The 133,600-nt window shown below is 41.0% G+C and overlaps 2 protein-coding genes across 2 annotated transcripts; one reads left to right on the top strand and one right to left on the bottom strand.

The window, feature by feature from the left end:
• Positions 1-20,292: 20,292 nt before the first annotated feature.
• LOC134631269 (homeobox protein aristaless-like 4) lies at positions 20,293-41,915 on the top strand. Its single transcript, XM_063479448.1, has 4 exons — positions 20,293-21,011; positions 30,433-30,746; positions 37,583-37,711; positions 38,096-41,915. Exons 1-4 carry the CDS (start codon positions 20,669-20,671, stop codon positions 38,414-38,416), a joined length of 1,107 nt encoding a protein of 368 aa, XP_063335518.1. The 5' UTR covers positions 20,293-20,668; the 3' UTR covers positions 38,417-41,915.
• A 12,669-nt stretch (positions 41,916-54,584) lies between these two features.
• tspan18b (tetraspanin 18b) lies at positions 54,585-88,931 on the bottom strand. Its single transcript, XM_063481038.1, has 9 exons — positions 88,624-88,931; positions 69,132-69,215; positions 59,026-59,121; positions 57,779-57,973; positions 57,381-57,455; positions 56,697-56,795; positions 56,286-56,462; positions 55,498-55,581; positions 54,585-55,186 (listed from the first exon to the last, which is right to left on the bottom strand). The coding sequence occupies exons 2-9, from the start codon at positions 69,132-69,134 to the stop codon at positions 55,139-55,141; spliced, it is 777 nt and encodes a 258-aa protein (XP_063337108.1). The 5' UTR covers positions 69,135-69,215; positions 88,624-88,931; the 3' UTR covers positions 54,585-55,138.
• Positions 88,932-133,600: the final 44,669 nt, after the last annotated feature.

The following is a 133,600-nucleotide window of genomic DNA, read 5'->3' as shown; positions in this document are numbered from 1 at the left end:
CATCCGCTGACTCTCCACTGTTGCCCTGCAGGCTGAGCGTTACCAGAGCACTGCATTGACTTGCACAGCAGCCTCAGCAGGACTCAATAAAGCCCTGTGCCTCTTGTGTCATCCCTACCAGCTGTACACAAGGCCGGGAGTGTAGTGGCGTGTTTGTGTGCCGAGGGAGGCCTGTTTCATCTCCAGTGCCCGTGTCACAGCAGTCCCGTATGGGTAAACCTAAAAACATCCAGCTGTGAGCGCATGGAAACCAAGGAAACTTTTTGAGAATTAAACCACAGCGGCTTGCAGCTTGTTTCTATCAAACAGCTGGCCCCACAGAAACAACAACCACTAATAGCGCTCACTCTGGTGCAGTGTGCAGCATGAACATTAGATGGCAGTTCTTCTCCAGGTAGAAGCTCTGTGTCTTGGGTGGCGCACGACAGGAAGATTAAGGGAAAGCTGGTTTTCATATGGATGCCAGTTCAGGGCCACGATTAGAAGTGAATTGGAAGTGACGACCTACACTCAAAGCACTGTAGACATGAATGAGAGTTCAGCAACACCTCCAAAGGAAGATGTGGTTGGACAATTATCTTCAGCACCACAGCGATTAATCACAGTGCGGCCTGTCAATGTCAAAGCCATCTAAAAAAAAAAAAATGAGCAAAGTGCTATTGATCATGCCCGCCTTGGGTTTCACTTGCACTCACACTTTATCAGATGGAGCTAATTGGGAACATATTTAGTCTGAGGTCCTGAGAGATGTGTCTGTCAGGAGTCACATTCCTGCTCCGATTCTCTGATAGCCCGTAGCGCCTGCAGTCTGGCTGCAGGACAGGCTGTGGGAGTTAGGGTTTGGGGGGGGGGTTGGGTTGTAGGGATTTGGTATGGCAGCAAACTTAGACAGGGATAGGTGAGTAATAAGCGTGCATCCTTTAACTCTCTCTGGGCATGTCCTTCTGAACAGATTAAATATGTGCCGAGGATTTATTAGGTAGAGAATATCTGGGGCCCCAGAAAAACTCCATGACTGAGTTCCATCCACATTGACTTTTCTCCCACTTTATATTTTCTTTCTTTTTATTACACACAATATCTTTCACCTATTCTCATCTACCTTCCCATGCGTTGTTACCCCACCATGTCTTTTTGAATCTTTTAATCTTCCCCCTCTCATTGTCCTTTCAGCCAGCCATATGTACAGACGTGTGACATGATGGAGTCTGATTATGATGATGTTTACCACTTTAGCCTGGAGGCCTCATGTCAAGAGGAAGACTGAAGAAGTATAGCGCAGAAGCATTCAAATCCATTTACTCAATCAAATGCAATAAAGCAACAATATAAAAGCCCTGCACTAAAAATGTTTATCACTAAAAGAATGCTGTAATCAGGCAGCATAACAAATTGAACTATTCACGCTATAACTAGACTACATAACTCCTTAATTCATAAGCAAATTGTTTTTTAGATTCCTTACTTTTTGTCATGTCTTAGGTAGCTTCATTTGTCTCCGTATAATTGAGGTAAGGTGGCACAAAATGAAAATAACAGCATATTCAAGTAGTAGTACTAAAATACTAGTTGGCATTTTTGCTAATAGTCACATAATAAAAAGTGATAAAAAGAAACTTAAAGCTACCTGTTAGCTTAGTTAGCTTAGATCTGGCCCTATGTATCCGAAGTTAGAAAAGAAGTGAAATTCAGTATTTTTCAAGGATTAAACAGGACCTGGAGCATCACTGATTCCTTGCTAGTCCCAGCACGAAAACAAAACAAGCTAGCAAAAAAATATACAGACTTTGCTACGTCCAAAACCAGGCTAGTTGTTAGCCTTCCTTTTCCTATCCATGTTAAGTAAGCTAGCCAGCTGCCAGCTTTAACTGCAGTTCTACCATATAAGCAGTAAAGTAGTACATATCCTTCAATCTTCTCCTTTATCTCATTGTAAATGAGTGAATTAGGAATTTTCCAAGACATCAGGATATCCAGTTTACATGTCCAAACTCCCTGGGAAATCTGAGAAATCTTCTCTGTGATGCATCAACTTCTGGAAATGTTTGGCATACACTTTGCATCTCAAACACAAACAAATTTGTCTGTTTTATTTTTCAAACTAAATTAGTCTGAGCAGCCTAATATATTTTATTCGTTTGATATAGATATCCTACAGTTTGTCACGGTCAAAATTCTTTTGATCTATCATGCAGGGATAGTAAATCTGTTTTGAACCAATCTACAGGATGTTTTCTTTTTTAGCATACAAAATTCTTGGGCCATAAGTCACTTTATGCTCTTAAATGATCCCCATATGTTGAGCAGCGTTGGCTTCTGATAACCCTACTACACAAGCCCTTCATCAAACATGCTGAGGGGAAAAGTGCCGCCCTACTGGGATGGACAAGCAGCAAAACTGCAGAACAATAATAAATGCAGCTGCATGCTGTGAGCACATAATACAGATTAGAAACTACAATCGTAGGAATTATGTGCTTTATAACTCCAAAACCACCGACTTATGTTTTCATGGATGAATAGTAGAGAAAATGAGCTAACGTGACACATGAAAAGATTCTTGAGGGTTCAGTATGACCATGAGTAACTGTTAAAGGTCAAAGGTGAACTGTGCCTGTGCTGAAAGCAGAGAGCAGGTCAGTATAAAGAGCAAAGCTGTCAGGCAATATAAAAAATTATGCTTATAATTGAGAGTCTTAATAACCTTTGTGATTTATTCTCTTTTGTTACATGTGAATACTACGGTAATCTCACAGTTAGGAACGTTTCAGTGATTGATTGCTGTGGTGTCTTTTCCTTCAGCCAACTACTTCCTGTTTCTTATTAAACACAGCACGGTCATGCACGTAATATTTTATCGAGGCACTTTATCCCAGCGACATTAGACAACTTCTTGTACCAAACACTGTTGGGATCCCATGCGTGCTCTATTTAGATGAGCATAAAACGGCCTGCCTGGTATAAATCTAAATCTGACACATACCTCCTTCTCATCAGGCATCAGTGAGAAGCCAGACCATTACCAGGAAGCAGACCGTGGCAGTGTATTTCACTTTCAAGCAATCAGCGATGGAAACTCCAATTAAGGTGGTGGAAAAAGGTGGCTACTGCTTTTAAAAAATCGGTACAGATGTGCAGGTAAGTGACCATGCGGCAAACCTTCGCTATACAGCGCCAGCCTCAGTGCAATTTCCGCCTCTAATTGGACTTCCCATGCAATGCCTGCTTCTAATCACTGCAGGCAGTCACATTGGCAGGATGGTAGGCCGCATTTGGATGGATTGTGAAGAACTTAAAAACAGAAAACTGGCTGGGCAGAGATTTTAACTTGCATATTTGTATTGGCTTTGAAAGTTTGACTAAAATAAAATATAGACATACTGACAGTAGCATCTCTGTGCATAATTTTTATGCTGTACATGACTAAACATGGCAAATTTTCATCTGTAACAATGCATCATAATTCATAAAATGACTCTGAAGTTGATTAATCTCCCAGTATTTCAGTAATTGACTACTTCATTCATTCTCAAGAAAAAAAAAGAAAATATTTGATGCTTTCAGTTCACTTGATTGAAACGTGAGAATAGGTTGCACGCCTTGGTTTTCCATTATGAACTAAGTATTTTGGGGTTGCTGTATATGGTTGGAGTTTCACCCTGTTTCTGAAAAAATTGTGGTGCTGTGAAAAATGAAAACAATGCACTGAATTACAAATAATTTTAGCACAAAGAAAATATATCAATCTTTGAAGTAGGAAACTTAAATGTCTTTTTTAAGATGTTCTTACTTTGAATTTGATGCCAATAACAAAAAAAAAAGCTGGGACAGGGGGTGGATGGGTGTGCTGCCTCATTTTTAGCAATACTTTGCAAACACTTAGAAAGTTAAAAGATCAAATCCTGTAGCTTTGAAAGGGAAATATTTCAGTTTGTTTCTCAGCTCTTCAACAGTTTGTGCTCCCATTTGTCATTTTTTAAATTTCATAATGCACCAAATGTTTTCAGTAGATGAGGGATAGCCGCCTGTATTTCTCCAAAACCTGTCCATACTATTTAGCATTAACAGTGCCTTCACTTACCCATGTGACGTGCACTCCTCCTTACCACCATAGATGCCAGCATTTGAACTGCACTGAGAACAAGCTGAATAGTCCTACTCATTTTTAGTCCAAAGATTAAACGTAACAGTGTTTCTAGACCTTGTTTATAAATGTTTTTTGTGCCTCAAACCCAATGCAATATTTTTCACTTTTTAAGCCTTTCGGTCTCAGTTTTGGGATTTGTCCATTGCATACAAAGATTTCTATGGATTTTCTAAATCATTTAATGCTTTTACATGGTATAGATAATGAGTAGGCCCACATATTTACAGTTTATATCTTAAACTGATCCGCATATTTGCTTATAAGAGACTCAGTATCTTTTAAATACTTACTTATGTTAGTAATTTACCCAATTAGTTTTGGGATTTTCCACCATTATATCACAATGCATTTAACTAACATTATAATATATCATAAATGTTCCCCTTTGTTGTGTTTTAAAACATTTGATAGGAATATAGATTTTTTTTAAAAACCCAATATGTATATTTCTTAAGTTTTGGCATAAATATGTTGTCTTTGTATGAGTTACAGTTCAGTGAAAATCACTGAACTCTGTTTTTACTGACATACCAACTTTTTGGGAAATGGGGATGTATGAAAATTTATTAAACGATTAAGAAAGACACTTTCCACAAACATCTGGAGGGCTCCACGCCACCCACTGTAAAAAACACAATGTTTGAGCCTCCTCAATTCTCTACACCTGCTGTTCTACATCTTGCCTTTATGTTTAAATCCTGCCAATGCCATCCTTAGTTACGAATTTCTGTCTTCCCTTGGACTTCTTTGCTTTCAGAGGAGCCTCACCTGGAACCAATCTGTAACACAATCAAAGTGTCCTAACATGAAAGCTCAGTTCCTTCCTTTGATAGTCCATTTCTCTCCACACTTGGTCTTTTTCTTTTTTCTCTGGTAGCGCTAAAGCATGTCTGGAAAAAATTCAGCTTAAAATGGAGACTCGGTCACTAAGCATTATGCAGATTCTCTTGAAACAATTCACTCATGCTTTGCTTTTTGCTTTTGCAGACAACAGAATGTACCCTTTGTCTAAAAATATGCTGCGCCTAATGACAACTAAGAGCCTCAATTGTTGAGAAATTGAGAACACTGCTGTGAAGGCCTTGGGAAATTTGAGGTAATAAAATATAACTATGAAAACAAATAACTTGTGCTAGCCATATCATTTACAAGTGTAATCTAGTGGTTTCTAACCCAATTGTTCAAACACCAGGAAAAAGACAATTTTTTAAAAAAGGAAGCGTGAAAAGTGGAAACAAAAGTGTAATGTCCTTTTTTTCAAAGCTTTTTCCCCCCTTTCCCTCATCACTGGATTGCACTCATCCATCCAAAGCGTTGATTGCAGCTTCTGGATGAGTTGATGCTTACAGTTTGCATGCTGCCTGCTCATCAGTCATCCCTCTCAGCTTCAGAGTGTGTCCAGGATCGCGGGGTGATTAAACTCTAATAACAGTCTTTTGAGAAGTCCGAAGGGATTTACTCCTGAGTCAACATGCCAGACCCCATTTCCTTCACACTCACTGCTGCCTCTCAACACCCGACCTGCTCCAGCCACAGTAGATCTCCACATGGAGCTTGTATAGATTAGGAAAACCTTGGAAGTGACCCCGCATAAGGCCTTAAATACACATGGGTAACTGTGCCAATAAATCTCATGAATAAGTCTCATTTCTTCCTAGGATAAAGTAATAAACTTTGCTTTGATTTTAAAATTTAATTGAAAAATGAGACATTAAACACAAATGACTGAGATTTGATCATGATAATTAAAAAGTTTTTAAACCCCCCCCATTAATCTTTTTTTTGGCTGTTCCCTTTACGAGCTGGCACAACGGATCATCTACCTCCATCTCACACTGCATTCACATTGCATCCTCTTCTGTTACACCAACCCACTACATGTCTTCCTTCTCTACATCCGCGAATCTTCTTTTTGTCATTGCCACCATCTCCAAACCATACATCTTCCCTTTCACTATTGTTGCTATACTTCTGTCATAAACCACCCCTGACACTCATCTCCAGCCACTCCACCCTGGTTGCATGCTCTTCTTTACCTCTCTTGTGCTCTTTCTGATGCTTTGGGTGGTTGACCATAGGTATTTAAACTCTTCTATCTTCAATACCTAGACACCTCGCTAGGTACTGAGGCAGGCTACTGCTGTCTCCTTCTCATTCACACACATACATACCAGTACGTACCTCCCAGTTTTCTTCCACCTGCTCTACTCTCACTGCAGATCACAGTGTCATCTGCAAACATCATAGTCCACAGAGACTCCTGCCTGACCTAATCTGTCAACCTGTTCATCATTATTTCAAACAGGGGGTTTCAGAGGCGATGCCTGATATAATCCCACCCCCACCTTGGACCAATCTGTACTGTCACACTGTCTTACATGTCCTTCACTATCCTCACATACTTATCTGCCACTCCTGACTTCCTCACACAGTACCGCAGTTCCCCTATTGGCACCCTGGCATATGGTTTCCTCTAGATACACAAGTGGAACTCCTTTTGACCTTCTCTATACTTCTCCATCAACTTTCTCAAAGCAAACATCACGTGATGTTGCCATAATGCTGCTCATTGATCATCACTTCTCTTCCTAACCTGGCTTCAACAACTTCTACCCAAGGCTTCATGGTATGGCTTATCAACTTTATCCCTTTGTATTTACTACAGCTCTGCACATCAGCCTTGTTCTTGAAATTTGGTACCAGTACACTTGTTCTCCATTTCTCAGACACAGTCTTCCCTCTCTCTGAGACATGGAGGTGCCATCTTTCCAGTCTTCATAGCTGCCCTACTTTCTCCTCACTAATCCTTTTCACCATCTTTTTTCACTTTATTTTAATTCATCAGATCCTCAAAGTACCCCCTCCACCATATCAGTATGCTGTCTTCCCATCTCCATCCTTAATCACTCCAACCTGCTGCACATCCTTTCCAGCTTGATCTAAACTTCATACTACTGCTTGTCGAGCATGTAAATTGTGTGATGCATAGAGTTATTCAAGAGCAAATAATATTTAGTAAAAGTTTTAGACTTTAAAGTGGATTCACATAACATTTTTTTAAATCCTTAGACCTAATGAAATTGAACTCTTGTGTGGCTAATTTATCACTGAAAAGTCATTATAGCACGGACAGGAATACATTTTTCAGAAATAAATGGAAGAAGCTGATAATATTATTATTGTAATAATAATAATAATAATAATAATAATAATAATAACAATAATAATAATAATAATAATAATAATCTACTCTAATAATATTCCTTCTGATCTTGATGTTGCAGCAGAAATATTAATACATCCTTTGGTTACTTGGGGTTGGTATGAATATGTGCATTGCTTCATCTGCATCTTGGACACACATCTTCTTCTGCTTTGCTGACAGAACACAGGATCTTCTGCTGCATTAGTCTATTAGACACATCAAAGTGTTACCAAATTGTCTCCTGCACACTTCTGCTGTACAGATGTGGTAATTATTCCCTGATCAGCAGAGTTTTTATTCATAGATTAAAAAAACACTCTAGTCATGTATGTCAGTGTACACAAGCTTTTGTTTGAATGGGAAAACGGAGGGAAATCGCAGTATTTGATCTAGATTCCCGATGGTGCTTTCCCAAGCTGAAGCTGAAGATTGAGACGCCTGTCATAATGCTAACATTTCAGACATCTTGTTTTGTAACTTCCCACGAAAAACAACACAGTGCCCCTTATCCACCATCCAGTGCCTCGGTTCAGACAATGTATGCTGCTCCTCCATGTGACTTTAATTGAATGATTAGATGTAATTCAATAAGCAATCGAAGGGCAGTGCGCGTGAGTTTGAGGCGTAAAGCAAAAGAGCACTGGTGAGTGGGCTCTTTGTCCGTGACCTTCCATCATTGCTGCTACCTTTCAGGCTAAATCATGCGGCCTGATCGGCCTCTGGCCAGCACCCCTGTGTGGACCACTCCACTCCAATATGCTCGGCCACCAATTTCAGGAACAGTTTACAGGTTTAGGGACTGCCATGTCTTGTGTTTGCCATGTGAGTCACTATCTTTAGACAGGAGTCAACCACACAAAAACATCCAATTATTATTGTCTGAGAGCAGAATTTCCACAAATCCCGTTACTTGCATACATCAAGCTCTGGGAATGTCGGCCTTAGCTAAGTCTGATAGACAAACATTCAGTCCAGAAAGATCACAAAACACTTGACGGTTTTCAACCAAAGAAAAGCGTAAACATCAGCTAAAGCAAGATTGTGAAATTTTTCTGAATTGTGGCAAAACTTATCCCAGCTTGAAATATTACCCGTGCATGAGGACCCATTAGCCACACGTTCACACAGCTGTTTACTGTCATTCTGCCCTAGCTCATGCACATTTGGCAGGAAACAGTTGGCATTATAATAAAGAAAATAAAAATGTCCCGTTCCAAAGCTGTACTATGATGCAGTGAAATAGTTCCATAAATTACCTCAAGTCTGCTAATTCTCAGAGTAAATCAAAGTCCCCAGAGGAGCTGCAGTCTGTAAAATATGGCTCATTACTAAACCAAAGAGACGCGAGCCCTCGGCAGGATTAGAAAAGTCAAGGCTGGTTATAAAATATAAAAGACAATGTTAATTTTAAATCCAGGATTGTAGAAATGTCAAAAAATTCTTGCCACCATTTGAGGAGCTGACTTGTGGAAGCAATCTTGGCAAATGTGTGTGGAGACAAGTGTATTATCCCACATGTGTCTTTAATGCTTGATCATTGCACATGCCAACTGTCATATGTTAAAGATAGACTGCACCCTCTTCACTTGTGCCAAGAAGGCCCATAGATTTACAGTAATAACCTCCTGCAATAGTGAGAGCCGAGGTCTGCAGGCCAGCCAGAGGCTCCATTCTCAAGTTATATGTTGTAAAGCTTTGTTACTAATAATTGTTATAGACTCCTGGATGCTATGATGACTACTGCAGCTGACTGATATCACATCTGAACCCACAAATCATAGTTGAGTCAGCTTCATATGCAGCAATGAACAAAAGAAAAATGGGCTTACAGTAACATGCAGATAGAAACATCTATAGCGAAGTAATTTAGTCAACAAACTACAAGGGCACTATGAGAGTGGTCTCCTGACAAGACTATTAGCGAATAGCAAATACTCTGTCTGCAATCCTGGAAACAGACAGACTGACAAACAGTACCCCAAAATAGCCATGAGTTATAGCAACAGGCTACTGTAATTGTGAAGTATTGACATATGAAATTTTAGTTTTTATATTTTTTATCAAAAATCAAAAATGGTCTCAAAAACAACTGAAACAACCATATCTCTACCAAAAGTCTGAATACTGGATGAAACGGTTTCCCTTTTATACATCCACAATGACATATGTTAAAAACAAAAGGGCTAAATAGTGTTGAAAATACAATGTAATGCAATTTTATTTTGTTTTTTGCCAGCATTTGTTCTTTGTTTTGAAGCAAGGACGCCTTTTTTTTGCTTTTTTTTTTTGGAAAAGCCATAATTTTTCTTTGAATTTTGCTCAGATCTTCAAACCAAGAGCAAATTGAGTAATCAAAGTAGTACAACAGAAGAAGGTAAGGCTTTGTTAAAAGCAGCAGTGAACGGACATGTGATTAGAGAAAAGGTTAGAGGCTGTGAACTAACATTGTGCTGTGGTGGATGTGCGGAGGTGGGTGAGAGGGACTCCGAGTTGCTCCAGCCGTTTGAAAGAGGACAAGGCAGTTGTTCAACAAGTGTCCTCCGAAATTAAGTGCTGGGAGCATGACTCTGATTAGACGCCATGTGAAAGAGCTTCTTTCTCGTCTCAATGAGAACATTCCTGACAATTAGGTGAATGAGTGGAGCTCTGTTTGTCTGTCGGAGGCGACCTTTTCTGTTGGGTCAGAGACTACCTGGGAGTCCATGTGATGCATCTGCATGCAGCTCTTCAGTGCCAGCATTAACACATGGCAGGTGAGGAGCCCCTAATAGTTAGTTAAATTAGGTTACAGCAATTACAGTAAATACTACTACTGTTCACATTAGTTGCAAATAATACATAGCAAAGAAGTAATAAAGAAACAGCAGGATTTTTAGCTTTTTTGTTGTTGCCTCTGATACGACTGGAATCTGAAGCTTTATTCTCAGCTGCAGGGTCGACCAAGAGCATTTATTGGCTGTCACATGGTCAGAATATATTATGACACAGCCACAAAAATTAATCTGGATGTTGCCATCTGGGATGTCGAGCAGTCAGAAATGCCAAACCCTCGCACTAGAGGACAGACAAAGAATGGGAGTGATTATGTGACAAAGGAAAAAAAGTCAGACATAATAAAAGTGGCAACATTGAAGAAAAGTTTTCTTTTTTGGAACAGATGGGAACAGAAAGGAAAAGAGAAGTCAGATTTGAGCAACAAAGGCAAAATAAGGAAGTCATGCAACCTTAAAATGCTGTGGGCCAACAAAGGGTTTGCAAAAGGAAACTTTGCGAACAATGGAATAATGGAAACTTGGGAAAATTAGACAATTATTTGGCTGGTTCATAATACCAGCCAAACAGGATCCCAGGTCGTTTAATGTTCTCTAGAACTGACTAATGCAACACCACTGAACCAAGAAAATAAATTGTAATCTGACAGGAATGGAAGCTTTTGTCTATCTTTCACTCTTGTCTAAAATGAAATATCTCAACAACTCGGAGGGATTATTTGTACCTATGTTCATCATCCCCAGAGGAGGAATTGTAAAGACTATTCTTAGGTAAAAGTCTGACTTTCCCCTTGTATCACAGTGAAGTTCACATTTGTGGTTTGAAGTGAAATGTTTATTGTAGAAGTTCTCAAAGTTTTGGTGACTTTCTGGCAGTTTCATCATTAGTTAAGTGGCTGTGACATATCTTCACACCAGCTGTGTTTGGGAATATTAAAATGGTTTATTAAGCAGTAAAGCCTAAACTAAAACTGCACCGTGGCATGTTAGTGTGAACAAACAGTACGGTAGTTCCTCTGTTGGATGGATTGCCTTGAAATGCAATAAAATTCTGCGTATGCTTTGTTATGATGAATAATAACAATATTTAAACCTTTTCAAAATAGTGCTATGATCAGAACAAGATATAAATCAATTCTTTAAAAACAAACTGCAAAACCAGACCAAGCGGTACTTTCTGTTAATAACTAAATATGAAATTGCTAACGAGCAAAACAGCAATGATGTTAGCATTTAGCTCACTATTGTGTTTGCACCCTCTGAGAGCTGCTCTAGAGCTGCAGGAATCTGGACTTTGTTGTTGGAACAGATAGCAATCGGGTCAAGCTGCACTCGTCTTTGCATCTCCCCTTGAACATATACAAGTTGGTGGGGAAGGAGGAGGAGGAGGCAGCTGGGTTAGTTACCCAGTCACCCACATTGCCTTCCTGTTCAGACTCCTTTAAAGTAAGCCCTCTATTGGATTACCGCTGGCCTGAGGGAGAGAGTGGGTAGAGGTAACCTGAATAGAGAGGAAAGGAGGGTCAGCGAGCTGTTTTAAGTGAAAGTGGAATTTCGAGCATGTGTGTTTGTTTGTAATTGGGTATGTTTGGGACTGAGTTTAACATCCTGAAAAGCCTAAGGGGTAGGGCATAGGTTAGTCATCGTAGCCCCGGCATGCACTCTACATGTGCCACGAAGCTGCCTGGTGACATTTGCTGTTCCAGAGCATCCTTGGTTTTTAAAGGTATTAGGGGTGAGTTAAAAAAAAAAGAAGGAGGGGGCGCTTTTGAACGTCTGTGAATCTGTATCTCTCCTTCTCTAATCTCTGAATTATGATTCAAAGCTTTTTGGGTGTGAAGATGTCAGCACACCGTCGCTGGCAAAGATGAAAGGAACAGACAGGTTTGTGATGACAGCTCCTCTCCTCAGCTCTTCTCTCAGAGATTTAATTTTCTGGAGCTCGCCTCCATTTTGCTGAGACATGCCAGACTGCTTCAGCTAATGGCAAGTAAAATGTGGACATCATGCTGCCTGTGTAATATACTAAAATCACACAACTTTGATTTGAAAGCAGATACATATGATTTACAGACAATATTAAAACCTCAAACCATGAAAGCAGATCCCAAGATTTAGTGAAATATTACTATCCTGCAGACCCTGACATGGGATAGCATAGCACTCCAGGAAGACCCTCTTATGGTCCACCTCTAAAAACTCCTTGGGTGAAAGGTTACTGCTGTGACAGTGCCGGCTCATCTGAGGATCTATCTTTACCCCAAAAGCAAAACACCCGAGGGCAGAATGGTGGGGTTGTCTGGCCACCCCAACCTGACTCCCCGGGATCCTGGCAGGGAGGCAGAGAGCTCAGGATCAGGGCTCCCCCCTGCACAAATATAGACGGGGTCGTGGGTCATCTGGGGGGCTCACACAAGGCTTTCATCCCATAGAAGCTCATTTCAGGGGAATGTGGCTCTTTCCCTATTGAGATAGGAGTCCTTGCTGAGCTCTGTGTGGCTGTGCTGAACCCAGGATTGACAGACTTGTTCCCGGAGACCCGTTTGTTTTGTTTTGGTCCTGCGTCTCTGTGCACATTGCTTCGCCTGGTCCAGACATTGCTATGGGAAGATCAGGCTGGGTCAGCACACACACGGTGCTCTGTTACAATCCAAACACTTAACTAAAACTGTATCAAACGGGGAGCGAGAGAAGACCTGGGTAAAAGAAATAAAGTTGCAGTATTTTTAGCTGTTACCTCTCACAGTCTTAAGATGACACCAGTGGCTGATATAGCTATAGTCTCACTCCAAAATTAAAACACGAAGACATTTCTTGAACGATGACTTCTACATAATAGACACTTTTGATGAGAGACTAATGCTCAAGTGTAATTCCCTTTGCTTTTATTTTGTTCCTTGCCTCCACAAATTCAAGTCACATGTAAAAAGGAAATGACACTGTACTGACACAATGCAAGCCATTATACATTTAATTGAATGAACTTAGCCATTCTCCTTGCCTAAATACTGCACTCTTATTAGGCTGCTCTTATCTAAAAGCACGGAACTGAAACTCAGTTTTCCAGCTAATTTGGCTTGTCTTAAAAAAAATCACCATGTTTGAGAACATGTATTATAAATCAGAGCAATGGAAACTATAAACCTAAGTGCATGGAGCTGCAACAAATGCTATTTTCAGTCTGGAAGCACTTGACTTGCATTAGGCTGGCCTTGAATAGGATCCTCTGTATGAAAATGCTCAGGAGCAGATATATTATACTGCTAAATGTGTTTCTAGAAATAGTTTATAATCATATTTGACTACAATGAAGATAAGGAAAACAATAATTTTAGTGGTAAAGTTATATAATTATGATGTAAGATGCATTCATAGTTTCTTTTCATAAAGAGCAGTTACCAAAGCACATAACTGGATACAATCTTTTCAGAAGATTTTTGTTATCTCTTCAGAATTCTTGGCAGATGGTGCAATTTCTGTCTGCACTCAAATTGCACAGCATTATCACAGAGACTCATTATCATTAACATGTGATCTATTGCAAACTCAACTAAAACTAAAGATGCTCGCTAGCTGTCATCAACTAGTGCTTGATATAATGACATTCAACACAAGCGCAGAGAGGTTTCTTCTTCACCTTTCCCTCAGTGTTTAAGGCAGTTTCTTTAGTGCCGTGGCATCCACAATTGTTCAAAGTCATGCTCTGAAATCTTCCAAATGTATATACCTGAACTGAAACTGCTTCAGTTTTTCATTAAGGCACCCCTATGAATAAATATATTGCACATTCAAGTTTCCAGATCTGAAGTGTTTGTTCTGTTAGCACAACCCTGTTATAATGGGCATTTCTCCAAGGTCACTATGTTTTACTTAAAATTATTATTTTTTCTTTAAGACTACAAATATTGACAGAATGTCATATTAAAAGAGACCTTATAATAATTTCCATCTCCATATTTTTTTCTTGTACACCACTACAGTAGCTTTGCATTATTCATAATTATAATAGATGTATGCTGATCCTTGGTGCAGCCAATCAGTTCTTCCCCCGTCAGAAAAAAGCTGTTTTATAAGCTATTGATCCCCAGTTCAAGCCACCTTTCTTCTGATTGGCTACTTCTCACAAACAGAAGGTTTGAAAGGTGGTGGCCATTACGCTATTAATGATGTCTGCTTTGAGTGACACCATACAGAGCCTGGGGTAACAAAAACAATCTGAAAATCAGGATTGAGAGTGGTCTTAAGTGTGAAAGATTATGTACACATATACTGAACTTTTAGTCTAACGTGAGCATCCTTTCTAGCAGCATGTCTCAAGGAAAGGTTTAATTGGTCTTCTTTAAAGTGCTAAACCTCAGTGAGAGCAATTTATGTTATCTGTGTGTGTATATAGTCCTTTTAATACAAAGTGCAGTGAAACTGGGGCTAGAAAAAATAATTGACATAATGTTAGTTTATTAATGCACAAAACAACTACCTGAAACTTGGAGTTTAAGTTGAAGAGAATTAATAAGAAGCACAGATGTGGCCACGTGAGTGAAGAAAATAATAATGTGGCTTAAAATAAATAAAATCAGAGGTGGTCAAAAAGTTGCAAACCTGGTGGACAAAGAAGCACAAGTCTGTCGGCTAAACAGAACAATAATTTCCATGATGAAGAAAAACCTCTTTGTGATCAGTAAGGCTCTCAAGATGCAGATGCACATGAGGCTTAATGAACCTCAGAAGGTTTATCGAATGGTGCACAGCACTGGTAGACCTCAAAGAAAAGAAAAAAGAAAGACAAGATATAGTCTGATAAAGCAGCGGGAGAAACAAAAGTATTCTTTGTGCTCCAATTCAGCCAAATTCACCAGACATTTCATCATTTAGCAAATCGTTTGGCGAAAAACAACAAAACAGCTTTTCATGGTGAAGAGACGGAATATCCTTCATGGGCCAACTCAGTCACCCGATGAAAACCAGACTAACGGCAAAAAAAGCCTTCATAAGTGAGAGCTGAACTTGGCTGCAGGCTTTCGCTGAATAAAATATTAAATATTTTGACACTGCTGGACCGAATGTATATGTGTCCAATTACCTTTGAACACAATGAGAACACTCGGCTCATTATTACAGTACACATATTCTGTTTCAGGTTGAATGGTTGATATTTGCAGTAAGGGTCTAAACACTTGTTTCGTAAGTTTAGACATTTTATCCTTTTAGCTTTTTTGCATCTAAATGCACAAGGACTACTTTGTACATTCATATAATACTGTTAATGAATGCAGTTGTAAATGTGGTTATGGAAAAAACAGCAATGGTAGTCCAGCAAATGATTGATGCATTTATTATTTCCTAAATTCATCCATAGATTATTTTGGCCATAAGAAGTCAGAAAATGGAGAAATAAATGCTCATTATAATTTCTCAGACCACAACATGACACCTTAAAATTGTTTTGTCTAAAAGGAAGTCCATATCCCCCAAATACTAACATAAATATTATGTTAAAAATATATATTTTTTAAAGCAGACAGCAGCATCATTTATGCCACTTGAAAGACTGAATATCTGACATTTTATCTTTTTTTGTTTCAATTCTTTTAAATAAAATTATAATTAACCTAAGATATGTGTTAACTTGAGAACAGAATCATGACATTGGAGCTGGTGAATGTTTGGGACTTTTTCTTAACAAGTTAATAATGTGATTAATTTATTGTCAGCAGTTATTCAACATTATTAAAAATGTGCATCATTTGTACAACAATCAAAGTGAAAAACTTTTCAGATCACATTAATTAAACCTAACAGTAAACCTTAAACCTTAAACCTTAGTCTGACACCATTTTTAAAAAAAATCATTGATAATAAATTTTGTTTAATAATTTGATCTATAATGCATGAATAAAAACTCATAATAAAATCCTCAAACCTTTGCTTACATTCAGCTAATTGAAGATCTCAAAACTGAGGCAGTAAAAATAAATCCTGACTAATGAATTAACTGTAATGTGACAGATCTGTTAGGATACAGATTGCAAAGAGGATAAACATTATTTCCTTAGACGTGTATCTATATTTTCTGTCGACTACGGCAGCGATGGTGAACGGAGGTTTGCTACTTTGTGTCTCCATCCATGGCTGAACCAGATATAGAGCTGAGTGATGAAGGCAGCACAGCGTTCACTCTGTCTGCCCCTACTTGGTCCTGTTTATTGAATTACACATCAGTACAACCGCTGCCTCTTTTTTCTTTCCCCTCATCTCTGCTTAATTTGATCAGAGAATCTGCTGATGCAGTGTGTGCCCAGCTCATGTGAAACCAATTTAAAGCTACACATAAAAATCTGCTGTCCCTTTTACTCTCACACACATATACAAAGGGCGTGGTGTGTGCTATTTGTCAGACATGCAGAGACCCATTTCTATTAATACTCTGCCTGTACATATCTAAGCAGGGGACAGCAGGTGAAAGCTGGGCACTACATATAATAATGGGGCAACAACTGTGAGCAGAGTGATGTTTACAGAATGACAGCAGGTTTTAGGAGGGCGTTTTTGTGGAAACGTCAGTGAGGTCCATTATCTTGTTGCTTTTGCTACTGTATAAGGTTACTCAAACAACAATGGCAACGCGTTTGGACAGAAGAAATTCAACAATCAGTTACAGTAGTGACACTCTTGTGTGCTGAATTCTTCAAAAGCAGGCCCCTTCTGGACATTATTAAGAAAATTACGCTGCTGTGAATACTGCAGCAATTTGTGTCTGGTATTGTTTTTCCACAGAAAAACAAAGCTTGATTTCCAAGTTTAAAGTTGGAAAAAGTCACACACACACACACACACACACACACACACACACACACACACACACACACACACACACACACACACACACACACACACTGCTTCTCCTTTACTGAAAAACACAGAAAATTTACAGTAACTTCTGGACACAAGATGTTTCCTACTTGAAATGAAATTATATTTAGTCTGTGTGGAGAGTGATTAATTTACACATCAGTTCTCGTGTCAAAAAACAAATCTATCTTTCTCAGTCACAGAAAACAGTGTTCCTGTGCTAACTCTGCAAGTTTTTAAGCACCAACATGTGAATGAAGTAACAATAAGCAAAAACATTGAGGGGTAGAGAATTTCAATATAACCAAAAGTACTGTGCTGTAGCAGGGGGTGAATGCTGGTACTCCATACAGCAATGTCATCCCTAAATTAGACTGTGGCACAAAGGCAGAGGGAGATTTGATCTGAAGCTGTGATGTGACAGGCTCGTCTGAGGAGTCTCAGCCGGTTTATGAATTTCCAACATTACTTTCTATAAGGCAACTGGACATCACAGGAAATACTTCAGTTTCAGTTAACTTGCTGATATGACATGTATCTGCTAAATGAACCAGTGATCCATCTGCACGACAACATTAAAATCAGAGTCATCATTCCAATTGTTTCATATATATATATATATATATTCCCAGCAAGCATAGAAACTCTCTGCGGGGTGTATATTTCCTGTCCCTCATGTCTATAGCTTTCCCACTTTCAAACAGCATGGCAACGCTGGGACTAAGTAATCTAACCTAAAGCCCTTTCTCCAGCCCATTACCGCTTCGCCACACCTCTCAGACAAGAAACTGATAGCCGGAGGATCCTGCTGCTGATGCACACGAGGCCTGTGCCAACACAAACCCCAGAGGCAGAGAGCTGCTGCATCAGTGCAGAGCCCGGCCGCTCAGTGGTGAATACCTGGACATGGTTCCTGCTGGAAATTAAACAGGCAGGTCACCGTTAAGTGGAAACCTTTCACGGGGAATGCCATGCATTGGTGATGTATATCTGTGACAGCTGAGGCTTTAGCCTGTAGCAGTAGAATGGTTTGTATTAAGGGAGGCTTGCATATACACTGTAGTAAAGGCAAACTCTGTTATTCCGGTTTGGAGAGCTGTGTGAAAACCTTTAACTTCTTGTTCCTTAATTGTGACACGATTACCTTAAAATATTTGTATTTTCTTTTTTTTGTAGGATCTTACTCTGAAATTTTTTTTTATTATAGAAATACAAATGCACCGCAAAACAACTCAAATTCATACCCCTTATATTTATTTCCTATAAATGAGGTAAAATCATGCATGTAGAATTTCTCTCTCTTTTTTTAAATCCTGCACACACACCAACTAAACACACTACAAACCAACCTCTTTATTTGCAAAGAAAAGCCTGGTAAAATTATAAAATGTGCTAACTTTAATACTCAAAAATCCAATTAACAGAAAAGGGTTTTTTTCTTTCTTAGAACTCAAAGGCAACAGGGACTTTTGGTTTTAGCGAGTAAAAAACGATCTAAAAATTATTTATCTCTCTTATCATTAGAAAACAGTGCGAAATGAATAATTACAGACTGCATTAAAAACCCGCATGTTTGTCTTGTCTTCTGTCTCACATACGATCATAATGTTGATAATGTAAATAAACACTGATCATTCTGTGGGAGCCAAGCTTTCTGCTGCTTGTTTATATTCGTGTGCTTCGTGCTCTCGTCGAGACACGAAGACATAAAACAGCTGAAATAAACTGCAGGGATCTGAAGTATAAAAGCCGAACAGGTTTAATCGCCCCTCACATTACCAGCCGCAACACAGGCTCAAAATAAAAAAGAAAAGAAAATGACTAAAGAAAAGTTGGGGTTGGTGTGGTGTGCAGCCAGAGTCATACTCATTATATCTGAAATGTCTCTTTGCGGGAGACTTTTACTAACAAAACAGTCAAAAGTCTCGTAAAGGAATATCTGCACAGCCGGAGAGAAGCCGGCGGTGGACAGGACATCGCCGACAGACTGCACGTGCACCGGGCCTCAACCGATCATTTAGCTCTTTTCTTATTTTACAAGTGAACCATTTAAAATTTGAAAAAAGGGACCTCCTCAGAGAAAGAAACATAATGCATACTAAAAGATTACTGCTTCGGGCAAAAAAGCAACAAAAAAGCAACAAAAACAAACCGCTAACAGCTTAAAAATAGAGCTAATTCGTTTATTGGTGTCTCATTTTATCTTATATTTTTTAAGAAATTCAATCCTCCTGCTGGCTGAGTACACGGCTGCAGATGTGGACTGCATCATGTTGCTAAACAAGAGCCATAATTAAAGTTATAAAATTAATTAAACCTGAAAGAAAGAAAGAGAAGAGGACTCGAGAATTTAGATTAATAAAAATAAATGCAGAAACAAATAATAATAATAATAATAATAATAATGTTTGGCCAAATATTAAGGGACTATTACCATGTATATTACCATGTCACCATGCGATATTAATGCGAATCAGACACGCTCAGTTGCGCCAGATTGTAAAAGATTTGGGATTTATTTTTCTCATTTTCGCTGTCTCTCAAACTCTTAGGTAATCTTGACAATATCCTAAAAATTAAGGACGTGATTTGAGCCAGCTTAACCAATTTGACTACCGACAGACATAAAGGCCCATCTTGTTTCCTTAACCGCTTCATTCCAGCGTTTTATAGTCTAGAAAAGGCAAATTGCCGGCGCGGCTTCGTTGTACCAGATCTTTGCGCACGAAGCCAAGCAACCTATTTCAGCGAGCATGATGGGCTTAACGATTCATAATTAGGCCAATTCGATATTTACAAGTGCTCTTTTTCAAATGGCAAAGCTGCTTAATGATGCTCTGATTCTCCTCCACTGTGAGTGGAGTAGTAACGGCGTCGAGCCTGCGCAGTAACGGACCCCCCTGATAACGCGCTTCGTGCGGGCCTCCACAACATAAACACAAACAAAATATTTATGCAACACTGAAGTCTAACGACGACTGAATTTAGGAGCTGTTGTCGCTCGAATTTCCGGCTTGATCCATTTACACTTATGCTGTTTTCTCTCTTTTTTCCCACATATTTGGAACACAAATGAAGTTTCCACAAATGTCAGTTAATAAGCATCTGGCTTCCTTGGAAAAGAAGGAAGGAGTCCTTTAAAGGTTAATAAAAAGATATATTTTTTTCTCTAAGTAGGAGGTTAAGGTCCTACGCCATGCAACAACAGGAATCAAAGCAGTCATATTCATCCCCTAATTACATTAATGTCATGTGTTGTATCTCCCGCGTGTTTACCAAAAAAGCTGTCCCCCTTCTGAGCTTGACCTCCCATTTCTACTGGCTGCATAATAGCGGAGGCTGAAGCTCGGTGTGGGCCCTACTTCAGACGTGCGTCGAGCCTGAAGGTCGGAGTGCTGCGTGTGCGTGTGTCTGATACACTGTAGGCTACTGAGGCGGCATCAGCTTGAGGAAGGCATTTCTCTTTACCCCGACAAACCTTCAGGGGGCTTTTAGCATTTGTTCAGTCTGCAGTCTCTGGAAAACATCTGATTCATTTTTTAACCAGTCCCAGATGCGCCAGTGTGAGAGTGTGTGTGCATGAGCGCGGCAGTGTGAGCCTGTCAGTGCGAGAGAAATTTGGGAGAATATCTGCTGTCTGTAGAAGGGGAGGGAAACAAGAACCGTGTGGATTTTTTTAAATATATCTTTTTAGGTATGAACGCAGATACGTGCGTCTCATACTGCGATATGACATCGATGGATTCATATTATAGTACATCTACTGCGCAAAGTAGAGATCACCAAGCGAACCCTTTCAGGACTTTCCCAACCACTGAAACAAAATACAGTCCCACGTTCATTCCGGGTAAAGGGCAGGCTTACGGAGAGAAGTCCAGGAGTCCTTTCCAGCCGGACTGCCAGTCACTGGATGGCGCTGAGGAGGGCACCTTCAACAAATACCAGCTCTTCATGCAGCGACCGACCTGCAAAACTCCCCCGGAAGGCAGCAAGCTGCACCCGGACAGCGCACACAACGGGACGCTCATCTCCTGCTATGGTGAGTGCGCACAAGACAAAGTGCGATTTCTCCAGGGAATATATGTGTTGGCCAGACATTTAACGGTAATGCGAGGCAGGACGGGACATTTGCAAGCAATAAGTGCAATTTATAGTATTGTCTAACACACGGTGTGAAAATAAGCTGTCAAAGTAGAGCAGAGAGGAGGAGAAAGAGTGCGCATTAGTGTGCCATAAGTTCGTTTGTTGAACCCATCAGCCTGACTGGAGAAGCCGAGGTATGAAAAGAAAACATTTTTTGAAAAACAGACCTATTTTCTTTGAGCAGAACTGGTTCTGACTCAGGAACATAACCTTCACATTAAATCCCTTAAATCCGGATAATTGCAGAAAAAGTAAATATTAGAAGTAGGCTGATTTTTTTTACATGTCTAGTGAGATTAAAGGATTTTAGGTACTTGTACACCTGCAAGGTGAGTTATAATTAATGCATCAAACCTCTGGGTTTTATTTTAATTTAATGAGGCGCTTTGACCAAAGGCAGTTTGGTATTTTTGTGTCTTTAAATCGACTTTTTGTCCGTTTTTTACGCACTGGCGCTAAAAAATTAAAGCGCAAACGCAGAATTTTGTTTCCTGTGTCTGTCACTGCATCGCTGGACTGGCGAGCCCGCAGCACCGCTGAGACTGTTCTCACTCAACTACAACTGCAGCATGTTATCGTCAACAATAAATTATCTTAATCGCTGACAAATAAACTCAACTCGTGAAATATTGCTGTTATTATTATTATTTGGGGCACTTTGAGACCTGTCTGCGTTACGCGGAACCCTCAGCCTTACAGCCTATGAAACATAAAGCCTAATTTTTGGAGAATGTTTTGGACGTGCAGGAAATGGGCCTATAATTTTCTTTCCAGCAAGTCCTGCTTATTCTGTGAGAGTAAACACAAAAGGGCAAATTCTTCTTTTTTCAGGTTTGTTAATATTAATTAATCCATTTGATGGAGGTTTATAAGCCAAAAGCAATGCTTAGTTTATGTCCCTTAATTGTCCGTGTAGTCAACTTCGTACCAAATGCATTTAAATAGAGTTTATAATGAAAGCTTTACAGTTTTGCGACAATCACGACAATTCTGGAGCCACGCTTAAGGTCGGCAAAAGAAAAGGTTCTGCTTTTATTAAAATCAAAACAGACAACTTTATTAAGCCGATGGATCCGATTCAAATTATTCCGAGTGACAAAAGGTCAAAAGGGCAATAGGGTGAAAAAAAAGTAACAAACAGTAATCTTAAATATTTTTATGTCATATGTCTATAATATTCTACATCAAAAATCAGATTTTGGTGAACACTGAGGCAGACCGGTTGGCGTCAATTCCAGATGTTTACCACAGTGATATAGACGAAAACATCTGTTGGGATCACAGCTAAAACTAAGTGAATCGAGTCCTTTGTAGCAATCTATCCTAAATACATATATTCAGTTCTCACTGAAGTTCAGAAAAGTTCCAAAATTTGAGATCTAAAAACTGCTCATTACACGTAATGAATAAAAGTGCTTTGGTCTAATTCTGCTCTGCGTGATCTGTGAGGAGGAGACCGGCAGTATGTACATTTTTGTATAACCACCATCACACAGCCACGAAGTGCAAAGTGTTCTTTTTTGTTCTGAGAAAAAAAAATGGTGTCACTCTTCACTTTAGTCTGAACTGTCACCTTTTCTGCCTCCAACATTTTCAGCACCCCTGCGCTGAACTAAATCGACTTGGCAAGTGCATTGACAGAATCATTTAAACACCATCATTAAATGCAACATTGCCTCCCTTGAGGAGAGCTGTGCAATGTTAATATTGAAAATGTTGCAGCCAGATGAAGGCATCATGGCTCTGGGGAGGATACTTTGGGGACTTGCCAAAGCCTCAGGCGTCAACAGGGTTGTGCTGTTATGTGTGGTCCTCAATGGGAGATATATTGCTCAATGCTGATGCTTTATCTCCATCATGATGACAAAACTGTCTCGTCCCCAAAGGGAATTTTGAATGTGGTAACTTCAGCTACGGCTCTAAAGCTGTTTATGGCAAATCTCTATGTCATTCTGAAGATTTTACATGAAATTGTTTTCATACATCAAAACACCCAAAAGAGAGGCAACCAACTAGGCCATCTCTTTTAGATATGTATTAAAACTGCCATTTTTTAAATATACATAAAGTGCAAAGAACTGGAATTTTGTATTATCGTGGAATGTATTTAATAACTGCTCCATAATATCCACATTTCTTCTTTTAAATTTACACCTTTGATTTAGGAGATCCAAAACCCCTGAAACACCTTTACACCCACATGATTTCAGTGCAGCTCAGTACAATTCATCTGAGAAAATTGTAAAGTTATAGAAATCTAAGAAATATTTTAAAATCCAATTTAAATATTAATCAAAATATTTCAAGCTTTTTTAAATTTTACTTTATTAAAAAACATCCGGGTTCATGTGGTGTGGATATACTCTTAAATCTTGTTTATTAATAATACAACATTGTCTCATAAACCATATCTGTAGAAAAAGCAGAAAACAACACTGACTCAGGAAGCATGAATCAACATGCAGCCGTGCACAGTAGTGGCTCCGATCGGTGGGACTGTTCATTCTAAGCCTACGTTAATCAGGTAGACTGTCCTGCAGTGAAGGCAGGGATGGAGCCGACTACCTGCTCACATGGCGATGAATGAAATAAAAATCCCTGGAGCTGATCGAGAGCTGAGGAATGCAGGTCAGCGCCGCAGGAGAGGGCCGCATTAATACAAGGCAGATGTGCATTACTGGATCCTATAGTTATTATTCATACTCCCCAAACATCAGATCTCCAAAGCTACAGAGAGTCCCCAAGATGACAAAGTGGGACTGGTTTACATAACCCTGTCTCAACAATACCTTGTACAAATAAGCAAGGAGTCAGAAATGGACATGGAGATTGGGTAATGATTTGAGAGACTCGAGAGAAATGAGAGGGTTTCCAGGAAAGCGGCACATGTGTGGGAACGACTGTTTACGTGCACAGCACTTTATTGAACTCACTGTTTAATTTTAATTAATTTCAGTTTTTTGCCTTTGATAGGGGCTGCCCGCTTCAGAGCGGAGATCATATTGTTTCATGAACATAAACCAATCATTAGATTATTCTCACTCAGTATTTATAAAATGAAAGTAAGGTTTAAAGGTGGAACTCAGAGAGACACTAGTTTTGTGGTAATGCTAGTACAACTCGGGCTAAACGCTCATTGTACCATATCCTTTTCGCCTCTTCACAAAATAACCAAAGCAAATTATACACTCTGAAAGTACAACAATAGTCAATCTTTGTACTTTTAAACAACCCTCCTCCCCCTCAGCGGGACATTGAGCATCCTGCGATATGTAAAACATTTTCTCAGCATATGAAAACCAAAACACAAGCTCAAAAAGTCCTGGCAGCTCTTTAAAAGCGTCCTGTCAAAATACAGTATTCTAAGTACGCATTAAAAGGCTTGGGGAAGTGATGTCACAGGATACACATGTGCTGATGACTAACACATTGTGTTGATTTTAGCAAAAACGCGAGCGCCAGAGTGACACCTGTGATCGTACCAGCATGCTTCTGCGAACCAGAATCAATTCGAATACGTAATGAGTGAATGCTTGGAAGCAGTGGCTCATATAAATGTGTGACTCGGGACGCAAAGCAGCAGCATCTGGCCCGCCATGAAAAGAAATATACATCCATATAGCTTTGGCAACCCGAGATCTTGTTCTGTGTGGTGTTGTTTTTCTCAATGTCAAGTTCCTGCTTGTATCTGTTCCTGCACTCACTCTTGCTGCTGTGTTTTGCTGCTTTTTTGCTTTAACATTCAGTCATCCCTATTGCAGGCGAAAGTAACACACATACCAAAAATAAAGCGACTGACTCGGGCCAGCTGGCACACACTGTGGGGCCTGTTGTGCTGAGTCTGGCTCTGTGGCTTCACCTTTACTACTTTCATCAGTTAAATCTGACTCTAATCTAACCTCTGCAGGGTTGTTGAACAATGTGAACATACGGCCGCACAGGACTGTAGTGTGATCAAAAAGAGGAAAGTCATGGGAATGGCAAGAATTTGCTTGCCACTGTGATCTACTAGAAGAGAGGGATTTTGTAATGACCAACCTAATTGTAATGTTGCAGCAATAAAAAGAGTGGCAAATGTAATTTATCTTAATGCTTAATATGCAGTTTATATACAGTTCAAACACATGAATGTTTTTCTCAAGATTCTCCACATTTAAGAAAGACACTTGTGTTCTTCGTCCACTAGTTTCCCCTCAAACGACCTTAACCCCAAAACAATTTTTTGCGCCTTTTGATATGAGACAGTGAGCGACCCAGCCCAAGGTAATATGACAGCAGTGAGGTTTAACAGAAAGACTTTTGCTGTTTCCCAGGGAATCTGCATTCTTGCATGAGCCGCTGGCATAGATCTCTCCTCAGGAACATCTGGGAGCCTCCCTTCCACTGAGGAAACAACAGTCAACATCAGGTCTTAGAGCATGGTGCAGAAAAAAAAAAATCCGGGCTGAAGCGTGTCTGCGAGCCGACATTAACTGTAAATTAATAGTCACCTGTTGACAACCAAACCTGAAGGAATATTTGACTTTATTTGGTGGAGTGCTGCTGTCAGCTCCGAATGCTTTGAGAGAACATTTCAGAGCACTTTGTTTAAAAGCATTCCCTTCCCTATTTAGTGTTTGGTCATTAACCCTTCCCCAGGTTACTAATTTATAGTGTTTCTTTTATTTGGCTTCACTTGACCCTCCCTGTCCCGTTCCATAAAAACCGAGAGGGTGCCCTGTTGCTTTACAACCAGTTAAATTACACTTTGATGTTTTCTCTCTGTTTTCAGCAGTGATTAAATTGCTGACCCTAGTAAACATCTGACCTCGGCTAACTGAAGAGGTCTGCAGCTTGTCACAGAGAAACTGGCACATTGCGCAGATGGTGCGTTCACATATAACGTATATGAATCCTTAAACTAGCACAACTGTCAAAAACACATTCCTGTGAATGCCAAAAAAATTCGGAGCCAGCGCAGTGGAATCTTGGCTCCCAAAAGAAAGCAGTGTGTGATGGCTGTGTTCTCCGGAGCAGCGTGCAGAAGAGACAGCTCAGCATGCGGGAAAACTGAAAGATGCTTGTGGGAAAGGATTCTGTGTGGTTAGCGTGACAGAGAGAAAAGGGATGAGTTTGGCATACTAGACAGACAAAAGATGTTGATTATTGCAGATTCCAGTGTAAAATATGGCGGTAAAAGACTGGGTTAAGCTCAGAGACTTAAAGGGAGAGTTCAGCATGGGAAAATCCCTGATTAAGCCTCTTCTTGGATCTGATGGATGAGACAGTTATTAACACTTATAGGGATGTATGCTGTAGCCAGTTAAGTAACTGTGTAGACTAGTAACTAGTTAAGCCCAAAATACATCTATCAATAGATTTCAGGAAGAGCAAAATACAGCCAGGTGATCAAAACTGACTCGTAACAGTCTTAATTTCTCCTGCAAAATCCCCAAAGAACAATGAAAGAACAACAAACAAAGTTAAGGAATCTTGAGGCAAATGATTGCAAATAGTCACTACTGCTTTATGGGATTTCCAGTGCAATATACTGCAATATAACAACATCAAGCCCCAACCTAAATGAATGGAGAGAGACTCATAACCGCAGTTTAAACAGTGTAAGGGGCATAAAAACACACTGGTGGTATAGACTCACCACTCAGATCTGATGAAATCTGTTTAGATGGGTGACTTTGCCTCAAAAAAATGTTCCCCTTTAACGTTATACCTCCACCACGCTTGAGCAAAGTTTTACCACATTATGGATGAATTTACAACCCAGTCCTGAGTGCTGACACAATCACTGTCACTGGGTTATCCCATCAGAGTGCTGAAAATGGGATATGAGATACAGCATGCCACCACACAACTGAAAGTGTCATGAAAGTTAAATGTGTGTGTGCATCAGTGCAATAAAACTGGATTGAATTATATGTTTCTGGGTTCAGCTGATATAAAGCGCATAGCTTAGAAATGCTCTTTGGATGCAAGGGCAGGACAAAGCCCCTCTTTGGTAGTATCTTTGGCAAATTCTCCTATATATTTCTATTCAGGATTCTTTAATTGTCATACCCTACAATGTTTCTGTTAAAGGCCATGTTTTTTGGATCTATGCACAAAGAACTGAAAATGACAAAGTTAAAAAACAAAAACCACTTTCTGTGATGTCCACAGTTTGCTCATTTCTGTGGATAAAACAGATGAAATATACATAAACTGAAATATATGCATGTGAAAAGAAAGTTTTTACCAGACACAATCCTGTGACAAATTAAGTTCACCCTTACTGCTTCCATAGGAATTAAGAGGGTAAGTAGGAACCAGGCACTGCTAATCAAATGCACTTGAATAATTGATCATTAGCAAATGTGAGAACCTCTCTAAAACCAGTTTTAGCACTTTGCTGGTTTGGAGCATTCAGATGTGTGTTAACACAATACTATCTTTACTGTCCCAGAAAATCCACTCCAAGGTCAGAGACAAGAACTACATTTCAAACTCTACAGTCCTCATTTAGCATGTTAGATGTTAAAGTTCAAGGCAGTACAATTAGAAAAAGACCAAACAAGTATGGCTTGTTTGGAAAGTTACTCTTCTCTCTAAAATAAAAATAAAAAATGGCAGTACGGCTTAGGTTTGCACAGTTGTATCTAAACAAACCACGAGAAGTCTGACTTAGTGACCTTTGAACAAAGGAGGCCAAAGTGGAGATATCTGGCCATAATGCACAGTGACACGTTTGGTGAAAAGAAAAAGCAGCAGATCAGCACAAGTCGGCCAATGAACTCCATTGTATGCAAAAGTATTCTAGAGTCAAATGTGAGACCATCTGTCCAAAAGCTTAAGCTTGGGCAAAACTGGGGTATGCAAACAGACAAAGCGCTGCAGCAGATCTACAGAAAATTAGTGAAAAAAAAAGAAAAGAATAAAGGTGTTGCAATGGCCCAGTCAAAGCCCAACCTCAATGTAATTGAAATGCTCCAGAAACCGAAGAGACCTTAAGTTCTTGCTACAAACCTCAAGGCTAGCAAACCTCAGTAAAATGAAGCAACCTTATAAAGAAGAGTGGGCCAAGATTCCTCCACAATGATGTGAGACATTTGGTAAAGTCATACAGAACACAATTATTTCAAGTTATTGCTGGTGAAGGTGGTTCTACAAGCTACTGAATCATGGGGTGTACTTAGTTTTCCTCTTTGACATGACTATATGTTATATATATGTTACTTCCTGGTGGAATTTTTCAGAGACAGGCAAGCAATTTACCTCATCTTTCCAGTCCTTATGCCTTTAGCAGGCTGCTCACGGTAGCCTCACATTTAGTTACGGTAATGGGATTGGCATTGATCAGTGGATCCAATGTCTGGATAAGAAAAGAAATATGTGTATTTAAAAAAAAAAGTTAAATCATTTTTTTAATTGCACTGACAAATTGGAGTACCTCCCACACTCCATCCTACCCTTTTCCCATCTCCTCATCTGTGTGCAGCTGCAGTCTCACAGGATATGTGCCCCTTGCTCAGGGGCATAACTGGATTTTCTCTCACAGATGCAAATGCCAGACAGGAACCTGGAGTTGACCTGTCTTACTTTACTAACACTAGAACCATGCTCCTGCCCAGAGGCAGAATAAAATGACTGTACGTAGCTCGAGGATACGAGGCCAGCTCAGGGGTTGGTGATGTCAGAACATCTGCCTGCATGGAGACTGTAAAAAGGTCTGACAGGTAGGCCACTGCTGTATGAGGACATGAACTCCAGTTGGGCAACGCTGTGTTGTTCCATTAGTGTTTCAGCCCATGTAGGTCTGAGCCAGAAAGCAGGGAAGGGCTGCAGCAGTTCTGAGGGGATGACTATTGACATCTCATTGTGGGACACAAAAGCCCAAAGCGTACTAATCCATGAAAACAAACATGCTTGTTGCAGACAACCACCGCCTAACTTCATCACCCTAAAACTATTCAGTCATCTTGTTAACCACTAAAAAACAAGACTCTGTGACTCACTGTGTGTCAAAAGGTGTCAACTCTTTCAGTGAGGTAACTTTCTAAGAATGACACACGGCGATTACTGACATTACTCAGAAGAAAAATGCAACGTGACAAAAGCAAATGCATGCATACAAGCCCATAACTTTCAATCATTTGGCACTTCCTAACTCTGAGAAAAATTCTGTTGGATTAAAGTAATGGTGGTGTTGCACAAGACTCACAAGTCTGTTTATATGGAGGAGACCATTATGCACTGGTTTCAGACCAATACAGTTAGGACAGGGCACTCTCCATGCCCATTTGCAGGAAAGGCAAACAGAGGCTGACCGAGCACACTGTTCTCACTGGCCTGCAACCAGAGCCCTTCTGCTTATTTATTCACACGGCTGTTTGTTTATTGAAGGAGAAGGGACAGCTTTCTTCATCTCTTAAAAGGAAACAAAAAGCCAGCATGTGCTGACAGGAACAGAGCAAGGTCTGTAACAAAATGGATGCACTGAAAATTGAAGGTGACAAACACAATGTTGTTTACATCTCAGGGGGAAGGCTGTGGGGTAAGCGTGGTTGCCCCCATACACAAGGCCCGCCATACACACGGCCCGAGACGCACAGGATTTTGTGTGGCTCGGATTTCAGGTGGCGTGATTGAGAGATGTGAGGGGAGAAGGGCTCGAGGGTTGTGTCGCAGGTCACACCAATGCGTCGTGACATATCTTTCAAACTTTCTTTCCTGCTGCACACAGACGAGGCCTTTGAACCTTAAAATAAAACATCACAGAGATGATGTGTGCTTAAAGTAAATGTCATTTGGTGGGGATGCTGTAATATGATGATGAGCAGACACTCTTGGTGGCTTGAATGTGATCATTCAGCCACATTTTAAAGACACGTTGCTCTAATGAATGTTCTAACTGTAAACGTGGGACTATTGCTGAGAACACATGGCGCTTTTTATTCATCTCTAAGATGGTCAGAAAGATAACTGTCTGTTTATTATTACATAAATGAAATGATTTCATAGTAAAGCCACACTTTTAGTAAATTTTGAGAATGTTTTCTAATTTGGTAACACTTTATAATACGAACAGCAACCAAGTGTGTAATTGATATTTAATCAAATGGAATTTCAAAGCATTTCATTTAAACTTACAGGGTAATTATATTTACATACAAATACTTAAAGGTTGGTACTCTAGAAAAAAATGGGGTAACAAGTTAGGTTTTTACAGGAAAAAAGAAATAGTTATACTGTCAGTAAATTTAAGTTGTGTGTGAGTAATTTTAAGTACTACATAAATTACCGTTTTTGACCTCTTCCTTACTTTTCTTATCTCCAAAATACAGGAAAGGACAGCAGCAGCCTGACAGAGTCTGAGTTGCCCCAGAGCGTCGACCCTCCTGGGATGGAAAGCAGCTACCTGAACCTAAAGGAAACTGGAGTGAAGGGGCAGAGTGAACGCCCGGGGTCTGACCTTTCTAGCCCAATGGAAAAAAGTGAGGCAGAGAGCAACAAAGGCAAGAAGAGGCGCAATCGCACTACGTTCACCAGCTACCAGCTGGAGGAGCTGGAGAAGGTTTTCCAGAAGACACACTACCCTGATGTATATGCCCGTGAGCAGCTGGCACTCAGGACAGACCTGACAGAGGCCCGTGTACAGGTGAGGATGAAGTAAAAACAGAGGGTTATGCTTGAAAAGCACCTTTCTGCATTGACATAAGCCAAGAAGTCCTTTACTTATAAGAGAAAATGAATCTCTGTCATCTAATCAAAATATCACCAGATTTTATTTATGTCATAGAAACAAATTACTGTAATACACAATTAATCTATTTTATGACATATCCCCGTGTTGTTGTTGTTCCTAAATCATCACAAAAATGTTGATCCAGGATCAAGATTGCAACTGACCAAAACTATCACTAGTAACTTGATAATATATTTATTATATTGTATAAATTAATAAAAAACAGTTGTAATGCTTGTCCCAGAAGAGACTTTTATATAAACAAAATCATTTCTTTTCGTTTTCCTCCACAGTCCAAAGCAACATCACAACAGTGTGATTGGTCAGTTGCACTTGTGGACAACCATAATTATGATGACGTAAGAACAACACCAGCATAGAGATATCAGACAGACCGGGTCACATGCATACCCCCCCCCCCCCCACCCCCCCCCCCCACCCCCATCCCCACCCCACTCAGAGTCATGGTTTAGGGAAAAACAAACAAACAAAAAAACATTAGGTGTTTTGATTCTATTGGCACTGTAATAAAACATATGGTTTAGGAATGAACATGATCGTGTTAAAGACAGTGTTGCATTGTGAGTGGGAAATTAACAACTGTCTGTCCACTGGAGAACTTTGAGACTTTAATACAAACATATGTCATTTTCGTGCACTTGCTGAAGCAGCTGATGGTGTCCTTCTGTCTTGTTAAGACAGTTTCCATGAGTACAGTTGTTTGCACGCTGATAATCATTGGGGGAACTGACAGGGAAGGCTGAGAGTTACAAAGACTGTTCCTAGCATTAGACAGCAAGGCCTATTGTTCTCCATCTGTCTTTGTGCCTGCCAGTTTTAGATCAGAGTGGGATGGAGGAGACTTAGGGAATACGCTGCTCTTAGCACTTACATGGTGTAGACTCTGGAAAGGGTCAGAGGCCAAGGGTTTCTCCCCACACCGCCATGTTTAAACTACTTCACTGCACAGCTCTGGAGGCAACGAGGGAAAACACATGGAACACCATCAAAGCTATTTTGGCATGGATATAAAATACACTTTGAGATGCCAGTTTCAATTTCCACACATAGTCCGAGACATAGTCAGGGACAGAGAACCTGGCCTGGTCCTTGTGGTGGTACAGTAAAATAAGTACATTCATGTTGCATTCACACAGACCCATCTATGCCCCAGATGAATATAATTAACGTCTTCATCTGACAGGCACACTGCAGACTCTGTTGAGTCACTGTGAGGTTTGACCCATACTTCTAAAATCAAACCCTAAATATGCATGCAATCAAGACTAAACCCCACAATTTCAACTGAAGGTACATTGAGACAAAGTCCAGGGATATCCAATTGTTGAATACCAAGGGGCACTCGATGCTCGGAAAGCAATCGAGAATCCTTTTCATCTGCAAAACAACAGCAATTGAAATCCAGAATACAGATGTTTTCTGCCAAATTGCCAGTGTCAAGGTCCTACGGTTTCATCCTCAGTTTTGATGTCGAATGTCTTCATAAAATCAGGCTGCAGCTTTCCAATAACACGATCTGTGACTTCTGGTGCCATTACTTTCTTTAGAAGCAATTAGCTCAGAGCCTCGTGACTTGAACTTCACCATACGGCCTACTTTTTATTGAGGAGGAGGAGGCTGTACGTGATTGACTGCTGAGGCAGTCTATCAATTGCAGTGGTCCTAGATGACAGAGATGAGGTGAGACGGCTGGACTTCAAAGCTGCTTTTGGAGTTGTGGACTCTGCCCTCCCTTTCTCCCTCTTCCTTTCTCTCTGCCTGCTGGCTCTGGAGCATAAATAAAGCTCTTTAATGGCTCTGTAAGCTGCATTTCGCTGTCAGCGTCTTTAGCAATTACTGTATCACCGCCAAGCTATTTGAGCTCCAAGACCACTGAGCCACCTTCCTTGCAGATGTCTGCTAAAATAAAATAAACAGGAGTCGTGAGTGTGTGTAGTTGGTAAATAGCATCATTTTGGGTTTTATATATTATTAACCACTGGTGTTCATCATGACAAACAATTAAGACAATTTATGTTAATTGGAAAACTGCTTGCACAAAAACAGCAGTGACCTTCAATTTCTCAAGAACTGCATGAATTTATAAGTCAGGGAATATGAGAGATGGAGCAGCAAGGGACACATCTGACTCCGCAATGTTTCCCGAATTATCTCTCTGCCAAACTATTTGGCAGGGGTCTCGTTCCTACTGCCGTTCAAAGGAAAAGCTACGTAGAGCAAACTCTCTGTGAAACATTACACACTCAGAAACCAAGACAAGGGAAATATATGTGCTCAGAAACTGTTTATGAAAAAGCTTCCAGTAAGTGCTTGAGAGGGTCCAGGTTAAAATACTGCATTTTTTGGAGAGCAACTTTGAAATGTGAATATAACATGGTATGCAAATGTGTGTGATTCTGTGTGTATGTGTGTGCACGTCTGGTCCACTGCTCTTGTCTGCACGCCTCTCAAAGGTCAGAGGGGTTAGCTGCGGAAAGCCGAGGGCTTAGGCATCAGGAAATTAAACATGAAATGAAAACAAGCTCCAGTTTGAACATTCTCCCATCTCACTTTCCAATATCCCCACTTCCCCTCACTGACTTAAAACGGAGGGAGGAGAGAGACATGGAGAGAGGGGTCGGAGTTGGGGGCGGGGTGGCGAGGGACAGAAGAGCCTGAGCTTCAACACAGGAGTGGGAGTACAATAACGGCGCTGGGTGACTGACAGCAGAGCTTTGAAATATGCGATTTTTTATATTTTTGATAACAATCTAAGACCAGAATCGAGAAGGTCATTCATCAGGCTCTGTTGCTATTCTGACAGCATTTCCTCAAAGAGTTTTATAAATATTTAAATGAAATGTGACTATTTTCATTATACAGGTAAACAAAAATTAAGACTAGTTTACAAAGACGGAGGGAAGGGCAGTACGACTCTGATGGTTGATCCAGCAGATGCTCTTGTCCTGCATGTATATATATATTATAAAAATCCAGGAAGTCTAGCTACATATCATGTGGTGCCAGCACAGTATGAAAACTGAATGAGGCATCTCTATTTGTCAAAATCACAATTAAAATGAAAAACTTTGGTTTGCTGAGAAAGAAAAACTTATTTTACGTGCAGGGCACTGAAAAATTCTTTAAGAGTCTGAAATGGCTTTAGAACATAAGTGCGTTTACACTGTGATTAACTGTTTACACTGTACCTGGCTCGTACCAATCACTGTTGTATCAATAGACTGTTACATTTACTATAAAACTAAAGGAGGGTACCGTGGACATCATAAACACCTCGTGGTTTACCTGTGGCGAGTTAGTAAATGGGCAAACTTATACAACATCTTTCAAACTTTGCCAGAATTGCATATATTTGGAGGGAAATTGAGTCCTTGAGCTGGTAATACATTAATCACATTAGTAACATATCTTTGTAGAACTGAGGCTGTAATGAAACTTAATGTTGGTGTTTTCATGTTGGGGCTTATATTTGGAAACTTGTGATATTATGAGCTCGTGTAACCAAAGAGCCACCAAAGGAAAGGCATGACAAATCTTAAACAATAATAGATCCCAAATCCTCAGGAGGAGTATAAAATAGACCCACAAACCTACTTCCAAACATATGATATAATTCAAAGGGCTACAACCCCTCACCTTGACATTGGGCTTCAGCCACAACCTCACATATCAGCTTACCACTCAGTAAGGGTGAGCTGTTCTCTAATCTCACCAGCTGACCCAAAGAATGTCGGAGTCAGACGACACTTCTTTACGTCAGTTTCTTGCAAAAATACAGACATATGGATATGTTATTCACTTTGACTTTGCTAGGAGGTCAATGCATCTAAAAAAATGAGACGATGAGTTTGCAGGTTAGGGTGCTTATAGGTGGTCTTATCTCATATGTTTAAAGTCAACTCCTTACTATAAGAAAATCAGCATTTTGCAAATATGCATTTGTACGACAGTGCTCAATTCTGCCACCAAACTTTATTGTTGACTGAGAGAAATGGCCAGAGACAAGAGTGGGGATTTGAAGGGGATGACTGAAGGGAAATTGCATGTCAGGGACTGTGAAAACCACAAGCTGATTGGGCTGGGAATCAGCCCAACAATCCAAGTCCTAACCCCTGTGTCAAAGCGAGGCTGCCCTCTCTTTTCTCTTTGAAGAAGTTTCCCCCTTCTCTCCAGGGAGGATAAGATTCAAACAACCAACAAATAGATACAGATAAACATGTGGAGACTCCCAGTAACCCCCTCTGCTTTTTCTATTCTCTTGCAAGGAGATGTGAGAAAATTCTACAGAAAAAAAGTTTAATGAAAGATGCAGTTGCTGTGATAATCTGTATGGTTTAATCTGTATCTGTTGACTATTTTGAAACATACAGTACTGTATAAAAGTCTTGGTCTACCCTTCATTTCCTTATATTTTGCTTCCAAGGCGCCAGACTTTCTCAGAAGTTTTTAAAGTGGTCTAAGGTTTTGTTTGGACATTGACTCTTTTTTTCTCTCATTTTCAGTCCAATCTTTCTAACTGACCGTTTTTAGATGAATGTTTTTTCTTGTTTGTTAACCCAGCTAACATTGACTTATGCATCACTCAAATATAAAAAGCATCTAACTCAAGGGATGGGGACTCAAGGGAACTCAAGGGAACCAGTGTTGTACGTAAAACACATCTTAGTAAAGAATCACTTTTAAATTGTATCTTTAGGCACTTTTTTTTTTTTTTTACCAGCCAACTGTTACAAAAGCACATCATTTGTTCATATTTATTTTATTGAATCTACAAAAAATGCCAAAGATAACACACTATGACAGAAGAAGTGACAGGCCTATCTAAAGGTCAGGTCCTTAAAAAAATAGGGAAAAAAAATCCAGCAAAGATCCGTCCATCTACTGTTTACTGGAACCACATCAGAAATTGCCTGAGTGGAGGGGTGACTGTCAAGAAGTCATTCTGAAGGTAGAGAAACAGGGAGAAAAGGCTGAGGTATGCCACATTACAAAGGAAGTGGACTGAAAATCAGTGACAACAGCTCTTCTGGAGTGATGAAGGTAGATTTTATATTTCTGGTTGTCGATATGTACGGAGAAAGTGAAGAGAGAGGTACTGAGCATTTACAGCCTCCTGTAAAATACAATGGAGGCTCTGTCATGGCTTGGAGCTGCATTTCAGTCCATGGTGTCGAGGATCCTGTCAGATTTTGATGCAATATTGTCTGGAAAGCATCTGATTGGCAACAGCTTCAAACATCACAATGATCACAAACATACTGACAATGCAGTAAAAGTGTACCTGGATAGAAAGAAAATACACTGTAGAACACTGCTGCTTATGTAATGGCTTCCCCAGAGCCCAGACCTCAAAATATTCACAGAGAATAGAACAAAAGACCGCTAACACCCAAAAAAGACCTTTAAATGTCCTTCAAGAAGCCTGAAGAACTATTCCCACAGACCGCTTAAAGAAACTACACGCAAGTTTGCCTGAGAGAGTTCAGATTGTGTTGAAGAATAAATGTGTTCATGCCTATGCCAAATAAAACAGTTCTTTTGCAAAGTACTGTATTATTTGCTAATCATCTTCTTTTCATTTTAATTCCCAAAACAATAGGGCACACAACTGGGCTACATAAAATAGAATAGTACTAAGTTTGCAACTGAATATTATTTTCATTGTTTGTTATTAGAACAAATGAATTCTTCATTTATTAAAACATTAATTATTTTACCAGGCAGTTGTATGTGTGTAATCAATATCTAGTATCTATTTTTCCTTATTTTTATCCACACTCATCAATATCGTGTAACCCTAGATAAGAAAAGAACCTTTGCAAGAGCAAAAGTGATGAGATTTGTCTTCCAGTATGTAGAACATCATGAATTTCTACAGTGTATTAGGCATCACATCAATTAACACTAAGATTTTAGGGGAAAAAATGTTCTTGGGGAGTTCTTTTAGGTTTCAGCCTTTACTGCCTCTAGAAATCGGTCCTTCATAACCATCTTCTACTTTGCGGTCATGAAGAAGTGGACTAAGCAGCCTGCACTTGGTCTGTCAGCAGGTTCCTGAAAGCTCAACCCTCTGAGAAGTAGCAAGTCTACAAATCTGAAGAGCAGTAGTCATTTCATGTGCTACAAACAATGCTTAGTAAAACTAAAGATGAATATACACACACACACACATACTCTATGCACATATATACAGTATATATGTCCTTGGTCAAAAGTTCAACATTTGTTCCATGGATTATACAGAGGGATTCCCCACTGGATCCCACTGTGCTGACATGTGGGAGAGAGCACACCTTTCTCAGAGTGATTTATGAACGGCTACAGGCCCAGATGTGGATCTGTCGACGCGGGCAGCCTGAAGGGAGGCAGACGTCTGTGTATCAAAGGGAGGAGCTGAAACATGCAGCACCAGGGGAGACTCACCATTTTCACATCAATAGCTCAGTGTGGACGGCACTTTAAAGACACGTCAAGTCTTAAAATCGGGGCTCGGACTTTCATGTGCGGCAGAATTTATTTGCTTCACTGTCCTCATTTTATGTGGTCTTTTACTTTGTCTTTCTTAGCAAGAAGATGGCCCAGTTTTCTGTGGGAAAAACTAAAGCACTCTGTGTACTTTTTAAGAGCTTTAATGGCCTTGTTTAAGAAGGATATTCACATTTCTGTTTGATAGTGTTTGGTCTCTATTTGGTTAGAGGTATTGTCCTGATAGTCTGTTTTCTTCGCAGGTGTGGTTCCAGAACCGCAGAGCCAAGTGGAGGAAGAGAGAGCGTTTTGGCCAGATGCAACAGGTCCGCACGCACTTCTCCACAGCTTACGAGCTGCCGTTGCTCGCTCGGCCTGAGAACTATGCACAGGTAAATGTTCAGTCCTCAGTGGTGTGCACATTACAGATACACCTGATGGCAGGTATCAGAATTGCAGTTAGGAAGTGTGAAATTAAACCTGTAATAGTTATTATTATGGGGCAGAGAGAAACCTCTGAACACAGCGTTAACATATCACAGCAGTAAAATTGTAGTTGGAATGATTTAGATCTAATATTTGCTCTCTCTTAACGTTTCTTCGGTCTAAGTGTTAAATTTGAGGACTTCTACTATTAACAGCAGCTGATGTGGCAAAAAAAAAAAATCAAAAACAATTCTGTGCAGGTAACTATTACTATGGCAGGACTATTATTTTTCATGTGTTCATTTGAAACAACAGTTATTATGAAAATATCTCCTCTTTTTCTTCTCCAGATCCAGAACCCTTCATGGATAGGGAGCAGCAGCGGGGCATCTCCGGTGCCCGGCTGTGTCGTGCCTTGTGACTCTGTGCCCTCCTGCATGCCCCCTCACCCTCACGGTCCTGGAGGAGTCTCTGACTTCCTGGGCGTACCAAGTCCAGGAAGCAGCCACATGGGACAGACTCATATGGGCAGTCTGTTTGGGGGCGCTGGGATCGGTGGGGGAATCAATGGCTATGATCTCAATGTTGATCCAGATCGAAAGTCCTCCAGCATAGCTGCGCTGCGTATGAAGGCCAAGGAACACAGTGCAGCCATCTCCTGGGCTACATGATGTTCCAGCCCGATCCCAACCTGCCCCCATAAGGCCCCTGCCCTGGAGCAGCCGTCAGCAAGCACTATGGGGGGAGGAGGAGAGCACTAATGATAACACAGGTCAAATGAACAGGGAGAGACTGTGGAGATAACAGAGGCCACCGCAGCTGCCGATGCAACCAAGACAACTGTGTCTATGACAATCAGCAGATGCTGAAAGTGAGAGAAAAGCAGAGGTGTGACTTAGATGAGAATATCACCTAGATGTTGATTCTTGATTCCTTGATCTCTCAGGTCTCATGCAACTATGCTGTTTATACCCCAATAAACCGATCAACATGAATCTGTTTTCACTCAAATTCAGCAAACCCAAACCTGGTTTTATTAATGTCCTCACAGACTTATAGCCCATAATCCCAAGAACAGTATCTTCATTTAAAGAGCAGATCTTGATTCAAATCATTTGCCTTCTTTATCGTATCTTTTATACCGACCATCCCACCACACACCATTCTGTTCCACTGTATAAACCAGTTCATTTCTGTACATTTCACTAGTATGTTGTTGGGAGTTTATTTCCCTGCAGAGAAGGGCAGAGTAAGTGAACAGAGTCTAACTGAGCGAGAGCAGACATGGCCTGCCAATTGAGTCTGGGTGGAGGGCAGGGCTTAGATTGGCAGCAATTTCAAATGAAGTTGTCATTTCCCTCCCAGGGTTCCCTCCACAGGTTCAACTAATAGGCTCAGGCTTCAGGTTACAGGAAATGGTGTCTCCATTGGCAGACAAGGCACAGGAATGCACAGCAGCAACCTTCAACACCAGCTTACCACGCCAGCTCTAATCAGCAACCAGCAGGAATAGACACAGTTAATTAGCATCAAAGTGAGCCTTTCTGCCCTGTGAAAGCTGCAGTACATCACAGTCTACACGGTGAGGACATACTGCACACACACAGAAGTGATCGCTTCATCGCTAGACGTGGGTTCAGCAGGGATGAAGGTTCAATTCATAGCTTGGTAACAGAATCTTATACATGCCAGAGACTGCAGGCCAAATCAATGGGCCTAATCGTCCCGAAGAGCATTCGGTAATGTTTGGTCAATGTGATGACATTAGAGCTGGACTACAGGAATGTGGTGAGCATGTCCAGTGATTGTAGGGGTATCTGTGTGTGTGTTACCCCGCCGGAATAAGCTTGTCACAAGAGCTGGGCTCCAGGCCGAGGCTAGAGACAGGCTTCATTAGCCTTTTGGCTGATCTCTCTATGACGCATGCTGGGCTACATATCGGTTTTCTTTTCTCCTGCGTGGATGATGGCAAGAAACCCAGTGTGACATCTTGGAATGTCTCGCTGCCCAAAACCCAAAGATATTCAGTTTATGGTAACATAAGATAAAGTTAAACATCAATTCAACAGTTTGTTTGGCGTTTTTGCTTGACAAATGACTTCATTGATCAAGTGTATATGATTATAGTTGTTGAGTTACTGTCACCCACTGCTGCAGTCACATCTGAGATTTCAGCAACATAAAAAACCCCTCTTTTAATGGTGATACTTGTCTATTCAACTACTAAATGTTGCGTCAGCATCTCAAACCAAAACAAAAGGGCCCGCTGGCCACTGCTCCCCTCCCTCATTTCATATTTCAGTTACAGTTAGGAAGGTATTTTACATGACAGCCAAAAACACCAACAAAAATCCAGTCATGATAATTGGCTGACGTCTGCATTGTGAAACTTATTGCATGGTAGCCATGTGCTTTTAGTCAGCTGATCATGAGCCCACCGTGGTGATGAAAGTTTGTGTTGCCGTTCTCCTTTTCGGTTCTGCTGCAGCTGAGGTGGTAGAATAATTTGACAATGAAGTGGAGGGTTGCAGTTTGATTCTCCTCTCTGGGCAAGACAGCAAACCCAGTTTAATCTCTGTGACAGGCCCACACCTTGCATGGCTCTGTCCTCTTAGTGGTTGCTTACCGGTCTTAATCTTAAAGGTTTAGTTTCCTGGATTTGGATTAATTCTAGTCCTGGACTAAAACTTTTTTCAGCGGGGATCCTTATCAACTTTTTCTTTTAGTCTTCGGCTAGGCTTAATACAAACCTACGACTGATACAAGCAAACGTGCTACATAAGCACTGTCCGTTTACTACTCCTCTGCTCTCTGTTTCACTGTGTGTACAATGCGATGGAAACAAGCACAAGCAAAAGAGAGCAAAACAACAGGATTCAGATAATCTGAAATGATGTGACTGCACAGAAAAAGATGGATAAAATACTTATTTGCTTCTTGGGGAAAAATGCTGATTGCTCAGCCTCTACATTGTCTTTTCATTTTTAGTGTCATTCTGGTCTCTTTATGAAGACGTCCCAAAGAGAGGGACTTACATGCACTAGCATGTACAACCATGTTTTCCATTGAGAACATTTATGAAAAATCAAAAATGTTAACATTTACCTTTGTGTGTGCAAGGAAACACCATTTAATGAGGACCAGATGATGATGTCTTTATTGTCTTTATATATTCCCTGCAGAGGGTACTCAAACCTCAGCAAAGTAAAAGACAAGGACCTCTAAGATTAGAAATGTGTGACTCAATCCTTACTTTGTCAAGTTGACCTTGCGTTGCCGGTACTCCCTCAGTGCTCCACTCCTCTGCAGCTCCGTCCGTGTTGATACTACTGAAATAAAGCAATTGAAATCCATGGTTGTAATGTCATATTGTGTGAATATGAACAATATAAATAATATTGTTCTTTTGCTTGTACATTTGTTTTGCATATTTGTCAAATAATGGACCACAAGAGATAAGCCAATGAAGTATTACCTTAATATTGCTGAGAAATGTAAAATTATGTTCTTTGTTATTTTGAAAAGTAGCCATGGAAGAAAGGCTGAAATTTTGTTCACATTTTTTTATGGCTTTAAGCGTTTTTGTATATTAATCAAGTATTTCCATGTATGATTGTGCCAGTGCAATAAGTTATTGCACTTAGATTGTCCGAGTTTTTTTTTTAATCATTATTTTTGCCTATTCCACTGGGACGCTTCCTTTAATAAAGCCAGAGACTACGTGGTTTTGGTTTTGTCCCAGGAGAAAAAGAAAAACTAAGAAAAGAGAAAAAAAACGAAGCCCGTCCATATTTAGCACTGCTCATGTGCTGTATTTTTGTACAGAAGTAACTCGCTGTGTTTGTTAATGATGGTTTCTAAATGATTTTGAAATAAATTGATCTTCAGTGGCAGAATGAGTGCAAATAGTTTTGTTTTTCTTTCTTTGAAAGGTTAAGAAATTTAACTCATGTCCACCACAATCATTTTCTGAAAGAGAAGGAGTTTGGTTTATTTGGGCTGTTTCTTTGGGTGAGTGAATGCTGGCTGTAGGATTGTATTTAATGGATAGATGGACAGCGAGTTGTAAACAATTATTAAACCAACATATTGAAAAACCACAAGTAGTGGCTCTATAGTTATAACTTTTGGAGCTACTTGGTGTTTTTTTTTCTTTGTGAATTTGGGAGCAGCTGAAAATATTTCTTGAATAAACAATAAGAAATAATGTTGTGCAATGTTTTATGTTTTCAGCAGTAGCACAATAAAGGGAAAAGTAAAATTTTCAGACTCTAAAAATACTCAGCAGTGTACGGCATGATCACAACAGTGACCTACAAACTTTTCATACAGTATATGCAAAATAAGCACTGACAGTAGAAACTATTGTTTAACTGTTTATCTATGGTCAGCTATTCAAGAGTAGATCATATTTCTTCCATACAGAGAGAAATAATCTTTGTTGGTTTCTTGTTAAATTCAGAATTCTGTTTAAAATCCTTACATAAAAAGTTCTGAACAATCAGACCTCATAATAGTTACCTCAAATCTCAAAAACATCAGAGCACCAATGGAGCACTGCACTCTCAGGCAGCGGACACACTATGTGCTTCTAAGATTAGGCTTAACACTTTCCTTTTTGATAAAGCTTAACATTGGATCAGGTGACCCTGAACCCCCCTTAGTTGTACTGCTATAGGCTGAGACTGCTGGAGGATTTCCCATGATGCCCCCTCCCCCATATATTTACATATTTCCATTTGAATGCACAAACATTCTGTCTTCTGTCTCTCTTCTCTTTCTCCTCATTCCCAAACCAGTCACGACACATAGCTGCGCCTCCCTGAGCAGGGTTCTGCCGGAGGTCTCTTCCTGTTAAAAGGGAGTTCTTCCTCCCCGCTCTTAGCAAATTGTTGTTCACATGGGATCATGTAATTGTTGTGGGTCTCTCTCTAAAATTGTAGGGTCGTTTCTTTATCTTGCAACATAAATAGCTCTTATGGTGATACAAGAAAAATATTTAACTGAACTGAACACAAAATTACACACATTTATTGACATAAATAGAAAAATACAATAGGTGCCTCTAAAAATGAAACAATTAACATTTTTAGTGATGTGTGTGTGCGAGCGTGTGGATGTGTGTCTTTCTGTGTTCTCGGGGTTGATATCTGATCCCATCCTTTTTCTCGCATCAACAGCGTCCAGATGGGATGCTCTGCCTAAGCCATTAGACTGAAAGTTAAGCCTAATAGTTTGAATGTGCTTTAAATACCTACAGGTGGTCAATCTAGCTGTAGCCAGAGCTAGAATAAACTGAGATGTAAGAAAATATAGAACCTCTTTTCACACAGATGTTCTTTGTTTTTGCTTTACAAGTCATGAGACAAGACAGTGTTCAGGAAATCTTTTCTTATAAATGCTCCAAAATATCTTTCCTACACTGCAAAATCTCTGTGTGTAATCAATCCCCCCGTTATTACCCTTTGTTTTGAAAAAATCCTTCAGAGAAGGAGCAACCACTTAGAACAACTCTCATGTAAGAGGAAGAGAAAGCATGGCCAGGAAAAAAGAATAAAAACAATTATAGAAAACCTGTGGCAATTCACATCATGCCACCGCTTTGGTCTTTGGCCTGGAAAAAAAGAAAGAAAAAAACATTGCACTGAGGCACATCTATTTCTGCTTGCTCCCAGAAACAAATGCTAACTTTTCCACTGCGCCGCAACAGTTTACTGGAGCACTTCGATCACGTTACAATGGCAGAACTCATGAGACGCCTGCTGTCACCCAATAAAGCTTCCATGTCTAGCAGAGGAACTGGCAATTGTGAATACGAGAAAAACCGCTTCATTGCAGGCTTGCACATTTCAGACAAAGCATACAGATTTTTCAGAATAACGTAATAAGTAAAGTTTACTTAGACTAGAAAGTGCTCTTTAAAATTCTAAATGGTCTGCACTTATGAGGCACCTCTTAACCTTAGCAGTTCTACAAAGTGCTTTACAATGTGCTTCTCATTCACCCATTCACTCACACACTATTGGTGGCAGAGCTGCCATCCAAGCCTCTGGCCTGCCATCCGGTGTTTTCCAAATCCACTTGGTCAACAAGTTAGCTGGAAGTCGGAAATGCCTGGGATGGACCCTAAGATTAGAAGACAACCTGATCAAACAACAAACAGCATTAGGAAGCCTCATAGTGCTCTTACAATAGCACTACACAAAAGGACAGCAAACTCTAGTGTTACCATGCTTTCCAGTACATTTTTACCTTCTTATCTTGTCTTTGACACCCAGCTCCAAAGTAAATCTTAAAGCCAATCACAAACTTTCTCCAATTAACTTGGTAGTTGTGTGATTCTGATGTTTTAATACTTTTTAAACAAAGTAAGTCTGTGGATCAGAGGTAAACAGAACAATTTCAGTGTTTTTCCACTGCGAGAATATGGAAAATACAACATAATTCATCCTTATTAACTGACCATTAATCACACAGCCCTATTAAAAAGAGAAAGACCCACAGAATAAAATGGACCGTGAGCGTAAGAGACATTGCCGCTGCCTTTGCACTTTGCTTCAGTCCAAAACACAGCTAGACGAGATAAATAAACACTTACAGAGAGGAAGAAGAGCAGCCCACTGTGCCCTTAGCAGCACTCATTAAACCTAATAGGTCACGCTGCTCCAGCCAGGCTCCACTGACACCCCTAATAGAAGCCTGCATGGTTAAAGGACCATGAAGACCATTAGGGCACTTCAAAGTTCACCCCACTACATTAGGGCCCCGCTGATGTGGCAAAGAGGGGACAGATCCAATTCCTCATTCAGTACTTTATTTTTCCATCAGTTGACCTGTCAGTCAGTCTGCCCTAATAAACAAGTAGATGCCTGAGCTGCTCATTAAGGGCCATCGTTAGCCAGGCTAAGGCTGTAAATGAGTGCTTATATCAGCTTTCAGCGAAAATTTCTTATAGGTCATATTTTAGAGCTGGCACTTGCAGTGTTAAATGATCCCTTAGTTTGAAAAGAAAGCTGCTGCTTGCACTGTAAATCAAATTTCTCCACACATTTTTGGGCCAATGAAGAGACCCACAAACTGTAAAGGACTGTAGCCGAAGCAAAAAGACGTGCAAGCTGGCCTGTAAAAGGCCTCACTCCTAACAGGCTTAGACATACAAATTCACACCAGTCATGTTCACTGCTCTGAAACCAAAGGATACCTCGCTCAAATAAGGAGTTGTCATTGTTAATCAAAAGAAGCTGATTTGTTGATTCTACCCTATGGGAAGTATAAGCAGCAGCAGTCCCCTGTTGTGGCTGTACATCAGTGCGGGGGAGTGGGCAGCAGAAGATGAATGTCCAGCAAAACGTCCCAGTAAATAACTCAGATTTAAGATTTTTGACACACATAAGAAAGTAATCCTCAAGAGGATAAATAATGAATGATCTAAGAGAACTGACATCTGTTTTTAAGTAGGCTCTACAACTAAAGAAGGAAAACTGACAAAGAGCATGATCGAGAAATGTGATGATACTGTCTAGAATACATTTTGTGACTTGCTGTAATATCCAATGAAAACTTTTCCTCACAAAAACAGAAATCACTGGGGCCCAAAATGTGTTGTGTCTGCACAAGAGCATGACATGTCACAGGTTATTGTGTTTGCAGTAGGAGATAAATGTCGCAGGAGGATATGGCTCACAGCTGAGATTAGAGAGGCACATGAGCGGGTGAAGCATATATACCTGCCTTCCCTGGGCTCCTTCTAATGGGGTCTTTGGCTATGAGCCAGCCTTTGCTATTATCTTTAACTGAACTATCATTGAGATCAGTTTCATGTCTTTTCATGCTCATACAGAACATCTGCAGTGTTGTAAATTTGCATTTACAGCAGTTATACCTGACGGGCACATGTGTTTTCTACTTAGGGTTACTGTCTGCAAGAAAGAAAAAGTGTTGAACTTTTTCAAAGGATCTAAACCAAGTATTTTTCTCCTTGTTGACTTAATTAATTTCAATTAAATTATATATATATATATATATATATATATATATATATATATATATATATATATATATACACACACATATACACATATATATATATGTATGTATGTACAAATCAAAACAACGATGCCTCAAGGTGCTTTATCCTACAATAATAGAGCAAAAACTCCAACAATCAGACAACTCCCTATGAGCAAGCTCTTGGCAAGAGTGGTAAGGAAAAACTTCCTTTTAACAGGAAGAGACCTCTGGCAAATACAGCGTAAGGGAGGCAAAGGTTAGGGGAGGGACACAGGACAAACTCAGCACTTAGTACTCAAGTGGGATTATTGTCAGAAATGGAGATTCCCAACTAATGGGCCACAGTTAGTCCTGCTAACAGTCACTGCCAGGCTACAAAGAAACAATATAATTTGACAAAAAGGCCCTCAGATGATACAGAAAAGCCTCTCCTGTGATCTTAACCTTGGCGGAGTCTCTCTTTGATGCATTTTCTCATCTCCACATGTCCAGCAACAACACACAGTCTTTTGTAGGTATGCAACACAACAATCACCAGCAAAATAAATCTTTTTAAAACCATAATTTGAATGTTGTTGTGAAAACTTTGGTGAATATAGGAAGTAATCACCATGAAAGACAGTAAATAATAACTTTATTTACTATTTACTATTAAATAATAATAAAGTTAAATTTCCATTCACACCTTCTTCCAAGGTTTATTTGTGCAATAGCAGCAACAAATTTGCCAACTTCCATCCATCTTCTTCCACTTATCCAATTCAGGGTCATGACTGAGGCCGTCACAGGTGAGAGGCGGGGTACACCCTGGACAAGTTGCCAGTCTGTCGCAGGGCTACGTCGCCAGCTCCAAAACACAAAACTCCCGATTGAAAGCCTAAACGAAGGCCCAGGTGAGAGCAAGCATTCTTGGATGTCAAGGAAAGCACAGTACACATGCGTTGGGTTGTCTTCAGCCATCAGCTGATGGTGGCCACGAAACACGTCACGGTCAGGAGCTGCTTGACAGCCATCTCTGTGGTCTGTAACCATGGAGATGGCCTGGCTGCAGTTCCCATCCTTCACTGACTCTCACTAATAAAATCTAGTTTATTACAGTGTGGAAATGTCTAGTGTGGCTTTTTGACATGCTAACATAAATATAGAGGCAAAGGATTTAAAGTGGTACTGGCACGTGGGTGTAGGTTTGGGCAGGCTAAAAAAGAGATGAACAGCATCGATGTAAAAAAACTGGGTTAGTGGGTTAAAACAGCACTCATGTACTGTTATAGGGACTGTTAAGACACAAGAATAAAAGTGCATATTTGCAGAAGCATTACATTGGAAGAACAGCCTGGTTGGGTTTATAACAGCAGCTTTTTGCATTTACTAGACACATGTGGTAGAACATGAATAATACGACGGATAAAACATGCTTCGACTGTGAGCTGGCATGCTGTAGCCATGAATGACTCACTGTGTTGATTGCTGTAGTTTTTTACTCTGCCTGAGTCAACATACTGAAAGCCTGACTGCAAGTTCCACCCCAACACCCTTCAAGTTTGCTATCAGCCTGTGTTTTTAACCCCTCTACGTCTTTGCTCTGGAGTAGCCTTTTGTCTCTCCGCTCAGCAATATGCTTCCAATTATGAATCCTGTGTATATGGGGATGGTAAAGCGTTCTTCTGATTTATTGCGCGCTCAGGCCCAGTTTTGTTCAGTGCATTTGCACATGGATCCCTCCTGCTGCAGGGCTCAAAGGTCAGACATACACAACAATTGACCTCTCGAGGACTCATGTGCGCCGTGTCACTCTGGATGTGATTGACAGGCAGAGATGATGGCTCAGCAGCGAAAGCCAAGGGGCCGACGCAAAAGCTGCCAAGCGCTGCATTAGCCTCATGTTGTGTGGAAACTTTGGAACGCAGAAACACAAGACAAGCAGTGAAACAAAAATAAAACAAACACCCCCCCCCCGACAATGATACGAATCCCAAGGAGGCTCCAGCACTCACTATCACCAGATTCATGGCCGGCCACTAAACTTTATTTTTCTCATTTGTAACCATAGAACACTTTGCGGTCCTCTCACATGGGTTTGCCAGGGCCATCTATTTGTAGTCATCTGTCCTCGGACTGAAAACACATGCTCCACAAGTGAGTCACAGATCTCTCAAGCCAGTGGTGATGCTTGGCCTGAGAAGCAACTCATCCCCATAGACTAATTTCCCGGCCTTTCTCGCTTACTTCCTGTTTCACGTTGGGCTGTAGGCACCGCATTGTGCGTCACAAGTGCGGCCTGGTCAAGTCCAAAACTGCTGTTTCTGTGGGACAGTTCTGATGTGCTATACCACAACACTGCACAGGGACCTAGAGCATTACCGAAGCTATTATGCTGTCATATGCATTTCCTTGATCCTTACATTTCTATGAGGGTTTTTGTGGATAGATGTGAATCATCTCCCGTGGTATAGTTTCTGCTAAACTGTCCTCAAGGGCTTCTTGTTGAGCACTTCAGCTCCGCACCGGATGTAACACCTTTCACACTGGATCAGCAAAACACAAAAGAGAAACCCAAGTTTTATGTTAAAGAGTGGGTTATTACATGCAGGAAAACGACTCTCTGATTCCCCTGGGAAGCTAACCACCCATAAATCACCAAGCAATGAAAGTTTCCTCTCCAAACAGAGGGCTAAAACAAACTGAACATGGAACCCCTCGGCCTCACCTCGCCCCCATCCTTCACTCCTTCGCTCTCCTTCCCGGTAGGAATTTTTATGAGGAAAGAAGATATGCGGCGGTGCAAACATACACTTGAGCAAAGAGGTAACTGCTACGACATCAATCCTTTAAGATGACTCTTTACTATAACAAACCAAATCAATAAATAAACAAATAATAATAAATAACTCTAACAATATTTTAAGACCTTCTAGGTCCTTAATCAGTAGTGAATGGACTTCAAATCCAACCCCAGTAACTCATAACTGGAGAACAAAGGAGTATTCTCAAATAATGCCTTTACAAATATGGTTTTGTTCTTCTACTAGAAAATCCAAGAGCTCTGGCAGCAGCAATTAATATGGAAAATAATCACACACTGAAAGCAGTTTTTTCTTAAAACCACAAACTGTCAATTCATTTCACTAACTCAAAGCAAAAATGTTTCTTTTGGTGTTCTTCCCTTGTATGAAAGAACTCTTAAATGGAGATCGAAGATGCCAGATTTTGAATTTCAGCTGGTTTTAGTTTGATTTCATGGGTCCAAATGTGTATCGAGCTATGATATCCCGGAGGCAGAACAGCAGAAGGATAAAACAATAAATGTCACAGTACACTGTCTCCCGCGACTTTGTGCAGTGCTTTTTGGAGCCTAATTAACATATAACGTTGTGACCCGAGCGTGCTGCACAGAGTAAACACCCATGATGGTGAAGCGCTGTGCTGAACACCTGTAAGGCTTCACTGCTGAGATCCTGAGCAGATCCGAACATTTCAAATGACAGCAAAGGGAGTGGAGGGGGCACAAGTATACACAAACTGCTACTGGTGCTTAAGTCATTAACAGAAGGTCAAATGCAAAACGTGCTTAAAGCACCACATTGTTTAAATTTGCTTCACAGTCATGTCATGTTTCCAGGATTAAAACAATCAGGCCTCTTGAGAGGTTTTTCACTGTTTACACATCTGATGAAATGTTACACTTTAACACATGCACTGGCGATGCTGCGTTTTGTGGCGATCCTTTATGCCATTTTAAAATACAAAACAACCTAATCTATAGACATTAAAGATGACAGATTTACACTCTGGGGTCGACGTTAAAACACTCGCTACACAAAAGACCCTTCTTGTTCATGCTTAAAGAAGAAAATGTAGCCTCAAGAGAAGTGCATGGAGGAGGAGTAGGAATGCTACTGCCCTCATGTGGTGAATTAAGTCACTGCTGCCTTAAAATAACCACAATTTAAAATAAATTGGCGTTTTTCACAACTAATTTAACATCTACAGTGATGTGTAAAAGTGAATTTATTGGAACATGTGCAAATATAAATGGACATAAGACACAAATGGAGTTGGAACAATTATTAATTAAAAGCTCTTCTTCTCTCAGCACAACCTGCTGACGTTTGTGAGGTAATCACCCTTTCAGCTAAATAAATTTGGCATTTTTGTAACAAGTGGTAAGTAAAAAAAAGTGCCCCAAAATGCAAATAAAAATTGGTTCTTTGTTAATTTTTTGTAAAGTATCTATTCCTTGGGTTTGGTTCCCTTTTGCTTGAATAATTCATCAGTCATTTCTCTGATAATGTTCAGTTACAAGAAATGGACTGAAAATGAGTGAAAAAGCAGCCAGAGCCCTAAGAAACTTTCAGAAAGCTCAGAGAACTACTGATCAAGACTACTTTCAAAATGACAAGAAAGTCTGGCTTGAAAGCAACATATTGAGAAATGTATGGTATAGTAGGGGGATAATTATACTCTGTATTAAAAAACTTTAAATTTTTAAATAAGACAATTAAGACTCTTCTTGTCCTCATAGAACAGATGATACACATTAAATTCCTTAAATACTACAGGGTGAATAATAATGCTGCGGTTTCCAAAACCTCCAAAATAACATCCCGGTGAGCTCTAATAATTGAACTTAGACTGATTCAGTTTGGCAACAACTCACTTAACACCGATGGTTACTGTTTGGGACCATTTTTTAATGCCTTTGGCATTTCTGGAACAAGAAACGAAGCTGTACATTCTTCTTTTATTTGAGGTGGCAGTAATGAGCTCCAGTATATGGTAATGAGGCAGCGAAACTAAAAGAAGTCAGCTGGTCATTGTTTGGTACACCTTGAGCTTAACAATTATTCATGCATGTGTAAAAGTGCACTCTTAATAGGGTCGTTAGGAAAATTGTGATCACATGTTGGGTTGAGTTTTTGAGAGACTGAACAGTGTAAATGGTTTATAAAGAAAGGATGAACACAAATTATACATACAATTAGAAATGATAGATTGTATAACAAGATTGAATAACAAACCAGGTTAAAAAAATTAGAGTAATGTTCAACATGCTCTGATTGGCATGCAAAAATGATACGATGCCTCATTTAGAACTGAAGTGAGTGCTGCAGTAACCCACTGTGCCATTAACATGACTATAATATTATGAAGTGCTATATATTCATTTTTGCTGTAAAACTAGCCAAATGACAAAGACGAATGACAAACCTATTGTCGGTCATCCATTTTTGTCTTAAAAAAAAAAAAAGAAAGAAAAAACCTCACATCACCCAGATAATCGTAATCACACTGGATATACAGTCTGTGTGTGGCATTCCCGTGTTGCCCTGGGGAATCCCAAGCACAGATTAGTGAGGATGATTTAAAGTATTAAAGTATGGATGATATAACCTGCATCAGTTCATTTTGCTTTAGTTGCTAAATCCATTTATAAAGTATGCTATATTGTCACATATATAGTGTAGGATGCCTGCAGTAGATGACTGTAGGCAGCTGTGTTATGTTGAGGTTAATCCAATCGTTTAAAGTGAAGTAAATACAGATTTTATTCATGTTTGGCAAATCTAACCTTTTATTAAGAAAATCAGTCTCAGTTAAACAACAACAACATATGACATATTATACTGTCATGATTTATTTAGCAAAAACCACACCGGCATTCAAAAGCAGCATGTAATAACTACAATCTTACTGCTTCTATAGGAATTAAGAGGGTGAGTAGCAGCTGGGTTCTGCTAATTGTATGCATCATCACCAGGAAGTGTGAACATCTCCGTAAAAGCTGAAATTTGGGCCGTTTGCTGATCTGCAGCATTCAGGTGTGGTGGTAATAAAATCCCAAAAAGGAAATAAATCATATCTTAGTTGTCGCTGACTGTCAATATGGGAAAGGTTGTAAGGCCGTTTACAAGCACAAGTGGAAAATATTCATGACAAATACCAGTATTCACAGGAGTGGATAACCCACTAAATTCAGCCAGACTATGGTCACCTTGGACATACGAGACCAAAGTGGAGATGTTTGACCAAGATGCACAGTGCCATGTTTGATCAAAAGCAAAAGCAAATCGGCACAAACACTTTGTGCCAACTGTCAAGCACGATGGTGCAGGGTGCTTGATTTGTGCTTGTTTTGCGGTCTCTGAACTCCTCTGTGAACCAAAGAACGGGATAACGATCCCAACCACATCAGAAAGTCTACAGCAGAATGGCTTCAAAACACCAGAGTTATGTTTAAATAAATATTTTTATGTATGTTTAAATAACTATATGACATGATGTGATGTGTCATGTGTTTCATCTCAAGTTGTATTTACCTAATTTTAAGACCTGCTAAGGACTTTTTCACTATCTACAAACAGAATAGAATAGAATAGTCATTTTGTTAAGTGCAACAAATTTTAGACTGACATCTCTCCTATGATCATCAGAGTGTTATCAGTTCAAATTATTATAGCGTATGAGTGGGGGGTTAAAGGGGTTTAAAAAAAAAAAAAAAGCAGTTCCTTCCTGGCCTTCTTCCTAAGATAGTTAGCTCTATTACCACACGCTGTATACTCTATTATCTCCTGATATGTAAAACCTGAGAATCGACAGAGGGTGTCATTTCTTTGTACCTCCTTATTTTGCTCTTTGTTTGGTTTCAGTAAACAGTTTTCTGCTGTCATCATGCGAACGGAGGAGCTGAAGCCTGGTTAATTTTTTATTTTAGATGGAGAAGAATTCTAAGTAACATCAACAGAGCCAAGAACCACAAAGGTTTGTGCAACTGTTGAGCTGAAGCTTGAAATTCGACTACCTGTTAGACAAAAGACAGATTCAGTGTGGGCATTTAAGAAGACAGACAGATTTAAACATGCAAAGAACTCTTTACCTTTTTTGACAGTGGAGGTAAAGAGCAAGGGGTGAATCTGAGAGACACTGTACATTCGTGCTGTAGCAGCTTGTTAGGAGATAAAGGCTGCCTGAAAACAAAACCTGCTTTTTGACCTTTTTAACTCTAGGGGAGGGGTGGGGGCTAATTCATAAACTAAACATTCTGCTGTACTCAATAAAACATGAAGCTAACCATAAACTCATCAGGAACGCGTTTACTGAGATCATCAATCAAAGGAGCCAAAGGGCTGTTTTCCCAGAGATTTCTTGTTGTAACCAGAGGTGTCGCCCTCTGCTGGCTCTAAAAGAGACTGAAGAATTTACAGGCATCACCTCGCTTTTCAAACCATTAAGTTATGTCCACCTCTCAGAAATGTTCTACAATGTGAACCCTTTCAAGTTGACTTCAACATTATATTGCTGTTACAGAATTCTTCCATAAATTCAGGATTCTCTCAGCGCCATCTGTCTTCTGCACAAAGTCTGTGGGAACCGGCATTTACAAGCCACAAAATACAGCCTATGTACTTTGCACAATCGGTTTGCTTGCATATGCAAATAGAAAGATTAACCGTTAGTGGTACAACCCTCAAACACTATAGCAAGCTAACAAGCAACACACAGCAGGACTGAGGTTGCAAGCACTACTCTAAAAACAATATTTATGTTACAGAATAAGCATTTTTGCTTCTCTTTGGATATCACTTACCAGTTGCTATGATCTTGTGTTTTCCCCCTCCAAATGGCCACATTTTGCTGAAAATGTGGATTTGTTACTGGAACAGGCTGCCTGCTCACCAAATGTCAAACAAAGCCATACTTGGGTTTTTAGTAGGCTTTGTCATGCACACTGTTTGGAGGGAGTATTCAAAAAGGTATGCAGTAAAAAAAAGAGAGAAAAAAAAAGACCACATTAAAAAAATTAGGATGGCAATTAGGAACTTTAAATACCTTCGTTTTTACCCGTGTTAAACAGTTTTGTGTCTTTTCAATTTCCATCGGTTTCTTTGCTCTGAAAGCGATACTAATGCAAATTCCACAAATGATGGGTTTCATTTTCATCCCTACCATGCTTTTTTGTTGCATTACATGTTCCCCATGCCTCCCTTTTTTTTCCTTTGATGTATTCTTCTGCCATTTTCTGAGGCTGCTGCAATAGATCAATGTCCACAGGCATTTCTAATCAATACCTTTACTTTTTTTTGCAAATAAAATCAATGCACTCCAGCAATATGGTTGAGATTGATTTCATTACAAAAGCTTCACCCGGAGTCATATAATTATATATGGACACTAAAGGCTAATGGCATTTTCTTATGGTTTGGCTATTCAGCAAATAAAACCCCTTCTTTGTTTCCAGACTTCAGTAGCACAGAAGAATAATTTCATGTGGGAAATGTGTAACAGTCACATGTATCCTAAAAATGATCATGAAGGTGACATAAGCTCTTAAAAGTTAAGTTAGTTAGTGAGCTTCACTTAATAAGCAATAATCTTTTAACAAACACTTGTTTTTAATTATCCTGTGACGCAATATTATTACTTACCAGTGTCTTTATAAATGGGGTCAACCTTTCATTTAAAAAAAGAAAACGAAAATGGTGTGAAATTGTGCAACCAGCTTGAGAAAACACACGGGAAGGGTCAGGTAAAATGCCATTTATGTAACTTACTTTTCAAGAATCTAATACAAAGGCATACACATTTCACCACCAAGAACCACATATAACCACTAATGCAATAAAACATCACCATACAAACAGGAAAAAAAAGAATTAGAGTAGTTGGCTTTGAAGCTTGGGAGAGATAACAGAGAGCCACAAGCTCACATGCATACAAATAGGCTCATACACATTCATAAAGAGCATCCAGTATATACACGCACACACACACACACACACACACACACACACACACACACACACACACAAATAAACAGAGCTTATATAATACAGCATTGAAGAAGTGTGGCTGTAAAAAAGGCATGTGGAGGAAGGGAGGTTATTACATTATACAGTATGAAAGGGGAAAGGATAACAGCCAGAGTTTACAAGAAACACATTTTTCATTTTTACAGTCAAGCCAACTTTACTTAATATAAATATTCTTCATCCAAAAGTCAGTGCAGTGCCTTCTGCTCAGGCTTCACCTGGTCCTCATCCCCGGTCCACTTTACACCCAATCTGCTCAAGACCTGGTCCACAAATTACCATTTTGACTTTGCACACAAATCTTTTTTTTTTTTTTTAAACATCAGTTTTCTCTCTAGTCTAGTCTCAATGCAATGTGTGTGTCTCTATGTCTGTGTGTGTGTTTGTATATTTTTAATCACCCAGTACCTCAAAAGTCCAGCTGTGAAGTACAAGAGTTTGTTTTTCTACCAATTAGCCAATAGAAAAAGAGATCCACAAAATTTACAAATGTCCATTTTTTTCTTCTTTTCTCCTGAATTCCCTTTTTCTTTTTTTTTAGAGAAAAAAAAAAAGAAGTTCGTGGATGAAGCAGCTCTACTGGATTCCCCTGAAGAGACACATTGCAAAAACCATGGCAAAAAGCTGAGGAAAGAGGGAAAGAAAAAGAAATAATGAGCACACATACAGAAAGAGACTGTTCAAAATCCCCCCTACCAAATTGTTAATAGAAATAAATACACTGTACTGTCCAACATTCACCTCAGTTTAAAAACCGCTATGTTCTGTGATACTAAATTTTAGCACAAGGTGGCGGTGTTGCTATTCAAAAAGCATAACACTGGCATATTCAGGAAAATAGCCTTGGGTTAAAGCAGCCTTGCAAATTTTCTAAAATGAATATTCAGAATACACAGGCAAAAAAAAAAGTTTCATATTTTAAAACTTGCTCGTACCTCAATGGTTAGCACCACTATGGCCAGGGCTCCAGCCACATAGATGTACAATTCGAAGTAGTCAACTACTGCAGAGTAACAACCCTGTGGACACAAAGACGTGACACTCAGCAGAAAATCAATAGGCTATAAACTTGCAGAATTACAGAGACAATTAAAGTAACATCACAGCTTCAACTGAGTGAGAGTCTGAACAAAGGCCTGGCTGAATGAGTGGGAAGAAGGGCCTCCAGCCTCACTGGCTTTTAATGAGAGCTCTTTGTGTGAATGAACAGAGCGGGGCACACACGGTGGATATCTCTCATTGTTCTAATGGGCTGAAAAACAACAGGTGGAGACTGCAGTAAAAAAGCTCTTCCTATCAGCTTTCACTGTAATTACACTCAAGGCTTCCTTTGTGCACATGGAAGCCATGTGAGCAGGGATGTGGGCATGCACGAGTGTGTGTGTGTGTATATCTCACACAAAACACACGCACACATCCAGACACATACATAGCGCTGTTGTCTCTGTGCTCTACCACACAGTAAGATGGTCTTCTGTGACACCCAAAACACAGAAAAGCACTAATCAGCCATGGAGGAGTCAGCTAGTCCCTGGATGTCACCCCTCAACCGTCTTCAGCTCTAATTAAGCCTTGAGGAGGTTTAGAAGAAGGAAGTGAAAGCACGAGAGAGAGAGAGAGAGAGAGAGAGAGAGAGAGAGAGAGAGAGAGAGAGAGAGAGAGAGAGAGAGAGAGAGAGAGAGAGCGAGAGCGAGATCTTGACATGGTAGATGTGAAAAGTTACCTTATTATTACGGAACATCATATTGCCCGATAAGCACTGCTCCTGGCTGGTATAGGCTGACTCGGCAGTCTGACCGGCACGCTGGCAGCAGGCTTCTGGCACCACATGATTTTGGTTCATCATCCTGAACATGCTTTCCTTAAAATCCTCTGGGCTGTTCACCCCACAGCAGTCAAACTGAGAGGAAGGAGAAGAAGAAGCAGCCCTTATTGTTAAGTTTGCGCACTGGCCTGTGGTCCACTGTGTGCGTGCGGAAATCCAGCATGAATATTGACCTAAATGTCTCAGATTTATCTATAAAATATAGCCCTGGCTGTTAACCTTTACGTTTCCACACACTGTTTGGTGGATAGGGTGAGTCTGTAAAAGCTGCATTACGTCAGCTCTCTGCCATGTGTGCGGTGGTCTTACTGTAGTCATGATGGCGTTCCATGTGGAGGTGAAGACGTCGCTGTTATTGTAGCCCTGATAATGTTTCTTCAGCTCTTTGGTGAAGTACTCTCTGGTCAGCTAAAGCGACAGCACGCAGATTAGCGTCACACAGATAACATCGGTTACTTCAGATGATTTCACTGAATTCTGGGTTGGGCTGGGTGTCATTTATATTAGGGAACTGCGCTAACTTAACACATTAAAGTCTTCTCAGGGAAATCTGGTGGTGCTACGGCAAAATTTAGTGGTGTGGAGTTACAAAGAAGTGAGCTCACCAGCAATCTGCTCCTCATATGTGTTTGGGGCTACAGACTTGAGGCTAGATTAGGCTAAATCTTTGTGGTCACACGCATAATGAGTAATGTACCAAACAGGTTTTGACATGAAGAATTAGAGTGCATCTCTAGTTGCTGAATAGAATTTGATGCCAATTTTTAACTGTGCATCACAAGCACAACATTGTTATAGGAATGCAATGCTATAAATACAAACAGTTATACAATACCTGAACACAGTCAAAAGAAATTTTCAGAATCATGATTTAAATTAGCAACTGTCAGGTCCGGAAATACAAAAAGTAAGAATCTGAGCCCTTGCGTTTTGACACTCAGCCCAACTGCAAACTTGTGATCAAAGGTGGGGTGAACTTTTTAAGAAACTTACATGCTCCCGGAATATGAAGGCTAGGATGGCAGCAGCCAGCTCTGCTAAGAAGATCAGGAGGATGAGCATGAAGAACTGCAGTAAGACAAAAGGAAAAAGGAAAGGGTGAGAAAGAGTATGACAAGGTAGATGAGAGTGAAGACAAAAAAAAGTGCATGTTCATGTGCTTAAAAAAGAAAAGGAAAGAAAAGGAAAGCGAAAAAAATCACATTTTGGTGGTGCTCACTTCACTCAGCATTAACTATTGATGCTGACCAAAGCACAAAGACAACATACAAAGGCATTTTGCTCTTTTGGCTTTCTGTTTCAAGACTGACAGAGAGAATAATCAACACACACCCGCACACACACACACGAGCAGTAACACAGCTATGTTTCGACTTTGTCAGCCAACTCACAAAGAGGAGCAGACACTTGTTTTCACGGATGGCTCCACAGCAGCCCAGGAAGCCGAGGAGAAAGAGCATGCCTCCCATACCAAGGATGATGTAGACACCGGTGAATAGCAGGGGGTTGGTTGCTACGATTTCCCTGAACCCTGTGGGGTCCACCAGTACCCACACTCCCACTCCGAGGAGGAAAGAGCCCCCCAGCTGATAACGACAAAAGGGAAAAAGTACATTACTTAGACAAAATAGAAATCGACAATTCAGAAGATATAGTAGCTTTGTATCTCCAGCAACACAAAAGATTCAACCAGAGGTCATACAGTGACTTTTTGTCTCCACTGTTAGCTATGCAAATACCAGAGAGGTTGGAGGTAAAGCTAAAATAAAAGGCTGGGTATCTGCAGAGTCACAGTACCTCAGTGGGGGTATGGGTGGATAAATCTACCCCCTTGAACTACTCCTCCCAGCCTAAAGAAATGCAATGAGCTTCCATCCTTTCCCATCCTCCCTTTAATAAAATCCTCTCTGCAGCCACTGTGGGGTGACTCATGTGATTAAGAAAAGAAGATATTGAGTCAGGGGGAATAGATCTGAGCTTCCAACATTTTTACCCCAATCCCCTTCTTCCTGTCACCTGGGGTTTGCGCAAATGATAGCCACTCTGTGGTACGAGGAGAAGAAGCAGCCATTTTCAAGGCACTGGGCTTTAAAAGAAATGCTGCCGAGTTACACGAGTGTGAAACGGCATTAGATAGACACACTTAAAAAAAAAAAAAAAAAAGCTGTGAAAAGTAGTTGTTACAGTGATACCGACAGTCAAGTTCATTCTTTGCTCTGCTGGTTGCATTATTACCCCAGCCTTGAGCAAGCTCATCTAAACAGAGACTCTAAATGGTTTGGTTGTGCTTAATAAAGCAGGAAAAGAGACAAACCTTCTTACTCTGACCCTCCCCCGCTTTACGGCTTCAGACTAACAGGATTACCCTTGATTGTCTGATCAAGACTGATAAACTCAGGTGCCAGTCACAAACTCCACATGGCACAATGTGCCTCAGATGTGTGTCAGCACACAAAAATTTAATCAAAAGAGAATTTGATAGAATCAAGATTGCCTCATCTAATGAAATGCAAATGTGGCTCCATTAGTCAGTCAGGCGGGGAGCACGCAGAAGCCCATCTTAAATCATTAGATTGACGCAAACTTCAGAGACGGCCAGATTAAGTGTCTTTGAGAAAGAGATGAAAAAAATACTCACAAAGATGAGGAAATTGAAGACAAACATGAGGTACTTGATGCAGCTGAGACAGTCCCCCTCCATGGTTGTCCCCCGTGCTGAAGCCTCTCCCTGCCCCTGAAAGAAAAAACATTAAACACAACATAAAACGTGCCACTTACTGACTCCTGCCAAATGCTCACAGTATTCCCCACTTTCCTGCACCCTGGATAAGCATTACGCTGAAACTGCCAAGAAAAGGATGCTCTGCCAAAACCTGCTCACATTCTTAATGAGTTCTGTCAGTCAAACACACAGCACACACACGCACGCCTGTCAGCTGATTTGGTCCAATTTCAGATGAAAATCCTCATATTATCCCTTTAGGTGCATTGTCCCCAGCTATAGTCCTGGAAATCCCCGAGCAACTACGAGATTAGGCAGCACAATGTCAACCTATCTGACACATCTCATTTTAGTGTGCTCTCAAACTTAGCCGCCTGTCAGCTCCTCCTGTCTCCGGAAAAATGGCAACCCTATGTTAGTGCGACTGGAGGGGACGTCCATCTCTGAAGCATTTTAAGGAAATGAGTCCTGACTGGGGTTCCATGTTCATTAACCGACAAGAGATGGCCTTTGCTATGGAACTTCTTCTTCTTCTTAATGTAATGAGAAGCCTTGTGCTCCCATCAGCCACCCCTCCATCTGACACAAACACACTTTGCTTGATGAAGACCCATCCTAGAAGCACTCCTGGTTAATGAAGAACACCTCTCCTGCATTAGCAGACAACACTGGGTGGTGTTGTGTGTGCGTGGGGTGGGGTGCCTAAGAATCCATGACCCAGTACACCTAAAAATGCAGCGTGCCCTCGATGAAGCAAATGTTTAACCTTTCAAGCTGCAGATGAAAAGATTTCTCCCTCAGCCTTTGTGAGCTGGGGACTGTGTAAGGATTCATATCTACATATTCTGCACAAACTGAAGTGAAAACAATCTGTGGGGCAGCTGTAATTGCAGTCTCAGTGAAGGAAGAAAATTAATTATTTGGCAGAAATGAATCGGCACTCTTTGCTTTGTACTTTCTGATTATTAATTTGCTCTCCCATAGTGATAGCCAGGATTGAGGCTGGCTAACAAGCGGATTAAAAAACGATTTCTCAGAGGAATTGTAAATAGGTTTACACAGCTACACACTGCACCTGCAAATTGAAAAAAAGAAAATGTTTAAATGCCTTCTTCGCACTTCTTTTATCTGTACTTGCAGAACATCCATCAGCTGTAATTTCATAACGTGTAGGCAGGCTTTCCTTTGCTTGATGTGATGTCAAAGGACTCCTCTGGGTGATCTCTCTCTGCTTCTTCGAGGCAGGAGTGAAACCTCTGTTGTGATCAACACCGGGCTTGATTCCTGTCCATCTTTGAAGACCCTCTGCTGTCGCTCAAATCTCATTCCGCCTTGACCCTTTCATCCCTGTGCTGCACACAGCAGACTCACGGATGTTGGCTTTCAGGTATAATAAACCATAGCCCAGCACAAAGCCATGCCTAGGCACAAGCAGTTTTAAGCTGCTGGAGCAATTATTTCCCACAGAAGAAAAGGAAGCGTGTGAATAATTAAGGCAGAACTGATATCTTTTTCTAATCTGTTTTTCTATTATTACAGCGCGCTAACACTGGTTTGTTTTTCATTCTGCGAGCCTCATGAAAAGCTTTTTTTTTCTTCCCCCCATTGCATTGTTAACTCGCATAAGTTGCCGTGACAATAAAATTAAACAGTACTAAAGATATGACGGCATTCTTTGTCTGCTGTGAGAAGAAGCTACCCTATAAAGAGAACTTTTCCTCTCCTCACCAGAGGGCTTATGCTTCTGTTTGTTCCCCTTTACCGCTTTCCTCTTTGGACCCAGGAAATTGATTTAGACCTATGGTTAAACACTTTCTGTAAATCATAATAATATGCTTAGGTATTGATTACCCTTCTAGTGGTACTCTGAGAGCAACCAACAGATTCATTGTCTGAGATGGGTTTTAATTAACCCCTCCCTTTCCTAAGCCCCAGAAAGGTCTAATGAGGGCACAGGAGGTCTTAACTGAGATTTGCATACATTACAGTCTCATAGAAAAGCATCAGAAAAGGTCCATTCCTATCCCTCCAGCTCTAGCCTGTCAATTCTGGGCCCTTATGAAGGGTGCAAACTGTATTTATTGAGGCAGGGGATGAAGAGGTGGAATGAGAAGGAGGGGAGGAGGAGGAGGAGGAGGAGGAAGGGGCCGGCTGGAAAAACTCTCAGGGCACAGCTCACTTCTTATTCTCTAAACAAAATGTCCGATTTCTTTTCCAGCTTCACCCTTTTGCTCTTTGCTCCCATTTCAGGGTCAAGCCGACTGTCATATCTGGAGCCAATTTTCTTCTGTGCATTAAAATGCATTGAATATTTAAGAATAAAATGGGTTATAGTATAAGGGCCCAGACAGGCTCCAAATAACAAGCCTATGGTTGAAAAGCAGCATGGTATAAATCAAAGTGCCACTGAGACCCTGGAGAAAGTGCAGAGTAAACAAACCGGTCTTTCCCATGACTCCTGTGGGATCGCAGGTCCTCATCGATCACTGGCCAGTCGCAGAGATCAGACCACTAAGGCTTTCTCTGAATATTCTGCAGTGTATATGATGTAGACAAGGAAAAACATGGTTCACACCCCAGGAGCTGCAGGCTTATATCACTTTTGAAAAATTGCTACTAGGTTAAAGGCTGGTCCTCCTCAGGTGTGCTGCTGAGCAATGCTAGCGATGTCTTAAGTTAACACGCTGTGCTGGCTAAAATCTATTATAAATAAACATGCCACACATGCACACACAAAAACAGTGAGGAGTACTGCAATGCAACAACTACACAATGTACTGGATTTTTTCTTTAAACATGCAGGAAATACTGTATGTCCTCAATCTGACAAGCTAAGCGACAGTCTTCGCCCCGAGGTATCTAGCAAATGCCAAATCTGTCTCCATCTCCTGTAACTGACATCATAAAATGTCATGCGGCACTAAGAACCCATTGTTTACTCCTGGTGAAAACTGATCCACAGTCAGCTTAGGCTGTGGAAATTGGCACAGATGAGTTTGATGGTGAATTGATGTGAACTGATCCTAAAAACATCAACCTCACACTACCAAAAGAAGCCAGAGCTCTCTAATGAGGACAAACTGATCCGACCTATATTCATCTCAATGGAAGCGTGAGGAATAGACCTTTTCTTTTTTTTCCATTCCTAACTCATAAAACCAGAAGTCTGTTCAGTCGGCACCTACACGATCAACCATTATGGTGGTGTCAACCCGCTGTAATTAAAAGATAAGGAAGACACAGACTAGATTGAAAGTACTCGACATATAAATAGCACACCCGTGGGTGATTCTCCTTGAAGATGTCACTTTCAGCAGGATTAATGAAACCAGTCCATATTCCCTTGCTCCCCCAGCTGCTGCCCTGGACAAAAGGATCAGAATTACAAGGACACTCTGTGTCTGCTCCTCGCCAAACTGTCGCCATCCTCCACCCTCACATAACCAGCAAGTTCACTTCATCTTGAGCATGATCCTGCATTACAAACAATCATTAATACTGAAATCCTCTCGAGATTTTATGGGTTGTAGCTTGACCCCTTTAAATATCATTGACCCTCTAAGTGATCACCTGTAATTGAACCCTGGGGAGGACACATTCGTTCCCAGGCTCCCCGATGCAGCTGGAGCAGGTGTGTTTTGTCATCAACTGCATGCCAGTCTAAGCTCTCCGTGCATGCGCTAATACCCTCTGACAATGACACTAGGGGACCACACACATGCCACATCAGCCTTTATCTCAATTAAAAACCCATTTTCATATTTCTCCATGACTTCCTAGATCAGCCACAGCAAGTAAACACCCCCAAATCCGAACAAAGACAGGCTCCTCTGGCAATGAAATGGGTTCCCGTGAGGCGCACCAAGTCCTTAATGAACCTCCAATTAGGAGAGAATGAGCCCTGGGCTCTACTGTCACATGGAGGAGCTTTGAAGTGCACTGAATGCTAAACAGCAATAGCACTGTATACTTTAGAGGGCATACAGTTTTCAGACAACAGCGAACAACCACACGGAGAAAGTGTACAAAAGTAGCTCAAAGGCAGCTCGAAGTGTGTGCGTGTGTGGGTGTAGCTCTCACACAGAGAGGAGTGCAGAAACTGAGCCGGGCAAGCTAAAGCAAAGGTCCTAATGCTGGTTAGATGCTCAGGTAGATATTTTAACTTGTCTTTCCTCAGGCAAGTTTAGCTTAATGAGTTTTCAGAGTACACACAGAATATCATCAGCTTCGGCACATTACAGGGAATGCTAGTTTACTCCCCTCCAAAAGTGGACAGTTTATGATGAATTGGTTCAGTCGTGCAAAACCCTTTATAATTTCATTCAATTCGTGCTGGGACTACAAAGGAGTTATACTCCAGCACTGTAACTGGTGCAGACAGGCTACTTTTGTATTTTTCATGTTTTTTTTTAATTCATTTTTTTATTTTTGGTTTTCAGTTCACTTTAATTCCATTACGTTTCCAGAGTAGGGTTCTCTCATTTTGGTTTAGTTTTTATGCAAAAAACCTACTCAAAAATTTTTTTACAACATGCCTCATTCACCCATATTTAAACAAGCCCCCTTTTTCCCCCCCTATCTAACATTCACGCACACTCAAACTCCGATTAACGCATCAGAGAGTAACTCTGGGTTCAGCATCTTGCCCAAGGATAATTTGGCATGCAGGCTGTAGTAGCCAAGGATTGAACCGCCAATCTTTCAATTAGTAGGTGACCTGCTCTACCTCCTGAGCCACAGCCACTCAGAGGCATAAAAGTTCAGAATAGGTACAAAATCATTATTAAGGCAATGAACTAAAAGACTACATACACACACAATATGCATTTCAATCAGTTAATTTTCATCTAAAGTCAAATTCTTCTATTTTTCCAGTTCAGATTTCAGTTCCTAGCCTACTTAGTTTGAAATGACACTATGTGAACCCCAGTAGGAAGCAGTCCTCTGACCAGGCAGCTGACACACTCCTGAAAACCAGGCTGATTAACAAGAGGAAAACTCCCAGAATGAACACTAAGAAACAGACTGACCATGTGTTGTCAACACTGCTGCAGGCTACATTCCTGACATCCCAACTGGGCACACATCCAGCTGTTAGTTCAGTAGTAACAGTTGCTCTGTGTCCTACAGCGAAATCGACTCTCCAGCTCCTTAGATTAGAATTACTGGACGGGGGAGGGGGAAGAGTGCTAATAACTTCTCGATAGTTATCTTAAGCAGAGGACATGTGATTGAGTGATGAGCAGATTTTGACTTCTATTGAACCCTGCTGTGTGTGAGATCCTCCTTCGCTCATAGCAGAGGCTTTCACTTAATCGTCTCGGCACCTCTATCTGGCTGAGCGAAGATACAAACTGGCTGCGTGAGGACGGATCAATACCAGGCCCGGGCACATGGTCAATGATGCATTGATCCCCTAGAGCTCCAATGCTTAGTCCACTGGTTGTCTGGTAGTGAGGGCATGTGGTAACAGCACACAATGAACACATAAACACTTCGGCGCTGTCGGCTGTTAGGACTCGGCTAAGGCTTTTCCCACGTTTTTAGAGAATGACACATTGCCTTTGGGGCTTTCCACAAAAATGAGTTATAACTCAATTCAAAACTAAATGGTCTAAAATTACTGAGCGAACAACCGAGGGAATTATATCACTGCACTGTCTACTTCTGTGGGTTATTCCACAAGTTTCTCAGGCTTCTTCTTATATATCGGAGTCACAGGGAGAAGAATCGATATCAGTTCCGCGCTTAACAAAAACTTGGAAAAATCCAGTCAATAATTTCACCAGCACTCCCCTGACCACCATTTGACCCTCGGGCAAGAAACAATTAAAATGAGTCTTTCTTAACGCTGAATATTGTTTTAAACGCTGCTGAATACGAGGTTGTTGTCTCTGTCGGATCGCCATATCATCACAGATGGCCTTTGCAGAAGTAAACAATGGACTATTTCAGGAAAGACAACACTTTTAGCCTCAGGGCACTAAACAAGAACAGGACACTAGGGAAAAAAAGACAAAGGAACACAAAATACACGCAAGTCACCAAACATCACTAAATCCAGGCTGAAAAACCCCAAAAAACAAAACCATGAAAAATGAAAAATCTTATTTCTTAAGCAAACGATACACATCTTTCACAACAGAAGGATTTCCTAAATCACGTGCTGGAATATTTCCAAAAAAAGACTCTGGTCTCTACGGCAACCCGGATATGGGGTGAGAGTGGCCTTTGTCTGCAGAGGACTGTTTGGCATCTCCACTTAGCTCGAGTTCCTGTTCGAAAACAAAGGGGAGCAGAGCAGAGCACTTTACAACGGGGGGACAGCTTGGCCAGCCATTTGTCTAATGAGCAATCACTCACACCCTGTTGCAAGGCCATATGCTAGTTTGAATACAGCTAGTTCCCCCGTGTGGAAAGACTAAAAGCTGTTTTATCACTTACTGATGATTCTTGTGTGTGGCGTGCACACACACATATCACACACTTGGCGAAAGTTCAACAAAATGAAAAAGAAAAATAGCAAAAAACCAAACCAAAAAACAACAGTGTAACCTACTTTGTGTTACAGGTTGGGGTTTCAGTGCAATGCAAAGATCAAAACAAAGCCTTGAGGATAAAGCATGTGAAAGTTTGTGTTTTTGTGGAAGACGCAGATAAAAGAGATAATGGCATACTGTATACTTGAGGCCCCACTGCAAAACAAGTTGATGTAAGTAAACCAAAAGCGTGTTAGCAATACTTAATGTATCAGAGAAATTAAAAGATTATTCCAGTTTGTTTGGATCTCGGTGGATCGCGGTTTTTGTCTTTAAATACTGAACTGTAAAGGAGGAGCTAAAGCTCACCTTTCATTCTAGGGTGGATAAGAACTAGATTAATGTTTGTGGTGAGATTGTTGAAAATGAGCTTTTAATTCCACCACAATTCCTTATTTAGAAAAAAAAAATCCTCAAGTGAAAGCTCAAATCAGACCTCAGATGGCATCAGATAATAACTATAAGGATCAAGCAAACATCACAGAGAGATTATTGGAAGCAGAAACTCAACTAGAAAATTAAACTAGCTTTAAACACACCTTACATTTTGATTAAACTAAATGAAAGTTTAAAAACCAGACTTCAGGGAAAGAAACTCCGAAATAATAGAGAAGCAGAAGAAGACTATTTCATTTTAGATCATTGTGCATGTATCCATCATTAAAGGTTTATACATTAAACGTCTTTAGACGTCGTCAGTTTTATCAGATTTGTTAAGACAATTATGAGGTGGTACTAGTTTAGGTCCAGGGTGTCTATATGCCTGTGAGTCAGCTGCTTTCACAGGTAGAGTGTTTGTATTGTAAAACCTCTTCTGCAGTGATTAAATCTTAAGACTGAGATGAGCAAAACCACTAAGGAAACTAATAGAGTTTAAACTTAGATAAGTCAGCTTAACTGTATGTGCATGGGTTGGTATATTGGTTTATACATGCATACTTTACAGCATAGAGGAAGATAAGGATTGTTGTTATTGCTGAAATTATTGTTACTATTAGCATTTATTTTGTCCCATCTTTTATTTGATCACTGGGGGAATATGATTGAACCCACTCACACAGCAGATCTTTGCGCAATTTGCACTACACTCATTTTTATATTCCCACAATCCCCCTATTCCATTCATTGTTTTCCTATTTGTGCTGTTCTTCTGAGTCTTCTATGTCCTTGTCCTGGATTTGTCTCATTCAATTCCCGTCCTGCGGTAAAAGTAAAACTAAAGTTAAAAAAAAAAAAAACAGAAAAGAAAAGAAACTCCAAACACAAAGCTGGTTCAGGGTAAAACTGAAAGTGAACCCACCCAACAATGTTGAAATAAAATAAATAAATAAAAGAAACCACTGATTGCGCAGGAAGACATGTTTATAAGTGAAATCAGGAAGCCAGTCTAGACTGGATGTTTAAGTCTTATATCCTGGCTTATATTTTTTTCCTCCTTTAAGTTTATTTATTAATGTAGTGTTTGTTTCTTAGATCAATCAAACCAGCAGTTCCTCCACTATAAGGAAGTGACTTGAATGAGTGACAAAACGTTACTCCCACTGAAAACAACGTCCAGATGAACAAAATCAACTTTCCTGAATTTTCTTAGCTGAGCAACTGAGCATGCATCAAGGTGTGACTCCTCATATATAAAAGCTGAACTCTTCATATATGATTCTAAATCAAATTTAGGTCTTAAATCTTTGCAAATGAACCTCAGCTCTAACGGTCGAATCAGAATTCACATGACTCATCAGAGCAGAGTGCAGCAGAGCATCTCGTGGGCTAAAGCGGTCCTTTATATGCTCAATTTTACATAACATTATTTCCATGAAGCAGATTCACCATTCCACCCCTCTTTGCTGCAACTCCACATCCACACAAAGCTCTGTATACAGGTAGCAGCTACTGTGCCACGAAAAAGCCAATGTTAAAATCCTCTTCCTCACGAAAATCAAATTAGAGAACATATTTTCTGGCACCCACGGCACAGAAGACTTGAAACCATTACTGCTGGTTTCTATGGTCCTCTTGTTTACATCTATAAAATAACATTTGAATAGTTTTTGCTGCACATACAGGTCAGATTAGAGTTCAATCTGAAATATGTTACTCGTACTGTCCAGATTGGGCTGGAGTCAAACCTAAACTTTTGCTTGTGTTAAGTGAATGCGTTAACCACTACACTACAGAGCCACTATCACTCAAACCATTTTATACTATTAGTTAAAAAAAAGCACCAGATTTGCTGTAGTCATCTCCTGAATAACACATTCTTGCCACTTACAAAAAACCTGCATCAGTGTTGGTATAACAGCAGAAGAAGTCGAAAGAGGAAGCAAAGCGATCAGAGATTCCTTTAACCTTTTTCCCCCAAATGTTTGATCTTTTCAAGCTGCTGCATGGCGGTACAGACCAATACAATCATACCCTTCTATCTTCAACCCAACCATGCCAGCTGCACATCAGCTCGCCAAAAAAAAAAAAAAAAAAAAATTGTGGTGCCACTTTTGGCACATGCTCCCATCCGCAAGGGCAATAATATGAAAACCATAAAAGGACCGTTAGATTTGCAGTCCGATCATAGCCATAGAGAAGCTCAAAGTTGGTAATGATCTTGCGACCAAAGATAGCTTGGGAAAATTCCAAGATTATCATAGCATGAAAGAAAGAAAGAGCAGGAGTTGCAACTGTGCGTGTCATAGCCTCCAGTTCAGCAGCCATTATCACTGCACAGTCTACATCCAACAAACCTGATGTCATTGCTAAGTTTATTAGATTCATGCACAGTGTGGCTTGACCTTAAGGCGCCTGAAGGGCACCCAACAAGTGACTGCTTGAGCATTAACACACACGTTGCATTAAACTAAAATGAAAAGTTTAAAATCAATACTTATGTAACTGAAAACAGCTCGAGTTTGCTCATAATCTTACATGTCACTTGCACATGTAGCACATATTATTTGCTTCACTGTATGCTTTTTATGCTTCCATGTATGACTGACTGCAGCTGATGTGTCTGGGTCTAACATCCCCTTTAACCTTTCAATCCATACGTGTCTGCTGCTCTGCTGTGTCTGGAATACTAATGCTACAAATGCCAATGCAAATCAGGGACTAACAAAGACCAGTGCAAGACTGCTATGATAGCAAAGGGACAAAAGCACGTCTGCCTCTTTGCAGGACCGGCTTCACACACACACTGGTTCTTGCTCTAGCACTGTGCCTCCTGTCGGCGATAACAATGGTTTTGCGCCCGTGCTGTCAGCATCTTACTGAAAAGAGTCTGTCAACAACCTCTTTATGCAGCGCCTCTCAAACAATTTTAAGTGTGCTGAAGTGGAATTATTGTTGGATTTGCTAGAAATTATTCATGGAAACACCCCCACGTTCCAGACATATACTGAGGAAAATGTAAAGGAGATGTGTTTAACACATAAATATAAGGTGAAAATGAAAAACTGCGTGTGTGCCGCTTTAGCAGATAAAACACTACCGTACCATGTGTATCTGCTTGTTCCTCGTCTTCGTTCAGGTGAAGCTGATGACTTCTCTCGCTTTTCTCTCCTCTCCTGTTTTCATGGGCTGTTGGAGAGAAGCACAGCAGAAGGAGCACAGGTCAAGACTGAGGTAATGAGATGAATGAACAGTGAAGCAGTGGCGAAGAGAAAGAAAAGTGGTACATTTGTCTTGGTGCACGTAAGTCATCTGAGCAGAGCAAGAGCGAGAGCTTGGAAAAAAAAAAACACAGAAAAAACACAGAAAATAAAATTCTAGGACACTTAAAATGACCGAGTTTGCATTTATTATGTATGAAGCGCTCGCTCCCCGCAGTGCTCCAATCTAGGACTGTAACAGTGTTTTCTCTGTGTGAATTTTTCCACTTCTCTGCTGGAAGGCAAAATTAAACAGGGACAGAACAGGAAAATGCACTGCCTTTAGTCGCAGCAACCCAGACCAAAGTTCTGGGCAGGTAAAATTTTAATATCTGCCTCGAGGTATTAGAAACAGTGCATCTTCTCACTAATTAACTATCCTTTATTAGAAAACCCAACACACCACAATCTCCTCATGCAGTTTGCGACTTGACCTTGATGAGCATCTGAACTCATGCATTATTCACTGGAAGTAGAATACCTTGCTTTCTTACCGCACGTTGCTGGCTTTAACTGTCAGTGTAAGATACGTCTTCAGCCGAGTGTGTCTAATGAGCATAAATGCTTTAAACTTTTTCCTGTTTCTAAACTGCTTTGCCACAACTGTCTCCCAGCTGAAAATAACGATATCGCAATGAGAGCCAATTAAATTGCTGGTATTTCAGCCTCCATGTGCAAAAATAGTCAGCAGCACAGTTTTGACTGACAATACTTTGGAGCCAGTTTCAAAGCACTGGCACTGACAACTACCGCATCAAATATGGAGAGAGCTGCCTACGAAGACATGAACAGCAAGCGGCTCTTGCCACATTAGATGGTGAAATACAGGCATGGTATTCTCATTCTGACAGAGGCTCGGGGATGGAGAATATCCCAAGAGTATTCTGGCTGATAGAGCCAGCCACATCATCCCGCAGACACACCATATTGCCAGCAGACATCAGATTCACCAGGACACAAAACCCAACTGACGTTGCCAGCCCCATATAGAATAGAAGGCGCTGATTACATCTGGAAAAGGCAATCAAAGGCTGACTGAGGAGAGTGGACAAATCTGAGAAGTGGGGAGATGCACTGGAATGATACACTCCCTTATCTAAGCACCCTGAACTCAGACAATACAAGGTACACGTGCTCGGGAAATCATTAACATCCTTACAGTGGATATGCATGCATGGGCAGCCTTGTTGAGTGAGTCTTATAGAAAATATTCACCATATGGTTTAGCTCAGAGATCCCCAGGTAATGCAACACTGTAATCCTTTTCAGTTTTGCAGCAGTTTATCACAAACAGCAGCATATATGTAAGTAACTCTCATCACTACGGTTTGTAATCAGGTACAGAGTGGTCAGATTTTACCATGAAGCCTGTTGCAGTGGCAGTCTCTTTTGAACCCCTGTTTAGAGAGCTATTAGCCGGTGAAGAGCAACAGTGTTGAGGGTCTGCATTATTTTTTGGTTTCCATGGAAACCCTTCCATGGGAAAGTGGAGCACCAATAGGATCGCAGAGCCTCAATGAATCGCTTATGGGGGGGTGTGAAGAGAGATCAGCGCAGACGGCTGAGAAAGCACAACAATAGGACGAAACCTCAAGGGGAGGACTAGAAAGGCCAGGCCACTGAGGGTCCAACAAAGAGAACGAGTCAACACTAGAGAAAAGGTTTCATCTACATCCGCTCGATGACTTTCCTTTTAAAGGCAATCTCCCTTGCCAATTTGTCACTGACATTTAAGCGCCGAAGCACTGTGGGCAGTTTAAACATCAAGGCAGCCACTAATTGATTAGTCTGTGCTGTTATTTCAGGCTCTGACAATATTATTGCATCATCAACATCTATCTTGTGTGCAAGCCATCAGCACATGATAAATCACGTGCTTCAATACTACTCACAATAGAGATAGCAGGGGAAACTGTAGTATCATAATGCAGTAAGCATATACTCCTTATATAAACACTGCCCTCACCTTTCCAATGCAGGCATTTCTCATTCTTGAATAATACAGTCTAATATCCATGGCCATTCTGAGTGTCAGTGCTTACACTGATAACTGCTGAAAGGGCTGAAAGGGAATTAGAACAAATTCATTTTGGTTGAAGCACCAGTACTTAGTGAGTACTTATGAACTGTGGATATCAAGCTTCTATTCCCTCCTTTTTTTTGTTTTTTTAAAACAAAATTGATGATTTTTGTGTGCATAAGAACAAATGGCTTCAATAAAAATGCTCAAAAGCCTCCGTATGTTACTGCCATTTGTCGGCTTCTTTGTCTCTTGCATCATCTGTGATGCCAGATTGATTTTTTTAAATCATGCAGCAACCTTAAGAACTGAGCAATGAACCCACGACAAAGTGCCAAAATCTGCAGTTCCTCTAATCGGCACTTGAGGCCAATTTCAAAAGTGAGTCAAACCAGATGGAGTCCTCTGTTAAAATGCATCACTTTATAGAAGAAAAAGACACGTCTATAGCTTTGTACAAAGAAGCTTTTGGTCTCTATAACTAATACCCACCTTCATAAAAACTGTAGGGTGAGTTCATCTTTTCAATAACTCATCAAGTTGAAGCACAGCTCCCCCAGAAACTGCTGCTGCTGAATGAAACTCTCTCTGAAAGCATCCTCACAAACAGCATCATGGTGCGGTGCAGAAGCTGCACAGCTGCTGAGCGGAAGGACCTACACTATTGGTGAAGACTGCCTAGCATGTGGTAGGGTTGGAGCTATGACACCACAGAGATGTCTACACCAACCGTCTGAAGAAGGCCAACAGCCTCAATTCAGACACTTCCCTCTCCGGTCAGCCTTGATTTGAACTTCTGCCATCAGGCAAACAGATAGACAAACAGATTAATACAGTCCCACACAAGCTGAGCTTCCCCAGAGCTATGGCCTCCATCACCCCCACACACTAGAACAACATGCACTGACAATAACTTTCAGGACTATCTTTGCACCCCCTAAATAACCACTCCATCTTGAATAATAATCTATTTATGTTAATTTTTCCTGGTGAACTTAGGAGAGATGGCAGTCTAAACATTGGTATACTTGTATAACAACAATAAAGTCTTTTCGATTCCATTCAAACTTTACTAATGCTTAATGTTTGAGTTATTAGGGCCTGTCAGCTTTGAGTGGCACTGACAGCTGTAGCTGCTGGCTGCCTGCGAGGCTTCACCACAGCTGAGTCACTGAACACAATTGACCACATTGATTTTTAATAATCTAACATTACACGCATGACTTTCTGTGCTCATCCAAGAAGTTTGTGCTCCAGTTTTAAATGAGTAAAACTCTACTGCTATATTTGTAAGTTGCTAACGAGCAGGAATCGGGCATGTGTGCGATACACCTGTACAGTTTGTCTTCAGGTGGATAACACGTTGATTTAATAACATTTTTTTAAGCATAGGCCAATTTGCATGTTAGGGAGGAAACCTTTTGTGACTTGTCAGAAGACAGAGCACAGCACCCAATTTGAGCTGTGGCACTTCCTCTGAGGAAAGGAAGTGGAAAGGACAACAGTACAGGAATAGACAGTATTTCCATCTACACATTATAATTGGGTTTAACCTCAACTTCTCACTAGTGATGACAAAAAGCAAACCCCTGAGCTTTACAAGGAACTCCAAATTTGGAGATAATAACCTAAGGGGCGGTTTACGGCTTAAATCCAACTTTCATGAAGACACTTAATCAAAGGAAAAATCTACAGCTCTGGATGTCATTCCTCCCTGGTGATCTTTCGCCATATACATCAAGCTCTAATATTACAGAAATGAGAAGGAGGCCACTTGCCGGCAGCTATATATCTCCTGAGCGTCCTCTTTAATGAGGGCAATGCTGAGGCAGAATTATCGCCTTACTCCATCTGGATTTATTGATCTAACAGTGCGAGTCAACTACCAGAGACAAAGATAAACCAGCACGATGGAGAAACAATCCCTGCACTGATCAGAGGGCATCCAACAGCTAATCACTCACCCTTTCCTCTCTGGCCACAGCAAACCCAATTCTTCTTTGTTCCTCGCGCTACAGTAGGAGGTTACACGCGGGGCAAGAGCGTATTCATGCATTTGGGGTGCGCTATTTTTCCAGCTAAAAGATACAGACTGAACTCATTAAGCAAGCCTTGTGTTTTCTCAGTGTTAATCGCTTTGAGCTAAATGGGAACCTGATGAGAATGCAACTCTTGGAAGTGTGTTTGGAGGGTGCTATTTTGATGTGGATGAAAGATGACACTGTGTCCAACCTCTGTGGCAAACATTAGCCAGGGCTCGTCTCTATTCGCCAGGTTTTTTCCGGCAGGAGCTTGTACCTCTCACCTCTGCAAAGAACAGCGAGACGTGTCTTACACAGAGCCTTTCAGGTGTGCGACTTGCTTCTCTAAAAACACAACAGCAAACTTCTCTCTTGTGACAAAGTGATGAAAGAAAGCAGTTGAACTACTTGTTATTTTCTTTAACCCATGCCTGTCTAACTTAACCAGCTACCTTGTGCACCACCACACTTTCACCCTACTTCCCAGGCCCCCAAGTCTAGCCCTCTCCTTCTCTCTGAGGAGCCAGGGGCCTGGGGAGGGGGCATCAAAATACCGCTTTGAAGTCAAGCGATTAAAGAGGAAACCTGTCGAATTGGGATGATGGGGCTAAGGTTGGGAGAGGAGGAGGATCAGTAAGAGGGACAGGAAAGGCTGTGAATACTGAGAGCTCGGGACCCATGGGACACAATTAAGAGGAAGGGTTTTTTTAGTGAGGGTTACAAAAACACAGAAAGGATAGCAGCAGTGCACCCTTCCAAGCCAAGGTAAGAGTTCATTACTAGATACACAAAGGGGGAGGGGGCTGAGGCTGCTAAATCCAGTTTGTTCACCGGCTCCTCCACTCGCCGGAGGCGCGAGCTGTCGAACAGCCACAGGATAATCATTTTCCAACCCACAGAAATCCCTCAGTCAGTAAGTCTTGAGAACTGTGCAGAAGTGAGCTCAGGGAGCTTCAAATCTAAGAGGAATTTGGAAGAAAATCCAAGCTGCATGCACAGAGAGGAAGTTAGCACAGTTTTCATAACGTGTTTCGTGTACACAAAAAGAAACAATGCCAGATCTGCGCTCAGTTCAAACTATTCGATCAGACTGTTGTAGACATTTTTTTTCCATGAGTAGAGCTGTAACATGGAATGTATATGACACGACTGATACCAATCCCATTATTGATTCTGCTTACTTGTTAGTTCTTGATTACCGTCCCTTTTTATAAACAGCATACAAAAAGTGCTTGTTTGAGGTTTGTAAAAGTTTCATATCATTGTTTTGCTGCGTGTAAGTCTTACAACAGCATGCCAGTACTGATGAAAGGAATTGATTAGCTGGGAGGCAAACGACTCTGATAGATTAGACCATTTGGAAACCATTCTGAGCTGGTTCCCATCACTAATTGTTGTTTTATTTATCAATCCTAGTTAAAGGTCCTAAAGCTCAATGCAGTGTCTTCACATTGATCTTTTTTTTAATCTTTGCAACAAAATCCAAAGCTTCTGGAAACATAAAATAAACACCATTTACTAACAATTTAAAATATGGAACTGCAGCGTCTCCTGAATAACTGACAGCCTATTTTTTGTTGGTCACTTAAAGCTATAGCAATGACAGCTTGTCAGTCAGCCTGCACATACAGATCAGGCTCGATGCTGCAAACAGAAGACCATTTTACAAAATGATGTATTATGCATGTATAGAACAAGTACAGATATCTGCTGCACCTCAGAGACTGAAATATATTATGAATCAGCTACATTTTGTACAACAGCATATGATATCCTGACTCCCCCGAAGCGCGCTGTAGAAATATTGGCCCACTGTTGTCCTATACGCCCAACAAGTTGCTTAAACAAACATCTGGTAACCATTTCTAGGTTTCACTTAAATGTTTCTGCAATACCGTGAGGTAATAGTGTTTTTTGTATAGCTGTGAAGATCTGATGCTCTAAATCTCTTTTCAGACATGTAGAAATGGCAGAGCGAAACATCCTGTACCTGTGAGATTAGCTGTCATGGGATATGATCTTTCTCACCTTGACCTTTCTGTCAACTGAAGCTCATGACTCTATTTAGTGGGTCATGAGTGGTAAACATCATAATGCAAAAGATACACAAGAAGTGGAAGCAAGAATATGTGTGCAATGGGACCAGATGAAACTCATTTTCATGATTAAAACCAGGAGGAGGAGTGACTTGGACTCCTTCCTCCTCTGAAACGTCCATGCGCTTGACAGGCTGTGCCAAGCCAGTGATGTTTTGCTTTTGTTAATCTGAATTTGCTCCATGGCCACTTTGTAACAGTTTGTACATCACACTGCCGCATGAATGAAAACAAAAACTTTTGGCACAACTAAAGTATAAATCCCAAAAAGGAGCAATGTCTGGATCACTGCCTGGTACTTACAGCATCAGATCTGGTTCCAAGTCTTAATGGTTTTCACTACATACCTTGGTGAACACACCCCAGTGAAGCTTCCTACTTCAGAAATAAGATGACGATGCACCGACTGACAAAACTATTTTGTCGGCATATTTTAAGTTATAAACCCGCTGTTTGCAAGTTGTTGTTGTGTTCAAACAAGGGGAACAATGCTGTAAAGGCTGGGCTATAACAACACATGTTGGGCTTATTAGTGTGCAAACATGTGGGTCGCATTACTAAAGAAAAAGTACAAACACACAGAGAGAAAGACTGCAGGACATCTGCCCGATATATATCCAGGATCTGATGTCATTTTGATTTCATAACTCAAAGAGATGCTTAATGTGAACAAAAATAATCCAGATAACATAAATATACATACATTTTTGGCTCTCCTTTAGGTTTGTAAACACAGCAAAACACCATGTTTACTATATTTATTTATAAAAAAGAAATATACTTCAGGTTTATAATATTTTTTACATTTGCCTGCAATTAAGACTGTGACATGTTGGTTTCATCTTGCAGTAAATTATGTAAATGTCAAAACCTTTTGAGCCCAATTTATTGAGAAATAAAGAAAAACGTTAGCCATTTCAGCATAAGCTAGTTAATCACAGCTTGGTTTGGCAGTTTTCTGCGGCTGACAAACACTGAGGCATTTATTCGGATTGTCCAGCAGCTTTTTCCATCTATCAGACACATGTTGGGAAAATTAAACATGGCTTTTGTTATAAATGTGAGTTTCAAAATAATCCCACCCGGCAAAACCAGTTCAACATTTAATCTGTTAAGAGTTTTCATTTAGGTGAATTCAACAATGACTTTAAATTCAAACTCCTAAACCAGAGACATGCAATACAAGCCAAACAAATACTCCACATGCCTGATATGCAGGAGCACGTTATGACTCCTCCTCCTTCCAAGGAGAGATGGTAGCCTCTGTTTTTGTGGACTTTGCAGAGGGCTGCACGGGAGCAGCAAGGCAGGTGTCCCACTGGGTTATGAGAGCCAGAAGCTTTGCATCTGGATCATTTCCTCGGCACACAGGCTCCACACTGGGAACTCCTCATAAAGCTGCACATATGCCAAAGAACCCTGTATCCCTCAGAATTCCTCATTCATGTCGGCCTGTATGTGGCAGCTGCGGTAACAAGCAGCAGGTAACAAGCTGTGACAAACTCACAACTGAGAGCGACACATGCGTTTTGTCTCTCACACTGTCAAATATGCCTGCGCTAATAGCCAAATACCCTGGAAGTGTGTTTCAGCGTGAGCCGGGAAAAAAAATCATTTTATCACCATGAGAGCAGGGTGCGATTCATGGCGGGAGGATTACTGAAGCAGTGGACGAATGATGAAACCTGGATAAAGTATAAGTACAAAGTGTGTGAGTAAGACTCCTGCTCACTGCAAAACCTTTCCACACCAGTTCACTCTACGCTCGATTCTCCTCGGACAAAGTTGAGAGATATCTGAATGAAAGAAGAAGCCAGGAAGGCAATGAAATGTGGAAAAAGAGGGGGAATGGAAGCTGGACTATTGCCACGGTCCAATCTCGTGAAAATGCAGAAGTGCTTTGAGAAACATTCCTTCAATAGGCCGAGGGAGCCTAGTGAGACTCCTGACGGTGAGGAGACGTCAGGAGAAATCATGCTTGGCTCAACACAAAAAGCACTCAGAGAAATGAGATTTAATCTGCTGAGCTTAGAGTAAATTAGCCAGATGTAAACAGCCAGTGCCATTTGTGAGAAAGTTCACTTCCGCAGCCCTGCTGCTTGGAAAAACAAAACATCAAATATCACCAATGAAATAAACTCTGCAAACACTGCTTTTTTTTTCCTTTTCTTTTTTTTATTAAAGGTCAACATGAAACTTTCACAAGACACGGACATCACAAATGTGGGAATCTGAGGGTTAAGGTTAACAGGCCACACTGAAACACTTTCTCCCTGAGAATGATCTGCCTCCAGTCCTGAGATGTGGGAAAGGGAGTTTATGCAATTACATCACATTGATTTATGGGAGAGGGAGGAAAGATGGGGAGAGGATGGAAACTGAGCTGCTTGGAGAGGCTCCAAGATTAAGTCCCAGAAGAAACACAAGTCAATAGATTTACACCACAGAACATGATGGATCTGAGACAATCGTACGGGGAGGACTGCGGTCGGAGAAGCACGGGCAACACGGTGAGGTCAAACCCATCTGAAATTATTGGTTTTGATTTAAAACTTTAAAAAAATAAAAAAACACTAAACTATGAAAACAGACATAATTGTAATGCAGACTCTTCTCTGCGAACCTGCTCATGGTTGCACACGCCGATAACAAGTTCAGAATAGCAATCACACCGCTGCTGATATACTTTCAATACTCTCAACTCAACTGAACTCAAGCAGAGGGACTGATGCAGATGCTGCTGATGCTGTCTTGAGTATTAATTGGGGTGGTGACGAAATTGTGAGTAATGCGCTCAAGCGTGCACTGCAGCTTTTGTGGGGTAGCACAGGCTAACAGTTATAAATAAACAGTCCACTTAGTGCTCCCACAGTCCTGAAACAGGACCACAGGAGTGACCACAGCTGGGATATTTATGGCGAAACACATTACAGATTGTGTGTTTATTTAAACATCTGACTGATTTTAAAATGGAAAAAAAAAAAAAAAAAAAAGACGGCGATGCACATTCAGCAATCCTGCGAGCTGAAGCAGAGGAGTACTGCAGATCAAAGGTATTCAAGGGGTCTGTTATATAGTCTTAACAACAACAAAAATATATCTACAAACAGTTGCATACAACATTTAAGCCTAGAGAACAAATATAAGATGCAACTCATTACTTTTCACGGCATGGGACTTGTGTTTATGTGAGCCACCAAATGGTGAAGAGATGAACAAAGCAGAGGGAGATTACAGATGATATCCCGTATAATGAGCTGTGGTGATGCAGGAGGAGATATAGAACGCTTTCTTTTCTTTCCTTTTTTTTTTTTTTAAAGTTGCTGTCTGCAAAGTCTTAAGGTTCTTGGAAGCACAACACACATTTGGTTCAAGCCAAAAGCAACGGGATAAATATATAGACACACGGAGCTGGCCAAATATTTGAAGGGGGGTGTTTTGAAAGCTCACAGTGTATAGACTCCACGGCCGCACCCGATATGGCAAATAGCTCACTCTGAGATGTTTTGAGTGAGGAAAGGGTAGACATCTGTTACTTATTAAAAAAAAAAAAAAAAAAAAAAAAAAAAGGAGCTTGTCCATTTCCAAAGTGCCTGCAAAGATAAGCAAAAGTGGTTTTGATAACTGCTCACTATATTGGCTTTCCTCTGCCTCATTGTTTCTTTTGTGAGACCAAATTTTAAGCATTAAAAGGAATTCATCTAAAAGCTGTTTTATCTTTGTTAAATCCTGTTTTGTCATCTGTCCAATTAAAGCAGCAGTCTGGAGCCAGCAGCAGAACCACCATCTTTTTTTTTTTTTTTTGGTTTGACAGATAAAGCCAAAAAGAACCTTTACACGTCCAGGGGTTTTCACAGACACCCACAAAATTACTTTGGCTTCATCGTCGGTGCCGAGATATTTCATATGGGATCTGCCTCCTGCCAAGCGTTATCGGGAAAGACGATCTGGCAAGCGATCCTCCGGGGTGCAAACTCTTGGAGAATTGCCTGAGCTGTCTGTTTTGTCCTCAAACACTTCACACTTGTGAGCGTCACAACCAGGTGGTCAAGAGTACATTGGACCACTGTGCGAGCGGCCTGTCATCCTGACGTGAGACGAGTGACAAAACGAGCGGGAAGCCAGCCAAGCTCACCTGATGTTCCACTGAGGGAAAAGAAAAATCTCCAAGTGTGTCTGATCTGGGGGGGGGGGTTCTCACTTTTTGAACATTTAAATCGATGAACGCTGCAGCCAATTTGATTTCACATACTGGAGACACCTGTCCTGCCCGTGCTATCTTTGACAAACACATGTGAAGGTGATCCCTGGATGCTGGTGTCAGAAATGTTGGAATCAAACACATTTTCATTTTCATGAAAATATCAAACACTTTAATATTACTTTAAATGATTAAACAGTGGCCAGCTTTTTCAATTCCACAGACTCTCTTCTCAAGCTTCAAAGCAAAGAAGCAACAGAGAGTCACGGATTAAGGAAAAGGGAATTATGCTTCATGGTTTGCCTGTGTTTACCCTAATAACTATTAGTGAATAAAAACTATTTTACCATGAAGAACTACAAAAGAAAAAAAGAGATCTATTTTCTTCTTAGAAAACGCATGACTTCTTAAGAATTCCTCTTGGAAGTTGCAAAGCCACAGAGAATATTAAATGCAGCACATTTCCTTCATACTAATGGCGTGGTTTGCTTGTGGCTGCAACACATCAGCTGGCGTTGACGTGCTGTTTGCCCAAAGGACAGAGGCCGGGTTTTAGTGCACTGACCCATGAATGCTGTCTCGAGCACACCGCACTTTTAAAGAGGCAGCAGGTTAAAAATTTCATAAAGCACCATGAAAAAGTCATGAGGCAGCAGTGCGTACCGTCTTTGCTGTCTAATTGTTTTCGCCTTTGAGGAGTAAAAATAACAGTCTACACCATGTACATCTGATCTGCTGTTAAAAGGCAATTATTCAGTCAGACATGAAGGGGGCAGACGTTCAGTCTAGTAATTTCATTGCCAGAAGAAGCACGCAGGGAGGTTGTCCAAGAACCATCACTGCGATCCTCACACATGCCTACTCTGGATTACTGGAGGATGCTGGTTCACTTGGACAACCTCAGTTGGCTTTGAGGGATACACTGCGAGCAACAGTTCAGCTTCAGTTTTCAACCACATGTAGTCCAACAGTGCGACTGTGTGCAATAAACAAGGACGACGCTGAAGGGAAGCTAAATCCGGCAATGAGCACACCTGTGTCACACTCGTAAGACACCCCATAACCTCAGGCGACAAAACGTTATTGCACGAGTAAAGCGAATCACAAGCAAGCCTACAAAATGTAAACAGAAAACAGCGGAGGCAGAAGCCCGCCACATAAACTGCCACGACTTTTAAAGATTTTCACTTTCCTGTTAACAAGCTCAAGGTAAATGCAGTCGTCTATCTCAGAGGCTTGTGATCATGGTGGGAGAGAGACCGTTATTTGCCCCCCAGCCCCCCCAACAAGTTTCCCCAGGTACAGCTTCTAACCTGCTGCGAGCTTCTTTTTTTTTTTCTTTAATTAGAAAAAACTGATCTGTGGCCTTGATGCCCTGGAAGCTAACAGGGAGCCCGTATGTCTAATAGACCTGTGGCAAGTCTGACCCTGTGGGAGGGCCTGTAACATTGCTGTTATTCCACAGGAGCTACAGGGGGGAGCAGCACTGTGGACGAGGTGTGTGGGCTATAAAGACAGCAAAGCCAGCCACCTGACAGGAAAAAGGACTGATACGTGAATATAAACGCACATAATCAGTTTGCAGTAAAAGAATCACATTAGCCTACTTACGTCTCTTGAAGTTTACAACGTTTTCTTCCAGGTTAAAATAAAGAAATCTCTGCTTAGCTAAGGTTTTTTTTCCCCTGTGCAATTCAAAACATTTCACCTAGATTCAAGCAGATATGAAAGACATATGCAGTAAATATGAAGCAACCCTATTTTCCACTAGAGTTGTAGCAGCAGCACCCAGGCTGCAGGGGTGTGTGTGTGTGTGTGTGTGTGTTTGTGTGTGGGAGAGCTTCATGTACATTTGTGGTTGTGTATTCGAGGTTTGTATGGGTATCACTGACTGGAACAGCAAAGTGTTATTAACAGACCGGGATGCAAACCCATATCACGCTGAATATAAATCTCCAAGAAGCACTCTATAATTCAGCCACTTTGGAAAAGCAACAGACAGCAAACAAGACGACGTCACACACCAACCAAGCGTCCGCTCTGTATCATTAAACCTGATGCGACTCCACCCTCGCCGCTTCGTTTCCCCGACTTCAAATCAGAATGTAAATGTTTGAAAAAGTGAGTTAATGAGGTATCATCCAGCACCAACATGCCTTTAATTTGTTTACAGTGATAATGACCTAATTATCTGGGTCATCATTAACAACCTGCTGTCCATCCCTACGATAATTTGTACGCTCTAAATTGCCAAATCAATTTCTGACAAGAGCAAGTGTGTTTGTATTTGCAAGTAACAATTATCATATCACATTATACTGTGTAGCCCGTCGTCAGTGATTAAAAATAAACAGGGATATTTACAGGCGCTCAGATCCCCTGTAGGCAGAGGAAATAAAAAGCACCGTGCTGAATATGGAATAAAATAGGGCACATTTTAAAAGCCTGCGATGACTAATAGGGGTACTCTTGTAATGCTATGGCCTTTTTATCTAAAAACTTAGATGCACAGAGTGCGAGCACTCGAGGAAAAGAATCTACAGAAAGAGGAGATTTGGGACGCAGTTGTGGTTGAAGCAACAGAAAAAAAGAGGAGAAAAAAAAAGACCAGAAGCTGGGAGAGAGTCCCATTTCATCAGAAAAAATGCCTGAGTCAGGAGCAGAGAACCATTAGGCCCAGTGAGTCACAGGGAGAGGCTGTGAAAACAGATCTGAACTGAGTGCAGCTCCCAGTACCATCCTCAAAAAGCAGCCAGAGAAGAGTACAACAGTGGCCTTAAATGAAGTGCGATGGGTTTTCATGTCCAGTGGTGTCTCCTTATCGGTACATCTACTCAGATGATGCGCTCATGCTAGCCACAGACTGCTAATGTGCTTCAAGGATGCTCAATTAAATGCATAAGGGACTGCAGGAACTTTCTAAAGTTTGCAATTTTATGTGCAATTAGAAATAAAATAGCTGGTACACTGGTTGGTAAGAGGTTTTATTTGACTCAAAATAAAACAATAAAACACACATATATATTGGCTGGGAAAGTATTGTTTTTTGTTTAATTTTCTGTTGCTACCTACAGATGAGTAAATATAACTTTAGCTGCTCCGTCTGATATCCTTTCTACTCACAGCAGTGATGCTCATTCTTCAGTTTGCCTTGTTGCTTGGATGCAGATGTAGTGACTTTGTACCCGATTTAACGGCTTTAAAAGCCTCACAAAAAATGGATGACCAGGATTGCATTTTGCAAGCAAGTCTTGCTCTACTGGCACAGCAATGTTTTCCTTGCCTTCTCTCTGGATGGTGAGCACTGGTGCACCGAGTCAAAGAAGAATAAAAAAAAGTATGAAATATATCCTTCTTCTTCTTCTGTGTGTTTGAGTGAAAAATCTACATGCATGTTGAAATTGCAGATGTGATCTTAACTCCTGTACACCAGCAGATACTTATTATTATTTATCGCTATTGATAACCATTGAAGCTCAAAAGGCTAAAACATGGCATTTAGACAGTGACAGCCCTAAAAAACACAAACAGTCGATCAGAAAAACTTACTGAATAACTGACTGATGACTGGCATTGATGACTCACTTCAGCTCTATAATTGCACAATTTCCAATTCTCACATCACCGCTGAGAGTCAAACACACAGTGAAGAATGCTTGAAACACAACACTGGAGCTGAAGTGGACAATCAGAGTGACGCCTTTGCACAATGTGCAAACAGAGAAACATGGTGGAGTCTTACAATGGAGTCTTTTCACATTGTTGTAGAAAATGGGTTATTCTTCCTGTAACACACTTCTTTCCTTCCTCATTGATTCGTAAGCAGTGTATAATCCCCCCCATTTGAGTTGCCTAATGAATCATGTGAGCACAGGGGCTTTATCACAGTGTACAACAGCGAGTGAGTCGTTTCTGCAAGAGAAGACAAGAAGCAGTTTAAAAAGGGAGGCCAAAAGTCATCTATAGCGAGAAAGAGCCAGCGTTAGGCAGTGAGCGTGGAGAACAATCGCATCCGTAAAATGAACTCTTCCTCTCTGGTACTATTTGATTATCAGCCCAGTGAACCGGCACTGAACCCAATGTGAGCGAGCCCAGCCGCAAACACAAAACAAATGCCTCCCTTTTTCACACCTAAAGCAAAGAAAACTTGTGAGGCACTCTGCTATACCTTTGCTACAATGCTTTCTGCATCAGCGATGCGCTTAAACTTAAACATCATTCAGTACAATCAAGTTGCTCCACTCTCTGAAGCCAGGCAGATAATCTCACCGTGTCACATACCTAGACTCCTGGTCTGCCTAAGCCCCTCTCTCAGCTTTAACTACATCTGGGGGTGGGGGGGATGAAAAGACCACAAGGTGATGAAGAAACCTCCCGGCTAAAGCACAGGGGATTTAGCAAGTATGCTCGCTCTGTGTAATAACTTGCGGTTCCTCACCAGTAGCCTTTAATGGCCACCTGAGTGAAATGGTTTATTAATTCTGAAAAACATTATGCAGAAGGAAAGATGGCTTGAGGGCGGGGTTGGTGAGGGGAAGCAGGGGGGAGACTTTGAGATATTTGAACAATCTGAAACGTGGCTGAGACTGCCCTCAACTAAGAGCCTATCAAGCCATAAGCCTATTGGAGAGCCTGCTATCTGCTGAGGCCAGCTTGCCACATACATACCTTTTACCTCATTACCTGCTCTGCACAGCCATTATTGAGGGAAATAGGGTGAACGCTAGATAAGCACAAAGAATTCTTGGGCTGAGCACAAACAGACGTCCTGCTTCCTCCTGATAAAAACGGAAGAGGCCCCTTCAACTTCCTGCTCTCAGCGAAGTGTGTAGCTGCCAACTGCCCCATGTTTAGGTCACTCTCTGCTTCCTGGTGCACATGGAGACACACCGGGGACACAGGAGTGCGCGATTGTGTGTTCATGCAGAAACACGACTCGACAGCAAGCTAAGACTGAATTTATATTCACTTTGATTGGTACTTTATAATATTTACAATTATATGCATCTCAAATAAACAGTTTATATACACTATGATGTAGCAAAACCTTTTAGGTGTTGTGTTTCCAACACACCTTTGTTCTAACAAGGAACTGCACTCGTGAGGTATCCAGAATTAGCATATAAACACATACAATCATCAAATATAAAATTATAAAGTCCCCTTAGAAGGATATGCAAGTATTTAAAATACTTGCTTAACCATACTAATGCTTAACAATTTCCATGTCTCTTTTTCAATATGGCAACATTTACAGTATAAACAATTTAGTGTGTCTACTTGCTGCTACAGCTTTGACACAACACTTTCTCACTCCTGACCAAAATTTGTTGATACCTGATGCGAACTCTTTCCTCGATCCAGATGGATGTTGTTAATCAAAGAGTTTGAATGCCTAGATGATTATTTTTACACTTTCGTTTTCCCTCTAGTTGTTTGGTCAGGATCATGGTTCAGGTTAAAACACCCAATTATGACACAGACAAAGTTCTCTGATTTGCAACGAGCTTCTCTCCAAGCAACGACAGCAGCACAGCAAATTTGAGTCTCAAAGCATCTACTCCAGAGGTTTAGGGACTGAGTCAATCCTACTGGAGAATCTTGCACACTAAAAAATGATTTAAAAGGGATATGCCTTAGACTGCTTCCCCAGCGACTAATACCCAAGAACAAAACAGAAAATGGAAGCGTGAACGGATGAAGGTTGAAGATGATGGGGAGGGTAGCTAAACCCTAGAAAACTCAAGAATGTGCAATACCGCTGGTCAATACTGCAATAAAGATATGGCTTTTTAAAGATGGTACATATTAGCTGTTCACTTCCTTATAAAAGCTAAGTATAGCTCAATCAAGAATGTAAATAACCTAGTAAGAACAAGGTTAAATGTTGCCGTGCCTGGCACATTTAAAGAGAATAACATTTTTCCTATTCTAATTAAGGGTAGCCTCATCTGAGGAGGTTATTGTGTAAATTCATATTGGAGTGTGGATGAAAGTACCATTTATCGCGCATCATCGTCGGACAAGATAAGAGCTGTTGTTTGTGCTTGCTTCTTCACTCTCCACAATGTCTCATCAGACACTTGTGATCTCAACATGCTTGTTTTGGCCTGCCACAGTTTCAGGCGTCCTCAGCGAGAGGAAGTAGTGGGCTTCAATGACCTCGTACGCTCATTTTTCTACCGAGCTTTGCTGCGTTTTGCTTTCACGGAGGAGCAAAGTTTTCCACCTCGGCTTTATATTTTAGCAGAGCTGTGTTATGATCAAACTTCTGGCGGAAAAACTGCCCTCAGCAGACAACATCAAAACACGCCGGTTTGGACATTCAGCGCAGACGTGGCCCGTACACCAACACGCACCTTCGCTGCTTTTAAACAGCTGATGAAAAATACACCTTTCAGAAAGTAAATTATTTCTGCCAGCTGAAAAGCAAATTTCATTTTCTCCTGTCTCTCGACAACAAAGATGCTGAACCCATTACAGGCCGGGGCCTCTGCATCACACACATTAAATGAAGGGTCCTCTAGCAATCGAAAAAAGCAATTTTCTCATTGAGCCAATAGATACTCCATTTAGTTCCGGGATCTCTACGGACCACTGCTGCTGTAGTGAGGCTGATACAGGGGAAAGCGAGTGTAGAGTGATGACCCAGCCTCATTTTCCCTGTGCCTCCGCTGCTCTGAACTCATCAATATACAGACGTGTACTGCAAACTGTATAAGGGCAGAACGAAGAAAGGTAAGATGAGAAAGGATGGGAACGAGATGAAGAAGGAAAAATAGATTAGATGCAACAGACGGAGAGAGAAAGAGATGGAAGGAGGTTATGGTGAGGCATAGTGAATCAGGAATGTAAACTCAGGGCCAGTGATCAACCCCCCCACCCCCTCATTTGCATGCACATCAGCTGATATTAAAGAAAGAGAGAAAGAGTGAAACAGGAGGGGACGGAGAGAAATCAGAGGCACCCAACCATGTGGAACCGCAGACTGATTAATTTCAGGCCTTTAATGAGCGATGCACTGCCAGGCCAGGCGGCATCAAGTCAGTCACCCCGTCTTCACAGCGGGAGCTGCCATACACTACAATTCACACTTCCCCATCTCTGCCAAGGACTGAATGACACAGGAGCAGTGAACTCACCACACTTCCTCTCCCTCTTTCCATCTCGCCTTCTCTCTCCTATTAATGTGTTTTTGCTGTTCACTTCAGCGCCGGCGCATAAACGTGTGATTAAGAGCAACGCATTATCAGAGGCACTATTAAAACGAGCGCACTGATCACCGGTGGCAAGTCTCACACCAGGTGTTCTCTGTCTGTAGGTGGAATAAATATCAGCCGGGCACGCCGGAGACTTGAGTCTACTCAAACATGTTCCCATTTAATTGCTGTCCTCCGGAGTCTGCATTGTTGCTGCTAACCTTTATTCCCCGTATAAATTACACTGTAGGTTTACAAAGCCCATTGCTGACATTTGTACTTGTATTGGAAACATCGCTGAGCAAAAAACAATTTCTATTTTCCAACACTCATGTGAATCAAGCTGTGGAGAGAAAGGCTTCAGGCGGAGTTTAGTCATCCGTGTTGGCTGCTGCTCCAAAAGCATCAATACTACTGTTTCTTTTCCCCCTTTCCTCCTCCTCCTCCTCCTCCCCCTCTTTCTTTCTGTCTTTTTTTTTTTTGACAAGGCAAATGTTCATCCGCAACATGGTGAACAAACACGCCTCTGTTCCCAGTTTCTGTGCTTCTTCTCCATCCACCAGCTCACATTCATCTGATTTGTAGGGGGGAGAAAATGATAATAAAGAAAATAAATAAGGTGGAACAAAGAGCAGGCAGCAGAAAGAGAGACGGAGAGAGAGAAATCTTCACATGAGGCAGTGGTATAGTGGAGCTCCGCTCATTTATCAAGACAGAAGCTGATTTGTCAGTCTGTCCAAGCTGCTGGGGCGTGATATGATTCTGCTTTCTCCTGACACACTGTACCAGCCTCGGGGAGACGTGGGCCCGGCAGTGACTTTAACTTGAGGCGAGAGAGCCCAGCAGACCACGCTCACCTGGACACACCGGTGAGCGTGTTAATGGGTCCCTTGGAGCCAATCTCCTTGGGCAAAATCTGATTATAACCCGATTCCCAGCTGTTACACTCAGTGACAGATGTTTTGAGTTTCTCACTCGCTTACTGAGTTAGAACGTCAACTTTTCACTCTATCCAACTTATCAGTTTAAAAACAAAAACAGCCCAAGTTTACTAGGAAAAGCCACAAGCACGGGGCTTTCCTAAGAGTGCTGGCTTTGCCCTTTCAGTCTCTGAGTATTTCATGTTTGGTCCAGAGGAGCTCTGACAGACAGAGACATGGAGGAGGTGGTTTTGGATGATGCATCCCTCTGATTAACGCGAACTGACAGTGAACTCCTGCCCTACAACGAAGGTAGCGCCATCAGAGACATCCATTTGGTGGCTCTGCAGACTGCCTGCCCGGTTTTTAGCTGGACCCCCGTGGGAAGAAAGCCAGCTTGGAGACTGACAGACGTCGCTCTGGACTGCCCCTGCTGTTAGGTTTCTCACACTATAACCCACAATTAAATGAAAAGATTAAACTACTTTCAAAGAATGTAGCTATGCATCGATGCATTTTTTTTGCATCTCTAAAAGACGAAAGAGAGATCTGACCCGTGAATAAAGAGGTTTTAACAACCCAATAAACGACCTAAACAATTAACAAGCGCGCTCCTGCTCGTGTCACTTCTTTCGAGGCATTTCGTTTCTGCTCCTTTGTTTAATGTGAAAATTAAACTCTCCGCAACAAAGTAGCTTCTGCAGAAATCAAACAGTGCGCACACAACAACACCCCTCACACCACCACCCATTAGACAATTAGACACGCTGTTGAAAATAATGACTCAGTTCAACGAGGCAGTCACGAAATTCTCTTTTAAACCTTTTGCCCCGGTGCGTAACATTTGAGTTGGAGACACTTCTGAAGAGCAGTTTCTTACCTCAGTGCCGAAACCTCTGGCTGTGACACGCTGTTTTCGCTGTTACTCACAGCCTATTTCTGAGAGCTGCTACTACTGATTGCAACCTACGTATTCAGGTGAAACAAAACCAAAAAGAAAAGAAAAGAAAAAAAGGAAAGGGGGAATCAGCTGGGATGTCCACTGGAGTGAAACGTGCCCAACGGCGTCCAACTGTGAAAAAAGATCCACCACTACGAGATCGGCGATCCTAATTTAGACCCGCACGCAGTGTTTGGGGGAAGATTGGTATGCAAACAGTTTTCTGAACTCAATGAAAGCTGAGCGGCTCATACAGCTGCCTGCTCTGCTCCGGAGGGCGGAGACTCCGGACCACATACACGCCTCCAGTTTACGCTCACTGTGTTGTTTGCGCGTGTGTGGCAAAACGCAGCAGAAACGTGCGTTTACCAGCTTAATGGAAAGCATCAATCTGTCAAAGTTAGGTGTAAGAACAGGTGGGTGGTGTAATACATATCACCAAATATGCCCCCCCCCCCCCCAAGTATTTTAATAATAATAATAATTAATATTTAATAATAATTAAGCTAGTACCTATCAATCAGTTCTTGAAAAGTTCATTAGTCACACATTCATTCAAATACCACCAAACACAAGTGTAATCAACTGTAATAACGGCCCCAGACCCCGACCCCCTGCTTAGATTTTGTCTCCACTAAGTTGTTTCTACCTGGTTTCCAAACTTTGGGGAACTCTGGATCTCTTTTAAATTAATTATTGAACAAAAACTTAAATTTGAGCAAAATTCTTAGGTTTTGTTCATTTGTATTCAACCTTTATTGAACTCAGAATTGGAGCTGCTGTGATTAATTAAGTGATTAGGCCTAGTCAATCTAAAGAAAATCATAATTTTTATAAGTCTTTAAATAGGAGGGGAAAATGCAAGGAATCTTCTCTGTGTCTCATAGTTTAAAAATAAATAAAATATAAACGCAAACTGGGTGTGGGAAAGATAATTTACACACTTATCTGTATTGAAAATAAGTTGCAGCACTAGGCATGATTCAAATAATCATTTCTGCAGCTTGTGGTTAGCAGAGAAATGGCTTATAAAGTTGCTGGGTTGCTGGATAAAATGATCATAATGTTTGCAATCATCCCTTGTAAAGGAAAACCATCCGCTCAGTGTCTTGTTTGCACAGATGAGGGACTCTGTGGTTTCCTATCTAACATTACAGGGTTTTTATCTTACACTATATAGCATCTTGAGATTGCTGCTGTTGTGATCTGGTGCTATATAAATAAAACTGAATTGAATGCCATCAACACTATGGGGGAAACTAACAAAATTCCACAGCACAGAACAATGTACTGCTTCTAGTGAGTACCCCAAGGCATACAGAAATATTATCTTTATGAGACTAACGAGTATGGGTTTCTTGGGAAGCCCTGCTGATGACAGTCACAGATAAGCAACAACTTACAGATAGGCAGCTGATAGTTATTGTTTGTCCCTTGTTAATTATTCATGCTGTGTGACTCTCTCATCAGCCAGAAAACAAGACGAGTGCTTTTGTTCCAGGTTTGGGGGCGTGGGGGGTGAGCTTGAAGTGTTTTCTACCCCTCTGTGCTCCTCGTGTCACCAAATCTACTACAGATGGAGAGCAAGATAAGCGCTCCGGAGACTGATCTTTTTTGCCCACTCCTCTAAGGTCATGACACTGACATTCCCACTGGCATATGTGATACCTCCAACCCCCAGTCTCCTGACTCTTTGCTCATTGGCTCTCGGGACACGGCTATTATTTTAAGTGTATTTCTAATGTTAAAAACAACAACAGCAAAAAAAGAAAAAGAAAAGAAAAGACATCCAGCGACTTAATGTGAAGTTTGGAGGAGGGCAAAGATTAGCTTATGGAAAGGCTGGATTCAATAGCTCGTCGGGGTTCAGGCATAGGGCGAGTAAAGAGAGGTATATCTGGAATGATTTGGCTGCAGAGAGAACAGCTGTGAGGTATTTTCCTTTTGGCTCCTTGGGTATTTTCAGAGGGCTCAGAGTAAAGAAAAGCTGAAGTGAATCACTGACTAAACAGCCCCACTCCCATCTGAGCGCTCACATGGTTCACTGGCGATGGGAGATGTGCACTCTTTAAGCTCTGACACGGTTCAGTTGAGTGATTATTTGTTCTTTTCTTAGCTAATCAGTGATTGATCAACAAATGTACTGATCTGTTTTCCACATGATGCAGCGCGTCAGTCACAGTCAATACACAGCCACAAAATTGGATTACAGTCTTGGGTTTTGACCTTTATTTGATGGCCTAAGTCGTATTGTAGTGGCTTAGAGTGACATTTTATCCCCCAATACAAAAGAAAATCCAGGAAGTTATTTGTTCTCGAAACTCCAAGTCATATTTAAGGTGCTTCAGATGGAAACTAGTGCATTTATTTGTTTATTATTCCTGAGAGTTTCCAGCTAAGTCATGTGCATGTTAAACTGTTTAGAATTTGGATTGAAAGCAGACTTCATTAGTCTGTTTCTCCTCCATCCATGCAGCTGCCAGTAAAATTTACTTTTGTGTCCATGTTAATCACATAAGATACACATGCTGACACTCGCAGGCAGAACTATCTCAGCCTATAGGCAGCTCCTCACATGCACATCCTTATCGCACACATACCCATTTAATTCAATTTACACTGCCGGCACTTCAATTTTACACACATAGCATCATAACACATGCTATCTCATTAAACAGGCCATGGCCATGCTTCACAAGCTCACACAAAGTGGGGCTCATTGTTATGTACACACAGAGACATGCATAAGCACACACAGGGGATGGAGTCTGAAGGAATTTCCCCAGCAACGGCATAGGAGTAATTTAATTTACCGCATTTTGTGTTAATGCAATGCTGTATTGTTTTCTCTTTAAATGTTTTGCAGCATGCAAATATCAAGTCCTTATGAGCAAAGGATGAAATATCACCATTGTGTAACCACTGGAGGGAGAAAATAATGCTCCTACACATCAGCAGCACATTTTAAAGCCGGAAAATCTGTGAATGTTTCTGCTTGAACAATCATTTCAGCCATTAATCAATACATAGAGAGTGACAATTTGTTTTCTATCGATCAGCTAATCAATAGGGTAATTGTTTGTGTTCTAGAGGTTGGCTAAATATGTAGCTAGAGTCAGGGGGCCAATAACTTGGAGGGGTAGGATCACATAGGTTTGTACTTCTTCCTACTCCTTTTAGGAGTTACTTATATGCAGATGCATGGTTAATATATTCCGTATGTTTGAAATAAACAAATCTATCTATCCAACTTATCTTAAAGACTGAAAGCAGATGGAAACAGCTGGCTAAAAACTACTACCAACACCCATGGAGCTTTCACGCTAACACCGTAAGTTTACATTTAAAACACAGAGGAGCCTGGCCACACCTACTGTAGCAGAACGCATTTAGCCCCATTATATGCATCTGTCAGCTGAAGTGCTAGAGCTCTGTGTCTACTTAGTTGTAAGAAAGCTAATGTCAGTTATGCGTTAGCAAGGCACTGAATTAGCAAACATAATTAGTTATAGCTTTTAGAGTATTTTACATTGCAGTGTAACACTGTTCAGTGAGCTAAAGGTGATATTTGGATGTTTACCTTAGTGACATAATGCTTGCTCCAAAGTTAGATATACTGATAACTGTCCGATTCTTTCAGTGTTGCCTCATATCTTATATCTGTGCTACTTTGGTCCCTGAAACACACAGGATTGACTTTCTTGCAGTGCAAATTAAATGAAACAGAATTAAATTGTATAAAAGATGGACACAGCGTCTGGGTCTGAAAAGTAAAGGCAACCCTAAAGAATCTTTAAACCTGCATTGTTTTTTGGCTAGCAAGAGGTGACGCCTGTAGGTGCAAAAACAGTTAAGATTGTATAAATATCTATGCCAAAGGTGTGCCAAATTATGCAAGAACTGGACTTTCAGTGGCAACAGATCTTATGGGTAGAATGTGAAATTGTATGGAGGTGGTCAGCAGAGAGGTACAACAGTGAGTGTCTAGACCCATCTGTAAAACACGGTCGAGGCTCTGTCATGGTTTGGGACTGCATTTCTAACAGTGATGTTGGGGATCTTGTCAAAATTGATGGAATTATGAACACAGAAAACTATAATGAGATTTTGATCCATCAGCTAATACCATCTGGAAAGCATCTGACTGCCAACAGCTTCATTTTTCAACATGACAGTGATGCCAAACACACTGCCAATGCAGTAAAAGCATACCTAGATAGCACACGTTTCAATAAATCACTGCACCTATTTTTCATTTCCCTTGCAAAATATAATGAAATCAAGGGTGACTCTTGCACATTACTGTAAACAGAGCAGTCCAGCCATAGATTTTTATGACAGATCAATTTTTTTTTACATATTATTTACTTGAACAAACAGAGCTTTACTTGTCCCAAACTGCGCAGTTTGTCAATTCTGATTAATGTAAAACCCTTAAGCGCACACAGTACACAAATGTGAACACATCTTTGCAGCCTCAATCTGTCAGGGGGCATCAGCCAATGCCCAGGGGGGACGTGGCATGTGTCCCAGCTTTTCTGCCCCCTCTAAGACTCCAGGACGGGCCTCAAGCTGTGAGGCAGAGAGTAGACTCATCTTTTGGATGAGGGTTGTGTAACACACATTCAAGTTGCAATGCCACTGCACTGAATGAGCTTGCTGTCTTTAATTTTCCATCGTATTGTTTGAGTCATAATTTGGTTTTCCAGATTGAATTTAGGCATGCATTTGTCCAGAGAGGAAACTTTTGGGGAAAAAATGATGATATTTATGTGAAATATATGGGATTTAAGCTGAAGCAGTACTTGTGAAGAGAGTGGCAAACAAATTTCCCCTCTATGACTTTGTCTGCGACACCATTTAAAATCAGTGTGCTTTCACATGAAATCATGTGTGAATTCATGCAGCTCCATCTGGCTTAGTGAGCCTGTCTGCATCTGTCACGTTCACCAAGCTGATGGAGAAGGGTTAGAGGAAGGTGACAGTAGACGTGTCTGTTTCACTCTTAAGCCAGAAGCTAAGGAATCATCTTTATTTGGAAACACCTTCATCTTAACAACTCTGTGGTGACTGTGTGTGTGTTACCTGGTGGTAACCTAGCAACAAGCCCCCAGCGCTGTTTAGAGGAGTAATTGGACAAATCCGTGGGAAGAGGAATAAAGAAGGAAATCAGAGCATTAGCAAGCTAAATCTGGAATTAGAAAGCTTTGAAAGTATCTTTAAGGCTCACTGTATTGAGACCGCTCTGGATTGTGTTTCTCCCTCTGCGTGTGCATTCCTTAGCATTAAAAAACACCTGTAGGCAATCTAGCGCGATGCCTTCCTCCACCTTAATAATTATGGATGTCTACCTGCTGTATCTCAGTCTGTGACAGGAGCCCGAGGATATGAGGGGGTGTGAGGGGGAATACCGTAGAGTTATATGCCAGTCTAACCAGATACTTTATACACCTCTTCATTCAGGAATGCACACAGCAGAAACATCTGGAGGGCCTAAACTTAACCAAGCGGAAAGGGGAAAAAAAGAAGCCACACACGAGGCTTATAGGACCACGGGGTGAGTGCAAATGGAGAGTGTAAAGATGGAAAAGAGGAGCGAGTGGTCCATTTTTTTACCTTTGCATGCTGACTCTCCACCCATCCCTTCTTGCTTGATGAGTGCAGCCATTTCTTTGCTGTCTTGTGGTGGCAGGCCAAGCGTGGCTGAACTCCCTTCATATACCGTACCTCCAGTCTTCCCAGGAGGATGAACTGGCTGATGAATGGAGGAAAGTAGGCCAGGCAAGCCACCGCTGCATCCCCTCCTCCAGAAATCTGATTCACTGGCAGGGAAAGATCCATTTGTCTGTCACACTGAATTTCTCTCTTTCTTCATTTGACATGGGCTGTTTGTTCTAGCTCAGATACAACATGCACTTTTTACTCTGTGGTCCTGTGCGTGTGCCACACAGTCTGCGTATGTTTTGACATACTTAATTCAAACAGGTTTACAATGAAGCCGCTGAAGCCAGTCAGAGCCCCATGGTGCTTTGCAGAAGTATGGAGCTCTGTGGTTACTGGTCGAGCCAGGCACATTTTCTGGTCTGGGAGTCTTGGAAAATGGAACCGTGGGACATAGAAGGGTTTTAAAAATTAATGATGATTTGTGGACTGAGGCGTTGTGGCCTGTACAAAAGTAGAACAGTTAGTCCTAACCTTTACAATCTTATGTTACCCCCCTCCACCCCAAACACATTCAGTTTGTGCATAAGACAGTCAGACTCAATCATCACTACATCAGTACCATCGCTCATATTAAAATGAGTTCGTTTGAACCAACATTAAAGTAGAGACATTACAAGTAAGAGACTAAAAGGATCCTGTAAGAAGTCTCCAAAGATATGCTACCTGTGCCCTCAAAGAGCCAATCATCCGAAAAAGAAATGAGCCAATCAAACTGTTGCACTGATGCACGTGCACAGTAGAGCTATACAACAGTTCAGCTAATATCTGGTGGGAATCATATCCACTTGCTATTGGAGTAAAGATGTAGGTGAACGTTAAGCTGTTAATAAAGCTGTAATAATATAATGTGAGGGGAAAAAGCTTCTTAAAACTTACATATTGGGGCAGAGCCAGCAGAAATTTTAGTCTTTGGCAGTTCTATAAACAATTATACTGTAAAATTGCTCCAATTTTAATTCACCTTTGGCTTCTGACACGATTTAAAAAAGGTAAGCAAAATAAAAACTATTATTTTGGTGGATTCTGATTTGTAATAATGCTCTTTCAGCTTTCATTTTCCTTTTGCCCTTTCTCAAAAAGTTCAAATTCACTCCACAGAAAGTGCAAAGGGATAAAAGATACCTGCCAGAGAGCCCTCATGCACTTGACAATATGAAAGCTCTTGGCCCTCGTGGACTTAACTGAAAGTCAGTGAGTGTGAATTTGAATGTCTTTGCTGCTTTTATGTCACATATTGGGCCAAGATAGGCAGCAAGTTTTTGAGAAAATGCATGACCCTCTTACCGGGGCAGCATTTTGCACCCATGAGTCGCTTTTCTGCTTCTACTGCACCTATCAATTCCTTGTTTAAATTGTAATTTAACGTCTGGGATACAATCACTTGCTGTAGAAGATCTGTGGATCTGCTTTGATACATTTACAATGAAGAACTGCTTTAAATTGCTCTCTGATGTTTTACAGTGTACTTTGGTGGCTTGTCAGCTGTAGCCTGCTTGTCTGGTTTTGAGTGGAGAGCAGCAGTCAGGTGTGGAAACAACATCACGGTGGTCACAGTTTTTTTTTGCTTTTCGTCTTCTCTTTCTTCGGCCAGTTTGGGACCTCGTTGACCAAGTTTGATGTGAAAACCTGTTTATAACATTTGAAACTGGGACCATAAGTCTTACGACTGTCATATCCAACCACTCTGGTTGTTGTTTTAATATCCTATGAGCCAATAATGATGTTCACAGAGTTTCTTTTGGATCTGATACACTTTACATTGCAGCCTTCCTACAGATGTCCAGGTAATTTTCCTCCTTTGGCTTCAGAGAACTCGTATACATAAATGAAATATGGATGTAGCTTGAAATCATCTCCAGCGGCATCCAATCTCTTGAATCAACTTTGGGGATGTTTCCCTGCCAACTTCTGCTTGGATACCAGCACTTCCTTAGCAACTGCATGACCAGAGGCTATATATGTGCATTTAATGCTGACAGGAGCTGCAGGGCTCAGCTGTTGATGGAACACAGTTATCCTTTTTCTCATTACTGTCTGCTCTATGTGAGATTCAGCAGGCCTGAGGGAAACCATCAGAGACTTGCGCGTTTGTGTGCACAGTGTGGCCAATAAGGAGAACAGGCCGGCTCCTTGGAAAAAAAAACACCTGTTCAATACCCTGAACAGAAATCTGAGCACACAAATGAAGGATTTCTTCCTCATCACACTCCAGATGTCAACAGATATGATGTCAACAGAAGAGAAATTGCTCAGACATGTTCAAAGTGCCAGAACTTGCATGCGTGATTTTCGTTGAGCTCCCAAAACACAAATCACAGGCTTCTCCTGTGACCCTGTTTGTACATGCACTGGAACTGCAGGGTGGGCGGGTACTCTAAATCCACCCTGCAAAACAAAATGTACCATACTGGATGGACCTCTATTTTGGGCCTAATTCTAATGATAGATAAAAACCCCAGGGTAAAGAGACGTAATGTAATTTTTTTTAATGAGACATCTTGACATTTCATGCTTTACAGCTGGCATCGCCAGACAAGTTGCGATGCTTGTTAAACCAAGTAGCTGCAAAAGGAAAAATGTCACAAAAACCTATAATGTCATTGGAGGAGAAAGCAATATAAACACTGTATTCCGCTTTATTGATTCCTCTCCTTCCACCCACAGAACTTATTGTGCGTGGGCAGCTCCTAATGGTCGTACAAGGTCAACAGCACAGGCTTTCCACTGCCACAACAATGCATTTATAATTAGAGTTCAATATTGTGGAGCCGTATAGTCTTCAAATGAAATCTGCAGAATCTCCAAAGATATACAGTTAACTGAAAAACTGTCTAGATTATGTAGTTTATTGTTTAAAGCTTATTACAATTAGTCTATGCTGACTTTTTGGCTCCAAGCAAGCTTAAGATTTTGAATTGATTTGTTTTTTTCACCCATTAAATTAGTAAGCACCTCCTAAACTCTCTGATCTTGTTACTTTGCACACTCTCATGAAATCAGTGAGGTCTGCTGACCAGATGCTCCCGGCTGTCACGAGGTCCAGATAAAACCACTGACAAGTAGCTGCTCCTAAGCTGTTGAACTGTCTGCTGCTTCACACGAGGATCTCACTGAAATCAGACGTCATTAAAAACCCAACTGAAAACCCTTTTTTTAATTCATCAGCTTTTAAACCAAACCGAGTTAAGCCATGTTGTGTTACTTTAAACTACAATGACTCGATTTGAAAGATAATAATATGTCTGTGTTGTGCTTACAACCAGACTGCTAGGTTTTCAGCTGCCTCCAAGAGCCCAGAAACTCTGTTAATGCAGGGCTTTGTGAGGGCATACAGTACTAATGATACATATAAAGTAAAAGGAACTTGTGTCTGATTAGATGTTAAAGTTAGCTCAAGTATGGCTGCATTAATATGTGTTGAATCCAGTTTTTACTCACAAAAATGTCATATATATACAACATGTGTGTATATTACATATATGAGTACATAAAAAATAGTAATAATAATAAATAAATAATTACAAAAAAAGAAATATTCTTTAGTTTTCTTTAGTTTTAATTTAAGGTTTAGGGCTACCTCTCATTGTTGATAAGTCAGAGTTAAGGAAATTTGGAGATAAAAAGCTATCTCGACAAATGCACTGCACTTATAAATAGCGTTGTGTTCTTTTTTAATTTTAATTTTTATTAGTAGTAGTATTAGGAACAATTATTTAGACATAACATGTAGACGCAGAGTAACCTTTTAAGCAAAGCTATTAATTTGTACTCCACACCTCCCATCTGTGCTTTTAGTCATTATTGCCTCGCTCAGATCCAGAAAAAAAAGAAACTGCTGTCAGATTCACAAGCTACCTTGTTCAATATCAGTATAATTATAGGGACTAGGTGTTAATTTTTAAAGGGTACAAACAATCATAAACATCTATCACAAAAATTGGCATCTACTAATTTTTTTGTTTTGCAGATAATCAAAAATTGTATCTTTAGCTTCTTAAATAAAGTCCTGAATAGTTTAGGACTAAACCTTGGTAGTCCCAGGTATTCGTTCATCATCGACCTATGATGAGTTTAAATCTGAATATATTTCTTAGTTTGCTCAGACTTGAAAGGAACAAACAAGGGTTGGTAGATGCACTGCCCTATTAGTTAAAGAAAGTCTTAATGCTCCACTGCATTGCTGAATTTTTTCAACAATGCTGCAATTCAAGCACTGGGTGGAGTAAAACGCACACTTAGACGACATACTGTTTACCCGTAGATCATCTAATTACTTGGCTCGTGGCAGCTGTCATTCTAAGGACATCCTCTTTTGTACTTTCTCTACAAGGGAGAGATGGATATGTAAGTAACAGCAGCAAGCAGGTTCTGGGCTGGTGGAGTCAAGAGTGCATGTGACTATGACTGCATGGCTTCTAGGTTGGGGTTGTAGGAACTCTTCCTCCCCCAGTCCAAAGATATGCTTGTTGGGTTAATTAGTGAATGTTTGTCTGTCTCTTTGTTTCACAGCCCCTGACTATAGCCCTGTTATAGACTGTCCAGGTTGGACTCCACCTTTTTGTACTACGACACACCTGCCCTCACCCCCAGTGGTTAAGAAAACACATGGATAGATCTAATTTTCCATCTTAAACACTTTTGTGCTGATATGAATTAAAAAAAAAACAAAAACAACCACACATTCTCAGCTGTTTAATCTCTTAATGATCAAAAGATTAGAAATTATAGACAGCTATAAACATTGATGGACTGTAATTAAGTAGCTGCAATGAAGACAGCAATTACAGCTTGTCCACTTGTTCTTGCTGGGACAGTCACAACACCATCAAGTCTGTCAAAGAACGTGAAAGGGCGAACAAGAAATAGACATTTATTTGTTCACCGATAAAAGACAAAGATGATACCCATTTTGTCACAATGATGTGACACTTTCATTTACCGATGAATCCCCATCTCATTATTTGAAGATGTCTTAGGTGTCGCAGAGACAATCCGGGTGATTGATTAGAACAGTCTATCGTGACAAACTTAGAGTCCATGGTACAAATCTTTGTAGAAAGGACGAGGTTGAGGGGCTGGTGGGGGCTGATATAATGTTTAACCTTGAAATAACATTAATGGCAGTGAGTCAAAGCTCAGGCTGTGGTTACAGAGTGCAAAGCTGAACTATTGCTTTATCAAAGTCAAGCTTCAAGATCCAATGTAGCACCTGTTCCAAGAATAAAACATGTATAAAACCGAAAGGTTAACGAAAAAGGAAAATAATAGGGAAGTTGAAAAAGAAAAGAAGGAAAAAACAACAAAGCACAGGTTAGTTCTCATTTTCCTCATCCTGTCAAAACTCAGCAGGTGGTTTCAGGGGAAACACCTGACTGCTGAGTTTCATATAAAATCACATTTTTAAATCAAAAATCCACCCCGGCTCGAGTCTATCAGGGGAGAATTGATGCCTTTGTCAGCTGGCAGTGTACATATTCTTAATAAAAAGAATCTGATTCTTTGATGTGATATTTATATTCCCCCCGGGATGAATGTTCAATTTGCTCCGATTCTGAAACTGACAGTAACATGCAACTATATATATATATATATATATATATATATATATACATATATATACTGCATCAGTTTATCTTGTTGGAGCTTTACAGGAAGAGTTGTTATGAATTTGTTCCCGGCAGTCAGAGCGTGCTTCAAACTCGACTGCTTTCTGTTTCTTTATTAAACTGTTGTCCTAAAGGTAGCTGCCTTGTTAATTACTGCTAACAATAGTGACGTTTGATTGCCGCAGGGTCGTGTTTAATAATGAATGCATTTTCCTCTCCTGGAAGCGGGGTGTGATAAACTGCACAATACTGGTAAATTGGAACAAATGACTGAATTCTTTTAGGACACTGCTGCTTAAAATACACCGTCCACGTGTCAAACTCAAGACTGAAGAAAGATTTCCTTTTTTTTACTTTTTACTCGTATTTATTGATTGTCACATCACATGCCCATGGTTTTAGGTGCTTGCATTGTTCAGTCTGCTGTATAGTGTGTTGATCTTTTAGAGTGTTGTTGTTGTCTTCTCTTGGCATTAGGTGCGTCATTGGCCTCATTAATATGCAGACTCCACTGTATCTTTCTTTGTGCCTTTTGTCTGCTATTTACACAGGCTTAGACTGCACATAAAGAGAAAAAAACAAACTAGGAGCTGCATTGTCTTTGAGCGGAACAATGCTGGCACAGTCATGTGAGAAAAAAATTACACCCTCTGTCAGATCTAAGGTTTTATGTATCAGGATATAATAATAATAATAAATAATAATTAAAAAATCATTTTGTCCTTAGCAGGTTATAAGGTAAATGGTAATTTGGTAAATGAACAGCAACACATGATATATTACACCCTGCCATTAATTATTATCATTAACAGCAACTAAGCCAAAATGCAGAAGTGGGGAAAACTAAGTACATCCCATGATTCAGTAGCTTGTAGAACCACCATAGCAATCGTTTTCTGTATGACTTTATTAGTCTCTCACATCACTGTGGGGGAATCTTGGCCCACGCTTCTTTACAGTGTTGTTTCAGTTCGTTGAGGTTTGTGGATATTCATTTATGCACAGCTCTCTTAAGGTCCAGGCCACAACATTTCAATCTGGTTGAGGTCTGAACTTTGCTGTGCCATTGCAACACTTTGATTTTTTTCTTCTTTTTCAGCCGTTCTGTTTCAGATCTGCTGCTGTGCTTGGGATCGTTGTCCAGTTGCTTTACCCGGTTTGTGCTAAGCTTTAGCTGTCGGAGAGATGGCCTCATATTTGACTCTAAAATTGTTTTGGTATGCAGAGGAGTTTCTTTCTCTTGGCAGCCTTTCCAAACAAGCCTTACATATTGAGTCTCCTAATTGTCCTGTCATGAACTTTAATATTTAGCATGCTAACTGAGACCAGTAGAGTTTGAGATGTAGCTCTTGGCTTTTTTGCAGTTCTCTGAGCATTGCATAGTCTGACCTTGAGGGTGAATTTGCTGGGACATCCACTCCTGGGAAGATTGGCAACTGTCTTGTGAATAAATTTTCTCCCTGTAGAATGATGGACTTTAAATTGTTTGGAAAAAGCCTTATAACCCCTCCAAGACTGAAGGGCAGCAACAGCTGTTTCTCTGAGATCATTACTCATGTCTTTCCAGCTTGGAACTGTGTTAACAAATACCTGACTGCTCCAGACTGGCAAACCGGAAAAACCTCTGCTTTCACAGAGGTCCTTACATGTGCTGATGATCAGTTAATCATGTGCATTTGATTATCAGCTCTATTATTTACCCTGTTATTTCCTATAGAAGCAGTTAGGCTGTACTTAGTTTTTTCACAATGCTTCTGTATTTTGGCTTCATTTTTATTAAATAAATAATGACTAATATGTCGTGTGTTCTTGTTCATATTAGGTTGTATTTACCTAATTGTAAGACATATTAAGGACCAGGTGGATTTTGTTTTCTTATGTCCTCGTGTATAAAACCTTAGAATTGAAAGAGCATGTGCTTTCTTTTTCACCTGTAGCTGGTAAGAATGTCTGTCCTATAATACAGGATAGTGGTTTTAGAGATCAGCTTAAAAAAGGAGTCTTGATTATAATTGACCGGCTATTTGACAGAAGTAATTTCATGTCTTTTCTAAGCTCCAGAACCAGTGTGCATTGTGGTAGCCTCACCGCATGAGACAGAAAGGAAGCAGCAGACTCTAAAGTCGAAAACTGAAGCCAAGCACAAAGTGCTAAAAACTGCAGTTCCTCTAATGGCCACTTGAGGCTATCTCAAAAAGTGAGTCAATACACATAGACTCCCATGTTAAAAATCTGCGTGTTTACACTCTAGTGCAGCGGTTTTTTCTATTCTATATAAATATAATTATAATATATCATAATTTTTCCCACCATCACAACTGTACAATTAGCTGAATATTTGTACTTCAGTTTTGATGAATTTCTAGCATTAGCCTGACACTTAGCATAATTACCTGTGAAGTGTCAGACCTGAGCAGTTTATGGATGCAGACTGCTAAAAAAGCAACATAGCAGATTGAAAATATCCCCACGCCTGGCTGAAAAACAACGACGTAGCATTCCCCTAAATGCTAACGTTGACACTTCACAGTGCAGAGTGCAAAAAACAGAGAGTATCATCGCCTTAACGATGTACATCTTTTATAAACAGGCTGTGGTCAAAGGTCAAGAAGCCCGACAGATACTGAACAGTTGAGTTCCAACAACTTTATTATTGTTACTTTTAGCCTGAGACACTAAAAACTCAGATACTAGAAAGGATGTCAGACAGATGTGTAACACATTAAATTTTAGACTTAGGGCTGAATCAGGTGACTCTGAACCCTCCCTTAGTTATTGTGCAGTAGGCTTAGATGTTACTGGGGCTTCCCATGGCGCACTGAATGTTTATTCTTCACTCACTTCTTTTCTACGATGGCCCTGAGAGTTCAAACACACAACAACCTAAGTAAATGCCACAAATACAAAAAAAAAAAACAACAACTTTGAAAACACAACAGAAGTGTTTTCAGAGAGACAATAACTTGAGGGAAGGCTGGAGAAAAGACAGAAACCAAAAATGTCTCCTTGTAGTTATAACTGGATTCAAAGAAGGAGTGATTTTAAGAGACATAAGCTGAGGAGAAAGCTTGGGGGAAAAAAAGCTGCAGGAGGAAAATTCTCCAAATGTTTACCGACATTGGGGTTAATGATCTGTGGGAAGTCTTATATTCATAAACAATACAACAGTTCAAATGGAATATAACCGAAAAGCTATTAGTAGGTGTTTATGCAAAGACTGAAACCTGAACATAAGAGCTTGAGGCAATATGTAAAAAGTGTTCCAGGTCAGTTTCTGTATTGACAAAACATTAAAATATGTTCAGAGGTTATATTTTTACAACAAATATGGAAAATAATCAGTTTCATTCAATATTCTCTTTAACTGGTAAATATCTAAAAGTGTTAGAGAGATATAATTTGCACATATTGCTAAGAAAAAAAATTATAATACTAAAAAATACTTTTAAAAGACAAACCTATAGCTACAGCTGCTCTAAAGAGTAATAAACTTAGTTTTGTTAAGATATTTAAAAATTAAAGACATCCAAAGACCAGCTTTGAATGATAAGAGAAATTGAATGTTTTAAATAATAAAAAAAGACTTTTCTGCAGAGTGAGAGGTGAGATAGGGAGGAGGATTGGACCATCCTCTATTCACATCATTCCCTGTGTACCCTCTTCTAATGGCTGTTTAATTCATTGTACTAACGGATTATCAAAGCCTTTTAAATTAGTCATTATGGAGAGGATGGATTGTGAGACAGCCATGGGAGGTTGGTCACGTTAACCAAAAGGCCTGGAGGAAAGATGGGGAAAGCATGCAAATGAAATATAAAAAGGATCATTTTTCTTCCCTCCCTTTAGATTCCAAGGGCTCTACTTATAATTTAATCTGCTATAAATCTGAGCCCACTGTGGGAGCCTCTATGCTGCACTTTTACCAGAAATAATGTTACAGATTCAAGAGAACTTCAAGAGAAAGTGCAAAGACAAAAGAGGATGTGCGCATTAGAGAACAAAGCTGGAGAGAGAGAAATGGGGAAGCGGGGCGCCGAGTGTGAAATCCAGGCGGCACAGAAGCCAATAAAATATAGATCTTATGCACATTGAAGTGACAGGGTGACCTTGTAGCCAGTGAATGCCATTTATCAACACAGAATGAAAAGGCAAATACAGGACTGTATTCATTTAAAGTAAGCCTTTTTTACTCTTCCTGCTCTTCAGCTCTGTTTCCACATGGCCAGAGAACAAGATCTATATTTTAAATTTAAGAGTAGTGTGAGCAAAATTGATCAGTTTTCAGTGTTAAAAAAACAAGAAAAACAATTGGGTATTGTTGTTCTTTTATTGACTTACCTATTTTTGCAATCAATGAGAAGACTGATGCCATATAGTCTGCACCTTAAACAAGTTCCAGCAACCAGTTTGCTTAGCTTAGCGTAAATTCTCAAAGCAATAGAAAAAAAGTTAGCCTGGTCCTGTCAAATACATCTGCCAATGAATGCCTCTAAAAGTACAACACATCACATGTTGTTTATTTGAAGTTTGAGAGCAACATGATGATTTACACCACGAGACTTCAGAGACTTTTGACGTCAGGCTAGCTGTATCTGCAGTCCTAATTCTAAGCTAGGCTAACCATCTTGATGATCTAGATTCATGTTCATTGGACATTAGAGTGGATTCGACCTTTTCTTTACATGTTGTATTGTTGCTCAAAAATATGAGAGAAAGCTTGGTCACAGTCCTAGCAGATTAACCAATCCTGAGGCCAACCCACATTGGCTAACTACCCATCTGAAACCCATACATGCATCCAACTGCCAGATGGATTGGCAAATACAAGCAACAATTGCTCCACATTTGCAAGCCACCTAAACCCCAGCTCCAACCAGTGCCCTGCCTGTTGTCACATATGCCCGCTGTTTAGCAGAGGAGGTGTTGCTGTGTGTCTCCATGACTGCAGCTTTCCACCAATGCACGTGGAAGGTTGTGGAGGTCTGACAACAGAAGCATACAACTAAATTTTCAAATGCTTTATTTATCTCACTTTAATAAACCCTAAAAACCTGCTTAAAGATAGTCAGTATTTATTCAAATATTTAGTATTTTTTCATGCACGTTTTTCTCAGTTTATATTAATAAAAACTCTTGGTTTGTATTTACGTGGAGACAGTAGACAGGACTATCAGAATCAGCATACTTTATTAATCCCTAAGGAAATTAGGGATGTTTACTCTCACCCAGTGTGCATTGTGGTTAACTGGCTGTTATTCATTGTAATCTGTATGCTTTTCAGTTCCTCCAGAGAGCATGAAGGGTATAAGTAAGTTGTGCATGTAAGTGACCCAAACCCTAGCACTGCTTGGTGCAGACAGTGCCTGTCTGTGTGAATCCACTTAGAAGTAGAGAAATTAGGCTTACTTGTTACATTTGGGATGCATAATTCATGCTTTGTGAATTTATCTGGGTTAGCTAAGCATTTGCTCAATACAGTGGCTAATGTGCAGGTAGACTATGTGGTGATAAGTCAGCAACATTTTTTTCTTCTATGAATTCATTTTATATAACAAAGTGAAACAGCTTCTGTTTCTTGATTTTGTGAGGGGTCTCTTGGGGAGGTGCTGCTCAAATGTCCCATTCACTGCATGCAAGTATGCAGGTGGAACATGAGTTAAGATGGCAAAGTGTGTTTGTGAGTTCATATATTCTGGTGGGCTGGATTGGAGTCTTTGCCGGGTTGATTCAGTCTCCCTGGCCTTATGTTTAACACCTCTGCTGTAGGTTAACGCAAACAGACAAACCTACACCTGCCTGAGATTACGATTAGTTAGTTAAAGTTCACCACCATCTTTATTATGTCCACACTGATCATACCACCTGCCCAGCCCATCACTTAACCTGATATAAAACAGAAGAAACAACAGAGAGTCTGGATTCTGTAACTTGTCAGTATTTTGTTGTATAAATTGCCAAATCAATTAACTAACTGCTGTTTTTTTTCTTTGCTCACTGCAGTCAAAGAATACTGTGAACGCTTCATTACCAGGGCTCTGCAGCAGAGATTAACTGTTCAAATACGGAGCACAATATTCAAATGTATGTTAAGCACAATGAGTGCTTAATTTGCATGTTATAAAACCCAGCATCATTATTCTTATACAGTATGGTGCTGAGCAATGCACTTGCGCCTCCACACACAAGCACACCGACACAAATGTCTGACAAGGACCACCTCATCAGCTCATGTCTTTGCTCGCCACAGGCCACTGGCTCTCCTCCACCGTGAAAATATCTTCCAAACCGTATAAATATTTATGTCCATTAATAGTAAAGAGGCAGTACGCGTAGATGCATAATGCTGTGTGCTGGTCTTATTTTCGAAGGAGATGCACTCCAACTGCCACGACGTCTCCGTCGCCATGACAACAGAGTTCAGTGTTGCGAGCCGAGCAGGACGTGGCCCCGTCAGTCTGCTCACACAGAAGCAGCACGACTGTCATGGAGAGGTGAAACAATGCGCGCGTTAAGCGTGCTCCGGCGACAAAATGCATGTTAATGTTCACTCGAAGCTACTTAAACTGAAGACATTCATCTCAGAAGTAGAGTTTGAACAGCACGCTTCAGTGCCGCCTCTAAATAGGCTGCACCGCTCTGTCAGCACGTGGACATGGACGTGATTAGATGATCTCAGGCCATTTCTAAATGTTGTTACTGAACAGCAGGAGCCACACAGAATAGTTTGACCATATAAAGACGTGGATACTCATGAGAAAAGCAGATGTGAGAAATTACAAGCTCTCACATTTAAATTCCACAGACCATAGTGCACCAAAGTCCGAGTCCAAAACATTATCTTAGGAAGGAGACAAAGATTTATTGTCCTCTTGCAGTCAGCAGGGTCGATTGGAGGGATTTAAAGTAGTCACATCAGACTGCACATATGAACGCACTCGGTCTCATTAACAAACAAATAATTTCCCCATTGCTTTACTTTTGCTCTCTCCCACACACATAGACATGTTGTTGCTGTTGCCTTGGACTTTTATCATGTCAGTGTTGATGTTTTGTGAACGTGGACACCGTTTCTCTTTGCACTGATATCTTTCTTGGGAACAACAACATTACTGGGATGTGAGGTGGAGGAGAACGAAACGGGATTCTTTCCAGGTCTAGCCAGTGGATGAGACACAAATGAAAGACAGGAAGCACCAATAAAGCTGAGGCGTGCGTGAGAAAAACAGAAGCAGAGGGTTATTAGAGTGTGCGTTGAACACAGCACACTCCACGAGAGATTAGAAGGCCGAGCAGCAGGAGCGCTTTGCCCCAGAGAGTAGAGCGTACAGACTTTCAAGGTAACACGGCTTTCACTTCCAGACTCAGCAAACACGCACGCATCAGCTCAAAGTGCCTCTTGCAAGATTAACAAGAAAGTTTGCTCGTTGTGTGAAGAAAAGACATGTCTTTCATCAGAAGAAAAGTTGTGTTTCTTAACTGTCTGGCTCTGGCTGTACTCAAAGATCTGACCCTGAGAGAGAAGCCCAATTGAATCAAGTTTATTCTTTGTTTAGCACCATTACCGATGATGTTGCATAACAGCCGCGTTTTTTCCTGCTTCAAACATGAAGTTGAATAGCTGGATACTTCCAGGAGACAGTAAATGACATGCAAATACATGGGGTCAAGTATCTAACTGAGCAGATTTATAAAGAGACGTATAAATCAGTAGCAACACTTAATAAATAACTGTAAAGATTTAGAGCAGGGCTTGTCAATCTTTTTAGAGCCAGTACCAACGTTTTTAAGTCAGCAGAAGGTAGTCTATGTCTTTAGTAGTAGTCGTTTATAGTCAAATGCTTGTTATGCGTATAGATTTATACACCAAGAACACATGGGTCAGGTTTAGGAAAAGATTAATATTTGGGTTAATGTATGTTAGGAATTTTCACTATGTTTTTCTGAATTAATTTCCATCAATTTTGAGAAGATTCCCAACATCATTGGTTGAAATCCAGTCCCAAACCATGACAGAGCCTCCACCGTGTTTTACACGCTGATAACACTCACTGTTGCACCTCACTCTGACACTGACCCCCACCAAAATGTTCACATTAGGATTCATCACTCCATAAGACCTGTTAGCACTGATTTTCAGTCCAGTTCTTGTGTAATTTGGCAAACCTCAGCCTTTTCTACCCTGTTTTCCTTCCTTAAAAAAGGTTTCTCGACAGCAACCCTTCCACAGAGACTATTTCTGATGAGGCTTCAATGAACAGTAGATGGATCATCTAAAAGTAAACGTGCATCTTTCAGGTTCAGATTGTGCTTGATTTCTTTTTCTATTTATTAAAGACATGACTGTCAGATACTGTTCATCTGCTGCCACGTCTTCATTTGTCCTCCACTTGTGCAGTTCCCTCAAATTTTTTAGTGACGCACTGCAGACTGTGCTGAGATATACAAGGTTTTCTGTTAATAGCTAATTGGGAATCACCTTGATGACATAAAAATACTATTTTATGTCGGTTAAACTGTTTTATCTTTGGCATTTTTTATAGACTGTTCTGAAGAAAATGTAACAAATGATGTGTTTCAGCAACAAGCTGCTGGTTACAAAGTGCTAAAAGATACAATTAAAATTCATTCTTTGCTTTATATACCAGAGTGATTCATAAGTAGGTGTTAAGCTTTTTAGCAAACAAAGAAGAAAAACATTCCTCTGAAGATGATCCGGTACAATGACTGGATTGAAAAAAAAATGTATAAAGTCTGGCTCCTTGGAAACAAAATATAAAGAAAAGAGCGGTTTCACTATTGTCATAACTCAGTGTGTCAGCCAAGGACCCCAAAGGACAATAAATAAGACTGAGCTACCTTTGTCTTTGCCAAAAAAACAAAGACAAAAAAAAAAACTACGGAAGGGGGCAGTGGACACATCATGTAAGTTTTGTTGCCGTAAATGGTCTCTATCTGCTAATGTACACTTTTAAATATCGCAGCTCAACTTTATAATCCTCTAGGAGTTCCCCACATCCACTGATTTAGGTTTATTGATTATAGCAAGATTGCACTGAACAGATTAGCTACCATAATCATGGGACGTGATGACTTCACTTAAAACGGTCAGACTGGAAAACAAACGTGAGCAGTCTGAAATGATTTGTAAATATAGAAAAATGTGAACAGTAACATTGTCTCACACCCTGTAAATCTTTGTCACAGCTCATAGACTGACATCGTGCTACAGCTATGGGTTGGCTCCCATATAAACTGATCACAAGGGTTTCATTCATGTTCTAGTTATTACTGAAAAAAGTAATGCATTCCACATTACTCTGGGAAATTGATTATCTACTTCCTTCCTTTTTACATGTTACATTGCTGTTGTACAATCCCACAGCATATATTCCCACCTTATTACCAGAAACATAAATATATATGTTGGTGTGTATACATTAATGCTGCTATCTGCTTATTGTTACTTTTCTTACCTGCTGAATATCAAGCTCGAGCTGCTTGGCTTAAATCCACATACACACAGCTTTAACATCATTCTGACTCTCAGGTTCCACACTAGTTGCTTTGTGTTAGCATGCTGTATTTGCAAACAGTGGACTCGGTTTGTGCTTTAGTCTGCCATTCTTGTCCTTGTGCAAAACATAAGAAAAAAAAAGTGCTGTGCTAAACAAATAAAGACAACCACTAATTTTTTCTTCCTGCACAGGAATTGGTCAGATGATTCCAGGAAAAGAGCTCTCTCTCTCTCTTTGCTTATCCTGCAGATAATCAAAGAAATGATGCAAGTAAGAACACAGTTGTTACCAACTTGTTACCAAATGCACTGTGATTACAGCTACACAAAGGGTTTAATGTGAGATTTGGCAGGTAGGTAAATCCTATGATCGGGTGCAGCATGGGGCAAAGAATCACTTAGATATAAGTCACATCGATTATAAAGTGGATTTCATTCTGTGTGCAGGCTGTCATCATGTGACCTGCTCTGCTGCTCTTTGGGGGATGTGTTTCTGCTTTTATCTTCTTGGATTCCCACCCTTAGACAATATGGCGCAAGTACAAAAGGTAAAATCATGAATCATGAATGAATCTAACCAGCATCATTACTTTAAATCTAAATTAGCTGATGTAGCCTAGCATTTACCATGAACACTACAACCTATTCTGTACCAGTGTTGTTGTAATTATTATTGTAAACTTCACTACAGAGCTGCAGACTACCAAAGTGGTTAGTACAGTATACTTGTGCAAAATCTGGATAACACAAGAAGAGCACACTTAAGTTTTGCAAGAAATTCAGAAGAACAAAATTTAGCAACACATTATGTACAGAGACAAAATCTGATAGTCTTTAACTAAGAGTAAGGAACTACGAGTAAGCAAAATTTCTGATTTGTTAAATGTCACTTGCAGAGGGGCTATCTTTGAGAAAATCATTCCTTTTCTTAGCACCCTTGTTTCGCTTTCATTTTTGCCCACGAGGGACAATATCAAACATTAATGTGTTTTTAAAAAGTTTTCAGCAAACATGAAATGCTTCATGTTTGCTGAGTTGATTGAAAAGTTGCACTTTAAATTGCCTGCCACTTCATGAAGCTGTCCCTTTTATGCTCACTCCTCTTCGGTTGTGCTAACTAGATGCTGAAGCGTCACAAACGTAACTTTAACATCTGCACCATGAACCCATCACAGGGACGAGAAGGAAAAAGTGATGAGCTGAAGGTGTAAGCCGATGGTGGGATGTCATTATTTTATTACTGAGCAAGTATCTCCGTGCCGTCAGCTGGAAACAACACCAGGAAAAATTAACTCTTTAACTGTATTATGTATTAGCCTTCATACAAGATTCAATTGCTCATTTATTGAAGGTGCGTGAACGCTGTTCCAGATTGTTCCAGCCCACTTAAACCCCTGGTTACACATTAATGTGGAGCATATCAGATCCAACACTGACCTCCAAATAAAATAGTTTAGATCAGATGGTTTAGGGTTCTCAAATTGGCAGCCCTTTGGTGCAGATCGGTAACATTTGATGCTGAATGAAAGCACAGTGAAGAAAGAAATTCGAGCGATTTGAGAAAGAAATAGTCATTTGTCTCTTTAGTTTCAACTGCAGCCAACAAAAAAGAGTAAACCTTCCTAACACTGACAAGTATACTTCTGTCAATAGGGTTTAAAAAATGTATATACATGAAGGAGCCCTGACATTTTGATTATAGCACAAGCCAGACACATTACCGGCAGTAAAACTGTTTGATGTGTGCATTTCTTCAGCGCCGGCCTCAATTATATGCTCACTCACTAAGTTGGCTTTGAGTCGTTAAAAGTTTGAGAACTCTTGTTTTAGTTTTAAATAATTGGGCGTAACTTTTGGCTTGCTTAAAAACTGTCTGACTGAGTAACTCCACCCACCCTTTTTTTAAAAAAAATTCCCTCAATTTATTCAAGGAGACGTTTGTATTGTAGCAATGTCCTGCTCATATTCACTCTTCAGTCTCTACACATGATCACAGCAGTATGATAAGGTGGCCAATTAAGCATTTGAGATTAAAATCCTTGCACCTGCATCTGTTTCACATGGATGGGAGAAATCAAGATTTATTGCAAATGTCTTGGCATCAAAGTAGTGACCTTGTTGTTATATTTCCCTCACCTTTAGGACAGGCTTGTGGTGAACATAAAACTAACAGCTAGTTGAAATAATGACTGCACCTACACAACAACAGCCAGTATATTCGCATTTCCCTGGTTCTTGTTAGAACACTGCTTTGTACTGTCTGCTCATTAGAGGGGATGCTATGTGTTCAGACTGCAACCCCTCCCAACATCCCCCACGCCAGCTCGGGAGGGAAACCGACCCCATGTAGAGACAAAATAAGTAAGAGTGTGAACGAAGGCTGGCCAGTCTGGCGTGACAGCGTGATACACCCCCCACTCACACACACACACCAACCCTCTGTGTCATCCCTGGTAGCCCAAAAATTAGCAGGAACCCCAGGGAACAAGAAAGGGTGGAGGATCAGAGGGTGGTCTTCTGTGATGGGCTGTATCTTTGTATGGGTAGAGCTCTAGACTGCGCCTGAGGACAGTGAGACAGCAAAAACCAGGACAGTAATGCACACATAAATACACACACACACACACACACACACACACACACACACACACACACACACACACACACACACACACGCATGCACATGCTGCTCACTGTTATTAATACAGGTTGTCAATTAGGCATGACCCAGAAAGCCTGTCTGCACGCAGGGTGCACAACAAGCTGAGACAGACTGACGGGCTCAAAACACTCAAAATCCCTCCACTCAGCTCGCTGTCTAGGAGACTGGATTAACTAACAAAACCAAAAAAAAAAAAGAGTACAAGCATTTACGACACAAAATCCATACAGACAGAAAAGGCCAGTTAACTTAAAATAAATCTCTTGAGCCACAAAGCAGATTTGCAGATGCACCTACTGCAAGACAAGAAACAGATATGGGTGGAGCTGACGTAATTAAGGCATTGTGAAACTGTGCTGTTGTCAGCAGAAGAAATAATTAGTTCCAGCATGTCTATAACTTGTTTCGGAGACTCTGCAGGTGCACAACAACAACAACACAAAGCTGGTGAACCATGTACTCTAACCTGCACTGAGTGATATAGATACCCTGCCTACTATTTTTTTGTTCCTGTGTTTTGCTTTTTTCTTCTGGAGTGTAGGGAGCGACTGTCAGCTAAGTGAGAGTATTAGCAAAGGAGGCGGGGGGCGGATGTGGAGGCAGAAGGATGTTCTGAAGGTGAAAAGGGTGAAAGTTGCCCTCCCGTAATGGGCGTGCGCTCTTTAGTTAGCGGGCAAGGACATGCCAGGGGCAACCAGTCGTGTTTGGCTCTGTTCCCTGCCTCTCAGTTTTCATTCACGGCCTGGTCTTAAAAGCTTTCCCCCTCCTTCATTGTTTCACAAGGCCTATCTAAAGGGTTTATGCCTTTGACTTGAGCTAAGCACTTTGGGTGACACTGCTCATCACAAATCCTAAAAACCTCTGCAAATGCTTTTTTTTCACCCCTCCTTCCTCCCTGCTCTCTATATTATTGTTTTCACTCCCTCCCACCGCCCAGATGCGCCCCTTAGTCCCCTCCCTCCTCACTCTGTGCTCTCTTCATCTCTTAATGCCTCTATCTCCTTTCCACTCTCACTATGACAGTGGAGTGCAGGCGTGCTCTAATCTAAGCCAGATGAGCTAGAAAAACACAGGCTTCCACCGCCAGTTGCTTTCGCCATTAACCAAGAGGCCCATCATTTCTCTCTCCAATCACAAAGCAGACTTCTGGGGTTTACCAGCACGACTACATATGCACAAAACCAGACGAGCCAGTAAAACTCATCTATAAGTGATTTATAATGACACTTGGACGGCTTTGCTGCTGCCATCGTCTGTCTCGCCATCACAGACGATTGGGCTGTGGCTTTGAGCCAGTCTCGTAGCACCTGTTGAGGCGACTGTGCTGTCAAAGCCGTTTTACATGATTCTCTCTTTTTATGGATGGATTTCCAACATATTTCAGATCCCAAAGGTATTTTTTTCAGATCATATGGGTGCAGTGTTGCATGTAAACGTGTGGCCTCTGACCACAGCGAGAGTCCAGTCACCTTCAGGGTTGAGCTGAGGCTCTGTCCTCTCTGTCATGATGAGTTTGGGCTGAGCATTTCATTTAGGATTCGCTGAGTCTCGCTCACTGCTGAGGCAGAAGGACGTCAGGTCCCTCTGGGGACATTGCTGTCCCACCCTGTCACTTCCACTCTTGTATCCACAGACCACAAAGCACATGGCGCACAAGTCCAGACTGCAGCAAAGCAGAGGAGGAAGGAAGAAACCAACTGGACTCCTGGCACAGGGACAGAGAATTGAATGAATAACTTGCATGAATTTGTATATGGCATTTATCTGACTTACAAAAATAGTTTTGCTTTTCCACTTTTCTGTGCGTGTCAGAAAGACTGATTCTACTCTTGTGTCGTATGGTAAATATGAATCACCAGCAGCTGATTAGCATGATTCAGCACACAGACCTGAACCAGTATTAACCCAGTAAATATAAGCCTCTTTATGTAACACACTATATTATGTTATTTAAACTATGGAAAAACAAAAGTGCCAAAACTTCAGTGACCATCTCTGGAATTGGCCAATCACATTTTTGTAATGTGACAACATTACAGAAGTCAGGGAAAAAAGACTACACCAGAAGGCTGCCTTCAGTGCACTCTCAACAAGCAAGCACCAAGACCTTTTCAATAGATAGTTAATGTTGTGAAGTATCCATTTTAATTGAAACCATTATCTTTTCCTAAAGATAACTGAGGTTTTTTTTCTGTTACACCTAACCAATGTGCGACTGAAAAATGATTACATAAAAACTGCTTTAAGTAGGGCCACGTTTACTTTTGGTTTTAGACAAAGCCCTGCTTTTGATACTTTTATCCATCACAACCTTAAAGAGAAGTGGCAACCTTGGGGCTAAGAATATAAGCCAATCTGGAATTGCCAAAAACTGCAGTTTCCCTAATGGTTACTTGGAGCTGATCAATTGAATGAGGCGACAGTCACACAGGCCTAAAGACTGATCTATCACCTTCTGAGAACTAGTCATAAGGGAAAAAAATTGTATTCCTCGACCAGTTGGTGAGCGGTTGCTGGAGCTTGATGGCAGTTGCAGGAAAAATGATGCTAAAGCCTCAGTCATGCAGGCAAGAGTACAGACGGGTTCAGTGCCCCCCTGGTAACCACTGGTCCCTTGGGAAAAAATCTATATTCCCCAAACCTGTTGGCAAAGACTTGTGATTGCTTTGCTTGCTAGCATATTGCTGCAGTTGCAGACTGAAGGTAGGTGGTAGAGCTGTCTACAAACACTGTCCAGTCACTCTCCAAGCTGTAGTGAAACTGTGGGAAGCGTGAAACAAGCCGGAAATGGAGACTGTTTACTGTTGAATTAAAAGTAGCACCTTTTGAAACATGTTACTGCAGAGCTAAAACACAACTTTTACTTTGAAGGTGAACCTTCTCCATTTCCAGTTTGTATCACATTTTTTCACTGGTTGGCCACTAGTTTGCAAGTGTTTAAAGACAAACTGATGGCTACCAATGCTGCCCCCAAGACTCCTAGTAGATCTATGGTGTCTTTTTCTATGGTGTCTTTGTCACCTTGTTCTCAAGTTATTGCATACACAAATTTGGGCGTTCACGCCACCCACCCGTCCACCTGGTGGGTGGGTAGGTGGGTGACCTGGACAACAATACGCCATGACCCTTTTACGGCTGAGGGGTAAAAACTACCGTGGCAGTCTGTTTGCAACCAAAAAAAATGCTGGGAGGTTTTTGCTGCAGCACCTTCTTTCAACCAATTTTGCCCAGCAACCTCCAGGAACCACTGCCAACCAGTCAGTGAATAAACATTTTTCCCAACCAACTGGTGACTGTATCACAGCCAGTACGACAGACCACTACTGAGCAATGTGCACATGATGTCACATGAAAAACCTCGATTAAAATGCCCAATTTCAGCCGTGAAAACATGTTTCTTTTGGTACATAAACACTTTCGTCTGGATGGATGGTTCTCCTTTTATAACATAATATGCGTGACAATTTTTAGAAGTTCATTTGGATACTGTAGAGGTCTGACATGAAGGGACTTGGCAGCTTTGATTAACAGATGTCTGGACACTAGCCGCTGTAGCCAGTAGCTGTCTCCTAGGCCTCACCTCCGCTAATTGGTGACACTGAACTGGACCTTTTTACCATGTTGGAGCCTTTTCTTGGAATTATCTGAACTATTATGTCAAATGTAGTAGAACCCACTGCTTCACTTTTGGTGAATATAATTCTAGTGTTGTTAACACTCTCTTACTGAGCACTGAATAGTGAGTGTTTGTGCTTCTGCCCTGCACCCATACATTTTATGAATGTTACTTTGTATCAAGGCTTGAAAGCGTTAGCTGATACGTCAACCTCAGGTCTAAAAATGGTGGCAAGTCAAGATGCTGAACACTGAAACTTCAAATTGTGAAGATCAAAACCAGTGAGTGATGCCACAGTGGCTACATCCATCTTTCTATGGCCACGTGCCACTCTCTTTTCTTTGAGTTAGAACTATGGAAACACAACCAGCATGACTGGCCAGTTGCAATGATGGTCCAGGATCAAAGTGCTTATGTTGAAGGGACAACACTAACAGTAATTCCTGAAAAGAAAGCAAATAAACTCATTTTACCACAATGTCAAAGCAATCGGCACATGAAACAGGCTCAGAAGGCTGTCATGGGATGCCAGTGGTTCTGTCAAGTGAAAAAATACCACTGGTAATCCAACAGAATCAAGAATTATTCATTGGATCTTTTGTGAACAGTTTGTGTCGGTTTCCCATGTGGGTGACAGAAATCTTGTGGCTGCAGAAAAAGGGAAAGGTAAAAAAAAGAGAGGCTGTTACATCATGCACTGCTAACTGTTTTGTCTCCTGTACCTTCTCCTCCACACTCTTTCTTCTTCCCCTTGTGTTTCTCTTGTCATCCACCTACCTTCAGCTCACAGCAGAGGGTACAATATGTAAAGACTTCAAGGCTTCAATCAGCAGCAAGTTTCAGGGAGTAGAAAAAAGAAAAATTTCTCTATCAATTTATCATTTTCCAAGTCTTCCCGTGACTACTCGTCTCTTACAGAACACATCTAAGATGCTAAGTTAATAAAACCAGACGAGAGCGTGGTGAGCCAGGAGAAAAGGCTCAGGATTGCACAATAACACACTCGGCAGTGAGCCCCACATGAATCAAAATGACAAAGCCAATCTGGCGACAAATTCTCTCTTGCTGGCTGTAAACTGCTCAGCTCTCTGGAAGACCGGATACAGGAGTACAAGCTAGGGAAATTTAAAAAGTGAAATTCAGTTAGATGTACCGTCTATATTACCCCCCCCCCCCCCCCACCCCCCACCCCCCCACCAATTCCCTGTGGAGGAGTTAATCAAATCCTGGTTTACTAGACTAGTCTTCTTCCCAGTCCTTTCACTTTATGTGAGAGCACACGTGTATCGTAAAGACCAAGAAACAGAGACGAGGAAGATCTCTAAAACTCGAGTGTGTTCGTTTATCGCTGCAGATGCCTGAAGAGTTAAATCTAATGAGAACCTCAAGTGTACACAGCATGCTCTATGCAGAGCTATTTCTCAATTTTACTGTTTGTGCTGCAACAGAAAAAAAACAACAAAATAAAACTATGCATGTGGTCCATAGGTCATCTGACAAGATGAACTGATTGTGTCTCGCTTCAGATACACCACATAGTTACTGGTGTTTTCTCAGGTTACTTCAGATACGTTAAGGTTCATGCTCTGAGGGGGGAAATCCCAGAGTTTAAAACACATTGTTTTCCAGTGTGTGTGTTTTTTTTTCCACCAGGTATGCTATTTCCTCAGTGGCACTGTGTTTGAGATCATTAAGATGCTGTTGCCAATCCGACGCTTTCCAGATGGTGTTGCATGATGTATGAAAATCAGATGGTGCTTTCCTGCATTCATAATTCCATCAGTTTTACAAAGATCCCCAACACCACTGACTGATATGCAGCCCCAAAACAGGACTAAGCCTCCATCATGTTTTAGAGATGGCTGCAGACACGCACCATTGTACCTCTCTCCTAACCAACTCCATATATAGAACCAAAACTTTCAAATTAGGATTCATCACTCCACAAGACCCACTAACACAGATTTTCAGTGCAGTTCTTGTCTAATGTGGCATACCTCAGCCTTTTCTACCGTTTCCCTTTGTAAATATGGCTTCTTGACAGCCACCTTGAATGTCCTTTACTAAATTGATATAAACACACCTTTAGTAGTTTCTATTTGCAGTGTACTTGTGAATGTAATCTCTGAATTACAATAATTCTGAGAAACACGTCAAGCTATGAGTCTTATCTCTGATTTCTGAGCAAATACATCGCACAAAGGTAATTAGATATAAAGGTATTTAGATATAAGATAAGATAAGATAAGATAAGAAGAACTTTATTCATCCCGAGGGAAATTCTTTTGTCATACACATGCTCAATGCAGCAAGAGAAACAGAGGAACAGAGTAATAAGATATACAATGTGTACAATAGAATACAAGTATACAGTAATATACAGTAGGATAGTGCAAAATATAATATCGAATAAATGTAGCAAGCAACAGTATAGCTATAAGTATAAAGACTTGTTTCTTATATCTCTATGTTCAGTTTAGACTGAGTTATGACTGAGATGGAGAACTAATTCTGACACAGTTACAAACTGGGAAATCAATCTATAAGGGCTGAAATGAAAACATGAAGCATCAGGATAACCAGAGCAAGGAGACAAGGGGTTAAGCTTCTTTCTCTAGCTGAGCCCAGGTGCAGCAGGCTTCACCCACAGGTTGCGAGAGAGTGCGCATGCCGAGCTCTTTAATAACCTTGAGATGGAATCGCACTATCCCCCAGTAGCCCTTAAAAGACAGCGTTTCTCCATCCCATTCCCCCCGCCTGTCTGGTAGGGCCTCGCAAAAGAGTTAACTGGTCTCACATGACCCCCCTGTTCAATGATTGGCCGAAACCTTAAAAACAAGGGGTGTGATTTGTTGGTTTTTGAAGTGGTTCACAGACGAGCTCATCCTGTCCTCCTTCCTGGTCATCAGAGATCAAAGAAAAAACATTAGGGAAATATTGTTCACGGTCTCAAAAAATTGTAATGCCACAAGAAAGTTGCAAAAGAGCCAGTCATACTCAATCAAACTGCAGCCAAGTCTTTTTGTAGCATTTTCCATTAGCATTTAGTTTTCCCTTTTAGCTAGGGTTTTGGTATTCTTGCAGTTTTTATATTTGGAGCATATTTTCCTTGGTGTTTGTATGTTTTTTTCACTTTCTCTTGCATTCCCACTTTGGTCAATTGTGTCTATTTTACAGTTTTTCCTTGACCAAAGTGGGATATTTAGGACAGCAAAACAGGCATATCTAAATAGACATCAGGCACTGGGCACAATAAAATCGATCATAACTTACAAAAAAGTTCACACATAGACTATCCTGATGATAATCTATGTGTGGTTTGCTGAGAAAAGGTGAATTGAGGAGAACTCTAATGAGAGATCAAAGTGAATCAGCTGTGTATGACCAAGCACCCCCCCCACCCCCGGAGCTGAACAATGTGTCAAAAACTGCAGTTCCTGTCATGCCAGTGAGGCAGACTCAAGAAGCAAGTCAGTTCCCATGAAGTTCCACGTTAGAGTGCCTAACTTAACTTTGTTTAAAAAGCATGCTAAGGATTGTGGATGGATTTTGCTGTCATATCCGAAACTGTTATGGCCTCTTGTTTGGTGCAGCTCAGTCAGGTTTGTGCTCCAGATTTGATGAATGAAACTTACACCCTCTTGTGTAAATATGGTCGTTTTTGGCTCCTAAAAAAAAAAAAGACAACATAACGGGGGCCAAAAACGTTAATGCTGAGGGGTCAAAATTCAGAGACCATAGTCACTGTGACTGTGTCCATCTTTTATATACAGGCATTGAGGTTGACCACAGACTCTACAACAGTACAGTCTGGACAGAAGTCCTGTGTGTGTGTGTGTGTGTGTGTGTGTGTGGGGGGGGGGGGGGGGGGGGGGGGGGGGGTCTTTGGGTGTTTGCTTGTGGTTTAGAGAATTTGTTTTTCCTCAGCTGGGGGAAGGTAAGCAATGCGACCAGAGGGCACTCGCACCCTGCGAGCCATCCCTCCATCTGACCTCTGCTAAATTCTCTCCCTTTTTGTCACAACACTGAGGCTGCAGCTGCTGGGCCAACAGAGAAGGGGAATCGTGCGATGCGAGGAAGGCCATTAACTCCAGCTTGACTTTTTTTGTAGTGAAAGCTGTTAGCCTACGCACACAGACACGCTTCTGCTTAATAGGGAACACTTTTGTCTGGCACAATCACACTCTCAACTATTTCCTTAAGACCCCGTTTCACCCTCTCTATCGGACTCTCTCACACACAGCCACAGGCATTACCAACGCATTTGTGTCTGTTTCCACATCTGGCTTATTATTTTTGTTTTGAAGTGTCGTTATGGCAAAATGGCAATTAGATCACAGTTTATTGGAACCAAAGCACCTGAACAATAGTTTCATCTTCAGTGTTCACTGTACACATATGCGCACAAAATGTCTGGATTAAGACTTTCTTCGGGGGTCAACAGAGCTGAAAGCCTCAGATGTTCTCCCCATGAACTCATCTTACAGCTTACTGAGCTAAAACAGCTGGCTCTCTCCCCTCCTCTGCACAGTTTTCCACTAAGCCCTGAGATGGACCTCTTAGCATGTGCCTGCATATGAAGTGCACACAAGCACATACATCTAAAAGACACATACTGGGTTGCTCCTTTGAGTGACAGTACCTGAGAGCTGCAGTTTACTGCTTATATATGAGAAAACCAACAGCAATCGCCCGTTTGTCTTTTTTCTCCTTCTAATGTGACCCAGCTGCCTTCTGCCTGCCTTTCATATGGCTCCACCCGTACCCAAATCCCAAGGTGCTTTGTGCGTAAGTGTGCATGTGTGTGTGTGGTAGGCTGCTAAGAACAGTCCTCCTGTCTCTCCTTCCTGAAGAAGACAGGAGGACTGTGAGAATCGTGTGCTGTTAAAGGTAGAACTCAACTGGGATCATTAAAGAACTTGGTGGTAAACAGACGGATCCCCTGCTGTCCCAGTCCAGTGAAAACACAATTCCCTCTGTGAGGACGTGACAAGCGAAGAGGAAGAAACTGAGAAAAAGAGCAAAATACGAGCCGAAGATGGGGACTGAGAGAAAGGGACGACACAGACAGCCGCAGCAGGGGGCATGCTGTTCTCCGTATTAGTCTGTCAGTGAATCTCATTAACAGGGCTTCTCTAATCAGCAGCTGAGAATATTCCACTGAAGGCCATCCGCTCTGCTCCCCACCTCCTTCCTCTCATTTTGATTACTCTGATGCATAAATTTACCATTACCTTTTTCTTCTTTTTTTAAAAAAAGGGTTCTAATTTAAACTCCTCGAGAAAGTGGCGTCTGTTCTCAGCTTCAATTATGTCCAGCGTGGGCTCCCTGTTTTTTACATGTTAAACACAGCGGGCTGCCGTGTTAAAGATATCCACTTTGCCCTCGTCACATTAAGAGAGGCTTGCTTTCCAGTACTTTTTGCTCCACTCGGTAAGCAGTGGAAATAAATGAGCACTTGTGCTGAAAATGTGTATTTTCCAAATGACAGCTTGCTGGGCAAATACAGCCAAATAACTTCAAAAAGGTACTCGCGTCACTGCTGACAATTTGAAACGTGTGAATTCATTTGTAAGTGATTGTGGGTTCTGTTACATCTCGGTGATCCGCTTATAGATGAAAAGCAAAAGGACGGCAGGATATTTATGCCAGTTTAACCGCGGGGAGTCAAAGGACAAAAAGAACAAAAAAAACAAAACAAAACAAGACAGAGGCCCCAACAGGAAGCTGAATGGTTGTTAAACAGGAAGGTCCGAGTCAAAGCAGGGGTGTTTCTCTTTTTTTATTATCCCTGTGCTTTTCCTTAATGAGCGCAGCTGGTATCCAACGCAAACAAACTCAGGCTATTGTCCAGAGACATTAACAGTTCAAGCAATGTTTGATTGTCCTTGGAGAAATGAGCGTGGCATAAGATGAAACAGAGGAGATTAGAGGTTGGAAGCAAAGAGTCATGCCAGAGACATTCCCAGCACTACACATGCTCATTCTTTAATCATGATCAAGTCCTGCCAATATTGGGAAATCTGAATTCCAAAGGACGCTCGGCATCAAAAGGCACCAGTGCAGCCTCCTCTGTCTCTCTAGCCTATGACTGTGCCTTATGGGAGCTGCTGAAGCTTCTCTTTGCTGAAAAGACCCAAACCTAAACATCCTCAACAAATTCATAGACTGAGAATCTCCAATTATGTCCTTGTGAAACAACCGCGACTCAACACGCAATGGTTCTGACACACGTCTTTACTGATTTACAGCCTGTCCTCTGAAGTCCTCCCTTTCTCGACACTCCCCAGCAGCTCGAGAGAGTGTGTTCACGCAGCCCTGCGAGCTCTCTGGGCGTGTTCCTGGCTCTAACTAAATGTGCAGATATGATAAATAAATCACACACAGGCCCTCTGGAGAGCAGAGAAACCGAGTGGAACGGGCTACAGGGAATAAAGAAGACATCTGGTGGAGGAACTGGAGCCTGTCTGCTGAGGAGAAAATGACTTATAGAGACACATTATTATAAGACACTGACTACTGGAGATGATTGTGCCAGCTCGCCTTCAGTTCAGATGTAATGGAAGTGCTAATTAAATCAATATTTACACATCACAAAATTAACACAAGCCGCATCGTGGGTAGAGATGTTGTTTACCAAGTGTCAGGTGCACATAGCTAACTTGTGTGTGAAAATGATAATATACGGTAAGCACATCTGACGCAATATAAAACTGTATATGTTTAACATTTTGGCATTTTTATGATTTTTGAAAGTTGTACAAGAATTCTGATGTTCACCCCTCAAAGGAGCAACCTTTGCAGGCCTGTGTTGACTTCATGTTGATTGCTACATATGTATACTAGGGGTGCAACGATACACAAAATTCACGGTTCGGTTCGATACTTTGGTGTCACGGTTCGATATTTTTTCGATACAAAAAAATGTTCATGCCTTTTTAATTTGTCATTTATTAAAATGATAAATATATATTTTAACTCAAAAGTACAGTTTTTAAATGTAATGTTACTCAAACAACAAAATAATAATAAAAAAAAATCTATCTGATCGAGAAATCACTCATCTTTAGAAAAGAGAGTTTATTACAGAGAAATGGCTCTTTCCAAAATAAAAGCTATACTATACGCTTCTTCTGGGGTATATTCTCAGCAGCATATTAAACATATCAGGTCCCCATAAGGAGAATCATGTGCTAACGGCGGTCTAAATGACTCGGGTAAAGTTTGTAGCATGCGTGCTTGTTGTTTTTGTCTGCTTCCACTTGTCTTTGCACTAGGATGATGTCGGCGTAAATGTGCAGTCATATTCATTGTGTTCCCACTAGTACTGTCAGCGTTAATCTCGTTAAAATGACATTAATGCCATAATGCGGCAAATCTCCGTTAACGAGTTACCGCGGATCGCCCCGTGCGTGGGGCTGGACGGCGTCAACACGTTAACAAGCTAACTGCGCTAACGCACTAGTTCCCACCAATTGAGCATTGCGTGGCACATCCGACATACTGTTTTACTTTTGTCCATGACGCGCTTACCATCAGGGTCATACTTCACATGAAAACTAAAATAGTTCCAAACGCCAGATCTGAATGAGGGTGGGGGAGGTTCAATTTCGGGTAGCGTTGAGGCAGTTGCCATGTTGCAACGAGCTTAGCTTCTGTCTTGCTAGCTTGCGCTGCGCTCAGTGGATCTGCGCTCGACAGTGCAGCCTAGGCGGAGTAGTCGAACGCAGATCCACTGAGCTCTCAACACAGACAGCATCGTCAGAAGAAAAGTTGATAAAATAAATTAAAAATTTTGTATTGTTCGATACATATGCGTACCGAACCGAAAGCACTGTATCCAACGGTTCAATATCGATACGAGTATTGTTACACCCCTAGTGTATACATATGTCTCTGTGTACCCTATCTCCTCCTTAACATGTGGGCCAATCTGAACAAAACTTTGCATGAACATCACACATACAGTGATTCTTAACATTGATATGTTTTTGAAGAAGACTTATTATAAATCACAACTCTTTTGCTTTTCATACCTATTTTATGTTCATTTCATCATCCCTTTAATGTAACGTTCTCATTTTTCATTTACTTCATGTGTCAAGTTCAGCGTGTGTCATCCGTATGTGGTTTAGTGGTCACAAAAATCTGTATGCGTGAAGGAACTTTATTTGAGTCACCACTAAATACAAAATGAAGACTTTAAACAAGCCACGTGTAGGGTGGGTTTTTTGCTAGCCTACATACAGTGGCTTGCAAAAGTATTCGGCCCCCTTGAACTTTTCCACATTTTGTCACATTACAGCCACAAACATGAATCAATTTTATTGGAATTCCACGTGAAAGACCAATACAAAGTGGTGTACACGTGAGAAGTGCAACGAAAATCATACATGATTCCAAACATTTTTTACAAATAAATAACTGCAAAGTGGGGTGTGTGTAATTATTCAGCCCCCTGAGTCAATACTTTGTAGAACCACCTTTTGCTACAATTACAGCTGCCGGTCTTTTAGGGTATGTCTCTACCAGCTTTGCACATCTAGAGACTGAAATCCTTGCCCATTCTTCTTTGCAAAACAGCTCCAGCTCAGTCAGATTAGATGGACAGCGTTTGTGAACAGACACAGATTTTACACTACATGCTCTTTCTGATGCGCCCCTCCTGTTTATCCAGGTTTAGGGCCAGCACTATGAGTACATTAGCTTGTGACCCTGTTATGATAGATTTGTGTCTCAGGGTATTTTTGTGTGTAAGCTGAATGTGTTGACCACTGCGCCTTAAGTTACTTTTATTTGGCAGGTAATTGCATCAAAAATGCTTAAATAGATTCCAACACCACAGATGCACTTGATAGGTCCAGTTCAGTGACGTGAATTAGCTGAGGAGGAGCCTAGCTAGGGCATCTAGCAGCCTAGCTGGGACCTACCTTTTCTTAAAAACACCTGATTTTAAACCTTAATAAAATGTAAGTCAGATATATATACAGTGCTTGACACATTTATTAAATGACCTGTCATAAAAACTAGTAAACAAAAATATTTTAGAAATTAGAGGTGTGTGGATCAATCGATAGTATCGATAGCAATCCTGGTATTTGTATCGGCCTAATACTAGCACGATAGGACTGATGCTTTGATTCTATCCTCCAAGCTCAGTACATAGACTATTGAAATGTGTTAAATGAATTATTATTATTATTTATTTTTTTAATGAAAAAGTATATCTCAAGCTCAACCCTAACCCTGTCATGACACAATAAATTAGGTACAGAGACTTCTTTTTTGTTGTTAGTTTCTTGCCTACTTCAGAACTGTAGTTATTTGTTACTCCAAACTTACCACTTATTTGTAGACTTCAGATACAAATTTGGATTAAAATGTACATAGCTGGCATAACCAAATGTGTTTGAATTGAAGGAAAAGTTGTCTTATTCAGAGTTCAAATTCACCAGAAGGAGAGATCACGTCTCTACCAGCCAGAAAATAAGTCAACTCGGATGGCTTATGTTGTGTGAAAGCACATACTGCTGCACATACTTGCTGCCACATTTGTAGTCCATACACAAACGCAGTCTTGAAAGCTGGAACGGTTGATCTCGTATCAGCCCCTGTCCCGATAGGTTAGTGAGCACAGATCCTATTAAATACTGTAGCTGCTGCTCTATTCAGTAGAGAAGGGAAGGGTGCTAACCTCCATCTGCTGTGGTCAATTTTGGCAAGGAGTCAACAAGGCTCTCCAAAGGCAGAGCTTACTTTGTGTGTGTGTGTTAACATGAGTGTAGAAGAAAGTGAGAAAGAAAGGACAGGCAGAAGGAGATGGATGAAGCAGGGAGGGAAACCGGGCAAAGAAACAAAAAAAAGGGGGGGGTGAAGAAGAAGAAGCGAGAACAGTCATCCGCAGCAAATGTGCTGCAAGGCTTTCGTATCAGGGTGACAGGTGCATTATCATAGGTTAATGAGAAGTCTAGTGCTGCCTGTAGCTGCAATCAGGGGGAGTGCTGCCTCAACTGCAGCCTCCATCAATCAGATCAGACGTGAACTCCCACTCAAGCACCAAATACTCACGCACACAGACACACACTCACAAATACATAGATGTTTAAAGTATACCAACACATCAGGCACGTACACAAACACCCTCAAACATTCAATTCAGAGTTATCTCATTACAGCTGGAGGGAAACAGTGATGAAGAATGTAATCTGATGCAGAAGATTGCAGTGTTATTATGAGGTATTTATGGACACAATGAACAATAATTAGTACCTCAAGCACAACCGTCAGGTGTGATCATGAAGATGTGTTACCTACAGGTGCTACCGCGGTCTGCAGTTTCTTTGTAGATGATAGATTCAATATTCAGATCCTCCAATTACATTTTCTTGCACAATCAAATTTTGATTATGAGTTAGAGCGACTGCATTAATGTAGTGTAATATTCTCTTTCAGTTTTTGCACTGGCCCTCCAGGGTATCACACAGACAACTATGCAGTCTATTTAGAATCACCATTTAACCTAACATGTGTGTCTTTGGACTGTCGGAGGAAGCCAGAGTCCCCAGAGAGAAACTGGACAGAAAGGCCTGAGGATTTAAACTCTCGCTGAGGATTTGTACCTTCTTGCTGGGAGGTGACAGTGTTAAACACTGCACCACCATACTTCCTAATCCTAAGCGCCAGAGCTGATGTTGCATGAGACATGGCACTCCGAGTGAAAATACACAAACAGTATGTAAAAGATGGTTGTTTCCTCTAGGTCTGAAAAGGGAAACCAACAAGTGAAATGTCTTAAACCTGTGTTCTTTCTAACGATGAACACCATTTTGGCTGCACAAACAGTAATCCTGAGTAAGTTTCAGGGCATCGCCACCTGGGGAGAGACAAGCGAACACCTAATCTGTGACATCTGGTTTCCAAAACCAAACTTAAGATTTCACAATGAGACATCGCAAACCCAACATGCGATGTCACTGTGGCTACATCTAGCTTTTATATAAAGCCTGCTGTCAACCACATGTGCACGGTTAGCACATTTATACTAGCTTTCAAATAGGAAGATGCAAGCTATCTTGATTATTTCTCTACAACCCTACAAAATATTGTTTCAAAGCAGTCAAAGCTTTGCATGAAACCTAATTAATAAGGAGTGTGTTGGTGTGGTCTCAGATGAAAATAAGTCACCATCTGATTCTAAATTATTGCTGACTCAGGTTGGATGAGAGCAGATTTTTTTAAACCTCCATATTGAAAAAAAAATGTATAAAATACTGTATTTATGAATCCAGCGCCTCTATCTAATGCTGTAGCCATGGTAAAAAAGAAAATGAACCCTCTATTAGTTCCAAAGTTTGTATTTATTGTACATGTATCATGTGTAATAAATATAACACGGTCCTTAATAGGCCTTAAATTCAGGCAAATACAACCTCAAATTAACAACCACACATGACTGAATACACCGTGTAATTATTTTATTTTTTTTAACAAAACTAAAAAAAAACGCAGAGGAAGTGTACAGAAAAACTAAGTACAATGTTACTGCTTCTACAGGAAGAAAGAGGGTAGAAAGAGGGTAGTCATGGGGTATCCCTCCCACCACTCCCCCTGCCAGTGGCAGACGCCCTCAGACATCGGTGCATTGGTGGTTCTTGGTGTCCGGGGATGGACGTTCAGGTACGCACCGGCTCACTCTTGGTGGCTGCTTGTTGGGGCCTGGAGCCTGGGGCTCGCTCGGGCCCATTCGGGGGGTGGGGTGCCCTCGGCCTCTGGGCCTGGGGCTCGGTCACTCTGGCACAGCTGGCTGCCAGCGGAGCTCACGGGCACATCACTGCAACCCCCCCCGGCTTCTGCTCCGCAGCTGCTGAGTGACCCCTCATCTGGGACTCTCCTCAGCTCTTTCTGGGAGAGTGGCACGGTTGCCCCTTCGTTGGTCTTCCTTGGTCTCTTGTGCTCTGAGGGTCTCTGGATGTCTGGAACCTGGATCTCCTCCATACCTGCTTCATGCCCTGGAGGACGGGGCTATGGCCCCCCACACCCTCTAGCAGATCATTACATGGAGGAACCTTTTAAATACAAGCGCGCTCATGCACACAGGTGTACAAACGGGTGCTCACACACACAAACTACACCCTTTTTGGCTCAAAGCACACTGTGCACTGTCGATCTTACGTGCTGCACAATAATATTCAATATTTAGTATTTACTGTTATATTCACATAGATCATCGCGATGATGTTGTTTATTATATTGCTCTCTTTTTTTGCTTGTTTTCTCTTTTTTCTTTCTCAACAGGTGATCCAGGTGATTGATATATGTATTTTTTGTCTGTTTGTTTTTGTTTTTTGCCCTTTATCACCGTTCCTCTTCTCCGCTGTTTTTCTTTCCTTAGCTCTCTTTCTTTCTCCCTTTTCTTTCCCCCAGTCATGTCTGTCCCATGTGTAGCAAGTGAAAATAAAATAAAATAAACAATAAAAACAAAGGTCAATCAAATGGACCAATACGGCAAGGCCAGGATGGTCCATTTGGTAAAGTAAATCCGTTGGGCATCTTTCTTGGCCTGAAGACAATAATTCTGATAGCAAAAGAAACAAACGGGACAGGCGGGGGGGGAAGAAAGAAAGAAAGAGGGTAACAAGGAACCAGGAGCTGCTGGTCAAACGCATCAGCACTGACGAGTGGGAGAACTTTCAAAGTAGTTTTGCAATTTTCTGGACTGAAACATTCAGATGTGGATTAACAAAGATGAAAGGCATCAGCACCGATCTTCCCATCAGTCTGGAAAGGGTTTTAAAGACATTTCCAAACAATTTGAAAACCATCTTTCTACGGTGAGAAGGATGATGAAAACCATCTTTCTACAGGTGAAACACTTTGAAGAGAGTTACCAATCTTCCCAGGAGTGGACGTCCCAGCAAACTGACTCAAGGTCAGACCGTGCAATCATCAGCCACATGTAGAGAAAACCAAACACAGCATATGAGTAAAAACACCTCATACCAGCTGTGAAACACAAAAATTGAGGGCCACAGGACCTGGGTACCTTGCAGTCATTGAGTTGATGATTCAGTGACTCTGTATACCAAAGTAGCCTTGAGTCAAATGTGAGGCCATCTGCCTGACAGCTAATGCTTGGCCCAAATTAGGTCATGCAAAAGAACAAATATCCCAAGCACAGCATTAAATCTACATCAGAGTGAAAATAATCAAAGTGTTGCAATGGTCCAAAGTCCAGACCTCAACACCACTGAAAATCTGTGGTGAAGAGTGGGCCAAAATTCCTCCACAGCGATGTGAAAGACTGATAAAGTCATACAGAAAATAATTACTCCAAGTTATTTCTGATACACATGGTTCTACAATCTACTAAATCACAGGGTTTATTTAATGTTTCACACTTTTAGGTAAGATTTAGGTTTTGGGTGAGGTCACTTCAGCATGTGATCTCACCAGCAAGTTAGTTTTGATTTAAATGACAAAATCTCAAAGTCATCAAGACAAAATGCTACACCCGGTGGATATGAAGCCTTTTCCAGCTGTCATAGGATCCTCCCTGGACAATTTGGCAGTCTATCAAAGGGCTAACACAGAGAGACAGACAATCATTGACACCTGCTGCCAATTAAGAATCACCGCTTAACCTAAAGTCCATTTTTTAGACTGTCAGAGGCAGAATAACCCAGCCTGTGAGGACGTTCTTGCAGGATTTTGTTGCTGCGAACTGATCATTTTTCAAAAATTGGGGACAAAAACAAAATGCATTCACAGTGGTATAATTCTTAATAGATATATGAACGTCACATTTATTATATTATCCAGGCATATGCTCAATATATAAAGTAACAGATCTAACATAGCATCAACTCCCAACATCTGTTTAATCTCTTTTTGAACATCTTATCAGTAAATGAGGCTAATCGCAAATTCCCAATCTAGCCACAACCTCTCCAACAAAGTTCAGATGAGTTATTATATTTTGAAGTAATAATTGGTATGTCTCATTTTGATTTTGATTTTCCATCTTGGGCTATTTGGTAATTTACGTCCACCTTTAGATGTTTCCTCCCATTTTTCATCCGCTATAATTGGGCTTAAATCAGGTTTCCATTTAACTTTAACCTCTGTTTTGTTCACATCAACATGAAATGTAGAAAATAAGATTTTTTATTTTTTTTTTAAGTACTTATGGACAGGCTAAACAATTCTGGGTTCGAGCCATCTGAGGCCTTTCTCTGTGGTTTTTATATCTGTTTGTTTCTGCATGGGGGGATTTGTCCCCCTCCAAAGTCCAAAGAAATGCTTGTTAGGCTCAGCAGTTGTGAGAGTGTGCTGTTATCTGTCTCTGGTTGTTTGCCCTGTGATGGGCTGGCAACCTGTCCGCTGTACACCTTCTATCTCACCCTGTGTCAGCTGGTAATCCCCTCAAATGTAGTGGTTTAAAATATAAAGTGTCAGGTAAAAATAACTGCTTAAGAGTTGTACTTTTTCAAAAAATTTCACCAGCGGAAGTAAAGTTTATGTGGTGCTTTTCTGGAAAATATTAGACAGGGCAGCTGACCACGGAGTCCAGCTGTAGTTTCTTATTTCTCTCTCTTCCTCCACACTTGGTGCCAAGATTTTTCTCTCCGTGCCAGTTTCCCTTTCCTCTATCTCACTGGACTTTAATAAGTTTTCACAGGCTCCCGATGGTTACTCGTGTTTGGCGAGGCAGCGGAGTCCCAGAGTGATTTCAGCAGTCTTAACTCTCCACAGGCCAAAGAGGCCACATGAAGAGGAGAGCTTGCCCTTATCATGCTGGATTTGCCCGCAGAGGTGGGGGAGAGACAGAGGTATAAAGAGCTGAGGAGAGAGGAAGGAAGGTGACTCAGAGTGTGAGTCAGAGTATCATTCTTCTGGTTTCTGCCAAGCTGCTGGGCAGGAAATGAGGCAGAGGACACCCGCTGACCTGCCGCCACTTGCCACCTATCAGCCCATCACAGAAACAATTTAAACAGCTAATGGAACCGGGCCGAACCTCTTTCGATCTTATACGGGGGCACCGTGACTCATGCTCCTCATTTCTGATTAGAGCTCCTCGGGCTTCAAGTGCTCTGCACCAGACAGGGGATGGACCCAGCTAGTTATTTTATTAAACATATCTTTCAGGCGGACGTGTGCAACAGACTGAGTGCACACAGTTTGTTTACGTATGATCGCTTAGAGAGATTAAAAACAGGAAAGACAGTCACGGCCTGTGCAGGAGGAAGGGAGTTGGCGAGGGGGGTCAGTGTGCAGGTGGAGGTGGGGTCCGGCGACGGGTGACTAAGGGGCGATTAGGGATTTTTGCCTGAGCATGTCCCTGACCCAGTCAGAACAGGATAAGGGAGAAACAGGCAGAGGGGCAGCTGCAGAGAGACCCCAGCAATTGACTGTGTTCCCTTTTCAGACCTTGTGTGTGTTGACTGCAGAGAACACACATTTGATATTACAAATATATTCAATCATCTTTTTATATGTAAATATATTTAACATCCTGTGGGATGAATGAAGAGATGGATTTAAAGTCCTTCAGCCTCTTCATCAATCATTCTTTCATTTCATGCAGTCTCAGTGGGATCATCATCTTTCCTACTTCCTCTGACCTCCGCTCGCTGATTGACAGCTATGTGGAAAAAAACAGAGGAACGTTTCCTTCCTCATTGTGTTTGACCAGAACAATGTGAGTGTGGGTGTGTGATCTGATGAAGCAGCAGCAGCAGCAGCAGCAGCAGCAGCAGCGCACCACCCTGCTCTACAGGGGTCTGTAGACCTGTTTTTCACAGCCTATAGCAGAGAAAATGAAATGTATGTAACTGTACATGTGAATAACATGTAGGGCTTCTGTCAGTAGTTGTTTACTTTATAGAATCGTGTGGGAATAGATGTGCCTGGAATAATCAGTTTGTTATTTGGTGTATTAGATAACGGTGAAAAGCACCTTCATGTTAAACAGTTTAAATGACTCGTGAAATAATTATGAAATAGTTACCAAATATTTGTCGCAGCCCTATAATCAACAAAAAAACGATTTAAGAAGACTGGGATCATCACCTCGTCAGATTGTACCAGTGATCCAGTCTGCTAGGTAAACCCAATTCCTCATAACTTTTATCATTTTCTGCCGACATAAAACAGCAAAATGATGAAATTTCTCAGCCTCTGAAGCTGCAAACATTTAAATAATTGATAAATGTGCTGGATAGATTGCTTTCTGATTTATGATCTTCTGCGATGCAAAACTGTTAATGTTAGGACAAATGTAATTATATGACTTTCAAACAAAAAAAAAAGTCTTTTGTTTCGAGCTGAACGACTCCGTCGGTGTGACTAATTGTCAGCATGGTTATCGTTTTGTTCCTTTGTGATTTCTCTGCCTTTCTTGTAGCTACATTCATACCTGAACACACCTGACGGGCTCATATTATGTATGGGTTTTTTTTGTTTTTTTACCATGCTTTAATAGTGTTGCCCAAATGATGTAATCAGTTTTACACCTACACCTATTAACCTCTTCAACGGTTACACCTTGCTTAAACTCCTTTTTTGCCTTCAGAACTGCCGTAATTCTTCATAGCACAGCTTCAACAAGGAGCTGGAAACATCCGCCACATCACAAAGGATCTTTACTGGATTGAGATCTGGTGACTGTGGATGCCATTTGAGTACAGTCAATAGCGTTGAGTACATGTTTAAGAAAGCAGTTTGAAATTATTTGAGCTTTGTAACATGATGTGAAATCCTGCTGGAAGCAGCAATCAGAAGATGGGTACACTGATGGTCATAGATGGATGGTCATGGCTGTGGGGTTTCATCAAGCCTAATTACACTTAATTATCGTATTATACCACCAGCAGCAGCATGAAGGATTAATAGAAGGCAGGACAGATCCATGCTTTCATGCCTCAATCTCAGATCCTACCATTGGGATGCTGAGGCAGAAATCGAGACTCAACAGACCAGGCAACATTTTTCCAGTCTTCCGTTTGAATTGTGGTCTCAGATTCCTGTTATCAGCTGACAGGAGTGGCACCCGGTGTGATCAGCAGTTTCTGAAATACTCAGACCAACCATGCCACATTCAAAGTGCCTTTTCTTCTCAGTTCTGATGCTCAGTTTGCACTTCAGCAGGTCATCTTGTCCATGTCTTTATGTCTAAATGCATGGAGTTGTTGCCATGACATTCGCTGATTAGATATTTGCAGTTGAACAGGCGTACCTAACAAACTAGGATGAGTGTGAGTTTTTGCCAGCGTGAAAATCTTAGAAAAGTTTTGGAAGTTTTAATTCTCGCTCCTTTTGGACTGCCCTCTCAGCAGCCACAGTTGTTTAAGTTCAGTGTTGTGCTTTAAATGATAGTTGATGTTTGCCTCTTGAAGCTCACTGATGAGATGTAAAAGCAGCCTCCTGAGAGGACACTAAGCTGTACTCATTACACCGAGGTTAAGTGCCTTAGACAATAGTGGATTAGAGCAGCAAGGTCTGTGCTGTAATTGTCTTATTTCCTTTAAAAGCAGCAAAGGCAGTGGTGAGGTATTAGCTTGTGGTATGACATTACATCATGGGGCTCACTTTCCTTGATAAGAGTCACTGCATTTAGATCTCATGAGACAATCTTACTGGGGAAAAATCCTGTTGAAACAGCGAAATTTCTGCATGTGGAGCTTTTTGTTGTATTGAGCCACGGGGTAGTGAGACTAAATTAACATAAAAAAAAAACTAAGAAAAGAAACGATAATAAAAAAAAGAAATTAATTAGCTTAGAGGTGCAAAACTGGAAA

Source organism: Pelmatolapia mariae, linkage group LG7 (genome assembly GCF_036321145.2).
Source record: "Pelmatolapia mariae isolate MD_Pm_ZW linkage group LG7, Pm_UMD_F_2, whole genome shotgun sequence".
Lineage (NCBI taxonomy): Eukaryota > Metazoa > Chordata > Actinopteri > Cichliformes > Cichlidae > Pelmatolapia > Pelmatolapia mariae.
Note: the sequence above shows the minus strand (reverse complement) of the source record. Positions and strands in the feature narration are given on the sequence as shown.

Excerpts from the sequence above, each read along its gene's own strand:
- LOC134631269 (XM_063479448.1), top strand. The coding sequence starts at position 20,669 with ATGAACGCAGATACGTGCGTCTCATACTGCGATATGACATCGATGGAT. Across the intron at positions 30,747-37,582 it reads TGACAGAGGCCCGTGTACAG|GTGTGGTTCCAGAACCGCAG; the intron begins GTGAGGATGAAG and ends TTTTCTTCGCAG. Across the intron at positions 37,712-38,095 it reads GGCCTGAGAACTATGCACAG|ATCCAGAACCCTTCATGGAT; the intron begins GTAAATGTTCAG and ends TTTCTTCTCCAG.
- tspan18b (XM_063481038.1), bottom strand. Across the intron at positions 57,456-57,778 it reads ACAAGTGTCTGCTCCTCTTT|TTCTTCATGCTCATCCTCCT; the intron begins GTGAGTTGGCTG and ends GTCTTACTGCAG. Across the intron at positions 56,796-57,380 it reads CCTTCATATTCCGGGAGCAT|CTGACCAGAGAGTACTTCAC; the intron begins GTAAGTTTCTTA and ends CTGTCGCTTTAG.